This window comes from Hippocampus guttulatus, chromosome 11 (assembly GCF_054856545.1).
Source record: "Hippocampus guttulatus isolate MCC_2025c chromosome 11, RoL_Hgut_1.0, whole genome shotgun sequence".
Taxonomy (NCBI): domain Eukaryota; kingdom Metazoa; phylum Chordata; class Actinopteri; order Syngnathiformes; family Syngnathidae; genus Hippocampus; species Hippocampus guttulatus.
In genome coordinates, this window is record NC_141271.1 from 8545957 (window position 1) to 8686483 (window position 140527).

At 41.4% G+C, this 140527-nt stretch overlaps 6 protein-coding genes and 3 long non-coding RNA genes across 10 annotated transcripts in view; 4 read left to right on the forward strand and 5 right to left on the reverse strand.

The window, feature by feature from the left end:
• LOC147197963 (uncharacterized) overlaps window positions 1–2722 on the reverse strand; it is a 3481-nt gene extending 759 nt beyond the window's left edge. The window contains exons 1-3 of the long non-coding RNA XR_015102330.1: window positions 2551–2722; window positions 1929–2092; window positions 1–176 (exon numbers count right to left, since the gene is read on the reverse strand). The exon at window positions 1–176 is cut by the window's left edge and continues 759 nt beyond it. This is a non-coding gene — a long non-coding RNA (uncharacterized LOC147197963). The remainder of the gene's footprint in view (window positions 177–1928; window positions 2093–2550) is intronic.
• A 4671-nt stretch (window positions 2723–7393) lies between these two features.
• Window positions 7394–13685, reverse strand: zic2a (zic family member 2 (odd-paired homolog, Drosophila), a). The gene is made up of 3 exons (XM_086124357.1): window positions 10725–13685; window positions 9300–9463; window positions 7394–8475 (listed from the first exon to the last, which is right to left on the reverse strand). The coding sequence occupies exons 1-3, from the start codon at window positions 11710–11712 to the stop codon at window positions 8281–8283; spliced, it is 1347 nt and encodes a 448-aa protein (XP_085980483.1). The 5' UTR covers window positions 11713–13685; the 3' UTR covers window positions 7394–8280.
• A 567-nt stretch (window positions 13686–14252) lies between these two features.
• On the reverse strand, window positions 14253–21596 carry LOC147197965 (uncharacterized). The gene is made up of 2 exons (XR_015102355.1): window positions 20379–21596; window positions 14253–14541 (listed from the first exon to the last, which is right to left on the reverse strand). It is a non-coding gene; the product is annotated as an uncharacterized LOC147197965 (long non-coding RNA).
• On the forward strand, window positions 16820–20269 carry zic5 (Zic family zinc finger 5). Its single transcript, XM_086124425.1, has 2 exons — window positions 16820–17978; window positions 18741–20269. The coding sequence occupies exons 1-2, from the start codon at window positions 16901–16903 to the stop codon at window positions 19199–19201; spliced, it is 1539 nt and encodes a 512-aa protein (XP_085980551.1). The 5' UTR covers window positions 16820–16900; the 3' UTR covers window positions 19202–20269.
• A 9812-nt stretch (window positions 21597–31408) lies between the features above and the next one.
• On the reverse strand, window positions 31409–95574 carry clybl (citrate lyase beta like). The gene is made up of 8 exons (XM_086124433.1): window positions 95501–95574; window positions 63554–63752; window positions 51665–51853; window positions 46936–47037; window positions 45462–45555; window positions 43584–43751; window positions 37369–37493; window positions 31409–36377 (listed from the first exon to the last, which is right to left on the reverse strand). The coding sequence occupies exons 1-8, from the start codon at window positions 95542–95544 to the stop codon at window positions 36282–36284; spliced, it is 1017 nt and encodes a 338-aa protein (XP_085980559.1). The 5' UTR covers window positions 95545–95574; the 3' UTR covers window positions 31409–36281.
• Window positions 95575–95864: 290 nt separating this feature from the next.
• LOC147197968 (uncharacterized) lies at window positions 95865–120213 on the reverse strand. 2 transcript variants are annotated; one of them, XR_015102338.1, is made up of 7 exons: window positions 120149–120213; window positions 119169–119942; window positions 118791–119088; window positions 117149–117306; window positions 101541–101864; window positions 98781–101466; window positions 95865–98561 (listed from the first exon to the last, which is right to left on the reverse strand). It is a non-coding gene; the product is annotated as an uncharacterized LOC147197968 (long non-coding RNA). The 2 variants fall into 2 exon arrangements; XR_015102337.1 differs by having other exon boundaries at window positions 95865–101466.
• LOC147197969 (G protein-coupled receptor 183) lies at window positions 117167–120186 on the forward strand. Its single transcript, XM_086124366.1, has 3 exons — window positions 117167–117491; window positions 118775–119280; window positions 119782–120186. The coding sequence occupies exons 1-3, from the start codon at window positions 117167–117169 to the stop codon at window positions 119944–119946; spliced, it is 996 nt and encodes a 331-aa protein (XP_085980492.1). The 3' UTR covers window positions 119947–120186.
• Window positions 120214–128677: 8464 nt separating the features above from the next.
• gpr183a (G protein-coupled receptor 183a) lies at window positions 128678–133196 on the forward strand. Its single transcript, XM_086124582.1, has 2 exons — window positions 128678–128770; window positions 131142–133196. Exons 1-2 carry the CDS (start codon window positions 128726–128728, stop codon window positions 132282–132284), a joined length of 1188 nt encoding a protein of 395 aa, XP_085980708.1. The 5' UTR covers window positions 128678–128725; the 3' UTR covers window positions 132285–133196.
• A 3561-nt stretch (window positions 133197–136757) lies between these two features.
• Window positions 136758–139518, forward strand: gpr18 (G protein-coupled receptor 18). Its single transcript, XM_086123795.1, has 2 exons — window positions 136758–136813; window positions 138219–139518. Exon 2 carries the CDS (start codon window positions 138402–138404, stop codon window positions 139218–139220), a length of 819 nt encoding a protein of 272 aa, XP_085979921.1. The 5' UTR covers window positions 136758–136813; window positions 138219–138401; the 3' UTR covers window positions 139221–139518.
• The last annotated feature ends 1009 nt before the right edge of the window (window positions 139519–140527 follow it).

A 140527-nucleotide genomic window follows, 5' to 3' on the forward strand; every position in this document is an offset into this window, starting at 1 on the left:
GCTAGTCTGCTTTCATGGAGGACGACAGAAATCTGAGAATATTTGCCATAGAGATGCTGAAATTCTGATGTCTTCAACGGTTTGAAAGGCGTCTTCACAATTAATCGGTTGTCCAAAATAATTTGATTCAGTTGATCAATGATCATTTGTTGATGAATCCATTCATCTTTGAATCTCTACGAAATAAAATGGAACAGAGATATTAGGCAGTGATCGAGCAAGGGTTTTATCTAATTTGTTGAAAAAATAAAAATATATATAAAAGATGTATGGGATGACAGGCAAGAAATACCTCTCCCCATTTTGGAAGATGCTTTCTTACGAGCAACTCATCATAGAATAACAAAATGTAAGTGGAGATTGGGTGGCACTCAAGCAAGGTTTAACTAGTCATAGACAGCGAATGAGACTGATGTCTATAGGATTGCTGGCAAACACCAGGGCTCAATCAATGACACATAAAGACAAACCAACATGACAAGAGTGAACAGCACATTGACGTGTTGAGTGCCAACCGGCTGGCCGTCAATACGTTTACTGACCAGAAAGGTCCCGTCACTGTCAATGAAAGTCAATCAAATTAGTCCTGTCCGGGCCACTACCTCAAGAAGACCCGAGCCCAGACAGCGTCCGCAGGGGTGGACGCGGAGAGGACTGATTATCCTGTAAATAACCGGCGTCGCTCGTCCACGACACCAAATAAAAATATATATTCCAAAAGACGACAAAACAGGCAAATGGTTGAGGGAGAGAAAATGAAAGTTTGGCATCGCTCATTTGCATGTGACAAAGCCCACACTTGCATTGTATTTGTTTGTCCCCTGAGGTGAGGAGAAGCCTCTGGAGAGCAGCAGCCAGCCAAAATGTTGTTTAGATCACAGTGATAATGACTCGGCCAACAAGAGTCCGTCGTCGCGGGGACCGCCGCTGTTCCTCTTTCATTTGGCTCTCATTAGGTAAACCTGTGACGGCCTTCTACCACTGGTGTCTCTTAACGATGTTAAACATTTGATGCAGACGTGTCGCAACACGTCTCAAATGAAATCAACAGCAAAGTGTTTGGAAATTTAGCTCAGTTTTAACAGTTTGCACCGTTTGGCTTTTTTATATTAGGCACGTGCCAAAGGCTGCCGAGAAGATTTCATTCATCGCGGTTTTAGCTAACCTGCGTGTTCAAATATTCTCCATGTTTGCCTTTGTGGGGACCTATTCATTCATTTAATATTCATGCAAGTTAAAATAGTTGAGCACTTTATTTTATTAGATGGTAGTAACATTTTGATTGTTCTCCATGTTGAAAGAAACTTCAATATCGCTAAGGCGACAGACACAACAAATCGCCGGGAAATAGAGTAATACTAACTGGGAGTTTTGTTCTTGACATATTACAAAAGGTCAAATACATTTTTAAACCTATAACTTTTGAGTTTGTCGCCATCTTCGGAAGAAACAAACCAAATGTCCGAAAATGATCTTGTAGGGTGAATCCACACACACACCAAAAAAATGTCATATACAGGTAACTAGATGTGATATGGTATCAGAAACTGGTCTAACTGTCCCTGACAACCTTAAAGAGGTCGTAACATAAATCAAATAAAAATGTTAGTTTGCTGCAAATTTCAAAATAAATTATTTCTCACAATAAAAAGTCTGACAAATATTTTTACACATATTTCTGATTTGCGGTCCGTGACTGAAAAGTTGAGAATTACTGACAAGTTAGACTATATTCTGCATCTGTCTGCCCTTTTATGGTCCAAAGTTGAACAAGCTTTTGAATTTAGCTCTGTTCTGCTCGTTTCCTCCGAGGTGGCCTTTCACAACAAGACGTTCCCAGCAAACCCCCCTCTCCCCCGCCCCCACTTCTCTACTCCCCTCCCTGAAAAAGATGTGATGCAAAATAGCCACAAGGTTTGTTCCATTACCTGCCAGCCTTCTCTATAAAAAAGTCCACACCACCCAGTCACCGTCCTTCATGGGGTCCCTCAGGGCGCGTCTCTGGTGTGTTTGAAGATGAAAGGCGGCGAGGTAAAGGCAGCCTGTTTACAGGTGTCGGGGAAATTGAAAATTTCCTCAGCGGAGTGTGGCGCTGAATAGAGGAGGAAGTTTTGTGAGAGTCTGGCATCTCACAAACACTAAAATCCAATCTCACACTCACATCCAACCCCAAACACAAGCCACAAAGCCCAACACAATCCGTTTGTCCACCTTCTGATCAAAAATAAACAAATACATAAATAAATAATGCATGTAAATTACAATGCTACTGAGTCAAACTGTCCCCGTCATTCAACCTTTTTTAACTGCACAAGCCATGTCTTAAGGACACTTAACATTATTTACCATCACACAAGTGTAAAAAGAAGTGAAATATTGTACAGCAACGTCAAGGCCTTTTGATATCGGATTCAATACATTTTTTTCCCTTTATTTACGCTGCCATGAAGCATATCTCAGTGGTGCCACTTTGAGCGAGTACAACCTTAATTGTGTTACTTAAACCATGCATCCATCCTTCATAGAACTACAATGAAACTAATTACTCACCCTTGGATGGCGTTGTTTCCCGTTCCACGGTTCCTTCTGAGGTGATGTCACACGAAGAAAACCTCGAGCTAAAACAAATAGGACTGGAGTTGATGCTGCAGGCCAGAATATGCTCACTAAACTGAAATCTCACAAGATGTCAAATCTCGAGTGAGAAGACATTGCTCCTTTTTTTCCGGCTAAATTTTAGACTCTGGAAAGAAATTAAAGGTTGCACAAATGAAAAAAAGAAAAGTGGTTCCACCGTGAACTCAATGTCCATCATGAAATATTTTGTGAGGACTTGGCTGGATTCAAACACATTTGGAGAGTGGATTGCACGAGAATAAGACACCTCAGTCAAACTGCGAGTCTCATTTACTCAGCACCTTTGCGCTTTTTCAATGAAAGCTTGGAGGCGAACGTTGATGTTCTACAAGTGGGAAGCACTTCTTTATAGGTCAAATTCCCCAAAATTTTTAGTCTGTTAAAATTCATAATCTCATTGGTACTGTGGTACTGTTCGATACAAAATGAAGGTTTTACTTACTCGTTCTGAGTGTTTCCGAACCTACTGGAACCTTGAGGCATCTTGGGTTTAGTTACTCGAGCCATGGCTATGGTTACCTGGAGTGACGTCTTTGGAGCCAACCAGCATGCCATACCATTGAGACACTGTCTATTTTCCATGCGCAACATACACAACACAATACATTCTATGGCAAGCGGTGTTTTGGAATTCAAAGAAGAGGATTTTTACATACAGGAGTCGACGGAAGCGGGCGTTGTCAAACCTTACACGAATGAGCCAATCGGGACATCGGAGCCGGTCAGTGGAAGAGAAAGTGATGATGGTGACAATGCCACTGATGAGCCTGGGTGACAGTCGACACAATACTGCGCAGAGTGGATGGGAAATAGACTGGATTGTTTTTGCTCCCTTGTATCTGGACATATTTGTTCCTGCAAACTCCAGTCAGTAGCACAACAGTTTTAAAGACATGAACAGTCGGCCGTGACGTGCTCGCTGAAGGAAAAACCGTTGGCATGGGAGCTGATTTCAGCCTTGGTCAAACCACGCTTGTGTTCCCAATGCTTGGCGACAACAGTTGACCACACTTTCCTCCCTGCCGATTGACTTTCCGATCCACCGGTCATGTATTTCTCTCTTCTTTGGAAAGGTGAAGAAACTTTTGCCACTCCCTTCATCTTTAGTGCAACCAACTGCCAGATAATGAATGAACCATTGTTGAAGTGCTAAAGCACGTGGAAAGCAACTGAACACAAAGAGCACAAAACCACATGCCACAGGAGCCACTAAATTGTTTGTCTTCTGTGACATCACATCTTTGGAAATACCTGATGACGAGAGGTGGCGAGGTTCAAACCGCAGACGACACATTTTGAGTTGTATTGGAGATTAAACTGCTGTCCACCAACGATCGCATCGCATCGCTTTTTAAAAAAAAAATATGTCAGTTATGCACTTGAAAGGAATTCTGGAGGTCTCAGGAGAAACAATCTTTGGTTTCTGACCTTTAAAGGAGTAAGGCAGGCGAGGTGGTGGGGGTAGAGTTGGGGGGTGTCATGGTGGGTGGGTTTGTTTGTTTCTACACTGTGCCAGGAGAAGTGACAGCCATTCCGGCTCTGTCGCAGCACCGCATTCATGTGTGTGAGAAAGGAGGCTGCAGATCTCAGGATGAAAGGCGGCGAAAGGGGGACGGCGGCTTTTGCACAGGAAGGCTGTGAAGTTGGACGTGGGCCTCGATGCAAAACATGAAAATACAATCAAAGTACGATATGTCCTACAAACAAAAGAGAGGATAGAGTAGAAGAAAGAGGTAGAAAATTTCAAATCACACTCATATATTGTATCGCAATGATGTTGACATGCTGTACAGTGCAGATAATATTGAAAAAAAAGGCAATGTAAGCGTCAATTTACGCCCCCCCCCCCCCCTTCGGTGTATTTATTATTTATTTATAGTTAACTTGCATGATGCAGATTACGGGGTAATCCCAAATAGCAGAGGGACTTTATCAACGCAGCCCAAACAAGAGCTTGGCTCCCAGGAGATTACGGTACTTGTATAAATGCATCTTAACTATATTTAAATGTATTAGCTACATTTTTACACCATATCTATCAGGGGTTCAAATCATTTGAGATCTGGGTTAAAACCATGTACAAAGATACGAGACAGGATTTGAAAGCATTAAATGACCAGTAATTTATTTGAAATATCAAGCCGGATGAAGGGAATTCAGATGCATTGTGACTGCAAGACTGCATAGTACTGTAAAAATAAATAAATTAATTATTTATCTACGCAGGTGTTGCTTGAGTTATGATTCATGCTTGTGTGATTATTATTGGCTGGTTATGAGCTGCTTCTTTCACAGTAAAGCTGCTCCACATGCACACTTGTGGTGGTTGGGGGGTGGGGGGCTCTAAATGTATAATATTCTATTAAATGTATGAGTTGAATTATTATTAACCGAACCTGCTAAAGGCAAAGTGGTTATGGGTATTAGAAATAGCTTCATTCCTGTTCAAGTTTGGGGGTTTGGGCCAAGACGTTGCCTTGACAACCAATTATTCTTACTTCAAGTCTTTAACGCAACGACTGGGGACATATTCGTTATTTTATTGAAATGTAATTAAATTTCACTGATCTAACAGTTTTATTTTACAGTCTAATTTGGCCTCATTTTTAGGCATAAGCCTTCATGTGGATAAACAGGTGAGAATGGGTACACACACACACACGCGCGCGCGCGCGCATACAAGCAAAATTAGTCTCAAACTATTTTTTATATATATTTTTTCTTTATATTTGTGTATTTTTTCTGTGTCAGATGCTTTCTTTTAACGGCGCATTTGAATGTGTTATAGCGCAGCAGCCAACGATGCTTTGCCTCGCCACGTTCAAGTGCACAAGCAAGCTTCGCACCGGCCACTGCTGCAGATGAATATATTCACGGAAAGAAAGGAAAGAAAGAACGAAAGGAAGAAAGACGATAGGGAGGTCCCCGTTCTGAAAGAAAAAAAAGAAAGAAAGAAAGACCAACTACTGCGTGGAACATTCCAGCCGGCCCGGTACACACGCACGCGCACACGCACACCGCGTTGTCGCAGCATTGATTCAAGAGTGACTGACAAAAACAAAAACTTAAAAGTCACCTTTTACGGCTTTAAAAGTTACAAATGAAAGAAAAGGTCGAAATAGTGCGACGTCATTAAAGACGGACAGGAGGTAGCGCTGATTTTAAACTTGCGCACGCGGAGTTGTCATTTCGAAGGAGATTGAATTTATGAAAATAAATTCGACATGACCATAAAGTGACTTCTACACACGAAATGATGCCAGTTTAATCGAGTGTAATTGTAAGAAAGTCGTTTTAATGGAGGGAAGGAAGGAGAAGCAGCAGCAGCAGCAGCAGCTCTTCCCTTCAAGTCTGGATCGATATGAGCCCAGCAGGGGCCGAACAGGAACCGAGCGGCATGCGGACCCACTGAGCATAAATGACCTTTCCCTACAGCTCGTGGCTCCTTCCTCCTCGGAGGTCACTGGGCCACTTGCTTATTATATAGAAACCCAATGCGATGCTGCATGCGACCGCGTCAACATCCGTTCTTCGCATATGCTCTCCTTTTTTCCACCGACAGTCCCGCCAGTACGATCCAAATTTAAAGTAGCATTGGGGGCAGGGGGGGAGATGGTAGTTTACACGTGTTGCATGTGACTATCAAGTGAACATTGCTCACTTCAAGCAAGTTCGAACCCAAAAGTCAAACATTTGTTCGTGGAAGAGCCAGGAGCACAGACAACACAGTACATCTTGGAACTCCAGGAATGAGACCCAGAGACTAACCGTGTCATATCATCACAAATCATGTAAAGCCCCAGGCTCTCTCTCTCTCTATAGATAAGATAACCTTTCGAAAAAAATAAAAAATAATAAAAGCGTTTCATTTTTATATATATACTGTGTATATATATATATATATATATATATATATATGAGTTCATGTTGTCAATTTCAGGGCTATATTGGGTGAGTTCTCAATATTTTTCAGGGCCATTTTTGAAAAAAGGTAATGTCAGAATATTTGTTTGGCGAATGAGATGCCCAAATGTTGGGTAGCCAGTCCACCGTTTAGTTTGTCACAATTTTAAAGCCTTAAGCAACATTTGTTCCATGTATTGGTAGCCAAGCAAGTTGCACAAACGGGTTGTCAACTAGCATGCGGAGAACAAACACCAAGTTCAAGTCCAAAGTCGAAACCGTCCCCTTGTGGACCAGCCAGGACCACAGACGCTGAACACAAACCGGTATGTGCATGCAACCAGCCCTAATGCAATTCCTATTCGAACCTTGCAAGTCAAGTTCAAGGCCAGCAATGAAAATATCTCATGTTGTTTATCATTACTGAAGGACACATTTTTCGACAGATCGAAAGACCGAGCGCTGACTCGAAGGCACACATCGGCCGCCTCACTGTTGCCTCAAATTGGACCTTATGATTCAACTTCAAGGCAGAAGTTGTATATTTGAACATTTGTTTGAAAAATATCTGAAAGGATATATTATATACTATACATATAGATTGGTAATCAAGCACTGACGAGCATGTATACGTACAACGTGGTCCCTATTGAGAAACTATGGTGGGTAGCGGGGGTGGGGAGGTCAGGTTATTAACGAACATATACAAGTACGTGAGAAGTGTGTTTTGCTTACTAAGATGTGAGGAAACCTTGTCGAGTTTTTAAAGTTTTGTACCACTCTAAATATTAACGTGTTGATTGAGAGGTTTGCATTAGCATGACGCTAACGACACATAAAAGAAAGGAGTAAATTAGCACTTCCAACATTTTTTTTATTATATTTATATGGAGTCAATGTTTTATCACAGTCAGGATGAAAACACTTCTTTAAAACTTTTTTTTCCAAAACAAAAAAGCACGACGAAAAACAACTGCCTCTGGAGTTTTTAAGATCTTAAATTTGTACATATTTATAGTCCAAAACAAAAGGAAACATTCTTTTTATAAATACTGTTTCATCTGTAGCAAGTAAATACCATAATTTAATTACAAATGGATAAATATGGCAGTTGGTTATTTACATGCACGCACACACACAAACACACACGCTCACACAATACAGGAAGGACTTACAGGAAAAACAACACAAAGTTTAAATTTTCCTCAACAGTCCTTCCACATATAGCATGTTTGCTAGTCACAATTTGCAAAGCACAACAACAACAAAAAAATCGGCACAGGTTAAGCCCGGCAAACTTTTTCTTCTCTTCAAAAAAGGATCCCAAGAAAAATGTACATTCACAAGCATGATAAACGGGGTGTGTCCGTGTGTTCAACTTTGGCACGCTTTTCAGTTCATAGGGCCTTTCAAAGTTTCTAGTATGGTACAATCAATTTGCCTGTTTATGATCACAATATGGAGGAAAATCGTTCTTGGATTATGTGCACTAAGAGTCCAGTTCAAGCGATAGCTACCATCGAAGAAACATCGAGACACCAAAAAAGACAAATCTAGCACAATGAACGTGAGCCACTATTTACAATAGGAATCTATTATACACATCTCCCTCTGTTGCGGAGGAGATGAAAATTACCATAAAATACACAATATGTGTCCCAATCTCCTTTCTTTGGGGGTTGGGGGGGGGGGGGCAGTGCTGTGAAATGAGTATGTGTGCCTTCATTATAGGTAGGGGGCCTACACATACCATTCACTGAAATTGGACGAGAGGCCGCTGTGGCTGGTGCTGCTGTGCACGACCGAGGCCGGGGACAGTGTGGTGTTGCTTTGGGTGTCGGTGGTGGGTGACACCAAGCCCGGTGGGGTGGAGGACTCGTAGCCCGAGCTGGCTGCCGGCGAGGAGTCGGACGCAGATGGGGGCGACTCGTGCACCTGCAGGGTGGTGGTGAGGTGGGTGGGTTCATTTTGGTACATGTTAGTACGGGCACCAAGTGGCTGTTAAGCATTTATTAAATGTCTGTTACGTTTCTTAGATCTCCATTTGATTCAAGGCCGTGCAGTGAGGAACATCGTTCACGGTGATTTCATTGCGATTTATTTATTTATTTTATAAACTGGGATTTCCTAATGAAATTTGGCATCTTTTATAGATTTTTATACAGTGAAAAGAGGACAAGGACAGCTTAAACATTTCATTTTTAAGTCAGTTAAAAGTGCCAATCATGTAATTTCTCATTTATTGCACAGTTTTCAGTTGTTTGTCACACACCTCAAACAAGTTTATTTTATGTATAACACATTTCACTAGCTTCTGGACAGAAAGCAACATTGTCCACAGTGCATTCTAATTATTATTTCCATGGGGGGTGGGGGTGGGGTCCCATATATTTTTTGTATTGAAAATACGACATATACAGTTTGTTATACACTGAACAGGGGAGAGATGATGCATTTATTTATTTGTACCTGCAGTGTAATTTCTCGTTCCTTGCACTTTTGTTACATACTTATTACACATCTATTACATGTATGACGTTTTACTAGACTCTGAATCGCAAAGACCATTGTCCACGATGTTTTTATGAAGATTTATTTAGTAAATGGAAAATCCTCTTTGCATTCAGAATTTGGCAGATTTTATAAGTGGTTTTCTGCAAGAAAAGGAGATAATCGAAGTCTACTCTGGATGCTGCACAAAATTATGCCAACCGTATTACTCATGCTTATTCTGCTGTTACTGCATGAATTGTTCTTACCTTCATGTGTTTTCGTAGGGAGCTCGGGTGCGTGTAGGATTTGTCGCACATCTTGCACAGGTAGGGCTTGTCCGAGGTGTGGACATGCATGTGCTTCTTTCGGTCACTGCTGTTGGCAAACCTCCTGTCGCAGCCTTCAAACTCGCACTGGAAGGGTTTCTCCCCTGTTCAAAATTTTAAAAAAAATACATACAAATAATATGTTTATAAATAAATAAATGCGATGAGGAACACGCCCAAAATGCCTCAGGCTGAAATGCATGTGGAGGGAAGAAACAGTTTTAAAAAAAAAAAGGAACCCAGCAACAACCAAAAATAACAGCGCTCTTCCTGCATATACAGAGCTGAATGGGGGTTAGCTTGCTTTGCCTAAATAATGCGCATATTGATTGGGGAGGGGAGTTGCTGGGGGGTGGGGGGCACAGGGCCATCGTCAGAAGGCCCACAGAAGGTGCACCATTTGCTTGAGAGACAATAAAAATCTAATTAGCACCTGGCCTTTTTCACGGCACCTTTCATGCAACTCCCAAGGAGATATGTGGGCATATGAAAAGGCTGCGAACGGCCTGTCTGGCACATTACGACACACGTACACGCACACACACACGCACGCACGCACGCACAGTTCAAAATATTACAACCCAAATCCCTGCGAACGTGTTACAAACTAGAAGTACACTGGCGCAAAGCTAGCTTGGTATTATGTTGATATTTTATATGCTCTGCAAAACTAAACGCAAGACAAGAGTAAATGGGGAGACAAAATACGCAAAATAAACAAAGTGTTTAAGTATCATTTGGCCTCTTGCAATATGCTGAAATCGGCAATTCAATTTCTTTTAGGTGGGGACGATGAGGAAAAAAAATACCTAAAAAGAATTACTCTCTCTGTTTTGTAATCAGTTAAAAAATGATACGAATGGAAAGTTTACCCATTGTTTGAAAAGTCCTGTAAAATTCGTTCGGGGGTGGAAGGGCGGGAGTTTAACTGCAAGTCATTTTGGGAGGAAAACACGTGTTTTTTTATGCAGTTCAAACTATCACCATAAAACTTGCTTTAGTGGGCAATAACAAACGGAAGAAATGGATGGTGTGCCCAATCTCTAATAAAAGGCTGGAGGAATGTGACTAATTCATCTTTTCTCTTATTGTTACCCCCAACTACAGCATATGTACATATTATTTTACTCAAGGGGGGTAATTCAACATTTGAATATACTGTATATTTATGAATTAAAAAAAAAAGTCGATCCAAAGTGAAGACAACGCTGCACGTAAAGACTGTAAAATCTACAAGGCTGGGTGAGATTATTATACGAATGGCTTTATACTATTGCACGCCTATTTGCGTCAAGCATGCGCACACAACAGCGTTCGGGAATAAAAATCGAGCGAGTACAGGGCGGCGGGGGTGCTCCACGTTACCTGTGTGCGTGCGCTTGTGGATCTTGAGATTCTCGGAGCGCGCGAAGACTTTGCCGCAGCCTGGGAAGGGGCACGGGAAGGGCTTCTCGCCCGTGTGCACCCTGATGTGGTTGACCAGCTTGTACTTGGCCTTGAAGGGCTTGCTCTCTCGCGGGCACTCCTCCCAGAAGCAGATGTGGTTGGTCTGCTCGGGCCCGCCGACGTGCTCCACGGAGACGTGCGTGACCAACTCGTGCATGGTGCTGAACGTCTTGTTGCAGCACTTCTTGGGGTTGCTCAGCTGCTCGGGTTCGATCCACTTGCAGATGAGCTCCTGCTTGATGCACTGCTGTCGCATGTAGCGGAAGAAGGCGCCCGGGTGGTGGTGGTGATGGTGGTGGTGGTGCGCGGCCATGTTCACGTTCATGGAGCCGTACTGGTTGTGCAGCTGCGCCGCAGAGTACGCGTCGGCCCGGGGGCTGGACACCTGGTGGTACTGCTCGGATCGACCGAACACCTCCCCCGCCAAGCCGAGCCGCATCTGCCCGTTGAGCACGTTGCCGGACGCGTGGGAGCCGTGCTGCTCGTGGATGCCCGGGAACAAGATGTGGCCCTGCGGCGTGTCCGCGGGGTGGTGCGTGGGGTGCAGGGAGCCCGCCGCGGGGCCGAAGAGCGCGTGCTGGCCCCCGGCCGGGGAGCTGTCGCCGAAGCCGCGACTGCGAAACAGAAAGTCCCGGGTGGAGTTGAACGGGGAGCCCGCGTACGACGTGACGTGGGCGGCGTGCGCACCCAGTGCCGCCGCCGGGTAGCCGGGCGCCTGGCTGCTGAAGGCGGAGCTCTGGCCCGGCGGGGAGAGCTCGTGGTTGAGCTTGAAGGCGCCCATGTGGGCAGAGTCCACGAACGTGTTCTGGGCCAGGCTCAGGTCTCGCTCCTGCATGTCTCCGGCCGCCGGGTGGTGGCGGGCGAACGAGCCCAGACCCGGGAACTGGTGGCCTGCGTCCAGCAGCATGGCGCCTTGCCCTGCGAACTAAACTCACTCTCGCCAAATTACGCACGGAATTGTTCGGAAGAAAGCGACGGGCAAGAGAGGTGATATTGTCACGCGGTCGGCGTGGGAAACCACATTGCTGACTGGAGCGCTCCGCGCAATAACAATCAACAAACAAAAGAAACACTCACTTCTGATCAAGTTTAATAAATTTGCAAAACGACCACCAAAAAAAAAAAAAAATCCAAATGTAACGGCCTCCTCTTGTGCGTCCGAATTCTTCCTTCTCATCAAAGTAGTTTGAACGTGAACAAAATAATTCTCTCGCTCTCTCTTTCTCGCTCGCACGCTCGGCTCGCTTGTCGTGCGCTGTGTCTCGTTCGCTCTCGGGGTCTCTTCTCGCGCAGAGGTTCCCAAAAGCTACTCCGCGGACTGGCCCTTCCTCCTCTAACGCCCCCTTTAACTGGGGCCACTTGACGGTCTCCTCGCAGCCTCATTGGCCGCCGCTTCTCATCAATCCCAGGTGGCCCTCCAATGGCAGGTAACGCGGCGTTGTTCCGCTAGAATTACCGCCTACTTTTTTAAGAGACTTTTGCCAAAGGCAGTCGGGTACAAGAGAGAGGGAGACGTGCGTGTTTTTATGTTTGCATCGGCATGTTGTTGTTTTTACTGCATCTTTGATGAAAATCGAATCACCCGTTTTGCTGTTTCTTACTATAAATACGTTACGGAATGTGGGATGAGTCCGTATTTTTGCACATGCGTCATAGAGTAAGGGTTGCAAGTCTTTTGAACGTTAAATAATTGCAGTTACAAAGAGAAGCCGAAGCAAAAAAGTGCTACTTCATGTCACTTATCTCACCACACTGTAACGCAATTGTTAATCATAATGCAGATTCATCAATAAAACAGTATAATAAGATACTTTCTGACTACGCTATATTGAAAATTATAACGACAAATTGCTATTTCTAAAAGTTTTCACGACATATATGGTGCACTAAAAAGGTAATGTGTAGCAAGTGATTGTTACAGTTTTTACAAATCTATTACATGTTTATTATTATTACACTGTGTGCATCTCATTGGCCGTATCCCGTGCACAATGAATACAATGGTGTATAATAGCCAAATGCCGACTATGTGTCACGTTACGAATGTTCTCAAAAAGTCTTATTTATAACACTGTTATTACATGCAATTTCTTTAGTTTTTGCAGAAAGTTGGGGTGTGCAGGACTTGTTGCACAAATGCATGTACAGTACACTAAGAAATGGAACGTTTTGAATGCATAAAATAAACCAAGGCAAAATAAAATATCTATCCGTCTTAGGGAATAAATATGCAGTTTGACTGTTATGTCAAACTGTAAATATGCTATAAACACAACTACTGTATGTATTGCATCTAGCGTAAAAAATATGATAGAGTGTATGTATTAATTTTTGGGGGAGTCTGACTGTATTTATTCCATAATGATTTGGGATTAAAGACTAATGGTGACATAAAGGCCAGGTTATTAAAATCTTAACAACTAGGGGTTGCAAGTTCTGTCCATCCCTTAACAATGAGTTCCGAGGCATGCCATAAGACCTTAACTAGGGATTGCATATTGATCCATTTATCCATCTATCAATCAACACAAATTGAGGAATAAAGATGCACTGCAACGAGAAGACATACTGTCAAAAAAAGGAACATTTAAAAAAAATGAATAAGAGACCTCCTCCTGATTCAACGCTAAACTTTTTTTTCAAATAGAGCATGAACTACCCCTCTTTCTAACATATGTTCAACTAGTGCTTAATTAGCCATGTTGGTTTTCTATCCACGTTGATAATTTATGCAAAATCCAGCTTTCTGAAAAAGAAAAAAAAAAAGACCACATAAAAATACAGTGGAAGGACTCCAGTGGTCGCCCAGCCACCGAAACCACTAAACCACACAACACGGCCTGTGACTGCTTGTTTGTTTGCTCTTTTGGTCTGCCCCCACATGTTCCACTATTTCTCACATTGACCCCCCCCCCCCCCACATACACACACACACTCACACACACACACACGTTCACACATAATGAGGGAGACATGTTGAGGTGGATGCTTTGATCACCCCTTAAAAACAAAACCACCAGAGAGGCCAAGCACCATATTTGGGGAACAGAATACTCACAGAAGGGTGGGCAAAGTATGGCCCATGTTTCTTTTTTTTTTTTTTTTATTTTTACTAGCTATGTGAGCATTACATTCGGCCTGCCCTTCAATTGTAAAAGCAAACGCCATCTGAACATTTAACCCCAAAATTGTCAGAGTAGCAACTGCTTTTGCACAATTATGGACCTCAAAGTATTTTATACAGCAGAAATGGCATGGAAACAAATAAAAGCGATTCAAGCAAGTGAGCATATGTACCGGTAAGTTTCCAGGAAAATCCACACAGCGAAAGGCAGGTTCAAATATTAAAAAGGAGGACTGGCAACATTTGGCAACATTCCACCTCTAGTATATAAATAGGCCTTTTTCTTGTCACTTCAAAAGTTCAGGAAGGAAGTTGACTTACGTTTTGTGTGTGTGTGTGTGTGTGTGTGTGTGTGTGTGTGTGTGTGTGTGTGAGAGTGTGTCACCGGCCATTTTGCTCAATCGTCGAAAATAAACTTTAGGAATTTGTTGTGCCATTTCTCCCACCGCCCGACCTCCAGTGTGCAGCCTCAGCATTTGGGACATTCTCCTCCTTCTCCTCTTTCTTGAGTCCAGTTCAGGCGGCACGGCAGGAAACGGAGGAGCTGATCCAAGTTCAAAGTCAGGTCCGCCGACCCCTTACAGAAGAACTTCTTTCTTTCACTTGCCTGGCCTGCATGCTCCCATGTAAAGCGAGAAGAAAAAAAAAGAAGGAAAATTCATACTAAAAGAATTGGGTGGGAGACAATTGCAAGTATTAGTTTGGAGTGTCGCATTCTGACAGGTTTGAAAATGATAAATCACACATTATGAAGGAGACCCCCCACATTTTAGGCCCCTAGGGTCCTCTAATGCTATGTGACAATATCAATATGTTGTCACGCCGGGAAGGTGACTGGTGGGCTCGGCGTGACCTTGTGGATTCAGAGATGTTTGAACTGTGACCCCCTTAAGACCACATACGCTGCCCTCTGGACTCTTCGCTATAAAAGAGCCCGTTTGTCACAAAGACACATTTTTGGGAGGGGGGGGGCAACGAAAAGGAGGAATGGTGCAATATGTATTTCGACTACACCCCTACATTATGCCCCTTAAAAGCCATCAGGTTGTTCAGATAATATGACAATATAAATTAGTCTTCTGCACAAATGAGGAATCACGAATTTGAAGACGGACAATTAAAGCTGAATTGCATGATGAATATTTCATGGGGCACGAGGTGGTCCAATAATGCTAGGCACCAAAGGTTTATGTTGCACCTATTATTTTCAGCCCCAAAATATCTTATACACCAAATCTGTGCCCAAAAATAAAGAGATAGATACCATGTTCAAGCCAAAACCCCCCCCCCAAAAAACAAACAAACAAAAACATTTGATGCAAATACAAAACACATTAGTGCCAAGGCTTATACTATGATGCATACATTACAAATATGATGAAAATATTTGACACATACAAGTTTTATAGGTGTGTGTTCTATAGATCAGTTTATGAATTAATTATATTCCGTACACATGAAAAGAATTAGAAATAAAGTTAAGGGTTGTATTTTTGAGATGTGAAATGCATGTTTTTGTGTGCGTGGGTGAGTGTGTCTGCTTAAAGGAGTAGACTTCACACAAAGTATTTGTAGATTTTTGTTTTTTTTTCTGCCAAGTGAATTGTGTACTCTTTCTCGACAGGCACACATTTTCTTAAGACAGATGTCGTCGTGGCCACTTTGGACAACAGTTCCTGTTAACCTCGCCGCAACAAACGACAACGATGCCAATGAAGCCATTTGAGTGACTGATCCTCGTCCAACTGTCAAACGGGGACATGTCAAAGTGTGTGTGATCAGTCTGTGAAAGTCAGCTCGGTTGCACTACCGCGCAAGCAGACTAATGTAGATGCGTGCGCGTGCGCGAGCGTGCGTGTAACCCTCCATCTAAAAGCTGATGGCAAATAATAGTTGACAGGGGGAAACATACACACGCACACACGCAACTGAAGTTGAAATAATATTGCTTCTTAAGTGCCTTGATTGAATAGTGGAATGTTTGAGAGAAAAGAGGTCATCATTGCCAAACAGTATGCAATGCTCCAAAAACAAATCTCAATCACTCCAGACGGAAGAAGGAAATATTGAGCCATGGAATAAATGGGAGGAAATTTGAAATGTGTAAAAAAAACAGATGAATAATTTTGGGCTTTACGTAAACGATACGTGAGCGATGACGATGCCTTTCGGGCAGACGGAGCGGGTTCGATTTCCGTACGGTCCCCAAAACCCCTCACAACCGCTACATGTCAGGATTAAAAAAAAAACGAGTGGGTTGTGTCAGGGAGGACATCCGGCGTAAAAAAAAAAAAATCTTGCGAGTGACTCGCTGTGGCGACCCCTGATGTGACAAGCCAAAAGTCGCATACATAAAAGGAAGAACAGGTTCCACATTTGATTAGGCATTTAATTAGCGCAAAGTTCAGATAAATTATGTCTTGAATGTGTAAGAAAGCGGTGATAAATAGGGACTACGATAGATAGACAGATAAAAAAAAAACAAATAAATAAACGACACATTATTACACTATGCATCCACCAGCTGTTTATCCGTCAAGCGACCTCGTCGCCCAGCAGAAGCGTTCTCGATGCTCTCGGTAGTGATCAGAACCAGACCGAAGTGCAACCTGCAACTTTGCGGGTCCCAACTTTTTGTAGTGCGGCGTAGACGGCGTGGTGAGGAGGGGGAGTGGGATGGGGTGGGGGGGGCGGACCCCCGCTGGGCCCCTCGGCTGAACGGCAGCCAATCGCCTCGTCCGCCGGGCTGCCACTCACCCAAATCCGTCCAATACCCGCAGTGGCATTTCTAAAGCGGGTCCCCCCACTGCGTGCTCCAACTGTTGTGTGTTCTGCCCATCGCTCGAGGACGCAGTGAAGTGGGGGGGCGAGGGGGGGAAAGCAGAGTTCGACGCCGGACAAAAGAACTTCTAGAGCCCCTTATATCCATATTTCCATGCGTGGTGCATGAGGGCGCGCGCATGGAGTAGTCATGGAAGCCCCTTTGAGCAAGAGGAACCCCACGTTAAGATTAGCGGATTTGGCAGCCACTCAAATCCTTCCTCACCAGAACATGACAGGCTTCCCGGGGCTAGGGGGGCATCACCCTCTCTCCCACCATGCCCACCTCCACCCTGGGGAGCTGGCCAACGACCCCGGCGTGGCACTCACTCCATTCGGACCGGAGCACATGGCACAAACCAGTGCTCTCAAACTCAGCCCCTCGCAGCACATCCAGAGTCACCACGAAGCCCAGACCGCGGCTGCGGCGGCGGCGGCGGCTGCGGCGGCGACCGCAGCCTCCTTCGCTCCGGCTCAGAGCACCGTGGGCTTCCCCGTGGCCCACCATCCCCACCCGGGTTACTCGAGCAGCAGGGACTTGATCCTCAGGAGAGAACTCTCAGCCTCCGCCATGCACGCTCTCGGCGACCAGTCCGCCGCCTCCCCCCATCACCACCACCACCACCACCACGGCGTGTTCATCTCCCCAACAGGTGCGTACGGCCACGCGGACAGCGGAAGCCACTCTCTCTTCTCGGGGCTGCACGAGCAAGCGTCCCCGGGCTCGCACCCGCATCACCACGCACTCAACGGGCAGATGCGCCTGGGTCTTCCCGGGGACCTCTACGGTAGGTCGGATCACTTTGGGGCCCGGCCGGATCACTACGGAGCCTCGACGCTGCACGGCTACAACAACGTCAACGCCGCTCACGGCCCCGCGGGGGCCTTCCTGCGCTACATGCGGCAGCCCATCAAGCAGGAGCTCATCTGCAAGTGGGTCGAGCCGGAGCTGCAGAGTCCCAAGAAGCCCTGCTCCAAGACCTACAGCACCATGCACGAGCTGGTCAACCACGTCACGGTGGAGCACGTCGGCGGGCCCGAGCAGAGCTCCCACGTCTGCTTCTGGGAGGAATGCCCGCGGGAGGGGAAGGCGTTCAAAGCCAAGTACAAACTTATCAACCACATCCGAGTGCACACCGGAGAGAAGCCCTTCCCGTGTCCCTTCCCGGGCTGCGGGAAAGTGTTCGCCCGCTCGGAAAACTTGAAGATCCACAAGAGGACACACACAGGTCAGTAGATCCACTCTTACGTCAGGAAAACACCATCCGAAGGTAAAACTAACGGCGTGGCCGTGCGTAATTACGTGGACCAGAACGGAAAAGTACACGCTCTGTTCGAATCGGAATCAGATCATTGACTCAGACTTTCAACAAACGTGGCGAGATATGAATCCTTAGCTGTAAGCATTTAACAAAAAAATTGCGCATCATTAGTATAAATGCGATTTTACGCACGGCTCGTCGTCTTTAAGCGTGTGATAGTTTTGTCACTGGGGGTGACTTTGGTGTTCGGGTGAAGGTCTGTAAAACGAACCTGAAAGGTATGCTTTTAAAACGTCTCACTTGGTTTGAAAATAAATTTTAAAAAAGTAAAATAAAAGAAAAAAAGACGTGTCCAACTGCGAACAGGGAATGCCATTCTTTAAATCTGCCTAACACTCCGATAAATGTTTTTTTTTGGTAAATCTAATTTCTAATCCAAAGACAAACCATTTTACTTTTTCAAAAAGTGGTAATGCGCATGTGCAAGATGTCGTATATGTAATGCATGTGTTTCCAAGTATGCGTGCAGGGACTCTCCAAAACAACTCGCCTCCTCCGCCTTCCTCCTCACACATGTAACCAAGTGGCCTGAAGGCATGTTACACGTGTTCACACTGTAAAACATTCATTGCACATGTGAGGAGGGGGCTCAGGGGTGGGTGCGTTCATGCGTTCAAGATGTTTCAAAAATGAAACAAGTCCTCTGATTGCATCTCTGTTGTCATTAAGGTGAGAAGCCCTTCAAGTGCGAGTTTGAAGGCTGCGACCGGAAGTTCGCCAACAGCAGCGACCGGAAGAAGCACTCGCACGTGCACACGTCCGACAAGCCCTACTATTGCAAAGTGCGCGGGTGCGACAAGTCCTACACGCACCCGAGCTCCCTGCGCAAACACATGAAGGTGCACTGCAAGAGCCCCCCGCCGCCCCCCAACAACACGACCACGTACATCGCCTCCTCCGCCTCCAGCAACCCGCTCGGAGAGCCCCTCTCCCCGCAGCGGAACCGCTCCGCCAGCCTCTCCCCGCAGGTGACCAACCTGAACGAGTGGTACGTATGTCAAGGCAGCGGAGGGGGGGCGCACCACCAACACCAGCAGCACGATCTACACTCCCCCTCCAGTGACGTGCCCACCTCGGAGTCAGAAGATGAGGACTCGTTTAGAAACGCCGACCCCAGGACGATGCTATGATGGACAACCTTCACTTCCAAAAATGAAAGCACTCAATCAAAGTGGATGCAGTTCAACAACCAGCTCCGTTCAAAGTAACATTTTTTTTTGTAGGGTGATGCAAATTACAGCAATATTCAGATTCCACCAACAAGTGTCCCGCCGTGTAGTGCAGGGCTGGGCCAACAATTTACTATCAGTGCCCTTTTTTCAATGAAGTCCCCAAGGGCCATACAAAATTCATGGAATAGGATCAAACAAATGTTCATTATTATCTTGACGAAAACAGCCCATTGGGCGCAGGTTTCTCACACGTGGTTTAGCGTGGAAAACGGACTACTTTGTCAATGTTAAGAGCTATCATCTGCTTTAAAAAAAAGTTAAGAAAAAAAAGTACATGTTTTTATGTCAAAAATACGTCTCAAGGGTTCTCTTTGTGTTTTGGATGCGTGTGTGTTTTTTGTGTAATATTTAAGAGTTATTTAAGTCTATATTTTATGCAATGACAACAAAAGTCCCGAGAGACCCTAAAATACACTGACAGGCTTGGTTGGATTTGTACATATGTGAGTGTACTCATATTTGTGAATGTTGTAGTTTTTATTGAGACTAGAAAAACATTTTTTTTGTACATTGTAATTTATTTGCTGGTTTCAATGTTGTACTGAAATTACGGAAGCACCAAAGAAATAATGGTAATAATAATTATACCAATTTTTGTGGTAGTAACCTGCTGATATTTTTGTAATTTTCGTTATATATTTTTTTTTCAAATTTAATTTGCAGATTTTTTTAAATACATTTTTTTTGTCCTGTAAAAAGACTCAGTCTGTGTAATGTGAAACGTTCCTTTTTTCTTTTTTTTAAGGAATTCTCTCGCATGCCTTTTTGATTTTTTAAAATATTTGTGATGTGTCTCTTTTGTTGAGGTGCATGGTGCCATTTGGACATTATGGATATTTTAAAAAAATAATATGAACAATGGGGATAAATGACTTCGCGCACCCTTGTTGTTTCAAATGGCATTTATAACAATGACGAGAAAATAAGAATAGAAAAAACATGAATAAATACCAATCCGGAAGTCAATACTTGCTATGTTCTACATTACTATTGCACATAATCCTAACAATTGGATTTTGTGTGTGTATGTTATTTTCCAAGTGGCACATTCATTTATATCGAAAGTGATTCTCACCTGTAATTCCCATCCAAGGATGGATGAAGCGGTTGCGTGATTGTGCTGCAAAACCTGGTGGACAAAAATCCAACAATCAAAGCTCTTCTTCGATATTCCCCCCGCATTGAAAATTGAAAAGGCCCAACGTGGCCCTCTATGCAGCGGCCTGTGCACGTGTGAGGCCCACGCATAGCTTCAAAGCCCGTCACAGGAGGGATACGTTGTCGCTTGAAAGAAAAGGAGGGGGAGGGGGGTTAAAAAAAGTGCACAGATGCCTGAATGTTATATGCATGCACTGTTACGTCAAATTGAATGCAGTTAGAGCAAAACAGAAGCAGCATCCTCAGCTGCAGGCTATTAAACTCCCGAATAACAATTACCGGTCGATTTACAAATATTCAGCTAAGATCAAATGATGAATGGTGATTGCGACTGCCTATGGTTTTCCCTCAGTGTCAACACAACATCAGCTATAGATTACATAAATCAACAAAAAAAAAATACGCCAAGCTTCACACAAGTAGGCCTACATAAAAAGGATGAAAAAATAAGTACATACATATCAATATAAAAAAATCATAAGCAGCCAATATAGGGAGTATTTGCACTTTCATTATGTATATTTGACGCATGTCCTCTGCTGCATTTCTAAAGTAAGATAGTTCTAACTATCACTACAGTAGAATAAGACACACTGTCAAAAAAAAAAAGCTGCATTGCTGTGCGCGCGCGCGTGGGTGTATGTGTGCGTGTTTCCTGCATGGGTGACTTCAGCTGCATTTTTTGTACATAATCATGCGTCATTTTAATTAAAACTAAATGTAAAAAAAATCTAAATACGATCAGAGTCGTGTGCATCATACGGTTTTCATGTAGTGTGTTTCCGATGAATGGATCATCATCCTTTGTCAAAATAGAAATATAATCAGTCGTGCATATTTAATAGTTCCAATCAATTTGCGTAACCAAACTATAACCAGTATCCGCCATTAATGCAGCTGTAAAGTAGACATGTGATGGGGGGTGGGGGGGGGGTGAAATGCATGTGGTTTTCATACACTCGCATGTTTCAATATCATTATTGTTTTATGCATGCGGTCAAAATTGCCATCGACGGAAAAAAAAACATTTCATGGCAAAACAATTTAAAATACAGGTGTATCAACCAAATTACACGTAAAAGACATTTCACAGATTTGATACACTTGCTCTTACATAGTGTTTCCTGTTGAAGTTGACGCCCACCCCAAAAGGCTAATCACTTTTTAAATTTTTTTTTTAACAAGGGTGGCTTTTCCAATCAAGAAAATAAACAAATAGTTGCTCTTACATGGCGTGGAGAGGAGAGGAGTTCATAAATAACACGGAGGGGGGGGGGGGGGGGGGAAGGAGAAGAAGAAGCAAACGAGGCGGCGGTCACCCTCGAGTGGCAAAAGCTTTGAAGTGGAACTTATTATCCCGGGAATACTTTTGGGGTTGTCCTAACGACGCGGCTGAATGGGAGAAGGCGCTCCTTTGTCAGCGATTTGTTCTCCTTTAGTGGGACGCCCGTGGAAATGTACTTACATGGGCCATCTTAACACGCCGCGTGCAAATCAGTAACCGGCCGAGTCAGACTTGCAGACGCCACTATTAGGACGAAAGGACAAAGCAAAAAAAAAAAAAAAAAAAAAAAAAAAAAAAAAAAACCCAAAACGATGGCCTTTTTTTAATGGAAAGGGTGTTCCTCGCTAATATCATACATTTGAGCGCAAACAAAACACATTTAATTGTCGGGAAATTTTTCTTTGAAAGTGTCATTTCGATCCCACCTTAAAAAGTGTGTATGCTTTGTGCGCGCGCGCGTTGTTGGGGAACGGGGGGACGGGGGGCGGCAAGCACCTGCGCACTCTGCAGGGACACCTTGCAATGCAGCCTCCTCTTTATGGAGGGCTGAGGTGGATATGCATAACAAACCCACTTTTACTACTTTTGTTTCATCATCATTTCTCTTACCACCCCCCCCCCCGAAAGAAAAAGGCACACCCCATTTTTCAAGGGCCATTTAGGTGCGCATCTTTCAATAGGTAATCTCCTTTTCAAGAATAATTTCAGGGGGTATTGGCGAAACGAGCATCAACCAATAAATATTTTGCCACTTTTAAGCCGCATGACAAAACACCTTCAAAAATCTGATTCAGACAAATTATTTTCATGTGCATGCAGGTGTACTTTTAGTGGGGGAAGGTAAACATATGGAAATCAAACCCTTGCCTCCTTTTTATTTATTTTTTCTCTAAGACAGCAACATCACTTTTCAAAATATATTTTTAAAGGAGTTAATTTCTCCATTTGAGTGTGGCAGTCACATCGCATCGAGTTTTTTTTTAAAGCAGTCAATTGGGGCACCGGTCAATTTGGGGGCTGGGGACCTTGCATTGGATGGCCTCCAACAAGGAGGAGAGGAAAACGCAGCTGAAAAAAAATATCAGCTTTTCTTTAAAAGCATGATTTACAGCATTTGGAAAACAACAACAACTGTACTTCTTAATGTGCATGCAAGAACATCTTGCCATCGATGGCATTCTGTCTTTTTCTTTTGGTGCGTGCTTTTTTTTTCAGGAAGAGAGGGCATGCTGAAACAATTTTCATTTTAGCAGTGGTAATTTTGGTGTAGGAAATTGTGTTCATGTTTTTACAAAGTATTTGAAGGAATAGGTCATATTTTTCATGTGCATTATTGTCCAATTGGGAGGGCTGGCCACCTTCTTTGTCGGGATGAGGCAAAAAGGGCAGGATGCCGAACCAAACACCTGAGTGTCATGCAGTCAGAGCTCCTTTAAAAAGAGGCCACTTTCTTGGGCGCATGCTGGGGCATCTTGTAAGGGGTGACCTCCAATTTTTGAGGGTGCTCTGAAAAAGGGGGCATGCAGACTGAAATTCCTCCAAAACCAGTTTATGTAAGTCACAATATGTTACCCTCAAAATATTTTATTTTACAAAAAAAATAAATGTGTGTTTACAGGGGCATATTTCTTTTTTGAGATGGAGATGAAAGGGTAAGAAGAAAATATTTTTTTCACTAGTATTAATAAGCGTGTCGCATTAGCTTCAAAAACTCTTTTTTTTTTGAGGGGGGCATTTCTTCGGTGCATTGTTGGCACCTGCCTGGAAAGGGGTGGCCATCTTTTTTTCTGGGTGGGATAGAAGAGGGCATTAACAATTCATCACATCACTTTCATAAATATGTGAAGAAAAAAAGTTACATTGCATACGTGCATTATTGGCACCTGGGAATAGGTGGAATCTTCTTGGAGTGGGCAGGAAAAAAGGGGCAAGCACCTCTTTGAATACTGCATTGCTTCCGGGAACTTTCTTCTTCGGTTGAATGAGTTATTTATTTACTTCTTTTTGGGGTCCAAGTGGGTCCATTGAAGGTGCACACGGTGGTCTCATCGTCCACGTCTGGTCCGGCTCAAAGCAGCTCTGCGTTCACCTCAGAGGCTAAGACGAGCGAGGGAGTTGAAACATGTGACAATGTGCACTCCCAGGGGGGTCACTGGACTGACCTGGACCCTTCTAGGCTTTTCATTGCAACTTCATTAAATCAATTACTCAGTGAACACATCAGCATTTTTTTTGTGGTGGGTGGGAAGTTTTCATATTGAGGAAGAAAGAAAAGAAACATGTTTTGACTTCAGACATTTTTATCATTCTCATTTCCATTAAACACATAATTGGTTTACTTGAAGTTTTATATGAAACATGAATCATTTCCAAAATTTGTTTTCTTTCCACCTCTACATTGCAAAACCCGATTGGGAAAAGAAAATCAAAAACATCTTTTGGTGGGAGGAAGTAAAAATAAACAGAGAGAATGTGGTCGCATAAAGGTTCACATGCATTCTCCTCAAACTGGCGATGTGGCTGTGTTCACAATCAAATGAAGTTCAGCTGTTAATCGACTTTTTATTTATTTTTTTGCCATTTTCTTACCTGAGGGTTTTGTGCCGAGACTGGATTTTGGAACTGTTCATAATTTACTCTGCCATGACTAAGGGCCTTATTTCTTCTGAAGTAACACAGCCCCAATTCACAATGCTACCACCACAAGTTCACTGTTAGTGTAGTGAGATGTTCCTCTAATGATGAGCAGTTTTGTTTTGGTGCCAAACTTATCTGCTGGAAACACGACCACAAAGTTTGATCTTGGTCTCATCGGAGTGTGACACATTTCCTAGACATATTGGGGGAGATATCAAGTGTAATTCTGTGAGCCTACCTCAAAGCTCAGACAAAAAAAGTTGGAAGATTGTTGTCACATGTCCTCCATAGCCAGTCCTTTACAGAAATTCCTGCAGCTCTTTGAATGTTGCTGTTGGCCTCTGGAAGGCTCACTGACCAGTTTTTAGCTTCTCGTCTTTTCAGCCCTTTTGGAAGGACATTAGCTTGTTGGTCGTAAACCCCTTGTGCTATATTTTCTCCACTTGATGATGACAACTGTCTGCACCGTGGTCTAGGGTAGACACATTTAATTAATTGGAAATTCTTTTGAACCCTTCTCCCGACCGATACCTGTGAACAACAAGATCCCTCTAATGTTATGGAAGTTACGAGTGGATCATGACTTGGGCTCTTCGATGTGACTACAAAAATGTTAGAAAATCCTACCTAATCGCTCAACTTTATTTGGGGTGAATCAGATGCATGATCAGGATCGTTATCAAACTTTACGGAACATGCTGATGAGCTGATCATTTGAATCTGGTATGTTGGAGGCGGGAGACATCTAAAACAGGCTAGATAGGGGCTCTTGAGGAACGCACTTAGGCGCCCCTGATCTAAACCATTTCCTTTTATGGTAATCTGTCTACTACACTTATCAATCTATCAACAAACCATCACAGAACACCTAAAAAATCTAGCCACACATCTTTTCCAGAGGGGATTAAGCTGCCCGTGACAGTAAGAGGATGTTTTCATTGTCATGATAAATATTTTAAATCTGGATTTGCTGTTTGTTGGCAACTGGCAGGACAGCGAATCGATCCATGGCTCTTCAACACAAACTGTACAATAAAAACATTTTATTGTAATATTTTTTTCCAAAGCCTGTTTTGGCAGCCGGACAGACACTATTATCTGTACCAAGACAATATATCATATCTAGTGGCTGGCAAACATAACATCTGCGGGGGTAGAGGACTTGGTGCCGGTCCAACAGGCCCCATCCCAAGGACTGGGAGCTACTCCAAGCCAGTAGGTGAGCAGAGAGCAAGGTCGTCCACGGACGAGCCACTTCCTGCTAGCCGCTCCTTCTGCAGTCCGCCGCCGCCGGCCACAAAGTCGATAGGAAAGGGCAGATAGGCGTGAGCAAGCTCAGCCCAGTGGCTTCTCGGTAAATGACCAGCTTTCTCTAAAAGCCTCTAAATGCAGGATGTAGGCTTCAGCATACTCGGAAAGAAACAGAACATGGCCAGGTGGAGAGAGATGGAGGGGGGGCGGGAGGACAGAAGGATAGATAACCAGATGGACCTCTTACGGGACGGACACTCTAGATTTGTGCCCAGGGATGAGAGTGGACAGTACAAGGAGCAGCTTAATCGCTGGAGTGTGAACAATATCCTGTGGTGGCCCTTTCAAAATAAGCCTCTTCCCTTGAAGCGTAATGCAGTGCACCTCACGATGCTGGATGCAGGGCTTGAAATTTGTAAAACAGAAAGAGTCATGAACTACACATTAAAAAACAGATGGACATTGAGAGAGACTGAGAAAGCCAGGTTGGAATTTGAGGTGAGTCGTCTGTCAAGAAGTTAAACAGCATCTTTTTATCATTTCATATCAAGAGTAGCAAACCGGGAGGAGGCAGAAATATTTTGGGGAACTGAGGCGATGCTCCTTGATCTCATTTGGTGACGACGTCTACTCAAGATGACATCACGTCATTGCCACACAAAATAGATGTACTCTCTGCATGAATGAATTACTGCTATCACCACACATGTCAACTTGACGCTTCAGGCAAAGGCAACATTATTTGTCTCGTGTTCGGCAGGACAACAAGCATTTGAAAATGTGATGTGCCGGTTCTTCTCTTCTCTTTTAGTTTTCGTAGCAACCCCGTGACATTTTTTAGGTCTTTTGGGTCACTTTATGCGGACGTTAAAGTGGGAAGGGTGGGCGTGAAAGTGGACGCTAAAAAGCACCCCCCCCCAGGTGTATATATAGTATATATAGCATTGTGCAAAACAACATCCCGAAAATGGCACCTACGAAGAGACGTGCTTACAAAGCACAGTTTAAACTGCAAGCTATCAGTTACGTGGAGGACCATGGGACTCGAGAAGCTGCAAGAGAATTCAAGATCAACTTATCCATGGTGCGTCGTGCTTTCATTTTATTAAACAGCACCACCTAACTATCCGGGCAAGGAAGACCGTGGGGCAGCACCATCCGGAGGATTACAAGGAAAATCTGGCCATCTCACACTCCTACTGCAGTAATAAGTACAGTATAATGTTCGTTTGATTATGATTATGAAAAAAAAGGGGTGCAATCGTCTCAAATTGACCTGAAGCATTACAATCGCTCATCTCACAAATATGTTTGGCAAGGTACAGCATGACAAAGTGTGATATTTTGAGCTATCAAAATGTTTTATTGGAATTAAAATGTGGTTAGAGGGTTATGGGTACTCTTTTCATAGCATTCACTGACAAAAAAGTACAATGAGGGAGCATCTGTTTTTTGTTTGGGTTTTTTTTGTCCATAACCCTACGAAATTTCCCTCAGAACAGGCTCTAGCGCCCCACTACATTTCCATGCAACCATCACTCCATTCCATTATATTGCAGGCACAGATTGCTATCACAGAAGCGGCACTATCATCAGAAGGAGGCGTTGAACGCATCTCATTTGCCTGCATGAGAAGGTCAGCATTTGGACATGATAGGCGGAATGGAGGAAGCTGATGTCCATGATCATAGAGAAGGTCAGAAAAAAAATGCTCTGCCTATTATGATCTCATTGGAAGTCAACCACGGACCAACTTCAGCCTCACTGTTGGAGCTCTAATCCATCGTGATAAACCAATGCACCAGCACAAATAAATAAATAAATAAATCCTTCCTTGCGTTTAAAAGCATCGCATGACCCCCGAACCATGCCGAGGCAGAGACCTCCCTCGGACTTTGGTGAATCCAGAAACATCACAGGCGGAGCACACTCAAATGGCTTGGCTTTGGCAATGACTGATATGGGCCTGGTTGGTCAGAAGAAAATGCGCTGTCTTGATGTCTGCAGTCTGCCTGGGATAAGCCAGAAAGGAAGCGTAAATGGCTGGATAGGCAATGAGATTGAGATACGGGGGTCTCCATTTGACCCATGGCTTCAAAGAGACTGAATGAGGCCCCAGAAAAGGCTTAGGACAGAAATGATTGAATGCCAAGATGACCTATGGTGTCTGCAAAATAGCATCTATACTCCACGTGCTTGTTTTGATTGGTCTTCTTTGATAAAAAGCCCCCAAAACAAACCTTCAAGTTTACAGCGAGCTCTTCTATGACATCTCTAATATATCCCACAGGACACTTTGCTCCGCATTGTCCCACTCACAAGACTAATTACGCCATTAGGATGGCTCGAGCAGGGGATGGCCACCTTTTGGCCTTCTGCAGACATATTCGGTAGCGAATGACAGCATCCCTCGCAGAAGACATCATGTCAGATCCATCTTAGTGACAAACAGAATGGCACTCAAGGCCCTACTATTCCCCAATTTGGAACAGCATCAAAATCTACACACAGTCTCATGCCTCTTTCACGCAGAGATCCTGAAAAATTGCCACATCACAGCTGCCGATTGCTGCTCTGACCGCGACGATTGCTTTTGTGACAACAGGGTGGGAGAAGTGCATGTCGGGTGTTAAACTTCACACACCTGTCCCAGCACAACATAAGTCCCTGAATGACAGGCAGCGGCCAACGTCTTACTACCTCTGAAGCCGGAGACTTTGCTTTGTCAACTTCATCACCCCATTCTGTTGAAAGCAAGCCCGGAAAAAGCTGTGTGACACAGGAATTGGTTATGACTCATTTCTCCGAACTACATGAGAAGGTGGAAAATTGATAGGTTTACTTTGCCCAGCCCACCCTCCTCCACACAAACAATTCAGCGTTAGTACTGTATACAAAGAACACAGGAAAAAAGGGAGTGAGCAAGTACTGGGGTTTTAAAGCTGTTTGAAAGGGGCCACTTATGGATGTGATACTACCTAAAAAGTCAGGAAAAAATACCAGGTTGGCTATGACTTCCCCCCAAAATGCTGTGTCTGTGCTGTTAATGGGAGGGGGGGGGCAGGGGTTGGGGGGGATACCAGGCGATCCTGAAAAAGCATTGTCAACTTTGACTTCCAACATTCTGTAATGGCGGCGTTTCAAAGAACAGCAACACAGAGGAAAAGCAGTGAAAATTCTTACTTTTGAGCTGAGTAAAAATGGCTTCTGATTTAGATCTCATCGGCCCAGTTGTAAACTTGTTCAAATCCTACCTACATAACAGGCACACACTACTTCATACCGTATCAAGTGGCAATTTGGCACCCAACCCCAAGGGTCGATTCTTGGCCCACTGCAATTCAATCTCAATATACCTCCTTTTTCTAAAATTATACAACAAACATTGGATAAACTACCATAGCTACATCAATTGTTCACAACTTTGCATTTCACGCCATCCTGATGATTTATCTCCCACACATTCCGATGCAACGTAAAAATGACATTGATCAATGGATGTCAGAAAACATTTCAGAGATTAACAAGTACAAAACTGAAATACTCAACTTAGGCGCCCACACTCACAGAATTAAAATCACAGCACATCTTAACTCCCCATCCCTGGATAGTAAGACTGAGGCACAAAATCTGGGCGTAATGACTGACAGCAAACTTAATTTCACAAGTCATATCAACTGCATCACATCATTCTACCATCTGACAATCCTTTAGCACCAGACCATGTCATTTTCATCCAATAAGAATGGCAACACTCGTAAAAGGCGGCGAAAGGGGAGCTTCCACCGGCTGTGTACGAGCGGCTTCCGTTACGGTTGTTACAATAGCTCTGAAGATGAAACAATCCGATTGATGAATACCATGGATTGGATCTCATTAGGTTGTTCATATATTATAACCCAAACTCACACTTCATCATCATGTGCCCGCTGAGAAACAATTCAAAACAAATAGAAAGTGAAACTTGCCTTGCTGCACAGTGTGAACGCGACCCCAAAGGGCAAGTGGCACTTCATTAACCCCAACCCCTTCCTCCATTTACCGGAGATGTCCTTAACCCCCGACTTTCTCATATAGAGAGGATTAATGTCTATTACTTGTCACTTTACAAAACCTACAATACAAGCTCTTATCTCTGGCTGGATGCGCTTGGGACTATTGTTCAAATGCATACAGAGGAACACAATACATTTGCTGGTCTTCTAACGAGTAATTTCAATACAATTTACCCATAGAAACCACTGCAAAGAGAATGGATGTGTTCGTAGAACAAACTGTCTTCAGATGCAAAAAAATCGTGATTACATGTAAAGGCCATGTTTGAAGTAACATTTACAACTGCTGTAAACATATAAAGAGGAGTTCAAAGCTTTGTAATAAAGATAAAATACAGGAAAAGTACTTGAAGATTAGCAGTTAATTTGGTTTATATTCTACTTGGTAACTTGGTTTGCGTGTTTCTCGCTCACATTGTACTGACCACGTCACAGTACCAAATGGCTGATCCTAAATTATTTTATCTGCTTTATTTGCTTTTGAGCTGCTGGAAAAAGAAGGTACTCTGAAAAAAAAGAAAAAAATCCGATGGCATAAATTGAATAGATTTTTGTAACCTCTTGGATTAAAGCTGAAGGTCTACACTCGTATACTTAAATCACATATTGACGAAACAAAACAAAAACTGCAACTGTCCCAATATTTTTTGTTCAAAACTGCATGACTTGTCCGACAAATCAACAATGTTTGAGCCACTTAAGAGGACACTGAACACAAAGTGACTATTTCGTGCTCCTCATTCAAACAAACTAATAACTGTCACCACCCTTGAATAAACCTTCCCCCTCCTCCTATTTCGTTGAAGAGCCAAATTAACATGCTGCCTTGGACTGTGATGAGCACCCCTGAAAAAAAAAAGAAAAGAAAAAAAAAGAGGAGAGGGTGTCGGGGGCATGGTCATACAAAGCTCGAGGACCAATAAGGGCTTTTCTTTCACTGGTGGTTCGTGGCTGGGATTAAGAGAGGGAGCTCTTGACTCCTTCCTTTCACGCCAGAGCACAAGAGTGCTTGTCAGCGACTCGGGCGAAGAGAGAGGAGAACAATACCCAAGTGCAGGGTTATCGTCTTTTTAATTGGATTAACTGAGTGTCGTGTTCGAGTCCTGAGCGTGACCAACACGTCGCCATCCACTCTGTCCACCTCTGATACACTACATAAAACACTACAAAGCAAAACCAAACACAAAGACATGCAAGACATGAAGGCCAGGCAAGGTAAGGCTCGTGGGCCATCTGTCATAAATTAGAGCACTTGATCTGGGCTGCCAAGCAAATCTGAAAACAAAGTAAACATCAAGATGCTAAGAATGGCCCTTGGAAGACTTTACAAAAACTCAAATGGTCCCTTTCAGGAAAAGATAGTCAAATTGTAATTTAAAGGATTACAAATGCAATTATTTGTTATCTTAAATATAACGTCCAAGTATGAAGGTGACGTATAGGATAACCAACTGTTGATTTGACATGATGTTGACATAGTTGCCTTAGAGAGTGGGTACAAGTTTTAACAAGGGGCCCTGTAATTGTATTTTTCCTGTACTGTATTGGCCTCTAACAAAAACTTTTGACTTCTCTGGGTTGGCAAAAAAACAACAACAAAACAAACAAACAACCCCCCCCCCCCCCCGAAAAAAACCCCTCACTCACTGGACGCAAAGTCAGACACATCGAGTGAATGTCCACCTTGAGGCAACGTAAAGAATAATCGTAGTGCATGCATAGCATCATACGAGGTGTTTTTATTGTTCACAACATGTAATTCACTGCAGCTCCACACAAACAGCTCAAGATCAACAAGTGATGCTACCCTATATTAATTCTATAATGAGTGTGTTTATAAAAGCAGAACTGTTGCATTGGCTATCACTAGAGTGTGGAACCATTCCTAATAACACGACAAGAGACAAGAATGGAGAACTTTGAACTTTTCCACAATCAGGGACCATTTCAGATTCTAACAAGTCAATCTTAAACGTATGTACTGTATTAAAAAACAACAATCATAATCATATGTATTGCTATATCATGAGCACTCATGTCTTTTTTTCCAACTTTCCTATGAGATTTTAAAGTGTGTAAACTGCAGATATGAATGTAATAAGACATTTGATGCACCAAAAACTGTTTGAATGCTCAACAAAATATTGGGAAAAATAAAATTGGACGAAAAATGTCACATGACAGGTGGACATTTAAGTTTAAAAAACAAAACAAACAAAAAAACCCCCCCAACAACAACAAAGGTTCAAGTTACCCATTGCATGTCCCACTCACTCAACACTCCCCCTTCCAGATTCTAGTGTGCTCCGCTAGTGCCTGTTTATACTTTGATATGGCCCCAGAAGTAGAAGGTGTCTACACAGAAAGGGGTGGATTTTGGATGACATGGGGGTCCAGCTGACTTGAGACCTGTATAAAACGTGATGCTAAAATGAATTATTCTTATTTAGAATTTCATGCTACAACTTAAATTTGTATTTCTGGACAGGCAACCCCATGATCTCTTTCGGGGGCCTTCTAAAGAGCCCCATTCAGCCTCATCAGCAGGAGGGCTGTTTGTACATCTGCCTTGAAAGGGAAGCTTATTTTCATTTTGCACCACTCAGAATTTGACTGTAAAAAATAAAGTGCTTGGTGCCCACCAGAATCTGACATAATTTATTGAACGAAGTCAGTCATGGCTTGAATTCGCATATTATGCTAGCAGAAATAAAGCACATAACCATGTAAAAAAAAAAAAAAGATCTGTTGTAAAACATGATAGACTATTTAAATTTTCTAAAATATACAACTCTTTTTCCTTCAACTGAATTTTGTGTTCCATTTTCCATTATTGATTTGGATTAAATGAATTAGATTATCATGTGTCACGTAGAGCAGGAAACAACGGCATTTTACCTCTATTCTATTTTGAAAACTGACATTCTACTTTCCCTGGGTGATTAATGAGGACTGAATCGCTTTTATTTTTCCAACAGAGATTTCTCCACAACAACATTTAGTACAAGTGCATGTTTGATTTTAAATCAAATTTGTCCTCTAAAGGATCCACTCAGATCTTCTTTTTGGGCTAAAAGCATTTGTGCAAGGTCAGGCTCAGAAACATCAACATCATCCTATTGAGAATTTAGTCGAAATCATAGAACAAGTTAAGCACTATTACACTTGAAATGGATACCCCCACCCTTTTTTTGAAGAATTATACAGTAAATGTCATCCATCCACCAAATTACCTTATTGAGACATTATGCAAAACATTGAAACGTTAATCCTGATTGATCAGGTCACACAAATTTTTGACCCTCATGTAGAACGACGTTCAGCTGCAGTTAGCTGCTCATATATTGTCATTAGAAGTCTATTAAAACATCAAGCAATTATTTGGGAGAATCCCCGGGCGGGGAGGGGGGATTAGAATAAAAGCACAGACATTTGCCTGCCACACGGTCCCCATTAAGATTAATGGGGAAATATGTAAAACGCGACGTTTTAATTCTCCTCCGACGACGTTTTGCATAAATGCACGCACTTGCTCAGGTCGCCCCCTCGGCTCGTCATTTGTGAAAGCGATCTCAGGCAACACTTCACCAAACCCTGCTCGCAGCCTAATTGATTCCCGCCGCAAATTGGGCGAGCTTCTAATCGTGTTAATTGTAATTTACTCTCTCGGGGAAACGCCGACGACACGAGTTTAAATAAAGCAGCCGAGCGGGATGGGAGATCATATCAGTTCCACGCATAATAGACACGTCACGTAGCATTACACAGTGCGGAGACACGCGCAGGGATCCGTCTAATCTACAGAGATGTCATCGGAGTCTCGTTTTTGTGGAGCGAAAATCCGAATAAAAAGATAAAAAGGGTGTGACATGAACACGAGCGGGTTTTTTTCGGGGGGGGGGGGAGACTGAGGGGGAAGGGGAGAAATACTGAAGTCATTATTTCCACCATTCCCGTTTATAGCTCCTTCCTTCCTCTCGGCATGGGACACCTGTTGACAACTGGCATGTTTGGGCAAAAGTTCAGTCATCATAAAAAAACCCCAGATTATACTCAGGGTGGACACATTTACAACCACGAGCATCACTCCAACTGCGAAGCGGGTTACAAAATAAACAAATGAATAATGACATGTTGCTCTCCAATATTTTTTTTTCCATTAAAAAAAGGGTTGTGCAGATTGCTGCTTTTGAGCTGGGTTTATAAAGTGGAATTTACAATTGAGGACACCCTGCAAAATGTCAGTATTCTTCTAAAATTGAGATGAGACACACCTTTTTTTTTTTTTAGGAAATCACAAAAAAAAAATAATGAAACCAACTACTATTTTCTTGTGCCTTTGTCCACACGGTCATTTCCAAACAGCTCAACTCCACAGTCATGAACTCAGTAGGAGGGAGAGGGGTAGAGGAAAAACATTTCACGAATATGACAACTAAAGTGAAAGCTTGCTTTTCCTGGCGTGTAAATTGACATTCCAACAAGCAATAGATTTTAGTGTGACATTCCACTAAAAATAGGCCTTGTATTATTTTCCGGTCAAGGTCCCACAAACATGAGTATCTCTGAACCACCACTCAACACTGATTCCAGGATAAAAAAGGTGCAAAATATTTAAATGTAATGAAATCAGCGCATTTTGCCACAAAGAAGAAAAAATGCAAAGAGGGAAAATATTTGCTAAGGTGAATTTAGTAGGAAATCATGCAGAATGTTGAATCTAAATTCTGATGGACAATTTCCCAAGTGACAAATATATTCTATAAACATGAATGGCATGCAGTTTCGAGGCAGATATATACAGCTCTGGAAAAAAAAAAAAATGAGACTGCACACTTGTTCTTGTTCATGTTAAAGTCTGGTGCCACTAAAAGTGCACCAAGTCCTGACGCACAACAAAACACGGAGCCGTTTTTGGCAGTACAATGTCATAGCTATTGATCTAAGAACTTGTAAAGTGATTTTGATGATTATCAAGAATACCTTTGGAAAATGTCTCAATCACCTCTTAAATGCAACTCTTAAGCTGTCTTTGTTGTCATTGATATATCGGTCCGAACAAATGTACCGTTAGTGATACAAGGCATTTAAAATGAACAGGAAACTGCAGCGTGCGCTTAAATATATACATTTTTCCATGGCTGCATATATATTTATCAAATTAGAAATGTTTTAACAACTATTTTTTTGTCAAGGATCCTATAAAAGGATTGTTATGTTCATCTCTAAAATTATCTACAAAATGATGATTGAATAATTTATCCGGAACTCATACAACCTTAAAACTATGTTTTTTTTTCTAGAAACATTGCTGAAATGTTACGCTTCATACCTGGAATTTTGAAACATAAAGGCAACACATTTGGCAAACAAATCACATTTTAACAATGGCTTCAACTCTTTAGTGCTAGTGTCTTGTAAAATGATAACAAACTACTAAAATCACCCACAATTTGTGTCTCCATATTTTCCTCACACCAACTGTTGGGACATGTGTGCGGATTCACTTAATGAAAGCCACAAATAGGAGCAGCAGTTTTGTCCGCCGACCTCTGCATCAGTCGTGAAAACAAACAAACACAAACGCTGGTGAATAGACGACAGCAAAAAGTGAAGCGGGAGCGGGGAGGAATAATGTGGCCGAATGCCAGACAGACAGCTTACTGTTGGGGCCTTTGGCTTGGGCGCTGTCCGGTCTTTTTTTTTTTTTGTTTTTTTTTTGTCCGGTCCCGTCCTGGCGCAGACGCGGGCCTGTCTGCAGACACAATACATCATACAGTGGCAAGAAAGCGAGGGGAAGATGAGTGGATGAGGTGGGGTGTAAAGCGAGCTTTTCATTGCCATGGTCACCAATGGCACCATAAAGCACTCGCGACACCCCCCCTCAATTATCCTCCGGAGAAGACAAAAGCTAGGATGGGCTGTGCTGGGGCAACAGCGCTCCTCGAGCACCGTGGTTTGCCTGCGTGCAATTCCACGCAGACATATTGTAGCATGATAGCAGGACATGCAACACCACCGGGGCCCCGAATACTGCAAGAGGCACCCGCTTGGAATAAAGTGGCTTCACCTTAAATGAGAGATCAGGCAGCTTTTATTATATTTGGCCACAGTTAGACCCGCAGGCTGCCCGAGCAAGGAGCCGCATGACTTTTGCTCAAGGGACCCACACAAAGACGCTAAATGGCGAATTCACGTTGTTCCGCGTTCATGAGCCGGCCCCTGAATAAGGCGGGAGGGGGGAGGGGGGTACGGTGAATGGATCTCCCGCATATCAAAATAGTGTTTGTTTACCCTTTTCGCCCAGCAGCTCCAACCATCAAGGTGCTTTCATGATGACCTTGAGCAGAGTGAAGGAGTAGGCACGTGACGACGGAAAGATGGCGTCCCTCCACCAGAAGCCCCTGGGAGACCAGGTTGTCCTAAAGTACGATGGGTCATACCTTTTTTCGCCCCTCATCCCCCAAAAAATAAAACTGAATTGAAACAAAACTGTTTCAAAAAAATCAATCTGAATTGAAACAAAACTGTTTCAATTCAGGCCCCCAGCACCCCACCAACAGCTCTTTGTATTTGGTCCCTGGCGGCCACATTATTTCTGTGGCACGGCCGCAGAGAGCGTGACGATGTTCTGCGCTTGCTTCAGCGACGGCATGTCAATCATGCTACCGTGGAACGTGAACGCACCCTGGGAAGGTGAAAGAAAGATAGACAAAAAATGCACGATAAACTTTCATGGATTGAGTGTGGGATAATTGCAGTAAAGTAAGACGTTTTTTTTGTGAATTATTTAATATATTTATTTATAGTACGGCGAGGCCGTGGCAATTTTGTTGGATGCCATACGAAATGTCATACACTTTAATTTGTAGGAAAGTGATATTTTGGAAAAAAAATCTAAAAAGTACACATCATGAGAGCGGGGGTGGCGGTGGCGTGATTTGGTAAACAAACAAATTAGAGAAAAAAAAATCAATCTAAAGCTGGAAGCACCTGTCATGCTGTAATAAAAACAACCAAGTTCTCTCAACCTCTTGCAGGTACACACGCTGACATAGACGCACGTTAAAAAAAGGATGGGCAAGCCTATATGAATCCCCGGGGCCATTCAGGCTAAGAGCTGTGCTGGTGGGCTGCGAGAGAGAGCGAGAGAGAGAGTTGTAGGCAGATTGTCCATTACCTCAGCAGATAGCCTACCGAGCTGGATACATAGGATCCAACCATGCACTAAATTAGGAACAATAATATTGTACACTTAATTGGCCTGTGGACTTCCCCCCCATACCTCCGCCTCTTCCTATGCTGTCTCTGAGAGTCACCCATGGGTGTACACTTTGCATTATGGCGAGCTACGGAAGTGTGCGAGAGGGAACATACAAGAGTACACTTGTGTCACACTTTTGTATGTCCCTTTATTTATGAATGCTTACTTTGCTTATCGCTTTGGAAAGAGCATTTAAATTGCTGCGTTTAGGAGTTCAACTGAGCTTCAAATGAGGTTGCAGCTTCAGTGACTTAATGGACGTGTCGGCCCAAAGGGGGGGGGGGGGGTGGAAGAGAGGCACAGTGGCTTCTTTTTGGCTAAGCCATTGTAAAAGTAGACACATATGCTCCAGTTATGTTGATGAAGAATAAACAAACCTGGCAAAAAAAAATTTGATTAAAAAATAAAAAGTTACCTTTCCTTCTTTCTGGTGTAGCTCGAATGCAGCAATGAGCTCTTGAGCCCACTGGACCCTCTGCTGGCTGGGAGAGAATTCTTCCTGCACGGCCTGGACCTGCCCGGGGTGGATGACCTGCTTACCTAAATGCACAGAAACAAGAGCAGTGTTTTACATTTTCAAAAACTTCCATACACTTGTAGATATGATCACATACACTTGTACAATTTAAAAGAAAAATAAGCTTAATTTGGGTTACGCATAACATATTTTTGGATTAAAAAAAATAGCATGGTAATAATTCTGAAAAAGAAATCAAAAAGAGGGAATAAAGACATTGAAGCTGTATTTGTGTTATAGTGTGTAAAGGTCAAAACAAAACCAAATGACCTTTTATCTTGAAAGCAAAGAAATCTGACAAAATAAAGTACAATTCCAGGTGAGGGGTGGGGGTTGGGGGGAGACGAGGCAACTTAGGCGCAAAAAAATAATGGCGACAACACACGGAGAGAATCATTTGGCCGGCAGAGGAAAAGTTAATTGTGTGTGTTTATAGTCAAGGCGTCTGAGGAGGGCCAGCACCAGACCCCGGAGGACTGTGCGCATCATTAACGAGAGCACCCCACCGCCCCACACTTACAGCCAAACACTTTACAGAAGCACAACGCGTGCATTTAAAACAACCGAGGCAGCAGAAAATTTGACATCGGGAGCTTGAGTCTGTTTTTTTTTTGTGCCCCACTCTTCAATAACCTTGATTATAATATATTTGAGCGTGTTTCTGCAGAAAGGCTGTGTGCAACGAGGTGTCACATTAATTCACGCATCATTTCCCTCTCATGAAACTGCAACATGAAGATAAATATTACACTTAGAGCACTTATCGCTTTCAGATACCCATTAATTTACTGTCATTTGAAATCATTTGTTTTTCAATAAATCCCAAAAAGAGGCAGAACAGAGAAAATAATGGTGTGTTACAGCAACGAGGGAGGGGAAATTTGAAACCCATGAATTTTTAAAGCTTGCACGCTTCTCAGAGTTAGATGATAGTGATGACATGCAAATTATACTCACACCCGCACAATACAATAATGGACAAAAGAACGCTATCAATAATTTACAAGGTGGAATTCCTTATTCTTGAGCATAATTCCAACTCGCATTCCTCTACTATTCCACAATCCAAAACAGACAAGATTTTGTTTTTCCCCTCGCAGGACTATCAATTTGACAAATACAACTATCCCTCATCGCCCTCCATCATGGAGCTCATGTTCCCCACAATTCGTGAAATCTGTGTTCTGGAAATAGCCTTTTTAAATTATGATTTTGAAACATTTATGCACTTTAATTTTTTTTTTATATGGTCTTGAAACATACTAAAATCAGTTACACACACAATATAAATTGAGAGAGAACAAGAACAATGGAAAAGAAAATATTGCAGAAATAGTATAAAAACAATTAGGGTGTCAGTGGAATCTTTTCCTTTCTCATAATAGAATGACTTTGGTCCTTGAAAATAATAATAATAATAATACATTTTATTTACAAGCGCCTTTCAAGACACCCAAGGACACTTTACAATAACAAAAAACACAAAACAATACTAAAATAAAAATGTGTTATTTCTTGTAAAAATACAAATATATATTTTTCCATCTCCCAAAAATAGCACCAATGAGACAATTGAGAATTTTGGTGACAACACCAGCATTCTGCTCGTAGAATGTTTTCATAAAAAATAACATTTGAAAACAAAAAGGAACATTTTAGCCCGCTCCCATAATACTACAACTTGATTCTTTTGAAAGTATGAGTTCACTTTCTTTGTCATAAAATCCTCCCCCTCAGCCCCTATCATCACACGACGATATTCTTTTCAAGAAACTACAATATTATTCTCAGAAAAATAGAATACTAAAAGCATAACTTTATTTCCCTTGCACAATGACGACTGCTCACAACTTCTTATGATACTCCAACTAACATGGTAAACCTACAACTTCATTTGTAAACACTCTTTTAGACTTTGAACTACATTCGTTTATGACAACTCCAATAATTAACAACCCCCGTTTGTCAGATTGATTCACCTGAAAGTCACAGCCACATTGAAATCTTTCACTAGAGAACAAATGACAAGTCTGTCTGAAACATCAAGACAATCCTCTCTCAATATTTGCTATACCCACATCCACCCCCCAAATCACCTCCCGGTTAAATACGGCAAACGCCACAGACTTAATCCTGTGTACATTCGCAGATCAGACTTGTCTTGATAAGTTAACACCGGTTATGAAATGTCTGGTGGCGGACGACAAATCCCGTCCCCCTAAAAAAAAAAAAAAGGTGGGCCAAGCTGAAGGAAGCAAACCAAACAGGAGTGAGTGGCGCAAAGGTGGGAGGAGAGGGGCCCACTCCCACCATTCAAGCTGCCCTCACCCCGGTTAACCCCCACTAATACACACGTGTACTGTATCCACGCTCTCACACTCACACACACATACTGCAGTTACAGGCTGTTGAACGTCTCCTGACATCGTTAATTAGGCTGCAACCCGTCAACGCCTTTGTGCGCGACTAGACATTTATTTTAAAAACACTCATTTCGCGTTTGCATGGATGTGAAGACAAGTGCGTGAAAGCCGCTCTGTGCATGTGTGTATGCGCACGCGTGCTCCGCTGAGGGGCTAACCACATTCACACACTTGTTGGCTAGCTGAGGAGTCATTTACGAAGGAGTATCAGGGCCCTGCTTAAAAAAATGAAAACCAAGAATGAGTGTTGACAAATAAGTCATTATGTAAAGATTTTTTTTTTTGGTTTTAAAAAGTAGTTGTAAAATGATCTTAGATCATCTTTTTTTCCCCTTGAGATACGACTATCCGTGGGAAATTGTAACTTGCTCTAGTCAAGCCTTTTTTTTTTAACCGTACTGAATTTGTTTTCGTAAAATGGCAACTTTACTCTCAACTCCTTATGAATATTTTTTATCTTACCCTTTTATTTTCTCATAGAGTGGCGTCCTGGGATTCCAAATGATCTCAACATGACATTTACGATTGGCGAGTGGCGCGACAATTCGTCATCACGCAGCACGTGACATGCTTAGTTATCATCATACTAAGTGTTTTTCAGTTCATTATTTTATATTTATGGCCAAGATGTATTTGATGAAAATATGTAGTGTAATTACGACTACCAGTGCTTCATACAAATTCGGATTCCGGCGCCGCCATTGGAATGGAACAGTCATAAACTGAGGAGCCCATTTATGGACATTATATTGGCAAAAGAGCTTTTTTGATATTAGGACCATTGTTGTAAAATACAGCTTTCTGGCAACACAACAACTTGATCCTTACAAAATTCCAACTAAACCTAGAAATTTATTCTCGCAGATTGACAACTTTTTTCTTCAAGCAATAAGTATTCTCACAAAACGACACCGCATTTTGTCATTACACTACAACTTTTTGTCTTTCAAATGAACTTTTCTGATGGTAATGCTTTACGCTACAACAACTGTACACTCAGGAAATGATGATTTTTTTGGTATATTATAACAAATACTACTAATTCTTGTAAAATGTACATTGAATTCATAAACATCCAATGTTATTCTTGCAAATTTTTTATTATTCATACATCCATCCATTATCTGAACTGCTTATCCTCACAAGGGTTACGGGCATGCCCGAGCCTATCCAAGCTAACCTCTGGCAGTTGGTGAGGTAGAAATTATGACTACTAAATTTCAATTTGCAAATTCCATTGCAAGATGACATTTTGAAGAATTAGAGGTCCTTTGCCATATAACATTTGTAAAAAAAAAGTTATTTTGAGTTACTTTAATTGAAGCATTCCTATTTAATTTCTTCAATTTGTGTAGCCCTAAAACAACTTTGGAGGTCAGGAGGAAGCTAGGCATATCTGTGAGAATCTTGTGTCACGCTTGCCTGGGTGTGCATACACAATAAATCAAAGAAATCTGTTTTTGCTAGTCAGTGCAAGTGTAACATTTTCAATGCAAGTGTGCGGCAACGAGTGTGAATTACTGAATTAAGGTGTGTGTTTTAAGAATGTGGCGATCTTTGGTTGGCAGTGTTACATGAGAGAGTGTAGACGTGTGTATGGAAGTGACAGCATAGGCGGTGGGACTCAGGTACCCTCAGTTTCAAACAGATTGCGAGCAACCCCAAAGTCGGTGCTCAACGCCCACACACGCCTCCTCCCAAAATGAATCATGCATGCCCAGCGGCCAATCACGGGCTGCCATGTGGTGCAGTCACTTCATTGGATGATGGCTATTTGGCAAAACGCTGTCAGGCGAGTGATGGGCAGAGAATTTTGTCAACTCAACCAGGCAAAAAAATGTCTTGAATAGAGATCAGAGAGATGTGAAACGTGGTACTTCACAGTACATACACTGTAACATGAAGGCAGCTGTATCAATCCAATTCCTCACCAATTACAGGATTTTGGGTGGGAGCATTTTCTGTGCTCTGCGTTCATGGTGGCGTGGATTGCGCAAAGATCAATTAGGTACTGTTTGTGCAAGCTTTTGGCTGCAATGCTCTGCTGCTTAAGGACTAGAAATAGTTTTCAAACCAAATGTCTGGCTACAGTTTTGTAAATTGGGAGCTTTCATTCACATGCATGAATCAGGCATCTGAGACTGGTATTTCATCAAGTATAATTACATCATGTAATCAGGGGGAAAATGTTGAAAAATAATTCATAGAGAAGTAGGAATGTTAAAACTTTAAAACTTAAATATCAATGATGAAAAACATGTAATCAAATAAAATCCTGTATGCGCACCAAATTGGACTTTTGCAATTCCAACGAGAGCTGAGAAAACAGCAAATCATCTGCTCTCAAAAACAGAATACTCTTCCGTTTTAATTAACACAGCCAGAGAGTTATTAATCTAACAGCGTGTTCATTATCATGGTTGGCAGTTTATTTTGTAACCATATTGGGAGCGCTTTATATTTTTATGATGGTGCTAATAAATAATTGCAGGCACAGCTCTCAGTGTGATCTACAGTAATACAGTTTAATGATGTCTCTGTGTCAAAACTAAGCATGAATAAGATCTTTGTGAAGACAGAGTGTTTGGATAAGATTTTAATAGATTGTGCATGCCTAATGAAGTGGCTCTTGAGTGTATATTGCTTCAAGAGTCCCTTAGGAGAGAAAACACCAGAATAAATATGTACCGCAGGACGGGTGGGGAGAATGAATGGAATATGCCTGGATGTGGACTGTCCTGCCGGCGTGTGTTGCGCACACGCGCTCAAGGTGGTTGCTTGGCTACAGACACGCAGAGCGCCCAGTTAACGTCGTCTTCACTCTCGGCTGATAGCTCACTTTAATCACACCTGCGTTTTTCACCAACATGTACATCAAAATTCAGAGCAGAGAACAACCTTGCAGCTTGATTGTTCATGATTAAAAAAAAGAAAAACAGAGGCTATTTTGTCCCATTTGCAGTACCGGTTTAGTGGACACTGTATGTCCATGGAAATGTTTTGAACTGTCCAAAATATTCATCACCCCTCTATGAGTGTATTGGAAATAATAATACATTTACATATTAATTGTAGACTTAATAATAATTAATCTGAGACTTAATTTTTTTTTTTTTTTTAAGGTTTAGTGCCGAGCCTCAGATTACCTACATTAAAGTTTAATCCACCCCTTATGGTCAAGCACAATGTTGCAATGGAAAAAAAATATATAAAAAGATAATTCTAAAAAATGCAACACAAAATTTGTCTGTAATACAATAGACTGCTGGAAAGTGAGTGGACTGATGTTTCCAAGATTGGAAAAATGAGCATGTCTTTATCTGCATTCCCATCACTGTGCTTTTTTTCCCCTCTTTTGTCAATGTGTGTGTGTGTGTGTGAACCAAATATGCAGCATTAATGTTATCATGGGGTAAAACTGGGGAGCTCTGAGCAGTAGACTGTAATAGACAGGTCAATGTGGCTTGATATATATATATATATATATATATATATATATATATATATATATATATATATATATATATACATATCTAATATATAAATATATATATTTTTTTAAATAATAAAAATTGTTGCCATTACATTATTCTGGGGGGGGGGGTATCTTCTGGAATCTAGTGTTCTCATTCCCCCCAAAAATAAATTAACGGTAATTAAAAATAAAGTGCACAACAGCATGAGCTTTACCTGTGAAGCCCATGAGAGCTCCTTCCCGGGCCTGCTGCCTCAGCCCCTCCACGTCTTTGTAGTCAATGTACACCAGGTCGATCGCCTGCAGCCCGAAAGCCTTGGCGGTGGTGACCACTTTCTGCCTGGCGTACAGCAGCTCCTTGGCATCCTTGGTCCGTGTGGCCCCTTTGGGTAAACACACACAGCACGCGGGTCACGTGTCAAGGTGTGAAAGGGAGCCGAGCTAATGCGAAAGGAAGCCAAGGGGTGCACAGGAAGTGAGGATAGCGAGGGGCGATGAGTGAGGAAGTCTGGAACATATACAGTATCACCGGAAACAAATGCTGCTCTCACGCAGGGGTGCATGACAGGAAAGTAAACAAACCCATTTTGCTTTTAGAGAATCCAGACATTAATATAGTTTATCTTACACTCCACTACCAATAATATTAGACATGTTTCTTAAGTTTGATGCAGTGCAGTTGTACACCACTATAAACTATTACCACAGTGACAAATTAATGTTTGAATTGGAATACAGGTACCTGTAAAGGCAGAATTTTATATGAGCATCTTGTATTGGATTGTATTTACTACATCGCAGGCAGCATCACAAAGAGACACATACAGCATGACGAGATAAACAAAGTCAGCTTCCAGTTGCAGCTGGGACTGAGCCAAAAAGGAGCAGGCTTTGAGAAAAGGGAGCGAGGAAGGTGGCATATCTGGTGAGTATATTGACTTGTTGACAGCTGTTGAACTGTCAACCAAGCTAGATAGCATTTAGCAGCCAAAGAATGAACACATCCACAGGTCACCAGATTTATAAGCGATGTTCAAACTTGGTGATTACACCGGAGTTGCTTCGAGCAGACAGGAGGTGGGGCTCGGTCTGAACCTAGCTTTAGAACCTGGTATCGACCATCTTGTTAACTTTAACACAGACACAGTGATTCACGTACTGTATGCAGAGCTGTTTCTCGCCATGCATACTTGAGGGACCAGGCAGAAATGTTAAGAGGGTATCTATCATATGACAGCATCTTTTTATTTTGTTTTACTATTTGCAATCATTGTTTCTTATGGCGCCACTGAACAACATGCAAAACACTACGAACACACTCGGGTATAGCAGGTAATGGCTATTATTGACAGGGTGCATATACAGTGCTCTGCAAAAGTATAAGCCCCCTTTTAACCTAGTTGACCTTTAGCCACATTTCAGGTTTCAAACAAAGATATACACTAAAATGTGATTTTATTTGGGGGGTGGGGGGTGAAGAATCAACACGAAGTGTGACACAATCATGAAGTGAATGAAATTTATGACATTTTAAACTTTTTTGTTCTTTTCTTTTTAAATAAAAAACTGATGGAATTTACACAAGTGCACGTTGGAGGGTTTTACGCAGGACGTGTGGGCACATTCATCGTCACAACGTGTCTATATTATCTACCTACCAACCTACCTCTAGTATCTATAGTATCAATCCATCCGCCACCCGTCCATCACTCCATCCGGGAAATAAACCCAGCTGTCAGTCACAACACACTGCACTTTTGCTTGTTGCTCTTATTTTAAAGTTCGAAATTGCACAAATGACATTGACAGACTGAAACTAAAATGACACCATAGACAACAGTTGTTAAATGTTCAATAAAAAATGTCTGATTGGTAAAAGGTTTTACATAATGTCAACAGTTTTGTGGCTTGATTCTGGTTCCAATCATTCCTGTGGAAATTGGTTTGAAATGCAAACAGTTTACAGAAAAAAAAAAAGGGGTATCTATTTACGTGTGTCACATTCCATCAGTGTTGCACCTCACCTGTAATGACTGCAATTAATGCACAAAAATGGAACCACGATGAACACAGGAAAGTGGCGTGATAGGTACCTATACTGGCGCAAAAGTCATCGGAACCGAACACCACACCGTCATGATGGAGGCCCGCCTCAGATGCGAGTCGACGGATTTCCTCGCATACCGCCTGGAGAGAAGCAAGGCAGGTGCGTTACAGGCCGCCAGTTAGTGGGCGAAACGGCAGAGTAAATCTTGAATCTAATTATACCCCAGTGTTTCAACTTCAAACAGTCTGGCTTTGTGATTTGCCTTCAAAAAGAACACCAAAAAACCCCCCCACGCATTACAAAAGTACATTCAGTCTTATTAAATATGATAATGAACGCAAAGCTTTTCCCTCGCCTTGACTCTCTATCAAGGGTGAAAATTAGAATACTAGACAACTCAGTAAGCCGCTGGTGGGTACAAACATGAAGGGACAGTGCCAGGACGTCTCCCTTTTTAAGTTTTGAAAAATCTCATGATGGTGAGAAATGCTTCGAGACAAGCCTTCATATCAGGTTTTATTTTTTTTAATTCATCTGCTCTTTTTAATCATGTGTAACAGCAGAACGAGGAGTGGACACTAATGCCCTTTCACTAAGGGGAAAATGAACAATTCTGAAGTAAAAAAAAAAAAAAGAGATATTTATTGGGATGGGACAATGTCTGAACTCTCTGAACTTCTGTTTCCATGTCAGTGACGTATTGAGCTCAAAAAATGTGCCGTCAGCAGAGGTCAACGTGGATAGAGACTGTAGTTTAAACTACTTGAGAGTAGAACAACCGCACCTCTGCTGATTACAGTGATGTAGTGCGCTCCATTTTGCACAGCATTCAATTCCAAACAAGCAACAGAATTTTTAGTGATTCATCACATAGCAGTTATGCTGCTGAAGGGAAGCATACTCAAAAAAGCCCCAAAATGAGTCTGGGAAGATGGAAAAATTAAATGTAACATTTGATACCAAGTGAGTTCAAAGAACTACGATCAAACATGAAAGAACTATTTCCTCCTAGATTCCAAAAATATGCATGGTGGGTTAATTGAACACTTTAAACTGTCCCTCGGTGTGACTGTGAGTGTGAATGGTTGTTTGTCTATGTGTGCCCTGCGATTGGCTGGCAACCAGTTCAGGGTGTACCCTGCTTGCTGCCCAAAGACAGCTGGGACAGGCTCTGGCACACCCGTGCCCCTTGTGAGGAGAAGCGGTTCGGACAATGAGTGGTTGGTATAAAAATGCATTCCGTTGTGGTCCGATTGCGACCATTTGTACCTGTATCTCCAAAATTGTTTGATGTTTACCTTGAAAAGCTTTATGATCTTAAAAAACACCCACAGAATATGATAGATATAAAAATAATACAAAAGTCAAACCATATACCTGTATGTTTAAAATATATAATTGTCATGATTTAATTCTAATTGTAGAGAGACAAGTCATCTAACACACTTAAAAATGTGTCATACAGAAATTTCGGCGGGGGGAGGGGATTGGAGGATGGGCTCCAGTCATTTTTAATTTACCTTAAAGTTGAGCAGGCCCACAGCCGTTTCCACAAAGGTCACCAGGCGAATAGGTCCCGTCAGCGGCCGTCCTTTCAAGCTGCGCTGAAACCTGTCAACGAACTGAAGAACACAGGCAGTGCGACTCATTAGCTCGTTGTTTGCGCGAACAGGAAAACAACACGGCACCGCGCAGTTCCGCTGAATTAATTTTGTTTGTACGGCAGACATACATCAGACATTTTGTATCCTCTGCAGATTTTAGCGGGAATGATAACATCAACCCCTTCCCGCCTTTTGATGATTCCCAAATTCATTTGTCATAGATGCTTAAATGAATAAATTAAAAGACGCGCCATGCTCCGAGGGACTGTAAAGTTGCTGCTCCTCACCGTGCAGCTGCCACCCTAAGTGCACTTACCACTGCATTATTAGCCCACTCCAAAGAGCTCACACTGCGCTATTGTGGGAGAATTAATTCAACGGGTAAAAAAAAAAAAAAAAAAAAAAAAAAGGAAAAAGGCAAAAGGAAAATGGAATTGAAATGTTCGGTAAGCGATATGACAGCTTTCAACATCTGTCATGGAGTAAAAAAGAAGAGAAGGCAAGCCCACCATTTTGATATGCATCTGCATCCAGCACGACCTGCGCCGCTCGCTTAGTAGCCATTACACGAAAAAACACGGCTAAAGGTTCAAACGCCAAAGAAGCAGACAGAATGACATATTTTACATGATCACCGGGGAATATTTCTTCGTTTTTGTGTGAAGTCTTCAAAAACGCTGCACGGCGACAGAGACTTGGCATGCACATGTAAATACACACAGTGTTTGCATACACATCAAGGTGAGAAGAAACAAGATTTGAAAAATCTTTGAAACGCGCGCACAAACACACACACAGGCACACACATCTATCGATGAAAGTACCGGTAGGGCCACTGGAGCAACAATGCGACACTTCTGCCGGGGTCTTTTTTTTTCCCCCCCTCGCTAATATGCGAGCTCACCTAGGCAGATCTTAAAACCGGAGTTAATTCTTTTAAAGACCAAAGCGTTCCAATTTTTTTCCAGCAGACCAGTTCACAGCGAGCCTTGGGACTGCCGGTGGGATAGCCCAAATTCCAAAATCTATCATCTGGAAACACACAAATGCCTCCTCCCTCCATCAGATATTTCTTTTCAAAGCCAGAACCCCCCCTTCCTCTGCAAACCGGAGGAGAAAACTTTGCGCCCCCTCGCCTTTTTCCATGATAATCTCAGGTAGGCAACCCAAAACGTACCCCCTTACTCGCTTGTCTGAAAGAACGAGGCCTGCATTGAAGGATTTCCAAAATAGGGCCAATTTTAATCATCTCTCCATTCAATCACAGCCAGGATAAATCATATCTGAAGAGATTTGCATAAATACAAACCCATCAAAGACTTTTCATCTTCAAAAGGCTCTTTTTTTTCCTTTCCAAGACCCCAGCAGGCTTTGTACTGTAATCATCTGAGGTCACAACCCGGTGGGAGCCTGGCTGCCATAGCAACGTGAACGCTGGGGGCTTAGTCGGGCATGGGACGGGCGGAGGGGAAGTGGGGGGGGGGTGCGTCTGAGAGTGTGAAAAGAGGGTGTAAGATAAATCTATTTTTGTGACAGAAGAAACAAGACAGATAGATGGCGGCCATTGTGGGGCAATGGCGCTGATATCACACACAACAACGGACATTGTTGGAGGGAAAAAAAAAAGCCCACTTCATTTAAGGGCCTCCAAGTGTCTCTGATTACATGTTTCCGTCCCCATATTCTCGTCTTCAGCTATTATGCACTTGGAGAGGCTGATTTACACGCCACAAAAGGTGCTTTCATTGTGCTTCTCTTGTGTACACCGGCCATTAGATGTCAATGGCTTTCACAACTAAGGGCCTTTAATTGAGACTCAATTGGGCTAGGTTTAATAAAAAAATAATATATATATATATATGTATATATATATATATATATATATATTTTTTTTAAAGGTGGGAAAAAAAAACGCCTCTTCTAAGCAGGCCTTCGGACAATTCAGCCAAAAGCAAGAGAAAGGAAGCGATAGCGGGACAAGTTTCAATTAATTTTGCTTCAAAAGGAGGCCAGATTAAATGTTTCCTGCTTGCTGAAGTGTTCATTTCACAGAGGGGAAGCGGAGAAAGGGATAAGGGGAGGTTACGGGAGGAGGAGGAGCAGGACGGGGGCGCCATTCTTTTGGCTTCACCAAATAGTGTGGCGGGGCAAAGAATGCTGCACGGCTCCGAATCTGTGTGAGAATTGTCCTGCAGACAAAAAAAAGAGGGTTGTTTTGTGGGGAGGGGTGGGGGTGGGGGGGGGGGGGGGGTTACGCCTGTTACAGCCCAATAAGGCCCGTCAGTCACAAAAGGGGTTGTGGGGTGCGGCTGAGAGGAGGTAGGGCCCTGCTAAAGATTTTCCACACAAAAGGAAACAAGCGAGTCCATCTTTTAGCGACAAATCAGTCTGGAGGCTCCTGGGCTAATATCAATTAAAAAAAAAAAAAAAAAGGAGGGGAAAAAAAGGAAAAAAATAAACAAGTGAGGGAGAGGGGGCATGGGGAGGGAGGAGATTTACTGCGCCTGCCTTACAAGAGTGGAAAGAATCAGACACATGCTTGCAACATAAGACGCCTCAATGCGCATGGAGAAACAGCAGAAAAGGCCAAGAAAACCACAATGGAAGAAAGAAGAGTTTAGGTGATAAAATAGGATGCATCCCCAATGACGCGTGTATGCACCTGCTGATGTTTGAACACACAAGTGAAAACACAAGTCATGTCAATAAACAGGTCACTTTTCTTCTCCTCTCATTGCACGGACCAAACAATCGCTTGCTGTTCTCTTCAAAGATTTTTGGCAAAACACAGCACAAATAAATCTTTGTTTAGGATCGAAAGAAACCAAGTACAAACAAGATTGAAACGAGACATTTGGCTTTGGAAATATATAAATAAAAATCTATATAGAATAACATGGGAGAAAAAAAACGAAATGGCAGTTATGACCCAATTACAGTGCTGGTCAATAAATTTTTATGAATATTTTTAATCAGAGATGCAAGTAAACTTTTCTTGATTCTTATTTTTTTCTTGATTGGAGTCTGCACCCATTTTCTATTATTACTTTTAGTATTATAATTACATGAATATGAATAACGTGATATATGTATTACTGTTTATGAATTAAGGGTTAATAGGTGGAACTTTTTTACTGAAAAGTCACAGCTCCGAATTACAAGGCATGTAGAATTCATATAGCTCAAGCTTTTATGGGACAAACTTAAAACATGAAAACTGATGTGGTTGAACCCCCCACCCCCCTTCCAAATAATTTTTTTTGAATCAGGGTCAAATATACGTTTGGGGATACATTTAGCCAGCTTTGTTTAAAATTTGCTGTTGAAAATATCGGGGCTACAGAGTGTTCTTTATTGGTCCAATTTTCCTCTAAATTTTTCGACTGATTTTTTTTCATCTACTCGCGCATGAGCGACGAGTAAATATGATGATATTTAATATTTTTGGCTGCTGGCAAATGTCTGCGAGACACTTCAGTAGTCCAAACAAAAAAAGGAGATGAACACTAAAGAAGGTAGACCAATGTGTGTGTGTGTGTGTGTGCGTGTGAGGAGAGGAGGGGGGTAATTAGCCACTGTGATTGGCTCATGTGTGAAATAAAGCAGAACTTTGGGTTATTACATGGATGTACAGGTTTCACTTATCTTAAAATAATAACTTAAATAATCATCAATGGCGAATCTAATATTTTTTCCAACCCAAATATTAGGTCATATAAATGCGATTGGGATACAGTACCTCCAATGAACGGGACATTGGGTTGTGTTGTGCGCATGCTTCATCTGCAAGGAATCTTCAGGTTTGATTAAATACATTTTTAGCCACATGTTCCGGCGACAAAATAGTCTTGAGTGAGCGGAGGCAAAGGTGCAGTTATGAGCTCCATTACGCTTATGAAGCAAATCCACACAAATGTCTGCCTCTTGAGCAGCAGCCAAGAAAAACACTGTGGTCCATCCACGATCTTGCCACAGGGATCAATTCCCACTTTTACTGTGAAATGGAAAAGCAGGTTATGATTGCTTTGAAGATTCTCGTGGTTTCCTCTTACTTCTTGAGTTTGTGTAAGGATAATGCTACGTTTCATAGACCCAGGGGACATGGGAAGAAATATCGCAGGGTTTTAAAAGTTATGTTCTTTGTTTTGGTGAAATAGGTCACATGTTGGATCACATTGAAAACCCATTTCATAATTTGACCGCATTTTAATGATGGATGATCGATAGATGACCACAGAATTTTGTGCTATTGTTATTTTGTGGGGGTGGGATGATCACTCTTTGCAAGCGCTGAACTCGTGTTTCCACATTGGAAAAAAAAATGCCTGTGGGTTGTGCCATAACAGTCGCATGTGTGGATGTATTGCGGACTTCTTTTGACAGGAAACTAGTTTTGCTCTCATGGTTGGAGATGTGCAGCCCTGAGACAGAAATTAAGAAATTAAGTATAATGTGGAAGAAACAAGAATACCTTTACGGATAAGAATGCACATTTAAAAACTCACCAATGCAGAATCATACCATTAGGATGGATGGAAAGTATAAAGCAACTCTGAAATATGTTACATTTAAAAAAAAATGTTAAAGTCTGAAAAACATTTACATTTGGGAAGATCCTCTAAGGCACAAATATTTAAGAACCTACCCACTGAATTTCTTGAGTGTCCTCCACTTTGGGCAGCATTAGGGCAGGGGGGAGAACCTCAGCCTGAAGGACAACTTGTAGGTCAGCCTCAGCTAAACCACTGGACACCGAGTTGACCCTCACACACTTCTCCGTCCGGCCCAGGTTCAATTCAGCCAACATCCTGGGAATGTTTTCCCTGGCCTCTGTCTGGAATAGTGGAAAAAAGTTAAACCAAGTCAAGGAGCAACAACTGCACATTGATGCACAAAACAATAAAACGCATTGTTCTTTGTTCTTTTAAAGAAAACATTCATGCAAAAACAGAGCAGGAAGGGAGGCGAGGACGTTAAATGGAGGGAAAAGAAAATCAAAGTAAGGACTTGCAGTTCCAAATTCTACCAGTACCAAAACATATGCCACTATATTTAAAACAGATGCCCGGGAATGGAAAAAAAGGGGTGTTGGAATGATGGGAATGACGTCCTGTTACTGAGAAGAGCGAGCTTTCTCTTTGTGGGAGAAATGTGGTCTGAGTTAAACAACACAAGGAAACGGAAGCTTCTAAGTTGTCAGGTTTGATCAGAGACTGGGGCTGTTGATGGACCATTTTGGGTTTGCGAAAATGCTTTTCATTGTATGAGAGGGAAATTACTCTAAAATGAGGGCGAATGGCTGGGAGCTTTTGAAAGCCAAAATCAAATCGTCAGGATGGGCAAAAAATATATTTTTTGGTTTTTTTGTGATCATGGAAATAGCTTATCACTCATACCATATCACAACAAAACAATGACAGAAATAGTCGACGGACGTGAAGGGTGCAAGGCTCACCGACTGGCAAAGATAGTCTGTCAATAAGTTTACAATGTGTCGACTACAAAACTTTGGGAGGATGCACAAGCAGAATCATTTGGCTAAAGCCACCTTTGTTAAAGGTGGCTTGTGCATTTGCATGAAGTTTCTGCAATTTGGTTACGCTTGCTTCCTTTCAAGAAGGCATTGGCGTATCACTATTAAATTGTTAAAACTAAAACATTTCAATAATCAGCCAATTGAATGTTGTTATTAAGCCTATCCTGCTGGTAAAAAAATAAATATCCTTTAAAAATACACAGGTATGTATCAAAGAGAAACTGTGGACAAATCTAACATCAGAGCCGTACGTCAAAATGTCTGTAAAATTAGGTTGATTTGCATTAGATTAAGTCATGTGAGCATTTATGGGGAACCCCCTCCATCGACATGGGGCCGCTACTGAGAAAAAAAAAGTCCCAATTACGACCTACTCCAATGCAGAACTCCACTTGATATTATGAACACCCTTCTAAAGCTATCAAAGTTGTTTTCAAAGAATGCGGTATTTAAAAAAAACAAACAACCCCCCCCCCCCCCCCACCCCAACATGTTGTACTTTAAAGGAGTCAATATTGGTCATCCATGGCTGGTCTCAACAAATGACCAACGTGGTGATCTTGGAACCTCTGATTGCACAATTATGTTGTCATGCTCATGAGCCAGTGATTGCGGGCTTCATCTTTGTAATTTAAAACGGAAAGGGTTTTTTACAAGGCCATCATTCACGTTTCATAAAACTGCCAGGACATCTGCTGCTCGTGGCAACCGTGGAAAACTGATTCAAGCGAATTACTGTCTGACATTGATCACCGGACCAAATCAACTGCCACCTACAAATCAAATGGCCTTAAATATTGTTGGATCAAACAGGCTGAGGAGAGTTGAATGGTTTTACTGTAACGAGAAACTGAATCAAAATCATTGCTGCCCTTCTCTTATGATGATATTCCAGAATCTATTATGCTGTTGCTGAGATGATGATGGCAAGAAATGTTTGGGAAGATAGTCAGCTCACTGTGCCCTATTTTTTTTTAATCATCTATAAAGTACGGAATGTTAATCTACAAGACACCTTGACCCCTACTGGATGTGCTACTCAAGACTTGAATAAAACCCTTTGAAAAGAAAGATTTTTACATTAATGGACAGCCGTCCAACAAGTTGCTTCAAAGCTCCCTCTCCGTATCACCTGGTGCCCCACGGAGCGCTCTCCCCGACATCAGCTCCATCTCCTCTTTGATTCCCTCCATCATCTTCATCATTAGAAGCTGACATGCGGGGAAGGCAGGTGAGCAACTCGTCAGCGAGTGAAGACAGGGTCTCTGAACGTGAGAGAACAAGCAGCTCCTTAACGTGTATCCTGAAACTCGGGATCCCGCCGAGTCCAGTGTGCAATAGACTCAGCATGGCTACCGCCTTGTTGACATCACATCCGACTAGAAAATGAACATGGAGTTAAAGTTCAATAAGGTGGAACTTCTCCCCTTCTCGAAATACTACGGGGAATTCCTGCCGTTAGCAAACTCTGGAAGACTGTAGCGTTTCCGTCTTCCCACAGTCTCCATTCCGACCGGACTAAATCTGACAAGAAATGGCCAATGCCAATTTCAAGCTTTTCCAAAACAGAGGCTCTGAAACAATCAGGTTCAACGCCTTGTAGGTCTTTCTAACTCCAAACAATACTACTATCCCCAAATTATTGTAGTCAGTTTTGCTACTTTTAATTATTGCAGTACAGTGAACCCTTGCTATATCGCACTTCATTTATCGCGGCTTCACTACATCGTATTTTTTTCCCTCCAAAGTACTGTATTCAGAAAGAAATGTTGAATGACTCAGAGGTTTTGTACATGACTGAACGCATGTTTGGTTCCCGGCACGATGTCGACCAATGACAGCACGAGTGGATTGATCCTGTGAGCTGATGGGCTGCGCATCTTCGCAGCCACACCCAGCACCTTCCCTTGTGTCTCGTCACGCTGTTGACTCTCTGATCAGTGTCTTGTCATGCTGTTGACGCTCTGACTGTTGGCCTGCCTCTCTCTGGCATACTATTTTCTGTTGTGTTTGCTACATGTGTGGCGGGGAAAGCGAGAGAGAGAGAGAGAGAGAGAGAGAGAAATTGTCCCTGGGTGTGAGCGTGGATGGTTGTTCGTCTGTGTGTGCCCTGGGATTGGCTGGCTGGCCACCAGTTCAGGGTGTGCCTTGCTTACTGCCCGAAGACAGCTGGGTTAGACTCAAGTACGCTCGCAACCCTTGTGAGGATAAGCGGATTAGAAGATGGATGGATGGATTTTGCATGATCGCTTTCGTGTCAGTGCAGTCGTTAGTTCTTCAGTCTCGAATCATTTCTAAACCCTACATTTGTCTCGATTAGTTTGTCTGTGTTTCTCTATGTCAATAATGTCTTCACGCTTCATGACCTGAGCACCTTCACACTGCACCTGCGAGTTCAGTCATGCAAGCTGTTTTCCATGTTAGGCAGGTGCGCTCATTTCCAAACAAGCAATTATCTGATCATCAAGATCACAGGTTCATTATAGTTCATTTGTTCACTTGGTCTGGTTTTGAATGGTTATCGAGTTTTGAAAACACATTTATTCTTGGCATCTTGGCACACTCATTTGTGGTTGTGAAGAGGAATATGCTCAATGCCATTTGCTCTGCTATAGTAAGGGTGATCTTATGTTATGATGGCATCTTTTAAAATTAACGTTCTATAGCCATAGCCTCTGACGAGTTATCAGCACACGTCATCAGTACACAACCACATTAATGTTCTTGGGAGCTGTTTTTAACTTATTTACTTTCAAACTGCAGTTTATCTTATCTGAAATTATATTATATTATAGATTATAACTCTGCACAGAGGCTGTTTAGACTCCATTTTGGTAATTTTACAGATGAGAGCAGGCAGGCTGATCTGTGAGAGGGAGGGCTGCACCGCCATTGGAATGATAATAACAGCTGAATTCAGTCATGGCCAATTGCAGCGGCCACTTTCATTCCCTTTAATTGTAGTGCGCGAGTCGTGCATTGGAGCAGGGGTGTCAATTTCATTTTTGTCAGGGGGCACACTGTTATGGTTTCCTTTGGAGAGGTGTTATAAGGAACAACCAAAAACTGTATACACAACCATTGATGAATACCTTTGTTGTTTTGAAATCAGAGGCCAGTCAGAACTGTTTGTTCAACTATGATTACTTTTGTATTTTAAAGAGGGGATCGTAACAAAAACAGTACTTGAAAAATCTCAACATTTTTTTAAAGTGAAGGCAATTTGCAATTTTGCTATTTTAGCATGAAATGAAGTGGATGCACATAATTTGCTTTCGTGGGCCACATAAAATTATGTGGCAGACCAGTTCTGGCCCTCGGGCCTTAGGTTTCATACCCGTGTACTAGAATATCAACATGGTGGAAGCACAACTGTGCCAAGATGTGGGCATTTGGAGACTGCACCCTTCAAATCGTTTGGTCATATCACCCCCATAGTTATGACACCCTGTTCGTTGATTTAAAATATATATTACAAATGATTCGGAGGGTTTGATGCATGCTGTTCAGGGATTTATCAATGAAATGTGTCGCATTAGACCAGATATCTAACCTACACTGGCATTAGATGTGGTCTAAAGGTTGAGATTGACTTCCTGCCACCACATTTTCTCTCTACCTGGCGCATCTACGAGACACTTCCTTTGCTGTGCTTGGCACACGCACAGTGATATGCTTGGGCTGATACGAAAATCAGGATTAGACTGCATTTGGGCCATGGCTCAGATGCACTGTTTACAAAAAAAGAGCCCTTAAAGTTAAAGCTGCACTGTCACAGTAATCGATTAACAAGGACCCTAAATGATGGCAGATATACAAAAACTACCAACCAAATTGACTGAAAGGTGCTTATGATCAAGCCAGGGATGGATCTATTACACGATGGGAGGCTCACTGCCTAGTTGTGAGTCTTGGCAGCCTATTTGAGATTTTTCTTCAAGTATCTTGTGCATTTTTGGTGTCAAGCAGATGTTTAAACCTGTGGAGGGAAAGACACCCACTTACTTAAAACGCTAAATATGAAATATTCAGTATTCATGGGCCAACAGACTAAATCAATATTTCCCAGGAGCTTGTCAAAGGTTTAGTCATTCGAGACCACTTCAAGGCAGAGTGGATCTTTCAGTGTCCACAGGAATAACACACACTCAACCGAGGTCATGTGGCAGTTGACAGGTGGCTGCATAATTTATGTAAAATTGAAAATCTCTGGTGTCGGACACCGGTTCATGCATAGGCCATAGCTCATATCGTGACTGCACCGCCAACAGCGAAAAGGTAATAGCGCGTAATAATGTCATGCATTGAACATCTAATCTCCGCTCAGCTGCATGCACTACGACACAGGTCTTTCTCTGCTTCAATGGCTTATAGGAAGAACAGCGCTAGGAAAACCATCAGTTTGATGATTCATATGCATCAGGGGCAATGTTAAACTCTGTGACCACCAGGCACTACAGTTTGATACACATTCTTTTAAGTTTACATTGCCAAAGAGCAGCATATTCAAATTGTGGTTAGTTCTTTTGGAATCGTGGTTAGTTTGATTACGTCACAATTGGGATCTGGCTTTGAATGTCCATTGGAGCATGCGCAGCGTTTGTTCTCCCTCTGCTCATTCTGAATTGACAGTAGGTGTGAACATTTTTTGTGCGCTGTGACTAACTGGCAACAAGCCCAGGGTGTACCTCGCTTTTTGGCCAAAGTCAGCTGAGCCCCACTTGCGGTCAGACTGAATAAGAGTTGGAACTGTTCCCGCAATGCGATTATATATATACAAAATATAAAAATTATAAATGTGTGTGTGTGCGTGCGTTGGGGGGGGGGGGGCAAACTATGGCCCTTCTAATCTGCACTGCCGAGGCTTGTTAGAAACTTGTCCAAATCATTGACAAAATTAGGACTGCAAAACTGCATGATCTTTGTCATCTAATGTCCGATGTCCCACAAGGTGGCACATGTTGGGCCATTCTGCGCTACTTTGCTCTAACCATCCATGGCGTTAGAGTTGGCCCAAAAAAAGTTGAAAATTAGTGTTGAGGAAGAAATTGATTTGTGACTGATGGGGGACAAAATTAATTACATGTTTCTCACCAATTACACAGTACTTAAGTAGCTTTTTCACTAAATGCTTATTTACTCTTCATCAACTAATTGCGTGGAAGACTCCTTTTTACTTTTACTTGAGTCCTATTACTCTAAAGTAACAGTACTCTTACTTGAGTAAGATTTTTGGCTACTCTCCCCACCTCTGCTGATATATCTGAGGGAACACCTATAAAGAGCTAATGGTATTTCTATGACGATTTCACAGGAAGGTAGTGGTATTGAAATTTGCTTTCATTTATTTCATTTCAGACCATCTAAAGCAGGGGTGTCAAACTCATTTCACATGGTGGGCCACATACGGCCTCGGTAGATGTCAAGTGGGCCGGACCATTAAAATGAAACCATACTTTGCTATAAATAACCAAAACAATATGTCTTTCCTTTGTTTTGGTACAAAGAAGCACAAGAACATTAGGAAAATGTTGAAATGAACATATCTTTTACAAAACATTTCACGAAGCACCTTACATTTCCTTCGACAAATGTGCAATTTACTTTTATCATTCACATATATGCATTGCAACTGATCCCACTGATTGTACAAACTTTAACAAGTAATTGGTATTGAAAAATACAGTAATGCACTTTAAGATTAAACGAGATTTATGAAGAAAAGGATTTTTAAGCCATTTACACATGCATAAAAAATCTAAATGTAATCCCTGCCTACACCTTTCAAACTAAGGAGAGTGCTATTAAATGTGTAAATGTGAGAGTGCTATTGATAGCGTCTGCTGTCATGGGTCTGTTTCAGTGACGGACTGAGGCTGCTGTTGTCTTCTTCTCTGATCAAAACAGTATCTCTTAGCGGATACTCAATGACTTGGACCTTATTAAAAATATTAATTCTGTGTCTTTTATGCATTTTTTTCACTTTTAAATTATCCTGCGGGCCTGATTGAACCTCCTTGCGGGCCGGTTCCGGCCCGCGGGCCGTATGTTTGACACCACTGATCTAAAGGGTAACGGTCAATCTGTTTCTTCTGTAACCATGCTGGTGGTGGGCTTCCTAAGCCTTCAGTGCCGTGAAGAATCCACACAATGTTGGAAAAGAACGATACAGAAAAAGTATCCTTGCATACAAGTAGTTCAGGTCGAACAGTGTTTGTGTCCGTATTGGCTAAATGTGTCTATATTCATATTCATGTGTGTGTGTCTGCCTCCGCAGGCTCACGAGAGTGAGTGAGGTGCCTAGCCCTCCCTCCCACCGTGTCTGCCGAGCCACCGTGCCATCTGGAGAGGAAATCGAGTGTGAAGTACAGTATAGTTTGGGAGCAAGCTCCGTAGCAGTGGCTCAGCAGTTAGTTCATTAGTTCCAAATTTCCAAGGATTAGGACAGAATCTCTAAGGCAGGGAAGGCTGAGGGGAGCAGGGGGTGGAGGATGGAGGGACTCATGTGGGGAAAGGAGACAGAGAGACACACGCCAGGGAGGGGAAAAGTGGACCATAGGGCAACCAAGAGACCAGGAGGGAACCATCTTAACCCCGAGGAACTTGCAGCGGCAGGATGAGTACAAGAGGGGGCCAGAAAAGATGGTGAGAAAAAGATGACGAAAGAGGACAGGTGTAGCCGTCAGTTCCGCTCCAGGGTTTCAACTCCCCCTCTTCCTCCACCCCACTGATCATACGGATATGATGATATGTGTAAGAGTATTAGAGCAGTCAGCCTTATCTTCCCTCCCACCTTTCCCCTCCGGGTCCATGCTGACAGTTAGCAAGCACTTTGCGGCTTTGACCTCTTTGGTCCATTTCTCATCCCCGCTTCCGAAGCACCCGGCGCTACTGCCAAGATGGAGGGTGGACATTTTGGGAGTCAAAGTGGCAAGCAATTATAGTGGTCGCTCAGCAGGTTTGAAAGGTGAAGGTGGCAGAATACATTAAAAAGCTACATTTATGAGAAAAGTTATAAACAAAAACTTGCATCCAGAAAAATAATCGGGAAAAATCATCAAAACTGTTTTGAGATGCATGCCAGGCCAGTAGTTTGCAATGTCATTTGGAAAAGAAAGAAAACTTGCACTCACATTTGTACCAACTGCTTCATTTTATCATCCAAAACAGTCTTTTGAAAGCCTTGTGTAGATTTATACAGTCAAACCTCGGTTTTCGAACGTCTCTGTTCTCGACCAAATCGGTTTTCGACCAAAAATTTCGAGTTTTTATATGCCTCGGATTACGACCGAAAATCAGTTCTCGACCAAACTGAGCCCACTTGAATGCACCACTCGACTCCTCTCGGTTCCCGACACGAGGAAGTGACGCTTCCTCGGGTCAATGAGGAAGTGACACTTCCTCATGTAGCGTTCCATTGTAAGCAGACGTGTTTAATAAAGATTTTTTAAAAAAAAGAGCGTCCAATGTGAGCAGACGTCTTCAATAAAGATGTTTTTAAAAAGCATCGTGTTTGTTGACATCTACGCAAATCGGACCGTTATTTCTGCATTGTGTATCAGCCCCTAATCATGGCATCAAAGAAAGCAAGTGGAAGTAGTAAAGCTGGTGAAAAAAAGAGGAAAATTGTGTGCAAAACTATTGAATTTAAGAAAGATTTGATAGCGAAATGTGAATCAGGTGTACGTTTGTCTGTGTTGGCTAAGGAGTTCGGCATGCCAAAATCGACGATCGAAAGACCATCTTGAAGTCACTGATATGGCTGATATGGAAGGATCTCGTGTGTTTTGCAAACAAAGGCCACAAATATTCGAGGAAGTAGAGAAACTTTTGCTTATTTTCATAAATGAGAAAGAGCTAGCAAGGGACAGTCTTAGCCAAGATACGATTTGTGGCAAAGCAAGACAATTGTATGGACATTTGATAAAAAAAGGATCCTAGCATGGCTCCTGAAGAGTTTGATTGTAAAGCAAGCAGAGGATGGTTCGAAAAGTTGAGAAAAAGAAGTGGGATACACCCCGTGATTCTTCATGGGGAGGCAGCTAGTTCAGACATGTAAGCTGCTGAAAAGTTTAAAGTTGAGTTTGAAAATGTCATCAAGGCCGAGGAATATCTTCCCCAGCAAACTATTAATATGGAGGAGACTGGACTTGAGTGGATAAAGCGGTTCAGAAAATGGATGGAGGGATGTTACCTCGTACCGTAGCGAAGGTTTGCAGAGAGAGTCCAAAGTTACAGCCATTACTTTAGGGTTTATTAGTTCAAGGTGTAAAATAATGTAATCTACAATTGTCACGATGAGAGAGAGAGAGAGAGAGAGAGAGCTGTTACTTGAATTTTTATGTTACAATGTTAATGTTTGTTAAAATTGGTAAATATAAAACATACAAAATGTTTGTAAAGTTTGTACAGTATTTTACACATTACCTGCTCTCTTATTACATGTGTTTACAGTTATGGTGTAAGATAGTAAAAAAAAAAGATTTAAAAAAGTTTTTCTAGACTTGGAATGGATTAAATTGATTATAATGGGAAACGTGGTTTCGGTTTTCGAACAGCCTTCTGGAACGGATTATGGTCGAAAACCAAAGTGTGACTGTATTCACACACACACACACACACGCACGCACACGTACACACACGCACACACACACACGCACACGCACACGCACACCCAGTGGCTTGAGATGAAAAAAATAGGTTTCCTCGTGATGATATACAAAAAAAAACCAGACAGCCATTATTCTACTCAAGATGAAATGTTTTTTATCTACTGTAGATGGAGCATTACTTGTCATTGCCCAGGTGAAGCTAATATTCTGGTTTCTTTTATATGAAAGCAGTTGGTTCAAAGGATACTCTTTTGGATGGATTTACCTACAGAGTGAGAACCAGGGAATTCCTCCTTGAGCCTGAATTGCTGCATTCCTTTGGACCAAAGCTGTGACATCATCACGGGGTCATGGCACTGAGCTGTCAGTCACGCAGACCGTCATCTTATTGTCTTTGTCTAAGTACAGGAACGGCCTGCAGCCATATCATTCATCTTTATTATCATGACTTAAAGACCTTTGTTAGCTCACTTTTTTGTATTTTTTGTACCCCCACTCTTTATCCAATCACAATTTTATGGACAGTTCAAGAGGGCCAATGGGGAAGTGGCGTGGGCGGGGGGAGAACGCCTTTCACCTGCTGCATCTGCTGCTTTCCTGCTGCTTGCACAGTGGGACGTGGTCACCTTGTTTTAAAGGAGGCCTTGGAGGGGGACACTGCTGCCTTTATACCACCATAATAGGGAGAAATGTGCTTGTTTTAACCATGTTACTTGGGTAGTATGCCTTTATAGGATTAAGTGTGAGAGCACCTGTCGGCAGAAGAATTCGAATTCAGGTCAAAAGCAAAACCATTACGGAGACGTAATGTGTGCATAAGACTGATATTTTTTATTATTTTATTTATGATCAATGCATGTAGATAATGTGAGCAAAAGTAAAACTTAAAAGAAAGCTAAATTCATTAAAACAATAAGATTCCTAAATGTACAGTTTTATTTAGATCTGTATCAACACTTAAAAATTATTACTTCTTTTCCTTGTCTGATGCCCCACCCTTTCACACATAATACATTTTCTAACATCTATTTTTATAATAACATGGACAGTATGTTTTCATTTGGAGCAATGTTTATACGTCACCCCCGAGAAAAAACCCAAAACAAACCTAAACAAACTTTTTGATGTTAAAAAGGTAACATTTGAAGTTCTGTGTCTTCACTGGACAGTGATGACATGTAAATTTGTTGTTATTAAACATCTGCTCATTGATAGGCTCTAATACATCTCCTTCTCGATCAAGAAACACATTTGTCAAGTTGTTGTTCCAATCCAACTATTAATAGAAATTGCACACACATGAATTCTGGTGTCGCAATTTATGTATTATTGAGTTTGCCCAATGTTAAATGGAGCCAAAAAGATATCAGTGGTCATTAGGACAGCAATCTGGTTGAAAAAAACAAAACACAAAAAAACCCGATTGATTTTAAAATAGATTCACGTAAATATGAGGTGTGTCAGAAATGTCACCCTAGATACCCGTTTTAAAAACAAGGATGACATCATGATGGCAGTGCGAACGAAGATGAGGAGGAGGTGCTTGAATAGGAGGTTACTTAGAACTAACAGGTAGGCCTCTCCTGCTGGTTGATCTATTGCTGTAAGCATTCCGAAATCACTCAGCCAGCCCATCTGCTATTGGGTGCACCTTCTGACCTCACCACAACTGCGCTCTCAAATGAAGCATTTTTTCAATTTGAGAGCATGTCACACCTACCTTGACACAACACAGCGTTCCATGGTCACCCGCTCGTAGCACATACACAATGAATGGAGTCATCGATGGCACATTGTACGTTCATAATTACAGTGCGAACAGGTCTTAATGCTATCATTTACAAAAATGTTCATTTTAAGTCTGCTTCCTTTTGTGTTTTTGAAACACACTGAAAATTTTCTCTTTTAAACACAAACAAGATCTAAAATGTTATCACCATCTGAGTCCAAGTAGTCCATTTACAGTGACTATAAAAGTCAGCCTGTTCCCACCTTCTCTCTCTTAAAAAATGGACCACCTTCAGTGGTAGTATCAGAACCGTAACAGAGGTGCGACGATGATTTTGTGCTGTGTTGAGCCTGGCAAATAACATTTATTAAATAACATTTATTATATAATAATATTATTATTAAATAATAATAATTAAAGTTTTTTTATGCAGCATACCAGATGCTGGTGCTGATGATGTCATACGGGATAGACTGATTTTTGTGTAAAACACAGGCAGCTCTCCTGTTAGACCTTTGATGCAACAAATGTGTGGGACCTTTGACTAAAACAGGCTCGAGTAACAGTTTGCCTTCACTGTGGAAATCAGCTAAATGTTTCTTTTCTTTTTCGTGTAATTCAACTAACTATGAAACAAGGGGAATTTGGAATCAATACCTTTTTGTTGAGGGCAACGCCATCCTCGCAGTCCAGGACGGCACAGTCAACGTCCAGCGTGGCCAGTTTCCTCAGCTTTCGCTCATCATTGCCGGGGCAGTAGAGCACGGCTCTGCGGGGTACATAGGGCAGCGAAGCACCTGCGGGGTTATGGTGGTGACGCCATCCCGTGGTACACAACCTGAGCCAGACACCCTCCCTGTTAAACCAATAGATATGCAGAACATAAACACACAAATACACATTAATTCACATAGTTGTGACATAAATTAGAAGACCTTATACAGTATGAATGCAGGGTTGAGGACATTGAATAATTTAAGGTTGTTGTTGTATTCATCTTCATAATATATACAGCTTTAAAGGTCCACACGGTGACTACAGTGAAAGTCGGCAAATGTTAGTTTTTGTTTGGGTCCTGTTTGCCCTTCAGCTGTTCATTTAAGTGGAGGGGATACATGCGATGACCTGGGATTTACTTTTCTTTTGTTGAAGACAAACTCAACCAAACAATCAGCCACTCATATGCTAATGTAGCCACACTGCTCAATGTCTTGGAAAGCTGGCAGGGTGGTTGTTGCGGTTGCACAGTGGGATGGAATCGAGCGCAGATCTCCGGCTAGGCTAGGTTTGATAAGAGCAGCAGAAATGTACAGTATTTATTTTTAACTGCACAATGATCAAAATAACGGTAAATAACTGGAACAGATGAACATTTCCATTCATTTCAATGGGAAACAACATCGGTTTGCAAAAGTTTCCGTTTGAGAATGTGGTCAGGGAACGGATTAAATTCGTCATTTGAGGCCATACTGTACAGTTTTTAAATGACAGGACAAACTTAATCTTTCACTGCTAAATCTCACAAAAACAGATCATATTGTTGTATCAGTGTCATTTTGTGAGATAGCTACAAAAGGAGGATGAGGGCTTTACAAAATGATCCGAATTATTCTGTTTGTCACTTGTCTATTGCTTTTTGAAAAGGAGATGGAATCACTTCAGCAGCCACTTAATCCTGTCAACAACACTTCCACATGCCCTCCAGTCAGTATTGGCTCTAATCTTCTTGTGACTTGGAGATCTCCACTAAATTAGGCTGATTCTTGCATACATGACCTAAGCACTTAAGGCTGTGAATAGTATTCAATCAAGCAAAACAGAAAATGTGACAAAAGGGAGGATGGGTTTATAGTAAGAGGTGAAAAACTATATCGAGAGGAAACTCTGATGTTGACTGCCACGAGAGGTTCATTGGGTTTCAGCATCCAAATTCCATCATGCATGGCACTCTGACTTTATGTGATGATATGGCAAATAAGAATAACATGTTTTCCATATTATCTGGTCTGAAATCATCACAATTTTTACACTGTTTTAACATTTTTTGAAATGCCAATTTTAAAAGTATCTGTACTGAAAATGAAAGAAAACGGAGGAGTAGGTCAACATTTTATTAACATGAAGTAACAGAGATTAATGGATAAAAATAGTACAGCAATACTAACCCAACAGTACAACAGCTGTAGCCATGAATGACTGTTTTATTGGTATGCATAATGCTGTTTTTTGAGGAGATCAACCACCAACATGACTTCATTTCGGAAACCATCGCCACAAAACCAACGATGATTAACTTCTCTTCGCAAGAATAGGCTCGTCTGCAGAGAACTCCAGGTCATCATCGATGACATGTATTTCACTGCCCTCAGCTAAAGGTATATCTTTCGTTTGGTCAGGTAAAGGTCTGCCCTGACTGTTGTGCACATTTCTGCAATGTTTGATCAAGTGAAGCTCGCCACAGTTGATCATGATAATTGACCAGAAATTTCTCGTGATCACTAATCACGTAATGTAATCACTCTTGCATGCCTCTTGACATTCTATACTGATTTTGGTACAGTATACAGTTTTTTTTTCCCCATCGAGCCGCCCTTCTCTATGGCAGGAATCACGCTAACGTCACGTCCAGAGCGACCAGCATCAATACAACAACAACAAGGTGAGTTTGGATAAACTTTTCCAATTTAGATAAGCTTTTTAAAAACAATATATTCATTTATTATAATTCCATACTGGAATGGGTGTTATGCTGTGGGAAAAAAACAAAACCATAACTGTGTACTGTTTTGGATGTTTTTAGGCCACAAACAAAAAGTGTACATTTATTTAATAGACAATTAGCTTAAATGAACGACTGTTAATTTGAGGTTACACTGTACCCCAAAGGTTTCGCGAAATACAGTAAAAAGTGGGCTTTTACTCAAAACAGGAAGAAGACTTCAGGGTTACCTACATATTGTTATTTATTATTTATTGGTAATCGTAAAAAAAAAAAATAAATAAATATATATATATATACTGTATATATTTAAAAAAAAGAAAGACCTGCTCAGCAATGATACTCACTTTCACATTATGACTTGGGAAGTTAAGTCAGTTTTCTTTTAGGTTTCAACAACTGTGGTTAACATACTTTTACACTTGTAAGAAAGGGATATTAGGAACTTTAAATGTAAATTTATAGATTGACTGTACCGGTAAATAAAAGTATAACTTGTATTCAGGCGTTCAGCTGTATATAGACTTTGGACACAGTCCTGTGTCTGTTTTTTTTTTTTCTAGCAACCTACAATACATAAACAGTGTCTTCAAAATATTCCAAAATATACTTTTAGTTCCAATAGCCTACATCTGGCTGACAACCTCTTCTGTCTTGTATATGAAAAACAGTCGCCAACACGCTATATGGGATTACATTAACAATGCATTTCCCTTCTTGTCATTTTTCCGGGTTTTACATGAAAGGTTATGATAGCACAGGGCTTTTTGGGTATGTAAGCATCTGTAAAGTGGTGGGACATGGCCACAGCAACTGCGTTTACTGGTCTGCGATCAGAAGTGAGTGTGTGTTTGGGGGTTTATATGGTGCTGGTTCTCATTAGCAAGAATGGCGGTGGTGGCCATGGCAGCAGACACAGGCCAAATGGCACTGAAAACAAGGCGAGGACCGGAAATCTGGACCCGTTTTTTTTGGGGGGGGGGGGGGGTTGTTACAAGGGTGAAATTAGTGTATATCTTTTGGAAACATTGTGTTCATCCATCTTGTTAAGTGGCTAAGGGGAACAAATCAAAACAGCAGCAACACGTAGACAGAACCAGAATTGCGACATTAAAGAGAGAATTAATATTCCATGGCATGATGAAAACGCCACAACAACTTACGATTTTATGTTGCTTTTCCTTTTAATGTGTCACACTTGTGTTGAATTAATTAGCCTGCGGCAGTTGTTTCATTACCACAATGTAATGATAAGCATTTCCTGTAACTCTACAGGCCTCCAACTGGTAGCATAATGGCCTAATTCAGGTGGTAATATTCTTTGTACCACATGAATGATGGCAGATAACAAGAGACCGCACTCCAAAACAGAGAATGACAACAGCCATGCACTCAATATGTAGATTCACACAATTACCTCCAACATGGAGGTGCAGGTAGATGCTGTGTGGTAAATGTACTAAATTAAAGATTTGGGTTTCTTCCCCTCCAGTTATCATTGCGTGATGCATATGCAAACTACATGCTAATGTTGCTGGTTCTAAGGACTGTAGACTCAATTTCGGGGAGAGGAAATCATGTATCCAAGGAGTAATCACGACATTCAGATGATGAAAATTGTCCATGGGTGGTTGGGGAAAAACAAAATGAAACAAAACAAACAAAAAACGTCTGAAATAAGCCAGCAATATTTCTCCAGTTTCATGTCAACCTGTCTGGCACTTTGGACTGTGTAAAATAAATAAAAGGAGAGAAGAATACTCAACAGGACACCATCTCCACACTGCCTCAGGTCTTGAGCACAAACCATACAGGAATGTAACCAAAAACTATACACTGAAAAGTTATAAATACCAAAAAAAAAAACTACTTGTAAACAGCTTTCACTTGTCTTAGACATCAAATTTTTTTAAATCAAGAAGATGCATGTGCAAACTGCAGAGTAAAATTAGAAAGAGAAGGCACAGTGCTGAAGAAAACTACAATAAATACTTCTAAGGTGATGTTTTCACTTCATCTTTATCCAAAATTATTTTCTTTGCTTCACTAGTAAGTGTAATTTTAAAATATTATTTCAATCTGAAAAATCAAAATAAGGTACGCACCTGAAAATGATAAAATGGGCTTTTGAGTCTGTGTGTGTTCTAACTTTGTGCAGAAACCCCATTGCAAGAGCCTCCAATAATCTCTGTAATGCAATTATTGTGACAATTGGGTTGAATGTGTAAATTGTTGATCATATCATCTTGAGGCAAGTGCGGCAAAATTAAGTGTACTACTGAACAGCAACGAGCAGAGATACCATTGATGCTCTTCCTCAACTTGTTTGCAGGCGAAAAAAGTACAAAATGATGTCAGCTATGTGGAAATAGGAGCTCCGAACATTTATTTTAATGTTCTCTAATTAAAAATATTTTGAAAAGAATGGGTTCATTGACTGTTAATGTTGCCCACAGTTAATAAAGAGAAGGTAGTCAAATGCAAGGTTGTTGTGACATGGCTTTTTCTAACTACACAACATTTTTTGTTCACGACGATCGTGCTGTCAGACTACCAGATAAATATCGATCTGTGTCTTGAAATAGGTGAGATGTCACACAACAAGTCCATCAGCGACCGACCAGATCTAATCATAGCATGCTTCCTTCACGATTCAGTTTATTGGTGCAGGTCTGTCGGGAGCAGCTGTAGTCATGTCAACGGAGGACATAGCTGCATGTGCGTTGCTTATTCTTTCAGAAAAGGCAAAAAAATAAAAAAATAAAATTAAAAAATGATCAGTTACAAGTTTTGCAGTTTGCAAATATAGCACAAGTTGAAATGCTTCATATACTTTCCACTATCTCCCCTTTTGTTCAAGTCACTTTTTCAAGAATCTATACCACACTGTGATTGTGCGCACCACATTCAGTCTCTCATCATGAGTAGGAAGGGTACTGTCTTCCTATTGGTCAATGCAAAAGAACCGATCGGGGACGATGAAGGACATGTCGCACTTTGCGGCAATATGAGATTCCAGACTTTCATAAGATATCCTTTATTTGTACCACACTGGGGAAATTTACAAGTGGTTATGGTTTTGATCGTGAAGCGTCTCAGACACTTCATGACCAATCATTGAGTACCGGTAGGTCACGCTCCATGAGCTGTGACGCATCAAGACAACAAAATCGGCTATGAGATATTACATTTGTATGCAACAAATCTGTCGGCTCAAACATCGGGCTACATTTGTATTGTCTGACGTTGGCTCTAAGGTACCCTTAGGACACACAGTCCCAATGGTATGTATTGAGTCATCCATTGCAGCAATAACGTTGATCTGAAAATACTGATAGTCCCGCATCATGAACAATGCCCCCCCTCCCAACTCCCCGACCCACCGTGTCCTCCTCCCCTTTCGGGACTCATTAGTTTGGGTTTTATGGCTTAATCTACACAATGAGGATGAAGTCATGGCAGTTATCTTGGGCAGCCAATGCCTGTTCTACCTGTAATCCTTCTCAAAGACCCCCAGCTTTCTTCAAAGCCCGCAAATCTGCGCACAATGCTTTTTATGCGAGGTCTCCACTGCAATGCCAGGGGACCGACTGTGGACTTTTGTCATCCCTCCCGTATAAAACGACATTAATCCCGTTCTTCCTTTGACGGATGGAGACATCTTTATCGGGGTCTCCAGAAAGGCAAACATTTGAATGAAAAGGACGTGAGCACTATAGCAAACAAGAGTAGCAATCTGGCCGACGGCAAGCTGTCACTATTTCGTGAAAAGCCATTCTTAAATTTGTGGTTGCTAACCAACAAAGAGTATGTCCAGCAAAATCTTGAGGATTATATCTATTTATCTGATTTGACGCAAAATAAACATCACCAAATTTGGAGAAAGGAAAGGAAACCCTCCAAAATGCAATAAATACATTTTGTCAGATTGATAATGAAAAAAGCATAAATGATTCATCACCATGGACATTTTGGAAAACAGTCATGTTATCGTTTTTGCGGCAACTGTATGAGAAGCGCTTTCTAATGGGTAACAAATCTTAGGGGTAATTCACATTGTTTTCATCTACTTTAAAGAACATTTGTCACCATCTTATAAAGACATACAAGAAGTACATCCCCCCATTTTGGGGGGGCATGACAATTACCAATTTATATTTTCTGCATTAAAACGCCTCAAATTTGTTCACACATGCTTTTTATTGGATAGCAAATAAAACACGTTTATTGGCAAAGTGCAGAGTAAAACACTTTGGTTGACAGTTTCAATGAATTTATCATTAAAAGTCAATTGAGAGGGAGGCTTAAAAGAGGTCAAATAAGTCGTTCCATTTGAGGAGGACATAAGAGGGTTAGCTTTTAACTTAGCATTTTTATTGACTCTGGCAAAACAAAATGAGCGGCCTCTGTAGGATTGTGCCCTCTGCATTGGCCATTCAGGTCTTCTGAGGTCCATTGTACTACTTTGAAGGCATTGAAAGGAAACCCCACTGGTGGAAATGCAGTGGAACAGCCCCACAACAGGCCACAACTGTTCCCTTATGCATGAAAGGCAACCAAATAAAAGGCAAGATGGACTTCTGAGGTAGCAGCAAAAACAAAGGCAACAAAAGTGCTGATCATGAGGGGATGACACGACTTGTCTCAGCAGAAGGAGTCCAAAGAAAGGGCGGCGGGACAATAGCACTCCTGGCTGATGACACGTTGAAGAATTGAAAAATCCACAGAAGAAGTGTCTTTTCAATTCACTAAACCCACAAGCGCCGGCGGAGTAGCGGCTGGACCCAGGTTGGACTGAAAGGGGGGTAGGCTGGAACAACCGCAACTTTTTCTCCCTTTAGCTTCTTTTCCAAAATATTCCCCGGTTCTGTCAAATGACTTGGCGATGGCAGAGGCACACCAGGGGGATGGCTTTAGTAAGGATACACCAAAACTCAATCAGAATGTGGTGACTTCCGCTCCCGCAGCTTCCCCTTCTTTTTTAATCTGTTGGCCGTCAGATCCGTTTCTGTTTGTGCCGCAAAAATAATTATGCTGCTGCCCGAACGCCATGGGAACTGTCAGACAAACAAAAACATGTTTGCTCTCACTGAACATGCCTTCATGTTTTGTGATCGACTCTGTTGGCTTTTTGAAAAAGCACATTTCGACTTTATGTTCCCACGGGCTTGATATCCAAAAAGCTTTTAACGTGGGAATAAAAAAGAAAAAAAAACAACAACAAAAAACTCCACCATTCACTTGTTTTACAATATCAGGACTGAAAACGCTCACTCAAGACCAATTTTTAATTAAAAACATTATGGAAACGATCATGTCTCGGCCTCATACAAGATTCTATAACATTTGTTAAAAAACAAAAAAATGATTGTCTCACGGACTACCGGTGGAAGGGGCATGGAATACAAAAAAAAAAAAAAAACAATTTGTTCATTCGTTTATATGACTTATGTTTTGAAATTAGTCATGTTATCATTTCCAGCCAAAGCTCAGAAATGCTGGCCGGTGAAAATGATTTCCCATCGCAACAAATCTGATGTCCATGCTGTACTCTGATTAAGTAGAGATGTTAAAACCGTAACTCTGTTTTGGAGACTAAAAATGCCATCATCTGAAAACGCGTCTTAACGTGCAAAGTTTTGAAAACAATCGTGTCATTGTTCCTCCTTTCAAAAACTGATTCTAGTCCAAAATATGCTTTTGGTAAATGATAGTATGAACAAGCACTTGGGTGTATATTTTACCTGATAGGCAGAGTACAATATTTTCAATTGTCTTTGTCACCATCTATGAATGGGGAGTATTTTGATACAAAATACTTAAAAAAACAAAACAAAAAAACAATACTATCAATTGTATTAGATTGCTCAGGACTTAACATGCCCCCCGTAACAATTTTCCCCTCATATTTTTACAATTACCATTTCCAGATATTTAGCAACAAATTTAATTTACACACAGTTGTAAATGTTGATTAGTGCAGTCATGCATTTTAGTTAAGGCTAAGCCAATTGCTGAACAGTGCAACCACAGGTGAAGTAACTCCTGCATGATAGCCCAAGGCCGAGCTCACAGTTTTTCAGACCTACCCATGGGGCCTTTCACTGGCTACCCCCCCTGCCTGATTAATGGATCAATGTGGTAATTGATTAGTGAAGAGGAGGTGGGAATAAGTACATAGGTCATACCCCCGCACTCCCCAACCCCCAAACAAAAGGGGGAAGACGTAAAATAAAATGTAGCAGTGATAGCCCGCAGCCAGGCCGCTACCCATCAAAGCCAAGGCAGAACTGACAAAGGCCCCGGCCCATTCTGCAGTGAGCCCTGTCCTCCCTCCTCAACACTCCTTTTCTCTTGGTAATGCTCTCTGTAAAGTGACAGGAACCATTCTCGGAGCTGCTTGTCCACTCACCTTCATAAAACGAGCCGTAAAGCAGCAAATAACAGGCTTATATGGCTTCATTATGCTGCCTTTGCAGGTTCACAGCCCTCTGGCTGGATGGCTGAGGGGGTTCGCTGTGGTTGCGCAAAAGGCGGGGTTGACTGTCAGCAGGAAGGACAGCCTGGTTCTCGTGGAACACTTGTCCCAAAACGCTGTCACCATGTCTGTGTTTGCTCAAGAGGACTACTTGACCCTCTTTTTATCCCTGTACTGCCTTAAATCTCAAGCAGGGTTAATAAACAAGATGGCACAGCTCATTTCAAGAGTGGTAGTGATGCCCTTATTCAGGAGATTTACAAACACTCATTGCTATGAAGTTGGGACAATGAGTGAAACAAAAACCTAAGCGGAACACGATGATTTCCAAATCCTTTTCAACCTATATTCAATTGAATATACCACAAAACTAATATACTTTTCTTACCTATATTTTCAAATGTTGAATTTGATGTCCGCAAAAAATTATGGGACAAGAGCAACAGAAAACTGGCAAAGTTGAGGGAAAATAACCCTGTTTGGTACACTCCATGTGTGAACTGGTTAACAAAGCTTCAACAATTTGTGTCTTCAGTTTCCAGACTTTAATTTAGAAGTGGTAAAAGGAAAGGTGATGTGACACAGTGGTAAATATGCCCCCCCCCCCCAAAAAAAATCAAGTTAATCAATTTGAACAATATATATTTTATCTTTGTACTATATTCAAATACAGTGAACAGTATTTGCAAATCATTGTTTTCCATTTTTATTTACAATTTAAACAACGTCCCAACGTTATTGGAATTGGAAGTTGTACTTATAATGAGGATGAAAAGCCATTTATTTAGAATCATGCAATTGTTTTCAGGCATAATTTGTGACAATAAGGGGAAGGTTGGGTGATGGGGTCAATATTGGTGGTTGAGTCTTCAGGAGTTAAACAGCCTATAAAACAGGCTTTGGGCTTCCTTCTAAACTGTCTGCTGTACAGATCAGACAGTGCACACTGCTGTATTAGCAGGGCTACATCCCGATGATAATGGGACAGCCTAAAGTCAAACAGATAATTCTAGGCGCAGAAACTCTCATCTGCGAATTTTCTTTTTTGGGAAAATATGATGACATTTACAAGATCTTCTTTTAGAACACAAGTTTCATGTTAACCTCAAATAAGGATCTGTGAGATCACTGCTCTAGTCAGCAAGACAGTCCAGAAGTAGTGCTTGGTCGCATCACTGTCCTCACTGCGCTGTTAATCACCCCCATCAACGCGAGGCAATTCAAAACATGCTAAACCAGAAAAAGAGGGAGTGGTGGCAAAGACCGTGTATGCCGCCCACACTGCACGTGAAGCTGACACTGGACTGTGGGTCGGTTTCCAAACGGAGATACTACGTGGTATCAGATCCTGAAGACTCAGGTACTTAGAAAATGAGACAAGAGAAAAGAATGTTGGGTGTTGTCTCGTGTCATATTCATGTTAATTACTCCTTTTAAAATAAACCATTTAGCCTGGTGATTGAATACATTTCAAATCTGTATCTGGACATGAGTGGATGGTAGTCGTAGTACAAATAATAATGTATGAAAAGATGCCAGGGGGCCAAATAAAGGACATATACTGCAATGTTAAAGGGGTTCTTGCTTCCAATAAAAGATTTATAGACAGAACAACTTCAATTTGTTTTTAAAGACGTGTTTTTTTTTCTTGGTCATTCTCATGTAAACACCTTTCATCAACCAAACAGTATATTGAGTTCAACCAGGTGGTATCGAAAGGACCTGGGGAAAACAAGCAAACAGCTACAATAGCACAACACAAAAACACTGAAACGCTGAGATGAAACAGCCACGACTTCCATGTCAATGGTTATTATGCAAGATATTGCAATAATTGCGACTTACTTGTTTTCTGTATTATGGATAAACAAAAAAAAAAGCATAAAAACATATATATAAATATAAAACGGGGGTTGGCAACCCAAAATGTTGAAAGAGCCATATTGGACCAAAATAAACAAAAAAACAAATATGTCTGGAGCCGCAAAAAATAAAAAAGCCTTATAATGAGGGCAACACATGCTGTATGCATCTTATCTATATGAGCTATATTAGCCTGCTGTCAACATGACTAAGTTGGCTGCAAATACACAACGAGCATTCATGATTAATTTTTTTCCCCCCTGCAGTTCATCCTGTCAAGGAGGGGTGGCCAAACTTTTTTGACGGAAGATCTACTTTTCGGACAACCAACCTCCCACGAGCAACCTGTTACCGCGCACGCGCGCATACGCACACACTTACACACGCATGCCGTAATGAGCAACAGCCATAATGTCCGCTAAGATGAACGAGGCACGGGACGCACTTTCGCAGCGTGCTAACTATCGTAGCTCACGTGTACCGTTTAAAAATGCTTCTCTTGGCTGCACAGATTCCCATTCTTAGCAAGTACCCTCAGTGAATTGTATATGAAATGCAGCTGTTTATTTATTTATTTATTTTACAACAGCCCCCTGACTGACATCCCGCCTTGCTAATAGAAACGCGTGTCGCAGGCTATGCCGCGAATATTCGTTGATGAAATGTTTACATTTAATATTTATTCGACACATTTTGACAGCATCGGAAAACTAAAGAGCTAAAGAGCCGCGTGTTGCTGACTCCCGATATGTAACAACAAGAAATATATAAATATTTTACTCTGACATTTTCATCATGGAAAGGTAACCCATTGAAATACATTCTTTACAAAGGTTCCTAAAGCAATATTTGTTGTTTGTTTGTTTGTTTATTGAACATAAAACATATATACAGTAATAATTTGACAGAAAATAAGGTAGATAAAAAAAGAAAGAAATCAATCTTCATACAACACAGTTATTATGTTCAAGGGAGTAGGAAGAAGTAAAAAACGTATCTAGTCCTACCCCGTTATGTGATTGTATCTAATAAATCATTTTTATATCAATCAGAAAAGAAAAAAGTAAGAAGAAAGAAGTCTCCATTAAGGCTCATACTTTACCCTTAACCGTGATATTTTTACAACTTTTGGTTTGTATCGGGATTATATACTTTTACACCCGACACTCTTGTGTCAATTTTCTCTTGTATTCATAATGGATATTTATATACCTTTCTCTATTTATCAACTTAGTTCTGATTTATCATTATATTTAATGTTTTGAATTTATCATTTTAACTCTGATTGATGTAGGTTGTTTGTACTATTTTTTTTAATTTGTTTTTGAACTCAGCAAGCGATTTACTCATTTTCAGGTCCGTTTCGAGATTATTCCACAGATTAACACCTTTGATAGATACACTTCTTTGCTTGATGTTTGTTCTTGTTTTGAGTTTTTTGAATAAGTTGGTACCTCTTAAATCATAGCTGCTTTCTCGAATTTCGAAAAACTTCTGAATGTTTTGGCAGAGCAGGTTATTGTGTGCTTTGTACATTAATTGGGCGATTTTAAAGTCAACCAGGTCATAAAATTTCATCGTATTTAATTTGATAAATAGTGGATTTGTGGGTTCCGTATATTTTGATCTATTAATAATTCGAATTGCTTTTTTTTGTAGGTTGAGAATAGGGAGTGTGTTTGTTTTGCAGGCATTTCCCCATATTTCCACACAGTAGGTCATATATGGTAATAATAATGAAGTGTATAATGTGTACAAAGATCTCTTATTTAGCACTTCCTTGGTTTTGTAGAGGATCCCTACGGTTTTGGCTATTTTTCTTTTTACGTTATCGATATGTGGCTTCCAACATAGTTTTGAGTCTATTACTAATCCGAGAAACTTGGTTTCATACGCTCTTTCTATCTCAATTGAGTTTACCATAATTTTAGCTTGGTGTTTGATTGGTCTTGTGCCAAAAACAATTAACTTCGATTTTTTCAGGTTAAGTGACAATTTATTTCTGTCGAACCAGTTTTTTAATTTGTTTAATTCGTTTTCTACGGTTGTCAGGAGCTGTTTCAGATTTATTCCAGAACAGTAGAAAGTTGTATCATCAGCAAATAGGACACATTTAAATTGTTTTGAGACCTTGCAGATATCATTTATATATAAGATGAATAGTTTTGGACCAAGCACTGACCCCTGAGGAACTCCGTGAGTGATTTTTAGTTGATTCGTTTTTTTATTGTTGAGTTGCACGTATCAATAAGTTTGATCTTTGCATTAAATACTGCACGTCGGATTGAAGGATTAAATGTTATTTTATGGAAAATTAAGGCCTTCATTTTGGAAGTTAAATACTTAAATAGGATCTGCAGACACCCTGCTGCATGAGATCAAATTAACATAAGCCCCCCCCCCCCCAATAAAAAAAAAACAAAACTAAAAATGCAGACCTGATTCTGAATTTGGCTTATTAGCTGTACTAATACTTCACAAAAAAACTGAAAAAGAGAGCAAGAGGCCTGGCTGATTCGACCACAAAGGTTGGTTTACTAGAAGCGAAAATGAAGAACAACATTTGAGATGGTGAAATGAACAATGTCAGAACAGAAGCTTGGCCAGCCTGAACTACAGTGATGAGCCTTGGATGTGGCTGCAGCGGAGACACTAGGTCAGATGGTCGATCAGACCATCAGGATATTTGGCCTACAAACCGACGTGTCCTGCTGATTGCTTTACCTCCTCTCCCAACCAAAAACATGCCCTCATACTCCAGACTCGGGCCCCAGAAAAAAGTCAGGCAGATGGGTGTGAAAAAAAGATCCACTTGGGACACTTCTGAAATTTACACAAGGCGCAGTGCTCTGATGGTCACATTTGGAACTATAACTAGAGAAAAAAGCAGGACAGGGAAAAAAGGGGGACATCTGTGTAATTTTCTTTTTTGTTTTTTCCTCTTATTTCATCTCTTGTGGGCCATGATGTGTCATGACTGAGGTTTTTTGGATCATAAGTCGGTTTAATTAAATGGACCACCACCACACAAATACTGAACATTGACACCCCCCACCAGCTCATCCCACTCTCTCCCTACATTGCCTGTGCCCCCAAGTGGTCACATATGAATATGACACCTGTAATACAAATAAGGAGACTTAAAAAAACCAAAAGAAAAAGAGGTATTTGTATGTTTTTAATTAATTCAACCCCCTAAGATATGGTCAATTTGGGCATGTCACTACTGCCCAGGAAGAATTTTTAAAAGGAATTTAAGTCATAAAGTTGATGCTCCCTATAGTGTTGTAATGACAGACACTTCATTCTTCTGACCAACGGGGATGCCGCTTGCCCTCGACTTCTGCCCAGCCGCGAGCCTTTAATTAAGACTGGCTTAGGTCTGATTGATCCTGACACACCAGGACGTTTCTTGAAAATCTGACTGCCAAAACCATGGAAGTATTATATAGGCCAAGAGCCCCCTCACAGACGCTCCTGGCACCCCACATAAAAAAGATTCTAAGCTGAAAGCCTCGACATTTTTGTGGTATGCTGTGAGAATTAACCCTTAGCTACCTTCTGTCACTTGCCCACATTAATGACTGTAGGACATTTGCTTCAATGCCACATTTCCCACACTGAAGTGTTCATATAATCAGGGGACACAGGCTGAAATCCACCACAATGAATAAATCAAAAACATATTTCCCTCAACAAAAGTAACACAAATCGGAAGCAGGATTTGCCAGGTGTGCCCAAGCTCTGCGTGGCGCTCCTGTTGTGCATGTCTACACGCACCACATGGGGGGGGGGAACCTGTGTACCTGTTTTCAATACAACAAAGCCACCGACTCAAGCAGTGATCGCAAAGTCTGCTACCAAATGATTGAATTCAACTCATTCAAGTGAATATTTGAAAAATAAAACCAGAAAAAAATAAACGAGAATTAAAAACAACAACAACAACATACTCACGTAATAACTACATATATTAAAGTTGATCTTAATAAGGCAAACCTCAATGGCAAAATAGTCTTGAAAATAAAACTCGAATTTCAATTGATCTATTCTGTCCAAAAAGCAAGTTAAAATATTTGTCACCATGGGTTTGAAGTAACTTTTGGAAATAGAGGAGGTTGATAGTTTTTAGCGAAGAAATAATGGAAATGTTTGTTTTTTAGAAAAATATAATTTACTGTATGTGAGAAAATCCACAAACACATATTGTTACACCGTTGCCAAGCCAATGAATTTTAGCCCACAATATCACTGAACTTCAGCTCTTTTTGTTGGGACACTGCAAAAAAATACTCCCAGAACTCCACTTCTGCGCCGAAAATATTTACGCTCCCTGTGGACTTGTAGGAGTAAAACTAAAGTTTCAACTTCACAAAGGAAACAAAACTGTCAAATAGCTGCCATGATGAAACCTTTACTAGGGAACAAGTTTGAAATAATTAACATTCTCAACTGTTTATAAACGTAAATATTTGTGACCAAAAGAATGTTTAACAAGACAAAACGCGCATTGGGGTTTTCTTCACAACACCAAAAATGTGTTCCCGGTGTTAGTATTTTAAACGGTTCGGAACAAATACTCCATTTCTCTATTAAGGGTGTGGATTGGGCAGGAGTGGGCATAAATCAAGTGCCCCCTCTTCCTTCCTTTACTGGGTGGACCATGGAAACACATGATCTCATTTTCAACTAGAAACCAACACAGTTCAAGATCAATCTGAAAATAAACATATCCCAGTAAACTAGGTGACAGCATTTGAAATCTTCAATCGGGGAATTATTGCGGTTCCCTCATGAAGACATTTGATGTCAATGTAACACACAATACAAGAAATTGAACGTGTACATCGGTGCTTAATAACCACTGGCATCACTTCTACAATGATGCCAGATTCACAGAATGTGAAGTATCAATACAGGAGCCAATTTATTCTGGTAGACTATTCTAGCAAAGAGGTCCAAATAAAATCAGTATATTTTTTATTGAAGCAAGATAATTTCAAAGAATAAAGGGGAATGCAAGGATCATGGGGATTAAAGCGTTGACAACTAAACTCAAGAGCCCCTTTCACATTGCACATACAAAAAGGTCATTTTCATGGTGCTATTCTCTATCAATGCATAAAGGTTCATAAAAAAGCCAGTCTGTGATTACCTATTGTTTCGAGAAAGTAGAAGCATTGGCCACACAGTAAAACAAAAATAAATGAATTAAAGTAGAAGTTGGCAATAGCGTTTATTGCTAGCAGTGTTCCCAAAGCAAATCAGGAAGGCACTGCTGACGCAAAAATCCAGAGCTCGAAGGGCGGCGGGGTGTTAGAAGCTAGATACGGTAGGATAAAGCAGGCGTGAGCGTTCAGGAAATCATCAAGAAGATTCCATTTGAAGTCTGTTAATAGATTTCCTGACAGGGGTGTATGATGGGTGTTAGCATAGTCCTGCTGGAAATGTCTGCTGACTGACACGGGCCACATTTGACAAGGACATGCAGCTGACTGTTTGGCTTGGAACACTACAATGTTGTTATTTTAAAAACGACCCAAGGAAAATTGTATTAGGTGCAAAAATATCTGGAAATGTAGCCTGTTTTTAGACTCGGTTTGTTTTTAGGGGGCTGTTTTTAGGTGCAATAGTCTGAGACTGCCGTTGTCCCAAAAGATTGAAGAGTGGCAGGGGCGGTGACAGAGTGAAGCTTTGAACAAGGGAAGAACAAGGGCTGGTCGATAATAGAAAAAAAAAAATCACCCTTATTTTTGATTCATATCAAAATCATGATTAATTGAAACAATTGCTCATTGATTTCAAAATTTCGTATTGATTCAACGACCAAAATGCAACTACTCAAAGCTACCATCATACCCTCATGTCTATTCATCCCTGCAGATTGAACACTTTGTTCTTGAACACTGCTCTTTTTGTCGAGTTACGCATATTATACTATTCTAAATGGGTTTCCATTAAACAATTTAAAGCATGCTCAGACAAGTTAGACTCGCATTATCATCACATGCTTGCTACACTAGCAAAACAGTGCATTCCAGATACTTTCACAATGTCGGGAATTTACAAACAATGCACACTGTTCGCAACATTAATTGTTTTTCTTGGATTTTATGACCAGTTGAAGCCAAAATTAAAAGTACATTTTGATTAATGGGAATCACCCCTGTCTTAAAGACCTTCCCGCTCTACTTCCTTCCTGAGACCAAAATGAATGCCATGTTCTGGTTGCGTCCATTAGGTGGATCAGTGGATTTTCGCTTTTCTTCCACTGAAAGATGACATAAATGACTTCTAATTTTCATGAAATGTATTTTGCAATTCTGATGAATATTTTGTTTGCCAAAACAAAATACTGGATTTAGACTCACAGTAGCCCGTTTTCATGCAACTGGGTCAGAATTGTATAGTTGTGAGAGAACATGAGGGATGGGATGGGCAAAAGTGAGAGGCCAAGATGGCCATGGATGCCAGGTGAGATGGATGGATGGATAGATAGGTAGATGGAGAAAACACTGTGCAGTGGGTAAATAAGATCTGTACCATCTTTTGGTGCAACAGTTTCATGAATAACTTTGTTGACACAAAACAACGTGCGTCATGAAGCAATTTCATTTAGTTCGACATTTTACCATTTTGAAAGGGTAATGTGAAACTTCACCATAAACCCAAATTTGAGCTAGCGCATTCTCTCATACACGAGAAGTAATTATGAAGCATAAGAGTCAACCAAAACTCTTATTTTTCTTTTCACAAATGCAAGGAACTTCAGTGCTTTTTGTACAACAGTACATTTGGACAAACCTGGTGTTTTGACTCTTAAAAAAATAGTTATTTGGCGTAAACCTGACATTGGGTAGTGGTTTACAGATTTGAGAAGTACTGTATAGAGGTGCACAAACTTTCTCTGCTGTCAGCCTGATGAGTATGAGTAGAACTCCTGTGAGAGCTCTCCTGTGTTTACCATTTCATCATATTATGCATTTATTCTTCCTGAGCAATAACATGATTTTTAAGCATTGAATATTTTACATCTGCTTCATTCAAGGCCATTTCTTATGTCCATTGATATGCCCCTAAATGAACTCGGACACTCTTACTTTCTTTGAAATGACCGCTGCATTAATAAACATTGCCTGCCTTTGGGCTCTGGCATTTTAAACCACACGTTTGATTTCTCCGTTCACTTTTCAGGCTGCACAGAGCATCATTTAGCTGTAAATTAATGTTCATGTTTGGATCAACCCCTCTGAGATGTGATGCCAGAAATGCATAAATACAGAAATGCTACATCAGAAAAAAGGTAAGCTTTTAGTCTTATGGGTATTTTCCAGACACTGAAATCCGAGTGAGGCGTCAGTGAAGGACAATAGAATACATCTGTTGGCTTATGAAAGGAGGTACGGGGAGGACTTGTGCAGTTGTGGGCATGTGTGTATCTGGTCTCATCAAGGGATGAGACACGCACCCATAGCCACAGCTCAAACACCAACAGCCCTTAACAAGGTGTGTCTAATGCTCCTATTTAATGTTTGGGGGTTCAGTGGCGCGTGGCCCGAGTTTTTTTTTCTTTTTTGGCAGGGGTGCGAGCCGAGAACCCCGACAGCTGTGGCCCGAACTGCAGACAAAAGCCGAGAGGAAGTACCGCATCATCGAATATTGCAGTAAAAAGCTGTGGCGATTTGTTTGTGGTCAGGTATATATTTTGGTGGATGATTCAGAGCTTAGTCTGCTTTTCTTGATGTAAAATGGAAAGGCGAGCTTTGGCAAACAAATACCAACAGGAAAAAACAATAACGTGTGAAACTCAAAATTTCAAAGCACAAAAGCTGCAAATTGAACACAATAAAGCTCCATATTTTGAATAATTCACCTGTAGCTATTATACAGTACCTGCTAGGCAAAAGGCCCAGAGCTCCAGGCATTTTTTTTGGAATGTATTTTGAAAGCAGGACCATGAACCAGAGAGTAGCCTGATGAATAAGACTAATATCCATGCATTGGCATAGGCTGATTACCAGTTTTTTTTAAAAAAAAAAAGTCACAATTTTAAAACTCCTACATTTTCCATCAACACTATATTTGGGGATTTTTTGGGGGCTACTAAGGATTTTAAAATACATAAATAAGTGAGAACACGGATACCCAAAAACCAATACAACCAATATGATATCACATTTACAAAAGCAGCAGCCACTACTTTGACAAATATATAATGCTGCCTTGAAATTAACGTTTGCAAACTGCTACAAGTGTTAGCACATGTACAACAATTCGTGAAATGAATACTACAGGCTCATCACCTGGGCAGATAACTAGCATGGCTAAAATCTATTTATTTCCGCTCTGGCGTCATTTCAGACAGTGCTCCTCATTTTTGGAGAAATAAATACATTTACAGTTGATCGACATTTTGGTATTTCGAAAAAGTAAATTGTTTATTTTCTTTTTATGTACACTGATATGGAAAAACAGTGAACATTTCAAAACAAATTTTCAAGCTGTGATTGCAAAACCGCAATACTGTAAATGATGGTTATAATACAGTCAAAATCTGATATCGGCCGATGCCAATCCATGCATGGATATTTTTTGACCCAAGTTCACATCAACGATAGAGAAAGAGAAAAAAAAGAACTCTTGGGAAAATGCATTTGCAATCTGTTAAGTGCCATTTTAGTTATTTAGAGGCAAGACAATGGACCAACAATGAACAGTCTCAATGTAAAATGGTTGCTTTATAATAACCCCATGTTTGAATGCTATGACACTGAGCATCTTTCATTGGTTTCCGTTCATCCAACTGCAACCAGCCTAACCTCAGAACTCAAGTCTTAAACCCTCAAACTGACCGAGCAGTCCGATTTCAAGACATCCGCTAGAAGACTGAACTTGGATTTAAAAATATCAACCTGTTCATTCCGAGAGCATCAAACAGACAGCTGCTGATTTGTTATCCTGTCAATGTGTGTGGCGTTTTCTGGTGTGTGCGTGTATATTTGTACAGCTTCGCTTGTGTATTGTTCCATTTTGTCCACAGCTGCAAGTAAGTGGGTAACTCTATTGCTAGTGATACAGCCCTTTGGTACTACTCCTGACTAACTGCCACCTCTAGAGGAAGAACAGATCATTACAACTTGGATCAGGTCTCCCTTGGTCAGGCTAAAATCATAAGGATTTATTTAGACTGAGACTTCAAATAAGATTTTGGTTTCTTTAAGGTTTGGAATTGGCCAAGATCAGTGCGGTTACCAAAATAGGGATAAAAAAATTGCATCAGTTTCATTTGGTTTCCATTGTAGTTTGTAGGGGAAAACTGCAATGATAACAAATCTTAATCTCAATAAAACCATCCGTCCATCCACTGATTATTCATCACATTCCTTCGTTTCTCCGCTTTCAACTCATGTTTTGAGAGCGTTAATGGGTCCATTACAAGACCTTATCTAAAAATTTTGTGTGTGATCAAAACAATGCCATGGTCAAGAACATCACAAACTTGAATTGCGTCCATGAAGATATCAAAAGGAAGGATGAAGGAATGACTTGAACTTCAAGGCCTCTTTATACAACCCCGTATGTAAGGGCGACAACGGTCGTATTGCATCACGTGACTGATGCATTGTGTCACACAGCACCTCTGCGTTCCGTCAGCAACACGTCGCGCACATGACAGAAAGTAGAACGCCGCCGCATCATCCCAAGTGATTGGTCTGTTCAATCACATGCTGTGATGACGTAGTATTCACCTTTCCCTGGCTAGGTTTGTCAATACACAAGGCTTCTCTAAAGCTCCTATCCCACTGAGCAGCGAACAGGTGGGAGTGTTTTCGAAGGCAGCAAATGTTGCGTTCTCACAGGATTCGTCAGGGTTCGTTAAATGTCGCAAATGTTAACCAAACGATTGCCAAACATTCACCTGTACTTTTCTTGTTGCAAGGACATTTTGCACACTATAATGGTTGGTAATCATCTCGTCAAACGGTACGGAGAACTCTGACGTGAATGCACATTTCTTTACATTTGCCAACAGTCGCAGATATTTGCCCTTCAGTGGGTTAAGGGCTTGAGGGTACTTTATATGTCACCTGGGAGGAGGATCTGCACCGTACAACTCATTGCTGTTGTGAAGCAAGCTAACTTGAAAGTGGCAGCATTTGTGCTATGAGCGTGGGTAAAGAAGCCTATTACCTATGCCTCGGACTTCTTGAACAATTTTGCAATACAATACAATACAATACATGCTGATTTATATAGCGCTTTCACAACAGTGGCAGCTGTAACAAAGCGCTTAACAAAACAGTTAACAAAGTAAATTAATAAACACAACACATAACATAAAACACGGACAGTCGTGCAGTCCTAACCACTTTTCCGTCACACGCTTTGTTGTTTGAAGCAGTTTGAGATGAAAGAGAGAATCAAAGTGTCCTTTAACCAGTGGATCAGAGACGTCATGCTCAAAATGTGCACACGTCGGCTACAAGCTAAGTTTCAAAGTCAACAAGAAGCTGTAGCATCCATTGACGAAAAAAGAGATTGGTTCACTTCTCCTGTCCAATGGAAATCCATTTCAATTCCAAGCGGCGACTCTCGGTTCCAAATACGCATCGGCGCTCTGCGCCAACGCTCCTCTCTCCACATCCTCAACTTCAGCAGCCATCCATCCAGCCGCACCAACACCGACTGTCCAACAGCGTCGACATAGCCACTGAACAAAACGGGGTTGTGAAAAATGCTGCCCATTACAGGCGCAAAAAACACAAGCACCCCAGGTCTGTCCAGCACCGATAGTCAATGGCGCCGACATTCCTCCCAATCAAAATCTGTGCCGGTACAGGCGTGCTGCCGAGAAGGCGCAACCACCAAGCACAGATACTTCTCCTTTGACGAATGTCGTGGCCAAAAAGCGCTGAAAACAGTCCATATCAGGTCCACACGATGAAACAACAAACAACATGTGACAAAACAAAAGACAAAAACACCAAAAAAGAACAAAAAAGCAAGACTCTTGAAGAGCACTTGCCGAAGGCTGCCTACTCGGGCGCCATCTTGGAAAAAAATAAAAATAAAAAAATAAATACGATTAAATGACTCATCTAGTCCAGTGTTTTTCAAACTTTTTTGAGCCAAGGCACACTTCTTTCATTGAAAAAAATCTCGCGGCACACCACTAGCTGAAAATGTGAAGCCCCCCCCCCACACTTATTTTAACAATTAACGTTTTATATTGTTACTACTACCATTTTTAACATTGAAGAATGACATTATAACAGCTTGAATTGGAATCAAATGAACACAAAGAAAACAGTATTTTATCATCTATCATTTATTGTTTCACCGTCGTCCTGCATTCATGCGTCACAAATTCGCTTGTCTCACGTCGAAACACAAGGCAATTGGCTAGCTGTTGCTGCTCCCTAGCGGTATGGGAGGGTACAACATGATTACTTTCTGGGCGAAAGACCGCACAGGCATACAAATTGGATATTTTCCCGCGGCACACCTGACAATGTCTCGCGGCACACTGCACACGGGTTGAAAAACACTGATCTCGGTTCCTTTGTTCTAGCAGGCAGTCACCATTGATGTCACTTGGTTCCTTACATCGCAACGTATAAATGGCGACCGGAATTAGCCATAAAATGCAAGGGGGAAACTCCACTCTGTGTTGTCCAAGCCAATACCTGCCGCAGCAACACTCCAACTTGGAGTTGAGTTTCCTCAAACCGACGTAACTCCTAATCAACATTAACCACTTCCTGCCACTCAGTGCAATCCTCAAATATAACAGCAGGGGGCACAATAACCTAAATACATGTGGAGTCTTTAGCAAAAAACATACACTGTCATTTTCACATCATGTAGAAAGGTATGTGATTTTAATTTTACCATGAATGTAGAATCAAGACAGTTATAGTCATCTTTATTTTTTAAAAATATTATCCAACACTGTAATACAGAATGAAACCAAAGACCAAAACCTGTTTTTGTTGCAAATGTAAATTTGGCAAGTTGTACTGAGACGTGCATTGCTCACGGCCTAACCCAAGAACTAGCATGGCCAGTCAATAGACTCATGACAAATGCGACTTCTGAACTATCATGGGTGTAGGTGGAGGGCTGCTGATCAAAAATCTATCGACATTGGTGAATGAATTGACTGCATAATCCAGGCTCTCCACCATAACGTGACGAATGTGGTATGTTGGGTTCGACCGAAGCTGGACACACCGTGATGGTGACAGCAACACAATGAACTACGTGGTAAAACTATGAGGCAAATATTGAGAGAGTCTACAAAAGTGAAGCACTTTGAAACAGAATCATGAGCAAGGCATAATAATGCGACAGCCAGTTGTCAGCGTGGCACAGTCTTTAAAGGCCGGTAACGTGGCATGATAACAGAGGTGCGGCTCGTGAGGGAAAGCCCTCCTGTGCCACCTACTGGAGATAAACAGATCATAGCTGTGAAAGGTGAACCACGTCATAGCGAGGGTTCACGGCATTGAAAAAGAGAATCTCATTTGCCTTATCTACACTAAGGGGTTTGAATAAAAGGGATGGACATTTGACAAACGTTCCTCAATGAACATAGTGTGGATCGAGCACACCATCCCAAATTTCAAATGTTCTTTAGACACCTCTGGTAGTCACAGCCATGTAGTTCAAAGTAATTTATGTTGTCTTCAAATGGCTCCTTGAAGAAAAAAAAAATCATGCACCAAGGATTACAAATACTACCAAGACCGGGGAAACTGATTACTGTAACATAGTCCATTCTGGATGTCTGGAAATGGTAAGTCTGTGTGTGATGAGAAAGTTCAGGCCCTCATTAATGCGAGTGGCTGTGTCCTTAGAGGGCATTAGCCCGGGCATTATCTTGTTGTGCCAGACAGTTCCGTAGTAAACACCCTGGCAGAGCGCCTCGTCCTCGTAGTAAACTGATGTGACTACACAGTCGCGACAGAGTTGTGTAGCCATCCTGGCACGGAGATATGGGTCATGCTAGGCTGCCCTCTCGCTCACCCCGGCAGTAGAGCCCAAACTCTGATGAGATTATCTTGGCCAGCCAGGAGGCTCAGCAGTTGCAAAGCAAAAAACACCACTGATTACGCGAACACTGCCGTCGGATCCCCTCGCACTTCGGCGCAGATTCTCTCGCATTAGCTTGTACCTTTGGCCTGAACAGATCTAAACCACGACCGAGCACATTCAATGAGCATCTTAACTTTGTCATACATTGCGGGGAAAGGACAAATCAAAGGATAATCTCGGTTGCTATTGAGGCTGAAGATTTGGGGGTTTTTTTGCGGGGGTGGTCAGAGAAGTCGACCCCATTGACCAGTCACAGTTAAAATGACTGCTAAAAATGGGATTAGGCAGCTCGGAATGCCAGGGTAATCACTCAGCACTAGCTAGGAGAGAAGCCCTTCTTTAAACTGAAGAAGGGGTGGGTTTTATATAGCTGAGAGCGTTGATTACTGTCCCATCTTAAAAACCGCATCCGATGAGTCAAGACAAGTGCTTGGTCCTCCCCCACGTTTACTGGGTGAGTGTGCCTCCTGGGTTCCTGTAAATAAGTGACGTCACAGTGCTTAATGATGCCCAGACGAGACTCAGCAGGGTCTTGAGAGGGGAGCGAAACTGTCAACAGGACTATTTCTTCACATAATCTCTAAGTACTATGTGATGAACATGAGTGTACTCATTGACAGAGCCCTCTGGTGAAGAAACATTCCCTCATCTGAAGATCGACTGAAATGAAGATCTTCAACATGATCTTCTTTGACGTACACTGCGAGTGTGTGGTACTGACAGTTGTTTTGAGTATAAAAAGGCCCATCATAAAGCCTGGCTAGAGGAAACAGGATAAGCGCTTGAGCCAAGGCAGTAAAAAGCTCTCTGGGAAACTTGAAAGTCACACAAATTAAGTCTGCGTCTGCCATCTGGAAACAATAAACAAACAAAAACTCAGGAGCCAAACAAACATCATGGAAGCGAGAGAGCGATGCAAAGATGAGAGTGCAAATGAGTGACAGGGAAGAGGACGGTGTAAAGCGATGCGCATCATTAGTGGACACTGATGGCGGGGGACAGAGAGAAGGTGTTGTCGAAGACAAAATAAAAGACTGATGCTAAGCAGATGACCCTGAATATGTGTGGTAAGACTTGCAACATGATTGTAATCAAATGTAGCTATCACAGGAGGACGCCTGTCTGCAACTCATGCCAGTGATCTGATGGGAAGGGCAACACAGTACCAAACTGATTCTTTGGAATCATTACCTTGTTTGGATTACCTCAATTGGATATGCGTCACAATAAAATCATACATTGATTGTTTATTTACTGTTTCATATTTTTTAATGAATCGCATATGATGGACAGAGCAAGCTAAAGACAGTGAGTGGGCCACACTAAGAGCGGCATCGGTGTGGCACCAGCACCTTTTCTCTTGCAGTGAGGTGTATACAGTATACTGTAAATTTTAAACAAAACTTAAGGTGGAAGGGCCCAGAAACCCATGTACAAACTCCCTCCCGCTGTGCCTACTCGACAACCAGCCCTCTATAAAAAGTCAAACGAATTACACATTATGGTGTTGCGTCTCAGACAGGAAATGCTGCTAAATTACACCTCATCGTTCTGGAACTGACTGATCATCACCATGGAAATAAGCTAACTTCAGAGGCGTGAGAATTTAATCCACCACCTTCAATGCCCGGCAATTTAGGTGTGTGTGTGTGTGTGGGGGGGGGGGGGCTCGTTGACTACCCAAAAGAAACCAAATTATGGGTCTATTTAACAGTTTAAAACAATGTGTTTTGCTGCAAACCTGGAAGTAATATAATGGCCACACACATGCATATATAAACTGCTAGCAAATTAATACTGTACTACACAGAATATAGAACTATGACAACAACATGCTCGTAAGGAAGCCATTAGGAATGATTACTCATACTTGGCGTGAGCAACTTGGCTATCAGCACCTATTAACAACATTGACCTTCGATGGCAGCACACTATAAATAAATTCATAACTTGCTGAGTACCTTTGATCTTGGATGAGGTGTGTCACATTGGTGCCTGACTGATTCAAATCCAAACTATAAACTACAATTCCCCCCCCTTCAAAGTAATAACACTCGTCTCTTCTCGTACACTGAATGAACCAAACACCAGAGGATTTCATCGTGGATGTGTTGGTTAATCGCTGGATGAACCGCCGCCATGCATGATGTTGCACGATACACTCGCCTCTCATGCCTGACCTCGGCGTACTGCACAAGAGCTTAGTTCAGCAGGCATGGATCAACTGGTCCTTTCCTTTGGCTTTATGCAACAATAATTTCATAAGACGTTCCATCATGCCAAACGAAAGCTAGAGGCATGACATTGGATAAGACGTAGCTATATTGAGTACATTTTATCCACCGCATTCTCTTTCATTTGATGTACAGTAGAACATTTACATTTTCTAAAACATCAGGTCAAAATTCCACATCTGTAAAGAGCAAAACCACACAATCTCTGCTTCTGTTATATTTAAAATCTCATGCTTCTTCATTTAATACTAAATTCCCAAATATCTATGATCTATTAGCCAAGAACAAAATTCTTTTGTTGCATTGTTCACACATTCTTCCCTGATTCTGTTTATACAGATGTGCACTCCGAGGGTCTGAAAAGACTTTTTTTTTTTGTTTCCTGAACCCCTCGGCAGCTGAAGATGTGCTGTTGATCAAAGGCTTCTGTGCTGGAGCTGAGACACTTGCTTTGGTTGTTTTCTTTGCCTCTGGGGGATACAGGCCAACAGATCCATCTGTTGGCCGCATGGATCCACCTTTCGCCGGGACAAGTGTAGTGTGGGGCCTCTTCCCTCTCCCTGACCACCCACCACCCCTCCCCTCCATCCAGCACGTTTACTCAGCTGGCCCCCCCACACCAGCCGCCAGAGTTTGTTTTTGCAAAGCAACATGTGTTAACTTAATGCTCTGTAACACGTTTCAAAGGCAAGCTTAGCTGGGTCAACAACAGGTAATAGAGCCATTTATTGATGCATTGCCTTGAAAATGGCGGCGTGAAAGGAGAGGCTTAGTGGGTGAGCCATTCGCATTAGTTAATAAAGCATGGTAACATATGACGATGAAACAATTACTAAAACTGTGAACCCCTACGTACCGCAGACACACCCGCAAAAGATAAAAACCTGCGATATAAAAAGATCATGTAATTTGTTAACATTTGTAATTCTACTTTTTACAACTCTTCTGAGCTTTGAAGACATTTAAACTTTTTTTTAAGGTACAGCTGAAGGATTAGCGCCCGTTCTCTCTCTGCACAGTTCTCCAAATAAGTACCCAAATGTGTCTGCCTCAAGCTTGTTTATTTGTCCGAGTTGAAGTTTACTGTAAAACTGAAACATACAAAAGATAATTAATCCATGTATATTGCAATATCACAACCAAATACGTTCCCCAAACACAAGTTCGCGAGCTTAATTCTAACATCGAATGCGAAACATTATAGATGTGCTCACAGAAATTAGCATGAATGTTTTAACCTTCAAAAATCAACTATACTGTAAATAGTAAATAGCACAGCCACTTTGCATATGCATACATGCTTATATTTCACTCTGTACTGTGTACAGTCCATTTTTTAAACAGTTTTGAAAATTGTTTTTTTTTTTGTGCATGCAAATACTTGTTTTGGTTTTCTACTTTGTCTTTTTCATAATTGTTTGCTGCTGTAAATTGCGACTTTCTCCACTGTGAGACAAATAAAGGTTTTTCTTCTTCTTCTAGTTCTATTTTAACACACATGGATAACCAACACAACGAGGGCAAATAACAATAATTATCGGCATACATTCTGTCTGCTCAATGGAAGCAATGAATATTATTCAGTTGAGACCTACAGAGCAAGACAACATGGTACTACACTGAAGGAACGCAACCCTAAATTGTGACTTTCGTAAGTATTCAATTTCTTTTTTTTGCCAACACAGATGTGTTTGGATATCCAAAATGGCTGTCAGATGAATGATCATAAGAAGTAAAATACGCAATTAGACGGTACGAACGTTAAATCACGGTATCATGGGGAGACGCTGTTTTGCAAAATGTCTGTGAACGTTTAAAAAATTTGTCATGGGGAAACACTCTTGAGCAAAACCTCTCAAGTCAATCGTAATCAGTTATAATATAAAAATAATGACAATAGAAATAATCCTTGCCTGGGTCAAACTGTCTCCACAATAGAAATATTTATTGAACTGTATTTTAACATATCTAAACAGTTGTATACAGTTAAAATCATATTCTAAATAATCGGTAAAGCCCATAGCCAGGCATACGAGCTTCAGGGAGATCCTCATACATATTTTTACTTCTCATACAACTAACTGTAAAGAGATGACCATTTAAAGGTGAACCTTAACAACAAAAGTTTCAAAAGAACAAGCAAAACAGAGTTCGTGCTTTGATGCCCACTGAAATTAACTCTATGCTGAGATCTGGCACAACATGCTGACATCTCGCGTAAACTCATACGCGACAATTGTCCTTGTGGAATATGTGCCACAGAGCAACAAAGAAGAAAAATCCAATGCTTGTGGAACTAAAGTTAGCATCATGCTTAATTTTTCTGTCACAGTCATGAGCTACCAAGGCCAATCTTTTGAAATAAGCGTTGCAAAGAAACATAACACACCAGAAGCTAAACCGATCTCGATCGGATCGTTTGCTCGACATAAAAATAGTAATGCCTTGTGTGTCGTCACCCAACATGATGGCCTGAATCGTGAAGTTTCATAAGACTTCAAAGCTGTATTTTACCAATAATTGTGGTCAATTTCTAAATGATACGACCCCAGGTTCCATGCCATGTGATGTAAAAAGGGTTTAGCCGATAGACAAAAGAATCCAAAAAGTCAGAAAATGCAATCGGCACAATGTGGGAAAACTCTTGAAAAGTCAATAAAGGTTGAAATAATTCATTCAAATCAAAAGATTTAGTGAAAGATGAAGTGGCAGTAGGAATTGTTTACACATTCCCACTGGTTGTTTTCCCACCTGATTGGATAATGGCCACACACCCACAAACACACTTCGAACTCTCGGCTTCCAGTGCCAATCAATGAGGAAATGAGGTGTCAACATGCGGGTGTTTATTCAAACACTCATTTATTTTTCTACCGGAAGCCAAAGCCAGCTCGAGCACAGACGACACCAGATGAGTGAGGGGATTTTCATTGAGGATTTCCCTCTCTCCTATACAAATAAATCCTGCGCAAATGTATGTGATTCTAGTATGAGGAGTATTCAAGGGGATTCGGTTTTAGTCGGGAAGGACTAGAGCTGGGACAAAATATCAATATTGTGAAACACATTCTTATCCATCATGGTACAGATCACGAATGGCTGCTATGTCAAATCTTAGAAAAGACATTGGAACCTAATGGATACTAATTAATTTATTGGAAAAGCTTGAAATGAAGTGATAATTATGGAAAATGTTTGCGTGGTGCATTTGTTTGTGAAGTTTGACAAAAAGGGTCACTGTGAAAAGATGGTTACTGTTACATTAGATGTGCTGCCAAATGTTTATTATTTGAACCCTAAATTCAACATTGTGAGAAATTGTACACAATAAACGATACAAATGATTAAATAAATAATTGATAATGGGCATTCTGTAATTATTTTCTTTTCAAAAAGTCTGTACAGGAATGACAGTTTTCAAATTGAAAGCAAAGTACCGAAATAGACGTCCACGATATTCTTATTAGTTGAACTGCCTAATACATCATCACTGTCTTATAATAATATTGATGGAAAAATATTGCAATATTTTATCTGGCGTAACTACGTGACACCGACTCATAGGAAGTAGGATCAAAATACTGTACAGCCACTTTCAAAACAATGGTTAAAGTTGGAAAACGTCCCATCCCGATCAATGCCAAACGCCACCATCTAAAGTATTCTAGCAAGCGCAGGCGCTGCTTCGCGTCTCTTAATTGAAAACGTTATAGGGAGGCATTACACTTGAGCTTTTTATATGCATCGCTATAAAGCCCTAGCAGGCCCCCAGAGGGGAAACTGCCCATTAACTTATAAGGTCCAGGCCTTGGCTCTCTTAATTGACAAGCTCCAGTGTACTTTCATCACTTGTGGACTTCATAGCGGCAGCCAACGCTTCCTCCCAGGATGCCGTTGCATCTTTGACTTGAGAGTGTTGGTGACAAAGAGCAGTCTGCCGCCAGTGTTGAGGCGAAGCGAGGGCGGCTCTAGGCTGTTCTTGAAACAAAACAACAACCGTGTGCATTCCGCTTCGCGGTCTCGGCCGTCTGATCATCTAACCTTGTAGACGCCACTTTCCCTTCAAGTCACAACGGATCCAATTAGGAAGACATGACCCTTTGTTGAGGCTGTAAACTGTACCCATTATATTTATTACCTCCGCCAAGTGTTAAATGCAAGTGCGAGAGGCATTTTGCTGGGTCGTTAGTAAACTGGATTATGTAAAAGGACCCGAATAAGAGCTCATAACCCATTCAGGAATACTTCCATTATGATTTTTACAGTTTTGCCATCACCATTATGTGAAGGGATTCAATTGATGCCATGGCATGAATTTCAGGCCATAACACCAAGCCCTCAGTTTCATTTTAAAACATTTAAGTATTTGGATTTGGATAGTATATGTAAAAAAATGACATACAATCTTACATTTATGTCGATAGAACATGTACAATAGTATATAATGCAAAACATTGTGGGTTAAAAAAAGTTTTTTTTTACATACACGATTACACATAACTGCATGTTTATACATAACGGTGTATGCACCAGATCGATTCGGGTGGTCAGATCGGCTCAAGGGCCTGCGCCTGTTGATGGCGTCACGTTATATACAGTAATTGGCTGGAAGACAGCAGCATGATGTGTCGAGGATTGTGGTTGGTCCGTTTTGCAGCAATGGGATTGGAGTTTTTCCAGAGAAAATACAGACGAATTTTGCAAAGAAATCAAATTTTAGGGATTTCCAACGGCCCTGACAAACAGCTTCTAAAAATAATGTGCAGTTTTTTTTAATCAGTTACTAATTGATTTATTAATGGTTTCAACATTTTAAAAGCAAAATGTGAAATGTGCAGCCACAGTAGGTAGAGTTAACTTGTAATGAGTTTTTTTTAAAGTGGGGTGTATGAGAAATGTTTTGATTCTATGGTGGGAGATCACTGCCTTTGATTAACAATCACCTCAATTTCAAGATGTTTTTCAAATCTAAAAATATTGGAATTCATATTTGATCCAATAAATACATAATCTGAGACTATACATCATAAATAGTTTATCTACCGACTCAAATTAACGGTACTTAACAGACATGGGAGAAACACATTTGTATTGCCAATTCCAAATATTAATGGGACAGTGCATTTTTTAAAATATATTCATCCATCCATTTAATTTTGAATCTGCTTATCTTCACAAGGGTTGTAGGCATGCTGGAGCTTCTCCCAGCTGTCTTTCGGCAGTAAAGTAGGATACACCTTGAAGTGGTTGCCAGTGCAATTGCAGTGCACACATAGACAAACGACCATTGGCACTCACAACCACATCTCGGGACAATGTTCCATTAACCCACCATGCATGTTTTTGGAATGTGGGAGGAAACCGGAGTACCCAGAGAAAATCCACACAGGCATGGAGACAAGATGAAAACTCCACACACGAAAGCCGGAGCAGGAATTGAACCCTGCACCGCTGCACTGTGATGTACTTAACAGTCTTCCACCGTGCTGCCCATTTTTTTCTATATTTAAGTACAACTGATCATTTGCCTCACTAATAGTATTCGATAGTGGAGGTAGAATTGATAATTGGTCAAACAAATGACAGAGAGAGAGAGAGAGCGTATATGTAATAACAGCAAACATGTTTTGATTAGATGGTTAGGAAATGTGTGAATATGGTTTTGCCTTGTTGTTGGTACTAATGTTTAACAAACTTAGAATGTAAAAGCAATGTAAAGTAGATTTTTTTCCCCTTTTAAGTCAAGCCTCGTGTTTTCTTATCTATTCTTAGCGTTTTGTAAAGGAATTTCCACTATTGTTCCTACGTACATTACAGACAGTAAGTAAAGACATTTTACTATCCCTGTCAGAGCAAGGCCTCAAAAGTGCTTCACACATTTATGGAACACACGGTCAAACAAACTGCAGAATAACATCTTTTTATAACCAACACAAGCAAAACACACAAATGCAATTAAACCCAATTCATTGCATCAAACGTCAAGTGGCACAACATGCACCCTTTTGATCTTTTAAAAAATATATATACAACAGAGTAAACAAACAAATGAAGGCTACCAAGCAGTGACTTTACTCCTTGGAGCCTTACTACTGTTCGGCTACAAAGCTACGAAAATATACCCCAGAGTTAGCTGAACTTGCTCAACCCGATACCTTTTACGAACATTAATGAAAGCAAAGGCGTCTTAAAAGGCATAAAATCCAACTTACTGTTGCGAAAGTCGTTTGAGAGTTGTTCTGATGGGCGCCGCCATTTTTTTCCAGCTACGTTAGAATAGAGAGCGTCGATTGGCAGATTAAGGAAATTCTTGTCCTGTGTGATTGGTCGAGGCGGCAGATAGGGCGGGTCGTGACAGGGGAACCAGCTCATTGGCCATCACGTCTCTTAACATTTGTGCTCAGGGCACACATTTCCACAATGAACAGACACAAAATAAATAAACAAATTACTAAATCAATAAATAACTTTGAGGGTGTATGTAAAATCATTTATTTAAAAAAAAACAAAATGATTCATTTCAGTTTGAAATTTTGCAGATAATCTTCCATCATATAATTATCCTTGCAATGGTTATTTACTGACTTGATTACTTGCTAATTCCCAAATCTCTAATCAGTTATGCCAGTGATTCTCAAAACATGGTACCACAACTAGTGGTATGTGAGAATCACTGGATTAAATGTTCAAAATGTGAATAATAATATTGGTTTATTGAAAGCAACACATTTGCTATGTATAGGAATGTGGGCGGAAACCCACTCAGACACAGGGAGAACATGCAAGGTGGACGTGCTGACCAGTCTACCACCGTCCGACTTTTATTTATTATTTAGATGAGGTACAGTACTTGCAGTAAAAAGTTTGAGAACCACTGAAATGACCAATTATTTGATGACATAAATGAAAAAAAACAACACTTGGAGAAACCCCCCTGCCCCCGACTACGTTAATCCAATAATTCTAATATGACAGTAAATGATGTAAATGCTTTGTGAGACAGATTAAATGACAAAACGTCCACTACCATCTCACACCTCATGACAGTGACAACTATGGCCCAAGGCCATAGTTTGCCACACCCTGCCCAAGATGACCCATTAAATCAAGGGTGGGCAAACCTTTGTGCTCAAGGGCCACATTTGATCTCTTAAAAGGACACATGGGACACGTCATTTGTAGATGGCCTAAAAGTAAAAATATACACTAAATGTATACAGTATGTACATTTTTTTAAATTTTCCAAATATTTATTGCTGCTTAGAAGTCTACTGCCCCTGGAAAAAAAAAAGCTCATCATCTGTGGCAGACAGGTTTTATGGTTATTGAAACTTTGACTTTTAAAACCGTGGTAAACTCTCAAATTGGTAATCGGCCCATGCCTATCGTCTGCATGTGTTGCTGCACCATTTGTGTTAAACGATTTATTACCGAGAGAGTTAACTTATAACTACCACAACATCAATGCTACTTTTGTAAGCCCATCATTGGTGTTTTGTATCACGTGTTAGCATTAAGCTAGCGGTCTTTCATTCAGTTATGTCGTTTGGTTAAATGCACAATATGACATTCTCGTTGCTTTAAATTTAAACTTCAACTGGGAATGGAAAGCAAGACGCTGTCTTCCTTTTTTTTTTTTTTTTTTACATTTTGCTGTCATTAGTCAAATTTGCTCACAACTCAGAAAAAAAGCAGAGCAACTTACCATCTCCAAGTAAGTTGGGTCTCTTGGAAGTCGAGTTATCACTGTAAAACAGTGCAAATAGTAAATGCACTTTGTAAAGCCAGTTTATTTCCCTACAACCAAACATCAATTTTTCTATCCCAGTTCCCTTCACTAGGGTCACGAAAAGCCATAGAAATCAAGAAATGTCACAGATGGGGGAAACCTCCCACTAGGATGTCCAGGCTGTAATGGCTGCAGTGTGCAAAACATTTAACACATACATGGTGCTGTACAATGTTAACTCTGACATCATGAGAGTCCATTTAATTAAATGAAGCACTGCAGGAAGATGCTTTCAAGGAAGTGGTTCCTCCTTTGCCCCGTTGGATGATGTCAACTTCTCCAAAGCCATGCCCCTGGTGAGGTGGCCAACCACAGATCTTGCCAACCCGGTCGGTCGGTGCAGAATCAGTAAAGCAAAAGCATTGGGATCAGTCACCATCACCTAGCAATGGGGGTGGGTCAGAGATAGGAGAAGTGGCAATAACACAGTTCTAGGTGTGTAGTTTTACAAAAAGCAAGAGTATAAACAAAGTCTTCAGTCGAGATTTAAACATTTCTACTGACATAACAGCTCGAATTTCTGCAGGTATGAGTATTCTAGAGTAGTGGAGCCAAAACAGAGAACACTGTACAATGTGCAGACTTCACCTGCATGTTGCAATTAAGGTTTTGGGATGGAACATACGGTACCACCAAGTCAGCAAGATATGAACCCGCGGATTTGCATATTCAGAGTTTTACATTTCAAGTAGATACACAGTTTTGTCTTTGTTTTCTGTTTTGTATTGTCAAATGGAGCGGGAGACAGTTCAAGTTGTCCTGTATTGGGGTAATCCGATGAAACTTGCCTGTCCTCATCAGTATTTCTGAACATTCTCTTTTATCAAGTGTTTGTACACACGTGTGCTTTTTTAAAAATGTAAAACAGGAAAAAAATGGTGATGTTTGGGCAACTGGAATGGATTAATATTAGTATTTTACTACACATTAAGGGGTGAAACATATTTGATATTCAAGCAAACAGAATTGTGAGCGTGCACGTTATCTTGTAAGTCAAGGTATCAATCTATTGTAATACTGTAAAACAATCTTAAGACATTTTATGAAGGGGTTCCTCCATCTGCAGTTGACCAATTTAACACTACCAGTCACTAAAAGTTCATATGGGGACTAGGGTAAAAATTGCGATACATTATTTCATATATTGATAATATGTGGAAATTAGAAATTGGAAGTCAACCAGCATAACGAAATGGAAATTGGAGGTTCCACTATGTCATATTTATGTGACACATAAACATCCTAATGATCGGCATTATGATGAAGCAGCTGACTTGTTTGTCGCTTTCCTCTGATTCTCTGGTGCATTCAAAACCTCTTTGCGTCACTGCTGTTTGTGTTTACACTGGCTGGCTCAGCGGGACGGGAAGGCACAGAGACAGAAGGAAGCTTGTGACCTCGAGAGAGTGTGGGGAGACGCGTGACCCTCCAGGAGTACCACCTCACAGCGGTGGTGAATTACGAGCCCTGCCATCAGCACCAGTCTGAGCAAGGCACACAAAATGACACGCAATATCTGCCGTGATTAAGTCAGCAGGGAGTTTGCTCCAAATGTCAACATTGGCCAAACAGCCATTGGGTGAATGTGAAAGTGAACGTGCTGCCAGATGTACTGTACTAAGTGCAAGAAATACAGTCACTCACTAATCAAACAATTACCGGTAGGTAAAAAACAGTTCGACAGGTGCTATGAAATCATGTACCGTCTACTTTTCTTAGTCCTCAGTTCAGCTTCTTCCTTGACAATTGTGCCATGATTTTGTGGTTCAATAAAAAAAATGATGCAGTGCAGCATCAGCATACAGTATTGCATATTGAGCCTCAAAACCTGACCCAGTCACCATTTTTTCATTGTCCTGCGTTGGTAGGTGCACACTGTTCAATCCCTTGGCATGAGTGTGAGAGTCGCCAGCTGTAATTTATTCGCCGTAATCCACTTCGGTCATGTGCGGCTATGTTGTACGGTGTGCAGCAGGCCTTGGAAGGAAAGAGAGTACCGTACGAAAACATTGATTTTCATGAACATACAGCTTCACCGCTCAAACATAAAAGGGACCCATGCACATCCGTTCATATGGGACAGAAGCAGCAATGCTTTGAGAAAATTCCATCTTTGTGCTCCATGGAAACAGCTTCTTTATCCCCCTCCACCCCTTACGGTCGTCTTCTTCTTTTTCTTCCGCTGATCGAACACAAATGTTGTGTGCTAATCCAGTGTTGATAGAATTTGGCACACTTTCTTTGGATCACAGCAAGATGCTCAACTTCCATTCTGCTCTCCCCCAAGGAACCTCCCGAGCCCAAGAAAGCATCTGACACTGGGTCGCGCCACGGCTACTTGGAGGGAGGGGGTGAAGAGTTTCTCTTGTGTTGTCCAAAAAAAAGAGAGAAGAAAATCATCGTCTTGCGAGTCAACACTTGGACACACACCCACACACCCACACACCTGCACAAACGTATACACACACGCACACACACACACACACACACACACACACACACACACACACACACACACACACACACACACACACACACACACACACACACACACACAGGAGATTAGTATGGAAGCTCATTGAAAACAGTTGTTTTTAAATGTTGCATTCACCTAATGACCCCCTGTAAAGGACACTATACTATAAAACAATGATGTCAAAGGGAAGCACTTTTTTTGGACAGTGCTCAGAAGTGTGCCTTCATTAAAAGACATGCCGAAGCTGTAGTCGACAATTTAGAAAAAGAAAAAAAAAAGGAACATGAAAGGATAATACATGGATGGCATGTCGCCGCCTCACCCTGGCATTTATAATCATAAACAAAAGCTTTTCGTTTTCCAATTTAAATTCCTCATTATACTGTGACTTTTGTCAAATGCATTTTCATTGAAAAAATAAAAAATATAAGAAGCAGGATAATTGATTCGATTTACATGCTTCTGATATAAATGTGCTTCTTAGCCAGTTAGTTAAAAAAAAGAGTTCCTGAGGCATGTTATTAGCATCATAGAAAGCAAAGCAACATATCAAACGGATTTTTTCCCCCCTCTTCTCCACTGATAAAATAATTGGCTTTCAATTCGCGCCTTTGAAAGAAACTTCTGTGAGGGCAACTGAAAGAAAAACGGTGCAATAGACTTCACAGGCCGAGAGTGTAAGATGGACATCAATGATGACTGTATTAACCCATGGCTAAATCCCATCACACAAATGTCACTGTATCCGTTATGAAACCATGACATTTAGATCCAAGGTCTCCATTGTGGTTCTTTTTAAACAGGTGAGATGGTGTTTGTCCATTTTGCTTTGCATCTGTCACACAAGTTGCACTGGAAGCACCGCAGAGGTTCCAGACCAGAGCGGAATGCATTTTACCATCAAAGACAACACAGATCCACCTACAATGAAATAGCAGTACTCACAATTCTAGACTAGCTTTAGCACTGTAAACAGGCTGGCTAACATCGACATGCTACAGCTGCTGCGTTGGTAGTCTGAGTGATTCGTAACGCCATGTTATACCTCAATGTGTGTGTGCCTACTATGACTGTGTCTGTACAGCAAATGATTGGCACCTTGACATTTACGCCTTATGCCTTAATGCTGATGTCCAAAATGTTACACAGCTTCCCGTGTTTTTTTTTCTCTCAACATTATTTGGAGACTACTCCTTTTTTGGGGAATAATTGTTCCCAAAAATGACAGAAAATGCATCAATTTATTCCTTGAAGTTAGATGGACTAAGAAAAAATAAATACTGGTGCATGATTTGATAGCACCCGTGTAAATGCTCTTGACATAGTTATTTAACTTGTATTATTTAGTCTGTATTGTTTTATTTAATAGTTAACGATTGAAGTCATTCCATCCGAGACTTTGGCAAGTTATTAATTTTTTGCAGTGAGATATGATTCACTTGAAAATACATTTAAACAGAGGGTTAAATATAGACGGGCACTAAATCAGAATGGTTCCCTTCAGCCAAGTGACCAATTCCCATACACTATCCAAACACCACACACACAGCAGCTGTAGTACATCCTTCTTGATCATGGCTATTAGCGCAATGTACCGAAACAAGCTCGATGTGACACGACCCGACGACTCACCAGTGTCGTGTGATGAGGACGTCTACATTTAAGGATGGGACAGTGTGTCACAGCGGCCTCATATAACTAGTGCAACACCTATGAGCCACTTGGCCCAGCGTCACGAAATGTTTAATTATTGCCTCTTTCCATTAGCTTGACTTATCTCGACCGCAGCCTCAGGCGGAAGTTTGTTGCAGGGGCATCGGGAGGCGGTGCATGAGTGTCAGGGACCCAGAATGGCTGGGTGAGGTATTTCAGCGCTCCATCACCAGCTCTCGTTCTCCTTCCCAGACGAGAAACTAGAAATGATATCATGACACGTTTTCACGCTCTTCGGCTGAGTGATGTTTTACCGACTCATTTGCTATGATACCTTGTTACGGCTCCAGCTGTGAATCAGTGACGTGTCATGGGCTAGAAACTCGCCTCCTGCTGGGCCTGGCCAATGACCTGGAAGGCAATAGGGGATGCCAGCGCCTGCAGCATGTGCTGCACTGACAAAGCAGCAGGGCACCGTCAAAAACCCTCCCGTACAAACTTTGGAGATCACTCTGCTTTTATCAGATGAGTAGGCAGCACTCTTGACTTATACTTCCCGATATAAGGTTTACTGATTCCCTTCACGAGTCGGCGATGGTGCTTGATGCCAGGCGAAACCACATGCGCAAGAGGGGGAGTAAGTAGCATGGAGGAAGATCTGGGGTAGAAGGATACAGATGACAAGTGGCAGGGTCACTGCGCAGGTTAAGCAACAATTCAGTTGAGTCTCAAGCAAGAGCAGTGCGCTTGGGAAAGACCAGCGCACCGCCAAGCGAGCATACAATACAGATTAAACTTTGGGTGCTGGTGCTACTTGTCTTCTCGGGGTGTTCAGTCAATTTAAAAGGACTTGTTTTGGCAAAAATTCTTCCACTTAAGGCCAGGGATGGATAAGGGGTGGGCTGGCTTTTCTTGCTATCACACTCCTCACTGCAGTTCCTTGCTTGGTATTTTTGGTTTAAGTTCTGTGCCACAGTCATCTTCAGAGCAAGACTATTTGTCTGCTCTCCATGTCATATAGTGTGATGATTTTCCATCGACTAGTGTGTCCTGTTCAAACCAATACGGTGTCGGAATGGTCCAAAATATGATGATCTCATACAACCCCAATCAAATCAATCCTGGCGCAATTCATTCAGATTGTTTTTTGTATTGTATGTGTTTAAGCGAGGAAAAAAAAAATCAAGGAGTAGAAAGTAGACATTTCCATGGAAATGTGTAGGCGTAAAAAGTAGACTGAAAAATAAACACTCTCGTGAAGCATTGATATCCGAAATTTCTACTTGAGTAGCATTAGGGAGTATTTTTACTTCATTACTTGAAATCTTTGATTCTAGATCGGATTTGCTGGAAAATATACGAATTGTGGTCGATAAGTTCAATAGCTATCTGATTTACATGATTTCACCTGGTCTGATTTCAGTAGGACTAACTGTTTACCGGTATCTATTAACTTTCAGTCAGAGTAAACAAATCCCATAAGTAACAAATAGATAGATAGATAGATAGATAGATAGATAGATAGATGGATCGAATGTAATTGTTATTTTTTTTCAAGAGGTGGAATCTCCCGCTTTTTCATTCGTCTACTGGAATTCGTCAAAGGCTGTCGAGACTTTCCAGCTGAGAGACTTCATACAATCCCAGCCCTTGATGACTTCTACATTACTGGAATGATGCGGCAAGGAATGATGGGGCTGAGAGTGTCAGGAGGCATTAGCCCCCACGGCCCGAAGCTGGTGGACAGAACCAGTCTGCACCCACTGACCCAGCCCACCACAAAACTGCTGACCCAGCAATCATGCCCAAAACAGAAAGAGATGAGAAGGAGAGTGACATATTTAGGTAGAAAAGCAAGACACATGTGAATATTCACTTTGAGGGAAATGTTCAGGGAGAATACTGATGTGTCCCCCCCCCCACCCCCCCTACAATCCCCAAATCACAGGAAACACTTTTAAAGTTAATTTTCCTGTTCAGTTCACCCTCTCACTTCATTTCACTGAATTAATGAGCAGGTCCAACCAGACTCCAAAATATTACCACTTTTGGTTATCCCCCATTTTGTTGATGGATAGCTTTCTTCTTTAAAGTATGAGGATCACTTTTAAAATAAGATATCCTTTATTTGTCCCACACTGGGGAAATTTACAGTCTACAGCAGTAAGATTGTGGCTAGAAAGAAGAAAGAAGAAAAACAAAGTGTTTGCATTCACAAAATAAATGTTAGCAAAATATCAGCATAGAAAGCATTTAATGAGCCCATTTTAGTACCAGAATCAATTAGTACCTATGGGCTGTGGACACAGGGTCACTCCAGGACAAACATGATGCAATGCAACTGTCAGACACTCTGTGAGCCCAGACCACACCTTATTGAAGGTGAAGCCTTCAATGGTCTCGTTAATGCTTCAGGCAACATCATAACGAATGCAGCATCACTGGAATTCAAAATGTGTAGCTTTCAGTAAATAATTAAAGAGTAGTCTGCTGCTGCATAACTTGTTCAATCCAGCTGTTTCACCAAATGACACAATTTTATTCATAATTCATAATAGTTACGAGCCTTTCTCCCTTGAGGTGCGCCACCGACACCATGAACATGATAAAATCCCAGTTTGCTGAACACATTGCTGCCGCTGTGAAAAGTGGTCACAAGTGACTAGTTAGCGGCGGTGTTGCAGCATGCGGGACATGAGCGCTAAATGTCATTCAAGTAATATAAGCAAATGCTATGAATAAGAAAAGTCACAAGGGCGAAGAAAATTACGAGTGAAATAAACGCTCCCTACACTTGATTAGTGTAGTACACTGTACAGATTGCCACAGATACCCAATGAACAAACAGCAGGGCCTATGTATTAGTTATATCTCTTCAAAACAATTATGAAGGTTGAATGGTGCAAAAGGCCCCAGATCTGCAGACAACAAAGCTACAATTAATTTGTTCTACTACTGATTGTCGCAGTTATATACGCCATATTCACCTTGATAGTAGAGTTACATCACTATTATGGGTGGGTATAGTTAAGATTTTATTGTTGCTGGCACGGCCCGGTGGTCCAGTGGTTTGCATGTTCTCCCCGGGCCTGCGTGGGTTTTCTCCGGGTACTCCGGTTTCCTCCCACATTCCAAAATCATACATGGCAAGTTGATTGAACACTCTAAATTTTAGTCCCGAGGTGTGAGTGTGACAATGGGTGACAAAGAGTAGACTACATTTTAGACTTGTAAACAAACAGGTCTAAGTGTTGGCGCAGGTGGTGTGACTTAATTCTGGTGTACAGTATTCAATCGAGGCGCAGGCACAGGATCGGTGCTCCACGGTCGTGTGGTGGATGCCATTTTATTTCATTCATAATTAGGACAACTGCTTGGGATAATCCATCTGAATCATTTTAGAAATCACTGAATTGATCAAAATATGATGATTATTATCTTAAAAATATTTTAATAAAACCCCCCCTAACCGCACGGCACAACTATGGGGAGGATTTGACACCCGGATACATGATTGGGATGCAAAACGATCTCTGCCCACGTCACATGCACGGCTAACTAAATCATCTGCAGGGAGATCTTGCAGTTTACCTGCCAAAACTCACTTTGTAAATGGCAATCTCATGCATGGACCCCAGCAAGTAAATTTCTACTTCTGCAATGTCAAACAGTGAGTGCGCTTCGACCGCCCTGATTTTAAAGGGAATTGGAACAGTCAGGCAGGCTGCTAACCAATCATCCAATGTCCTGAAAGTAAGAGTATCACTTCTTCTGGACAAAACATTTTACTCAAAAGAAAATGTTAACCTAGGCTGCAGCACTCCACAGACAAGGGTGTGCCTCTCCCGCTTAATTCCCCCACAAACAACTTTTGCCCCTCAGAGAGCCAGCCTGTAAGAAATAAATATGTTGGCACTTTTTCTTTATCAATACTCGTCCACCCTGGGCAGACGAAAGCTGTCAACAGAACATTTGTTTCCCATTTTTCACCACCAAAGGCACTTGAAGTTGAAGGGCGACAGGGGTTGTTTGGTCGAGACAAGGTGTTAAAACAACAATTTCAACCTTTGGTGAAGTCTGAAACATTAACAGAAGGGGGGTTGTGCTTGGACATTCGTACCCCGTCCAGTACATACTGTAGCAGCTGCCAACCCTAAAGCCCACTCATTACTTAACATTTGACTGAGTGAAAAACACCAGCGAATGTCAAGTGAACTGTAAGACGAGTGATGTCAGAGGTGCGTGATCTGACCCACGCATGGAAATAAGCTGTTGCCACAAACCCCCCTCCTCTCTACATCCAGCCTACCGTAAATAGATCAAAGCACATCTGTTTGGCTACGCGGCAGCCACACATCTCTAATTGCAAACTGGACCTTAATGGCTCTGAGCGAGCCGTCGGACACTGAGCGGTTTGGACACGGGTGATGCTGAAGCATATGAGCGGCGTGTTAGCGTTGGTAATCGCAGGACAGAGAATTCTCCGAAGCTAAGGTGGCGGGTGTCGTCTCTCCAACGGACTGAAATAGATATCACAACTTCAGCACAAAGGATGGCGTGTCCTGAGGGGTCGGTGCTGACCCCACAGCTGGGATTGTGAGGGAGTGGTTGGGGATCAAAGGAAGACCAAAATTGACATTGTTTGTTTCTAAAGTGGCATTCACTCTAAACACTTGAGGGAATGAGTTTAGCAGCATTTAATCCCGAATGTCCTGTTCAAGTCATTTAAGAGAGAGAGAGAAAAGAAAGAGAACCCAAAGGTGTCAAATTGGGTCCGGCAGAGTCCAAGTTGGTCTCGACTGGATGGATAAGCACCGCGAGTGACAGGAGAAGCCTCAAGTTGGCCGCTTGTCACAGTGTGACACTGATTCAGCCTAATGAGCGTTGCGCTGTCACCGTACATCTGCCTCGCACTCACTTGTAGAATTTGGCAGAGTCCGAAAAAAACCTGCTGCTAGATGTTGGAACTCGAGAGGGCCAACACCTTGCTGAGCCTGGCACAGTTTGCCCGAAAACGTCAGACATGCCAACTTAAACTACACATTCAAAAGATAGATGCACACAAACAAGCGTTAGTCATGCCTTTGCATTTATCCAGAGTGTCAAGAAATGACCGGTTCCCCACAGTTGTTCATTGGTATTTCCCCAAATGTACTTGCATCAAAACATGCAATAGTGCTTCTTTTGCCTTTGCAAAAGAGAAATAGTCCAGTTTTGGAATTTTTGACACCTCAGTATGAACAAGTGGCTTATTACATAATTCATCATCAAACATTACCTCCGCAAAGTCTAAATATGGGGTTATTTTGCGATCATGAACCAATGGGGAAAAAAATGTAAATGACGACTAAGCCACTGTGCTATAGCCATTTACGATAAACATTTTGTCATTGTCCAATGAAAAGTACCTCCACATTATTTAGGATTTCTCTCTGTTTTTATCATGCTGTTTGAAGTGTTGTAGCTATGTTTTCATTTAACAAGCATTACCTTGACCATCAGAAACATCCGCGGCACCTGTGTGTATCACTTACTGTGTGTACACCACACCTCACCACACATTCACTTTGCTTCACACTAAACAAGGAGGAGGTATTTCTTTGCTGTTAGTTTTAATAGACCAAATACCATTGACCTCGGGTATTGAACATAAAATTTTGAGCAGATGATTGGAAGCCTGACTGATGCATACAGAAAATTTTTGCTTCGTCTTTAATTAGTATAGGAAAAAGTAATTTGTCGGAAAATGTATGTTTTCATTAGAATCGCAAATGTTTTGGAAACATGAATTATTACCCATTGTAGTGTCTAATTCATTGTTGTAAGTCGGTTTAAACATGTTAAAAATAACACAGACAACATACAGTGATGGCTGTGATAGAGGTCGATTTACAGCATATCATCAACAATAGCTGTGTGGAGCAACACATACAAGATTCTGATTCTGTCAAAATATTTTGCTTATTTCTCAGACGAATACTTTTCTTGTATCATTTATCTTTCTTTCCAATGTGGCTACGTGTAGCCTCGTCCCAGAACTAACGATTCTAATCGTAACAGGACTTACATTCACGTTAACATTAAAGGGGGTACTATAAAGCTGTGACTGAATGGTGAAATTATTGTCAGCAGTGCTTTAATGAGCACAACTTGCTCAAATGCATGACAGGTACATTAACCATCCTCCAATGAGTTACGATAACAATTGTCACGTTCTTTTGGAGCCCACGGTTTAGTCAAAGAAAGGCTACCGGCGCGATGCTAGTCTCATGCTGATGCAAGGCGACAACAAGAAAATGAGCTAGACTGTACGTCCTACAAGGTGATAACAACGATCCGCTCGTTGTGTCTGTGATGTGACGTGAGCGGCACGGCGTCGGCGGCGGGTCCACCCATCTGTTTTACACCGACTCGAGAAATTCCTCATGGGCATCCTCGTGGAAAACAGCACAAAGGTTTACCAAACATCATTGTGGCGGTGGCACCAATTATTCTTAATCAAATCAAACGGTCTCAGCCCAGTCCTAGAAACACACTGATCACTCCAATGACAGCAACTGTCAGTCTGCCTCCCACCAAAGAGAAGAAGCTGTTGGAATAATTAGTCCATGCCCTGTGAATGCAACAATAATACAACAGCCCAGATGACATCCAAAATATGCACGTCGCCTTTAGATGACCCGAAAAGTTGCCACAGCTAGGCCTGCGTAAGGAGCGGAAAATCTGGAAGTCACAAATCGATATTGGCTTTGAGCAAGATCACGTATTTCAAGTTACCGTATTTTCCGCACTAAAAGGCTCACTCGATTATGAGGTGCACCTTCGATGAATGGGCTATTTTGAATTTTTTTTCATATATTGGACGCACTGGATTATGAGACGCAATCTACAATGCATCCACTAGATGGAGCTACACTCCTTCCGTTTGACTGGGGAGGCGTTCATGACCGCCTCCAAAAAACGTAAATGAACGTTCAAACCCCCCCCCCCCCGGCATTTCATTGACTGTAGCGCCAACAGAATGATCAGATGTCAGTAAAATGTAGGAGACTGGTCTGTCTCAGAAGTATTTGTTATTTATTCCTTTGTGTTGTGTATTCACAAACGAGGAAATCACAAAATAAATTCTGTAGGGGGGCTATAGAATTTATTTTGTGATTTCCTGGCCTTATTTTCTGTTTTGATGCACTATTTTCAATTTTCGTAGTTTCATTAAAGTAATCGTTAATTTAGGTTTTTCTGAGGCGGTCATGAACACCTCTCGAGTCGAACGGAAGAAGAGAAGGCACGGAGACGGTGAAAACCATTTATAAAGTGTGTGTTTTAAAAAAACAACATCACAGCTCTCCTTTTTTCGGAGCTGCAACAAAAACTTTTTTTTTTTAATAAAGCAGCGACACAGTTCACTGAACTAACAGCAAGTTATAACATTGTATTGTATGTCTCCAGCAAGGAGCCATTTTGGGGTCGACATATTACCGTAATGACCATACACAAGGCGCAGCTGAGTTTTAGGCGCGCTGTGAGCTTTTAAGAAAATGGAAGACGTTTTGGTGCGCCTTATAGTGTGGAAAATTCGGTACAAGCAAATTAGGTTGGCCTCTCAAAACATGATTGAATAATAGTACTGTATATAAGAAAATAATGACTACCAATGATGTTGGCTACGTACATGGGATGGGCCTTTGACGAAATTTTAGCCATCCACCATGGGGGAACATTTTTTTTCAATATTACGTGGATAGAAGGATCTATGTAGATGAACTGAATGTTCAGGTCAGGATCATCTCAAGAGGAAGAGAGCAGGTGTCCAATAGCGTGGCTTAATGTTGTTGAAAATGTACCTGTATGTCATTTACAGCATTATTTTAGATTTAGGTCGCCATAACTGAGGGAATCCTGTAAGTTTCACTTAGTAATATGCTTACGGCGAGTGAGGAAAGTACGCTAGTACAAAAGCCATGCAAAAGCAAGAATAAGGTCGCAGCAAATTACTGGAACATCCCAGCTCAGGTCACTTATCTAATATTGAAGGGGCCTAAACTAACACACAGGTGGTTAGTCAAAATGAAATAAAAACAAGCACATTATTCTAGACAACCCGTCAATGGCCTTAACTGAAGTCATCACTGAACAGCAGTCAGAGCCAACCAACTTTGCATTGTGTTTCTCTGGCTTCCACATCACAAAACAGGCCAGGCCTGCAATTTAAAGCAAACAAAAAATATTTAACAACAGTGTAGAACGTGATAGTAAGCTCAAGTGGACACCAATATTACCTGCACCTCACTGAAGGCGGACTATACCCTGAACTGGTCGCCAGTCAGTCACAGGGCACGGTATAATATACAGAAAGTTTAAATATATAAATAAATAATAAAATAATTGCTACTTACTACTTTGTGGATTTTGTCTATTGTGAGGACGGCCTGGAATATTACCTGTACTACCGTGATATCACTAGCTGCTGCTCCAGATAGCCTTTGCTGGTTGCAGAGAAGTCGTTTTAATCATAACTACCATGTGAGTCATGCCCACTCGATAAAACTGTTCGTAATGAAAAGACCAGAGAAAAAAAACAAAAAAAACCCCAAACCCATTTCAAGTTACTTTTTGTAAAGAAAAACATGTTTTTGTTTTTATGAACCAAAACTGAATCCAAAGCGCATTGACACAGTATAAGAACGAACCGTCCACCTTCGGAGGTATCAAAGTCGTAAAACAGGTGGGATGATATCTGTGTCAATGAATTCTGCAATGACAGGACAGGGAACAAAACGTTTAACACATGAGATTCACTTTTCTCATTATACTGCAGTTGAAGACAGTCGTCGCTGTCTGACAGGTATTTTATACATCCAGCATATTAGCATAAAATGTCAGCTAATTATTGCAGGAAGCCACGTTACTGTACGACTGCTATATCATCCTATCCTGCACTGGGTTCTCTGTATAAAGCACTCTTTTGTTATGGCACTGAGGTAACAATGTGGCAAGATCTCTTTGGTAAAATGGTAGAATACCGCCAGATTTTATTGACACCAGCACAATCAACAGAATTATTTTCAGAGTCCAAAAGTGGAGGTTGTACCCCAAAACCTCTTCCTGTTTCAGTAAATTGTTGCTGAAAAGACCTTGACTTAATCCCCTCAAACCTAATAGGTGCTCTGCTGGAGCTGACCCATGAACTGGAACGAGGCAAGTGCAATCACTGGATATAACAAGCACAGATGGGCAGGTTACCCTATTTTGCCGGTCCGTACTCCGTCCTCGATCAGCGAGCGGGGTACCATTCCGTCATTGTCCCTCTGTCCTTATTCATATAATAAGCGTCCTGCGTCCCCGTTCGCCCTCATACTTTTATTTTGCTTCAGGTCACCACATACCTAACTTGGTTAGGGACGATTAAATTAAAGGGATGGACAAAAACCCACTTCTGTCTTTGCTTATTCTGTCCTTTAAAAAAGAAAACATCTCGTCCTCCATGCCAAAAATGGGCGTCCATCTTAGACTGACGGATGGACCGTTGGGCCCATCTCTGAGAACATGATCTTAGTTTCGTGGTGACAAAACACGTTCAATAAATAAATAAATAATTACCGGTAAATATAATATTGGAGGGCTTTTAAAAAAAACAAACAAAAAAATATATTATTCGGTGAAAACTGTATTATGTACACTATACAAAAGCTGTACTGTATGTCCAAACTGTGACACAACTCACTATGAATGGAGAAGTCCACTGACAAAATAATGCAAAGTTGCGTAGAAATGAAGCCGACAAGCAAAGTGTGAACAGGGTGTCTACACGGGAGTGTGGTGGTGGTGGTACAGATGTCGGAGTGGGGGTGTGGAGGGTGTTGGGTATACGGGAGAGGGGGTGCTGGTGTGGTGATGATGAGACGAGACACGAGCCACATGAGGCCCCCGTGACAATGTGCCCTGCAGTATGTCCAGCAGTCTACTTTTGCACTGCGCGCGCGCACACACACACACACACACACACACACACACACACACACACACACACTTATGCAATCACATGCTTTCAAAATAAAAAATAGTAATGCTAAAAATTTGAATGCAGCACTATATCCAATTTTTTTCTTTACACTTTTTTTCTCTTTTATATTTTTGTGAAATTTCCATATAGACTAGAGGAATAAATATAGTCTATCTCGTCTGTGTACCAATGTGCAATTCCTTGGTTTTGCCTACCCTCTAGTGGTATGATGTTTAATTGCACTTTTCTGGTCCTATCATACGGTACCATAAAAGTAAATATTTGTATTAAACATAAAGGTGAATACAAATTTCATTTTGGTTCAGAAATTACAGTGTGTACATTCAGTAGAGTGCAAGCCATCCTGTCATCAATTGTCTCTCGTGTGAGTGAGCTGGAACCTACCAAAGGTGACTCGGGGACGAAAAAACGGGGCACACCCACTACAGTTACTTTAATTGATAAATAGACACACAATCAAATGCAGAGTGCATATAGACAAACACTTAGGGTCATGCTTTTGGACAATTTAGCCTTCAGTGCGAGTATTTATTTATTTTTGAAAGAAATAATGAATACATCTTGTTCAAATGAGTTCATGTGTTGTGGTTCGCCAGTCACGTTACTTTGCCAAGATGGTTGTTTGTTGGAATTAATCAAATGATTGACAGTTTGTGAAGCGTTTCAGAATTAGTTAGGTTATTTCTTGTTATTGTGCATTCTTGTCTGGTCGTGTCAGTAAGCAGGCTACACTTGTTTTTTTTTTTCAAATTAGAAGCTTCAAATTAGCTTATTTTAGTTGGACATGGTTTTAAATAGGCTATTTTGTTGGCTCGAGTTTGTAAGTCGTTGGCTTGTTTGATCAAGATACGTTCGTTAGTTGGTTGGTTTGCTATATTTGGTTCGTTGTCGTTATTTTTCCATCTTGTTTGTTCCGGTTAATAATATGGTCATCTGATAATTCAGTAAGCTATTTAATTCAAATGTTTTGTTTTTTTTTGGAAATAATTTATTTGTAGTTAGTAACTTTCAAGTAAATTTTCCAGTTTGCTTGTTGAACTTAGTACCGGTAAATTGGTTAGATTGTTCGTTCAAATGAGTTACTTCAAGTGAGATGGTTGCCTCTTGTGCTTGTTTGAGTAAGCTGCTTCATTTGTTTGAATTGGCTGTCTTGATTTATTTGCTTAGCCTGTTTATTTAAGTGGACGACATGCCATCTATTGCAGCATTAGCCACCATTTATAGAAATATTATACATGGAAGGATCAATCCTAGAATGCAGATCATTTTACAGCACTCCTTTGTGGAATCCTTAACTTGTGCAAAATTCTTCTCACATAAAAAATAAAATAATAATAATAATTTTATAAACAGAGTGACATTGTTTTAAAATGGCAACAGAGAGGGTTGCATCACATGCGATGTACCGGTACTTTGGAAGTAAAGGAAAAAAAAACACCCAAAACATCCCAAATCTGGCAAGGCAGCGTTTGCGGAACCATGCTGGCGTCGCACACATGTTGCGGTCACCGCAAGTCAATTCCAGTTTGGGTCAGCAGCACAAACTGGCCCACCTCCACCATGAGGGTGTCTTTAAAACGATACTCCCTCCGGGGAGGTGTTCTGTCTGTGGCCACAGTTCCACCATTGACTCTTATTGTAGAATTATCTTCAAATCACCCTCCTGACCTCATCCCATCCCTGGAAGACCACCCCTGCCTTCGCCAACAGAGAAAGGTCACATTTCTGAAAAGTGACGTCCATTCTAGTTCCACGCTGGGTCGTCACTTTCAATTTCCTAAGACCTTTTATGTGACACACTCATCAACCTCAAAAGACAACCGCACAGACCCCCCCACCCCCACACGCCACAAGATGATTCACATAACTTGATTACTCAGTGTATTAACTTTCTGTTAATCGTACCGAATTGCAATAACATTTTACAGAAAGTTTCAGTCTGTTCATAAAATGAAGGAGTGTAAATGGATACGCAAAGTGCAGCAAGTGACATATTGCATGACACCATGCCCTCAATGCGACCTAAGTAAAGTCGGGCGATAACCGCACCTGACTGCTGACAATGCGTGTGACCTTTTGCCGATCCGGAAGCCATCTATTTCGATTACAGCAGCCGCGACAGCGGTGGACGTGATACTACATCACACCTACCTTTCATGGTCTCTTTACTCATTCAATCTTTAGTAGAGTGATCACATTGGCTAGCTCAGGGAGGTCTTGCTTGTTTGTTTGTCAGCAGGGGAATGAAAAAAAGTACAGAAACCAGAGGGGCAAATTTTAATTGACCTCAGCTGGCCTTGGTGGAGGAGTCGTGTTATGGAAACTTAGTGAAGTAAATCTCACCCGATGACTGTTTTTTCGGTCCAAAACCAGGATATTGTTTAAACAGATGGTTTGTTTCATTGGTTAGTTAATTTGTTTGAGTAGAGTTGGCAAAATCATTTGTTCCACTGAGTTACTTGACTGGTTTTTCAAGGTTGTAAGGTAAACAGCCATTTGTTTGGTTTACTTGTTTAGTTAATTTGTTTGAGTTTGGTTTTTGGCTGGTTTGTAGGCTGAAGTTAGTAAATTGCTAGTTAGTTAATTAGTTGCTAAGCTTGTTTATTGATGTTAGTTGGCCTTTGTTTGTTTGAGGTAGTTAGTTGGCTTATTTGTTTGTTTGAGCTACTGTATTTGTTTGCATAGTTGGTGAATTCTTCTGGTTAGTTACTTGGCTAGTTGTTTTTTTTCCCCCAAAGTAAAGTGGTTACTTTGTGTTCGTTAGCTAGAGCCGCTCAATTAGCTAATCAGAGTGTACATAGCTTCATTTTTTTTCTACTTTAAGTGTTCGATAGTGAACCAAAAATGGCATCTTCTTCTGTTCACCATTTTATCGGATGTTGAGAGAGCATTGGAAAAGAGAGTTTCACTCAACAATTCAAATATATGTCACAGCTGGTGAATGTGATTTTTTTGCAACTGAAACTCAGCGCACAGTCAGCACATCAGGTTATATATAGTTGATGAAGCACGTAGCATTAAGCTGGAGCATTAGCGCTTTTCTTCAGTCACCTTTCTTTTCTAGGATTCATCCGTCGTTGACCTAGCGGGGGTCAAATAGCTCAGTATTTTCGTTTCGTTTGTTTATTGAACATAAAACATATACAGTAATAATTTGACAGAAAGTAAGGTAAGTAAAATAGTAAAAAGGAAAGGGAAATCAGTCATCATTCAACACAGTTATTATGTTCAAGGGAGTGGGAAGAAGTAAAGAACTTATCTAGTCCTACCCCGTGTTATGTGTTAATATCTAATAAATCATTTTTATATCAATCAGCAAAGAAAGAAAGTAAGAAGAAAGAAGTCTCCATTAAGGCTTTACCCTTAACCGTGATATTTTTACAACTTTTGGTTTGTATCGGGATTTTATACATACACACCCTGGCACTCTCGTGTCAATTTTCTCTTGTATTCAGAATGGATATTTCCATACCTTTCTCTATTTATCAACTTAGTTCTGATTTATCATTATATTTAATGTTTAGAATTTATCATTTTAACTCTGATTGATGTAGGTTGTTTGTACTATTTTTTTGAATTTGTTTTTGAACTCAGTAAATCACATATGCACTTAATGTGATGGATATTTTGAGCAACACCAAAAAATGTTTATAATCTTCAAATGTATAATTTAAAAAAACCAAAATGAACTTTAAATACAAAGTAATTGAAAATGAACTACTTGCTTACCGGTATTTATTTTATTCATTTATTTTTCCCAAGTTATAGAGGGCCACATCAGACGGATGAAAGAACCACATGGGGCGTAGAGCCGTAGCTTTCAGACTCCTTTTTAGAGACAAAGGAACATTTGACAATCAAGCAATTCTTTTGTCATTGTGCCACAAAAAGGACCTAATGGAAACAAAAGAGTGCACTGAACTGAGGATGTTCAATTCTTTGCTCAAAGGCACCTCAAACAGCATTCAGGCGCAGTGAACTGGTTCCTTTCCAAGCATCGCTAAATTTTGCTGAAATGCAGCTGGGTTCAGCTGTACCAGACTACCACAGAGTGATCTGAACGTGCATCTGTATCTTTTGAATCTTTCTCCGAAGTCTAACGCTGAGTTCTATGTGTACGTGTCGGAAGAAAATCATGGTACGCCACAGGGTAGATGAAAGCTCTGAAAAAGAAAAAAAAACGGGTGTGTTCCATCCATCACCTCTAGATAAATGTGTGAACCCGAAAGTTAACCTCTCACAAGCACCTCTCGCATGTGCCACACTGCGTGCATGCACTGGCACAATTTGAAATACTACAACTCCTGGTCCTATGTTGTATTAATGCTGTGTCAGAGCCACAATGGCGTGTTTGTGTTGGTTAGTTGGTCAGTTTGTTTATTTGTTTTTTTGAGGAATTGATCTTGAGGATGTTTGCGTTTTTTTTTTTAAATGTTCATTTTATGGAGTTATGAGCATGTTGGTAAACTCATTTGTTTTAGTTTGTGTTTAATTGTTACTGTAAGTGGTTTCACAGCGGAATTACTTGTCGATTCCAATTAGCTTGATGGTGGTGATTTTTTTTAATTTTGAAATTTATCTCTCCAGTTTGTAAATGAAGTTATCTTGTTTGATTGCATTTAGTATTCAGCACTTATTATTATATATATTTTTATTATATTTAGTACAGCACTTTTTATGCAGCCATGGCTGTTTGAAAGTGCTCTATAAATACAGTTGAGTTGAGTAGTATTCGTTTGACTCAGTTCATTAGTTTATTGGTTGGACTTGTTTTTGCTTGAAATATTTGTTCTCTTTAGTTTGTTAGCCCCTCCATGAGCCCTCACCGTATTGTGGTGGAGGAGTTTGTGTGTCCAAAATGATCCTATGAGCTAAGTTGTTTGTGGCCGCAACCCACGAACCCGTTGGTGGACATCAAGCTGAAGAAGGGAGTCCTATTGGGCCTTTTTGGCGTTCAGGACTTCAGATAATGGGTACAGGCTGGTCAAGTGTAACGCAGCTTCACCGGTCATCAAGGCAAAAACTCGGGCGTAGGAGGAGGTCCATAAGGCCATGGAGAACGGCTTCTGGACGGACTTGGAGGACATTCTGGTCCATCACCCAGTCTCTCGGGAAACAGTGCACCATCAACACGGCATCATCGTCAGCTGGGGAATGACTTCGGCGAACTCAGAAGCCTCCCAAATAGAAGTCTAGCGCTACTCAGGATAGTCCTGAGGCGCCTCGGGTGACTTAACAACAACAACCATCAACACTGTGTATAGTGGGGCAGTTGAAGTATCTCGGGGTCTTGTTCACGAGTGAGGGAAGAATGGAAGAGCATGATGAAGTGGCTGGGGACAGGGAAGTCTGGGCTTCTCTCCTAAAGCTAGTGATCCCGTGGCCCTACCCCATATAAGCAGAAGTAAATTGATGAATGGATGGATAGTTCTTAGCCTCATTTGAATTAGTTCTGAGTTTGTTAGGCAGCCTTTTGTGTTTGAATTTGTGTTGTTCATCAATTGCTTCGGTTGTTTGATTTAGAGTTATCATTGTGGTCGTGCCACTAGATAGTTGTGACTGATGTTGTGGCCCACAAAATTACAACATTCCATAAAATGTATACGGTTCCTAATTTAGATTAATCTAAAAAAATAAAGCCTCTTACATTGAAAACAAACACACATAAATAATGACGCAACATGCTAAAACTATCTTGCAATGCAAAGCAGTGAATGAGTCTGTATTCGCAATGCACGGCACATCAAAAAGCCTTGTTGGTTGTGCGCGTGATATGAAAAAGCAGAGGTGGGAACTGAGAGCACGGATGTATTTCCAAGTATTACAGCTCTTTATGCCGTGACTGGAAGAGCACACAGCACGACAAGCAGTCAATCATCGCTTCAGTCTCAATCTTAATGCATTGTTAACTTTGTTACCTGATCCTCTATAGTGCCATGGCTGATAACAACAACACCAACCGGAGCAGTTGCGACGTGCTAGTTGATCAGCGAGCCGCCGTGGTCCTCTTCCCCATCTTCTACTCTCTGGTCTTCATTTTCAGCGTGTGCGGCAACGCTTTGGTCCTGGCGGTGATCTGCCAGAGACAGCAGAAGTTTAACTCCACCGCTGTATACCTGCTCAACCTGGCTTTGTCGGACGCCCTATTCACGCTGACACTGCCGGGAAGGATCTTTTACTACATCCGACGCTTTGACTGGCCCTTTGGTGACCTCCTCTGCAGGATGAGCACACTCCTGTTCTTTGCCAACACATACGCAGGTAAACAAGACGGACAAGGCTATTGACTATTGATACACACATTCTAATCAATTGTACTCCTAAGCCACAATGGACACCGATTTTCTCCGAGCAAAACGACTAGAAACTAAATTCCACCCCTTCCGTTGTCTTCCGTCAAGCACTGTTTGTAGCAAGCTGCACAAGTGTATGTGTAGGCACGCTGACTTTCCATTATTTCACCAATAACCCTAAACCACAGTTTAGTGGTGAAATGTGACTATTTTAAACCATGCATCAAGCCATCACAATATAAACATAACAAGAAAAGAACATTTCTCTCTCTGGGGGAATGGAAACAAACTTTTAGGGCATAGATCACATTTGAGATCATTCATTCATTCATTTTCCGATCCGCCTTATCCTCACAAGGGTCGCGGGGGTGCTGGAGCCTATCCCAGCCGTCTTTGGGCAGTAGGCGGGGGACACCCTGAAATGGTTGCCAGCCAATCGCAGGGCACACAGAGACGAACAACCATTCGCGCTCACAATCACACCTCGGGACAATTTTGAGTGTTCAATCAGCGTGCCATGGATGTTTTTGGAATGTGGGAGGAAACCGGAGTACCCGAAGAAAACCCACGCAGCTCGGGGAGAAAATGCAAACTCCACACAGGGAGGCCGGAGCTGGAATTGAACCCGGTACCTCTGCACTGTGAGGTCGATGCGCTAACCACTAGACCACTGGCCCAACCTATCTGATATCATTTGATAATGATTGTTTTGCCCCTCACTTGGGAACATCACAGCCATCATTTTAAATTTGTAGTAAAATGTCCAATTAATTTTAACCATGGGGACAGTGGATCTTCTTAACATAAAGGCTTCTCAATTTGTAATATTTGGATATTGTTCACAATTTTGGGAAGAAAAATTTACAATTCGAAATGTAAGGAAGAGGTGGGATAATCCTTTTAACCTTATGGGGTGGAAAGTCTGACACCGTACAATGTTTGCAAAAATGATGCCTTTAACGACACAAGAAAAAAATTCGGTCCCACAAACAATCTCAAATTGAGCTGAAAAGTTTAGGAAAATTCTGCCCCAAACATCGCACAACCCTCGTGATTTGGAGCAGTCATCCTTCAAAATGTAACCGGTACTTTTAACTTTTTACTAGTGAAAATAAATCTGTATTTTCAGATAATTCGGCTATTTCTTCATAAAATTTTAATTTCCAGGGTCTACGACATCCTCCTTAATTCCTTTTCTCACCCAGTTAGTGTTGGAATTTGTTTTCAACCCAGAATTACTTTTCCCCCCAGGTATTGGCTTCATGACCTGCATCAGTCTGGATCGCTATGTGGCCGTGGTGCACCCTCAGCGGTTGCGCAGTCTGCGGCAGGTCAAGATGGTCCGCCGGGTCTGTTGCTTGGTTTGGGCTCTGGTGTCGGCTCAGGTCGCTCCTCTGCTGTTTCGCAGCATGCTACAGTATCACAAGGGCAGACGGAACTGCATGGAGTACTTCAACCTCGGTAGCTCCCAGTGGATGCCGCACTTCCTGCTCCTGGCCTGCGTCGTCTCTTTCTGCTGCCCGCTCGCTGTCATCCTGGCCTCCTACGCCAGCGTCCACCTGAAGCTGCGGGCGGCAACCAAGCGGAACTCAGTGTCGAGAAGGAACCAACGGGCCAACGGCATTATCCTCCTCATCCTCCTTACCTTCATCTTGTGCTTCAGCCCGTACCACCTCAACGTGATGCAGTTCATGTGCCGAAGAATGCACCGTGAGGTCTCGTGTGAAGAGCTGAGGGGCTTCAAGATGTCCTCACAGGTAGGACATCACTTGAGTGACTGTCTTCTTAATAATATTTAGTTCAATAATATACAGTGAACCTACATTTTGGTCGATGAATTCCAAAACCACCCTCTATAGCACAGGTGTCAAAGTCAAGGATCGGGGGCTTGATCTGGCCTGCCACAACATTTTATGTAGTCCACAGAAGCAAATCAAACATGTCAACTTCCATGATGCGTGCTAAAATCTGTACCAAAATTTCAAATCCTCATTTGTAATAAATAAGAAAGACATTGTAAGCATTGTTTTGTTACCAAACCCCTCGACAAACATTTCTTTTTTTTTTTTTTTTAGAGAATAGCTGAAGTCAGCCGCCACAGAAATGTTGGTGAATTTGTGAATTGAAAATAGGCAGTGAGTCACTGCACATGATAATGTTGTATAAGACAAAGTATCAAGACATTGACTGGATCTGACAGTGCAGTGTCCAATGCAAAATCGCCACTACATATAGTCATATTGATATTCTTGTTCCAGATTACAGTCTGGCTCATGAATTTCAACTGCTGCTTGGACCCGGTCATCTACTTCTTTGCCATTAAGACGTACAAGAAGCAAATGTTGAGCCTCATGGGCCACCTGTGGGCTTCCTCCAACGCCACCTCATCCACGACAGCTGAGAACAGCAGCAGCAACAGCTGAGAAATCAACACAGCGTAATCCATCAAACAAACAACATTTAATTTCTATACTGTAGCTTGGCTGCACCCCAATGTTTGATTAACTCATATTTTTAGTGTCTTCTTTGTTATGTATAGATTGCAGTACTTTGTGGTTCAAGAGATCTTGAGTGCACTTGTGACGAAATTAAATACAATTCAAACAAATCTGTCACCCTCCTTACCTGTTTCAGCTTCATCAGAAGGGCAAAACACTTCTCAGTAAGAGGCGTTCCTGTGAGCGTGGGAGGCTTGTGGTGAATGCCAATGCCACTTCCTCATGCACTGTTCCTGTACACTCTCATGAAAAAGTATGTGTGTGTGTGTGTGTGTGTATTACCGGGTTCGATTCCAGCTCCGGACTTCCTGTGTGGAGTTTGCATGTTCTCTCGTGCCTGCTTGGGTTTTCTCTGGGTACTCCAGTTTCCTCCCATGTTCCAAAAACATGCATGGCAGGGTGATTGAACACTCTAAGTGCCCCTAGGTGTGAGTATGAGCGCAGATGGTTGTTCATCTCTGTGTGCCCTGCGATTGGCTGGCAACCGGTTCAGGGTGTCCCCTGCCTACTGCCCGAAGACGGCTGGGATAGGCTCCAATTGCTATTCATTTTAACCCATAAGATTTTCATATTCACCACTCTACTCAAAGAAAATGTACACTTTAGGATGATCGGTCAACCAAGATGGTTGCTGGCTGGCTTGTATATATCGATTTTTTTGGGGGCACTTTGAGAGCATAAGAACACTACAGCTGGCTTACACAGAGGCAGGAGGTCTGCTGAGTCTGTGGTGAGTTGTTTAATTTAAAGTTTCTTTTATTAACTGTAAGTTGCTTGCAGCTCTCACTAAGCCTGTGAACGTCAAACAAAGCTGCAACACCTCCTCTCAGCCAGAGGATGGCACTGTTTTGCCAAATATTGCTTCCATCTCCAAGAGGAACTTTTGTCTGCACCATTATTGATGTATTTCTCACTTTTTTGTACCACTTGTCTTCATCGAGTCGTGGGTGACAAGGAATCTGTTCCAGATGACTTTGGACTTGTTCACAGCCAAGTGTAGAGCACATACTGGGGTCGGCAACCCACGGCTCTTTCATCTTTATGTTACGGCTCTGCGTAGCTTGGAAAAATGACCGACGAATGTGGATAGTGTTTGTCTCAGAAACGTCAATCACTTCTGTTATGGTCTCTGACTATACACTAGGTGGAAGTGCTGCTGTAAAAATACTGTCAAGATGAAAAAGGAGGGAGAGCAGTTCTATAATGGCGACTATCGTGAATTGTATGAACTAGTCTTGTGCTGTTAAGAGCCTGTTGAGACAATACAGTGTTTGGCTACACTCTGGCCTTGTTATTTTGCCTCCCGACACCACAACCACTTTCTTCAGACCTTGTGCAATTTCGGTGATCAGCATTCAACTTCTTCAGAGAGGCTCGCGAGCACTTGACTTCAGCAGGCAGATTTGACAGGCGGCATTCGCAGAAAGTCCAGCGATACCAGAACTGCACAGTATCTCAACGAAGTATTTTATTTGCATTTGTTTAATTGTTGTTAGCAAACGTTTTGAGGTGCCACATCTGTTTTTATTGCACAGCAAACATGGCGTGATTATCAAGGAGAAAGCAGATTGCCCGGGCTGCTGCAGTTACAGTATGTTATAATGATATTAAGAGAGGAAACTGGTAAGAAATAGAGAGAGCGTGGATATTTGATCGGCAATAGTTAGCAATGATCAATCACCCCATTCATTGACTGCACTTTGGCAACAGAGCCTCTCCACACTTTGCTTTTTAGCCACATACATATGAAACTATGAATAAAGTAGTATTATAAAATAAAATATATCCTATATGCTGTGTAGATACAGCTTGGCGGTGGCGAGTTGGATCTCAATTTGTACTTTGAAATGTTAGTTTTATTGTGAAAGCTCATTTGGCACGACAAGCTATTTTTGATTTGCCGTGACATTGACATTGCAAAGTCATTCATCTGCAATTCCCAACAAAACTAGTTGCCGATGGTTGGCCACATATCAGGTTAGACCCCAGAAAGATTATTCCTATTTCCAATTGACACGAATTCTTTCGAGATCAGAGCAATTCCAGTGTGTTTGATTGACATGTCAAAGAAGGATTGATTTAACAATGTTTCGTATTGTGGCAGATTTCCACTATTTTGCTCACCACGTTTAATAGTGAGATAGAAATACGAGAACTACCATTCAGAATGACACAGTGCGGTAAACCACAGCAAAATGCTGCCGATCAACATATTGCGTTGTCATTAAAAAAGCAAACAAACAAAAAAAAACCCCAACATAAATCAACATTAATTTGCTTTTATAAAGATTTAATTTTTGGAGCAGTTCTTGTTTATGATCTCATTAAATTGTAAAAGAAATGAATCTAGTTTTGATGGCTAATTAACAGTTAGATTTTTGTCTTCAACGTAAGATATTTATTGCTTTGTTTTTCTTTTCCATTTTAATTCATCTGAGGGATTAATACAAATTCCCACCAGTCTGCTGAGAGTTTTGAGGTGTCGTTTTGTTCGAAGCAAGGAGCAAGCCACAGTCGTTTCCTGTGCAAATACTGCAATCTTATCTCAACCGCATGCTGAACAAATCAGCTTGGTGTAACACTTGTTTATCGGTGCACTGCACTCACCAATGTCAGAGTGATGTTGTTAATAGCAATAAGAGATCATGAGGTTCCTTTCAGACGCACATGATCAAGGCTTCTTATTTGCACAATGATGTGTTTACACATTTCCTAGTATTTCTTTCTTTCTCTAATTCCTTTTCATATATCCTGTTTGACCAATGGAGAGCAGCACTGATTGCAAAAGCTACTACTTTATTTTATTTGTTAACGACATGTTTTAAGGTGTAAACACTGTAATGGTAACCAGCCAACTTGACCTTGGTTGACTTGTGCTTCACTTCTGAAACTGAGTGACAAGTGCCTGCTATTTTCTTCCCTGTAGATCAGGGGTGTCAACTTCATTTTTGGTGCGGGCCACATTTTAGTTACCGTTTCATTTGGAGGGCCATTATGACTGAAACCATATAAAGAAGTCAAGAATAACTGTTGATTCAACTATTGTTGAAGTTACTATCATGAGGGATTTGGTAACAAGAAAATGCTTAGAATATATCACTTATTAGATATGAGAATTTAAAATTTTGGTGGACATTTTAGAAAGGATCATGGAAGTTGACATCTTTGAGCTGCTTTTATGGGCCATATAAAATGATGTGGTAGGCCAGATCTGGCCCCAGGACCTTGTGTTTGACACACACTGCAGAAGGACAATATAGTTGCACATTTTGCCAACTTCCTTTCCGCATGATTAAAAACCCTCATGACGAGCATCTGATCATATTTGAGCCTGATATCGGCAAGAAGATTTGAAAAGTCATTTTTAAAAGTCCTAATTGTATGGATTTAGGAGGGCGGTAAAGCATGGGGACAGCACAGCCTACTTTAAAGAAATTCGCTTCAAAGCTAGTGAATTGGTTCAACTCATCCTGCGTATCATCCTCCTATGTATATGGGATTTGGTAGCTCCATTAAAAACTGTGCTGTCAAAACCTACACCTGAGCCTTGGTATAGCGACAGAACTTGCGTAACTAAGCAAAAGCGCCGTAAAGCCGAACCTAAGTGGAAAGAAAGATAAACTGCAGGTCTCATGTCAAATCTGGAACGACTGCTGATGTAACTATCAGATCACAGTTAAAGAGATCAAAAGAGAACATTTATCAAACCTAATTCAGGCTAACCGCCAAAACCCACATGTACTATTTAAAACTATTGATTCTGTACTTACTGTATACCCCTCAGCCTATTTGTTTGCTCAGACTCCTCACCCGAAATGTGCAATACATTCCTTCAATTTTTCTTTTTACAGCTAGGACTCAAATGCCACAATTGTCCATGTTCTGTGTTCAGCTGTGTTAAATTTGAACGAGGTTGTGTTTGCCGTAATGTCTTTGGCGGGTCCAATCAATCATGTAGTGATTGATTAAGTGCCATTGTTTATGCTGTTTATATTGTTTATATCATCTATACTGTTTATACTGTTCAGATTACATATTGTGTCTTTTTCATACAGGGTAGCTGCTATCTTTTCTTAGCTGTGTGTGTTTAAAGCACAGCATGTTCGCATGCATATTTGCACTGAGGATTGAGAGGAAGAAACTTCATCTATGCTGCATGTCATACATAAAGCATAATTGACAATAAAGATGACCTTGACCTTAAATCATGACATTATACCCGATCAGCGATTTTGCACAGATGAGAGCATCTGTGGGAAAAAAGATACATTAAAATGAATAGATTTCGACAGAGGATTTCCTTTGACAAGTGTCTCTCTCACAACTTCCTTTATTGCATACAGGATGGGCACAGTAAAGATGAGCATAAAATGCTCCGAGGAATGTCCTCCCATTCAATTTGTCATCACGAGCATCATAACTTGTTGCGTGTTGAAAAAGCGAAAGGCGGGAGCAGTGTGAGAACATAGTTGGTGACTTTTCCTCTGGCATTGTTTGGTAAAAATAGCGCAGGCGGCACAGCGGGCCATGCGTGGCCTGTCAGCGAAGGGCATGACCGTCGGAGAGGCCCCCAGTGAGTCACAAGCTCACGTCTCGGCCATGAGGAAGTCGAAGCACTTCCTCTGCCTCTCCGCCGGACTTGTTTTGAACAAACGACTGTTGCACTCATTAGCGCAGAGAATAGTCCGGCTACATTTGTAAGGGCTTAACAAAACAGTCCCTCCCATTTCCCAAATTGTACTATGTCAGATTATCTTGATTTTGGCCCGGATGGCATCTGGGGTTATTAAAAAAATAAAACCCTCATACTAACTAATTAGTTTATAGGTACCCCTGCAAAATGTATTAAAAAAAGAAAACAATGCAAGACCTGTAGCAAAAAAGTCAACATTTTAACAACCATTGCTAAATACATAAACACTTCAACTTCAATCATTATAAGTAATGTTGAAAGAGCGTTCGTAACCCTCAGTTGAAATTGATTTAGCGAAAAAGCATGACAATAACTAAGCTTGACTTCTTGTAATAATAAAAATAATAATACATTTTATTTGTAAGCGCCTTTCACAGCACTCAAGGACACTTTACAACCAAGAGCAAATAATAAAACCACAGATAAAATTATAAATAAAAGAAGAGAAAGATTTAAGGTGATAATGCAAGTCTGAATAGGTGGGTTTTGAGCTGGGTTTTGAATGTGGGAAGAGAGTCAATATTACGAATATTGCGTGGAAGTGAGTTCCAAAGTTTGGGGGCAGAGCGGCTGAAGGCTCTGCACCCTATTGTACTGAGACGGGCAGAGGGTAGAGAGAGGTAGAGCAGTGAAAGTGGATACCAAAATTGCGAAAAATATTGCCAAGGGGAGAAGGTAGATGATAAAAAGGAGGGGACCCAGGACAGAACCCTGGGGTACACCAGAAGAGACGGTGAGGGATTGTGAAGTGAAAAAATTGAGTTGGATGAACTGCGAGCGGCCAGTGAGATAAGAGTGAAACCAACGTAGGGGGGTGTGGGTGATGCCTATGGTGGAGAGTCTATTAAGGAGGATGGGGTGAGAGATGGTGTCGAAAGCTGCACTCAGGTCAAGGAGGATGAGGATGGAGATTAAGCCAGAGTCTGCTGCCATGAGAAGATCATTTGTGATTTTTATGAGGGCTGTTTCTGTCCTGTGACGGGGACGGGTAATTGTTCATAGAGACTATTGTCGGTAAGGTGGGAGTGGAGCTGAGAGGCAACAATTTTCTCAAGAATTTTAGAGATGAAAGGAAGGTGAGAGATGGGGCGTAGGTTATTGAAATCATTGGGATCTGAACCAGTTTTTTTCAGGATTGGGGTGACAGCTGCAGTTTTGAAGGGGATAGGAACAATTTCAGTGGACAGAGAGCAAGTTATTACACCGCTGGCCAATAAATAAAGTGCTTCACAGGCGAAAGCCCATTTACCACGACCCCCTGCAAAGGTTTGGACATCATACGGTGTCAAATAACCTCCTTTGTGTGTGTTTTAAAATGAATATTATTTGAAACCGAAGTGACTCATGGATGTGAAAATCACAGCTAGTAATGTTGTTGCACAGTACACCCATACTTCAAAATATTATATAAATGCTCAAAGCACTTGAACATTAGATCAAATTATCGTGTTTTGTTGGGGGAAAACAGTGTCTCAGTGATTGCCAAGGTGTGTTTTGTTTCCAGTTTCACTTTTTTTTTTTTAACATTTATTCACAATGGGGGATGTACAGAGGGAGTTTCCATTTTAAAATAACACACCCATAAAAATTATTTGATCAGAATACTGATCTTATGTGACTGAACTCATTTTTTGAGGTCCATCAGGAAAGGGACGGGCCAGCGGTGCTCATGTTTCCTTGTGTAAAGAACCAGCTACTTCTTTTAACGTATTTGATGGCTGACATATAAGAAAATAAAACACAAATGATTCATCATCGACCAGGGTCGCAATTACATTTTTTTGCACCCGAGTCTAATTCACCTGATTTTGAGGCTATGTCGCTACCAAGTCCCGATCCAATAGTTTAGCAATGTATTAAGGAGGAGAAAAACAACACATCCAAATTCTCTTTGTATATCAATTCATCATTTCCCAATCCGCTTACCCTCACAAGCATCGCTGGCATGCTGGAGTCGATGCCAGCTGTCTTCTAGAAGTAGCCGGGATGCACCCTAAACTGGATGCCACACAATTGCAGGACACACAAGGGCAAACAAGCATTCACACTCACAGTCTCAACTGAATTCAACTCAACTGCATTGATAGAGCACTTAAAAAAACAACCACTGCTGTATACAGTGCTGTGCATGAAGCAAAGATCATTTCTAAAAATAAAATAAAATAAAGTAATAACAAAGACAGTTGAAAGCACAAAAACAGTAAAAGTAAAAAAACATGTCTGATGCTTAGTCAAAAGCCAAAGAATAAAAATGAGTTTTGAGACCAATTTTAAAGAAAGTCACACCAAAGAACAATTTTGAGTGTTCAGTTATCCTACCATGCATGTTTTTTTTTAATGTGGGAGGAAACCGGAGTACCCAGAGAAAACCCACACAGGCATGGCGAAAATATGAAAATTCCACACACAGAAAGGCCGTGGCCGGGAATTGAACCCTGCACTGTGAGGCAGATGTGCGAACCAGTTGAGCACCATGCTGCCAACTTTACAGATATCGATAGATATTTTTTTTATTTATCATTAGAGCAAAACTATCCCGACATGACATCTTTTATATGGCTAGTGGAGCAGTCTTTTAAACCAAGTAAAACATTTAAATCCTGTTTTTGCAGGGCACATCACTTTTTTTTCAGATGGCGTATTAACTTGTTAAGTTGGATTAAACACAGCTCTCTCCTTTCCACAATGAAATAATAATAGCAACCATGAGGAGGCATCTCGAAAAGGCAACTACGACCAAATACCAGAGGAAGGTGAGGAAGATCCTGAACAGCAGCTGAATGGCAAGAAGAAGAAACATGCCATTAACACACATGCCCTGCCATTTATTAAGCCACTATTATAAAGACAAGAAAGCTTATTACAATGCACGGAGGCTTCCATCCAAAGTCTGGGGTCCTGAGGCTGAACACAAAGCGGAAAGAGGGGCGCTGTGGACTTATGAGTTTCATGGGTACAATCCAGGAGAAAACAAGCCTTCAAGAGTGCATCAAGATACTGCCCCCCAGGGACGACCTGCTGGACCCCTGGTGTGCAAAGTATATGGTATATATGGTATACATAGAGTGGCAAAAACCAGGTGACAAAAATAGTATACTGGAACATCCGGACCAAATATGGACTGGAGGTCCCGGTATCAAGATGGAAGACACCTCCAAAGGTGGATGAGAACAACCAGGCCAAGCTCCTGTGGGACTTCCAGATCCAGCCTGACAAACTGATGATCGCCGACTAGCCTGATGTAGTAATGATGGCTGTTAAATATCAGAAGACAGCAGTCATATCTGTGCTGTATGTTACACATACAGTACATTTGACAATAAAGTTTATCCAATCCAATCGTGGTAAATGTAGATATCCTGAATGAACATCCAAAATAAGAACATGAAAAACTGGACAAATACAAGGACTGAAAGAACAACTGGAGAAATGTGGAGCGTAAAGGCAACAATGGTGCCACTAGTGAGTCACTAGGAGCGGGTGTGTTGGAGCCTTATTCTATTGAATCATCAGGGTTTTTTTTTTCATTTGTGATAAATACACACTTAACCTTGCAAGGGCAACTATTTTTGAAGGTGCTAAAAATGTGTGTGTATATATATATATATATATATATTAGTGTTTGCACATCATGAATAAGGAACATGAAACACATTTTTACCGAGAATTTGATTATTGAGTCGTGACTTGAGAAGTGTGGCACCACTTCTTACGCAGCTGTAACCACTTCCTACCCAAAGTACCCCAATGGATCGGTTTTTAACCAACTACTAATTTTTCACTGCCTTTAATGATTAGTAATAATTATGGCGAGTACATGAAGGGTGGAGTGGGAGGGTGGAAGTGAAGTAGTGGTTGGGGTGGTGGTGGGTGGTAATATGTGGGTTTGTGCAACAACAGGATATTTTGTCACCGTGGTCACTGGCAGCAAATCAGCATGTCTTGTTTTGTGCATGTGGCCTACAGGAGGGCCATGCAAAAGGGAAGCCGGCTGGTTGGGTCTAACACTTGATGCCATGTGCGGTGGAGCCAAAGAAGACACCGCATAACTTTGAGGTAAGCTCACCTCTATTGCTTGGATATTCAACCAGGAGGCCTACAATGCCATTTTAAAGATGTCTCTCGTATGTCACAGTCAGTTACGGAAGGTAGATTAATGACCTAAGTACAAATCTCGTTTAAGAATTATTATTTTTTTGTTGATCATTATGAGTTTCGCACCAGTTTGGCCATTGATTTAAATGTTTGAGAAATGTTATTTGTCACAAAATATCAAAGGCATCATTCATAACTAGACAGTTAAAATGTTAATTGCAACTTCTACAATAGATTGCTTTCAGTGTGCCAGGCAACACAAACAAACAACAAGTGGGCAAGGTCGCTTCCTCGTGTGCAAGGAGAGTTTATTATTTTTTCTTTGCTGCACCAGTGCACCAACATTCTGATGCTACGTTGAAGGGCTCTCGATATTGTTCACGGGCTTCCGGTGAGCCAGTTTCACAGCCAACAATGTGGATTACATTTCCAGTGAGCATTAAGTCGACAAAGAATTGGAATAAGTGGCTAAATATAGTGTGTGTGTGTGTGTAAATATACTGTATATGTATAAATAAGCGGCCCGGTAGTCCAGTGGTTAGCACGTCGGCTTCACAGTGCAGAGGTACCGGGTTCGATTCCAGCTCCGGCCTCCCTGTGTGGAGTTTGCATGTTCTCCCCGGGCTTGCGTGGGTTTTCTCCGGGTGCTCCGGTTTCCTCCCACGTTCCAAAAACATGCATGGCAGGCTGATTGGACACTCTAAATTGTCCCTAGGTGTGAATGTGAGCGTGGATGGTTGTTCGTCTCTGTGTGCCCTGCGATTGGCTGGCAACCGATTCAGGGTGTCCCCCGCCTACTGCCCGAAGACGGCTGGGATAGGCTCCAGCACCCCCCGCGACCCTAGTGAGGATCTAGCGGTTCGGAAAATGGATGGATGGATGGATGTATAAATAAATGCATAATTGACACCTTAAAGCAGGTGAGGCTGCCAATAGCTGGCGTATTTCTTTTCAGTTAAACTAAATCATAGTTTAAAAAAGTAACACATTAAATAAATTATCAACCCATAAAAACAAACTTATTTTATTAAATAATTACATAAAATGACTAATCAAAGATAGATAATCTATTTTTTGTTTGTTTTTCTCGTTTGGTAATACAATGAATCCCCGTTAAATATGTACCAGACCATAGGTAAACATCTGCAATCAAGACTATATAATTCTATATATGTTTTTAAGTTTTGCCCTTCCCACAAATAATCTTTTTTTTTTTTTTTTTTACACATTGCAAATATATTTGAAAGGCGGGGCCTGGTAGGGTGACACGTGACATCTGTGGGTCTATATGTGACAGGGAGTGAGCTGTGGCTGACAGCAGCTGTTGCTTGATTGTGCACATTCTTTTTATGTTTTATTGTTCCATCGATGTGCAATAAATAGCTGAAATGACCGTTGCTTACTTTACCACATGGAAAGGCATTACAGGATGAAAGTATAGTGTAAAAAACACTACAAACCACAGATTTCTATAATATAGTGGTGATTTTGACAGTGGATAGCAGTTACAGTACATTCAGCAAAAGAATCTGAAACATAACGGGGCTATGGTCGATGAAACTGCATTCTACCAGGGGAACACGAGCAACTTTTGAAAATATGGAATGAATGTGTGTGTACAAATTAGTTCTGTGCTAAATTAGATTTGTTATTTTCACATTTTACTGGAAAATGACCTCCACCAAATCCCAGAAAAACATGGAACAGTGTATCTGTGTTTCTTTGTCAGTTAGCGCGGTATTTCCTTTTTCATGGAGGATGACAAACACAAGGGCAGAGGCATTCTGATTGAAGAGATTTTATCTACCCAACAGTTTTACTGTTTCTCAGAATGACTGTTGTGAAATAGACACAGAATCTACTGGTAGTCCATGACATTAGTACAGTCATGTATCTGTAATGGCAGCACAGCGATCTAAGTTATCATGTCTGCCTCCAAGTTATGAAGTTCGGGATTTGTATCTAATCCGACTTTCTTGTATGGAGTTGCTGTGCCATGTTTTTGTCAGGTACTCCAGCTTCCTCCCGCATTCCAAAAACAGCACGGTAGATTTACTGAAGATGGCGTGACTGGTCATTTGTCGCCAAACGGCTGGATGTGTTTTCTTTAATTTTGTTGAAATGTTACAGTCCAACAACAATTGTTATGTCACAAAAAAATAAGCATTTAAGGAAGCGAGCCTGAGTCACGCAAAGGAGCAATAATTAGCCAGACTTCCTCCTCCTCTTCAGATCATGTGTGCCCTTGTGGTTTTACAAGACCAAGGGTAAAACAACACAGGAATATTTTGACCTTTAACCAACACCGTTTTATTCTGTTTCATTTTCAAAGAATCTGAACACCAAGATGGGTTCCACCCATTCTCCCGTGATCGGTGACCACCAGTCCGCTGACAACGGCTCCACCTGCGACACCTTGTATGACCACAGGAGCTACGCCCGAGTCTTCATGCCACTCGTCTACTGTGCGGTCTTCCTCGTGGGTCTGCTGGGCAATGCCCTGGCGCTACACGTCATCCGCCCCAACCTGAAAAAGATGAACTCCACCACCTTGTACTCGCTCAACTTGGTGATTTCGGACATCCTCTTCACACTGTCACTTCCTGTGAGGATCACATACTATGCGCTGGGTTTCCACTGGGCCTTGGGGGAGACTCTGTGCAAAATCTCAGGCCTCATCTTCTACATCAACACCTATGCCGGTGTCAACTTCATGACCTGCCTGAGCATCGACCGTTTCATCGCAGTCGTCCTGCCCCTGCGCTTTTCCCGGCTGCGCAATGTTAGCAACGTGCGCTACATCTGTGTCGGCGTGTGGCTGCTGGTCCTGGCGCAGACACTCCCACTCCTTGGCATGGCAATGACCAATGTCGAACCGGACGGCTTCATCACCTGCATGGAATACCCTAATTTCGAGAAAGTGGACCACATCGCAACCATCCTCATCGGCGGAGTCTTCCTCGGTTATGTCATCCCTGTAATCACCATCCTGATGTGCTACTCCATCCTCTGTTCCAAACTCCACTCCACAGCGAAGACCAACCACCTCACGGAAAAGTCTGGACGCAGCCGCAAGGCCATCGGCGTCATCTGCTGCGTGTCGCTGGTCTTCGTGGTCTGCTACAGTCCTTATCACATCAACATCCTGCAGTACATGATCCGCAAGCTCGTGTCCAGCCTGGACTGCACCGACCTGACTGCCTTCCAGGTGTCACTGCACATCACGGTGTGTCTGATGAACCTCAATGCCTGCTTGGACCCCTTTGTCTACTTCTTTGCATGCAAGGGTTACAAGAGGAAGCTCCTGAAGCTGCTCAAGCTGGAGGTCAGCATGTCCATCTCCAGCGTTGCCAAAACTTTGCCCGAAATCTCCTGCAAGGACAATATTGATGGCAACAACATTCAGCTCAGGGGTTCTGCTGTTGGCTCAGGCAACGAGAAGCTGATGGAGAGGAGATCGCAGCTCTATGTGTAAACAAGAAGAATAGTGGAGGGACCGAAACAAAGACTTTTCGGGCGACAGAGGTCCGATATCCACCAGGAGCGTCTGTTTGGCCATGTGGTTTCTAAAAGAACTTTGACCGTTTACCTCTCAAGAACTTCCCAGTGAAACGGTTGGCAATGACACCAACTAGATTGTACGAACATTGACCAACTTCAGGCTATGAACCTAGACTTGAGCCTTCCTGCTTTGCCTGAAGCTACTTCATTTATGTTCTATTTAGCTGTGATTTCCAAAAGTCACTTATAAGAGGCAGAGGCTTCTTTTCGACATGTACAGGGTGTTTTGAAGAATCTTAAATAAATAAATACAACAAATCTGAGGCTATCAAGGGCATGCCAATGATGAAATGGTTTATCCAGTTAAACCATCATCAAATGTAAATCACCCACTGTAATTAGCATATTATTTACCGTTACTGAGAATAGACTTTCAGCTTCTACGGTCCAGAGCACTCCATTGCAGCAAACAAATGGAGGGGAAAAATGCATTTCACTTGGTGGCGAAGAAGACAACATCAGAGGTTTATGTAACAGCTGGTGTACAAAACACGGAGGAAAGCAACCCAGGTGATGGTGATATATTTTCATCGACAAAGAGGACCAGGGTGGAATCGTGTGTATGTTTCACTTTCTATAAAACTGCAGATGTAAGATGAAACCAAGACAATAACCCAGCGTGCATGTTAAGAATTCAGGAAAAAGTTGCAACATGACAGATCTTTTGAGTCATATGCATGATCACTCTTCACCTCAGTCATTTCAAGTAAGTTTTGTGAGGTCAGCTTGCATGCATGAAAATTCACATTGGTTGCTTTGATGTCTTGTCAAAAAGTACATATGGTTACTGATGATACAGTTTTAGCATTAAAAACAAAACATGTAATTCCTCAACGGCATTGAATGATGATAACGCGTGAGATGAAACTTGCACAACAACAATTTTGAACAGTGGAGAATCATACTGCTCACATGGACTGATAAAGATAAATAGGAAGATTTAAATTGCCTTGAGACAAGATTAATCAATTTTCTCAAATCAGCCACATTTTCTGTACATCCCCGATTTTTAAATTTGTTATTTTCAAACAGATTTACAGTTGTTGTTCCTGTCCCAGATGAGGTTTCTCATTCAGAAAGTGGCTGCGGTTAAAAATGATGTAATTTCACTGCAGGTGTTAGCACGGAGCCAGAGCCAAAATATTCTGTTTATGCGTACTTGCTGTGGTGAACTGAAAGTAAGTGGTTTCACAAACTTTCGTGCGAAATCAAAGGATGACTATCCAGTGTCAGTGAAAATGGTTTTGGAGTAATTTCCAAAAATAAATGATGAAGATGTCATTCTCTGGGATTTACAAGGCATCTTCCGATTATTCTTAAAAAAAAAAAAAAAAAAATCGATGAATTTTTAAAATCAAAAGCTTTCTGTTTTCCTTTGGTTAGGTAATGGCCCTCCTGAGTTAACCATATCAGACCTGTATTAGTTTTGGTAGAGACAGCACATAAAATGAAAAAAATTAGAGTACAAATAAGAATTCTGATCTGTAATAACCAAAGAATTACATATTGTCAGCAGCCTGGGCTGTTCTGGTTTTGAAAGTGACCTAAAAATGTCCACATTGTGTGACAAAAAGGCAAGTGAGTCAAATGATGATGTTGCATTGAGCAATGTGTTACATGATTCCAATCGGACTGCATACTGGGCATATTCAGGTCCTCATGTATTACAGAAGATATGGAGCACGCAATTTACAAGTTTCAAAATAAAAATATCTGTCTGTTTCACTCACATGAATGGAATACTGTACTTGTGGTGAGCAATATCACACAAACAAGAGTTGGGAAGCCGCAGCTGGGTCCTCCAGGGGACATTTTCAACGTTGTGGCTCGGTCAAGGTCACGTAAGCCATGAGGAGTGCTGAGGGATGTCCCAGTGTTTTTCCTGTTGGTCTGCACAGGATCTACTTTTTCAGCAACAACTCTGCTTCTTCCCAACCCCTTTTGGGGCCAAGGCTGCCTGGCTCCAATTATTAGTTTCAATAAACAGTGTTTGCATGCACTACAATGACAATCTGACAGCCTTAACCTTGCTAAAAGAGCCAAGTGAAGGTCCAAACGTTTGCATGCACATATTTTGTACCAAGCATTATTGACATACATTTCACTCTATATCAGCCGCAAAAAGGGAGGGAATATGACTCTTCCTGATTACGGTCACTGTTGAGTTTGGGGTTATCCCAGCTAATTTTAAATTGATCAAAATGTCACAATCTTCATATCAAATACAGAGCAGGAAATACTTTCAGTCAATCAATATAACAATTGCAATTGGTAACACATACAATTATTGTGTCACAATGTTTAAATGATGATTATGATGACCAGAATGAGTTTAACAAAGAGCAAATAAAACACCTACATTAATATAATTATAATTATGGTATACCTGTACATATATGTTTACATATTAATTTAATCATACATATTAATATAGAAAATTAATATAGTTAATATACATTGTGTTCAAAGGTTACAATTATATTTTAACACAAATATGAGTATTACATCCTTTTGCCATGCTGTTTGGTTTAAAAAAAAAAAATTACGTTTTGCAATAATTGACAGTTCATCTGATCAATATTAGACACAGAGCATCACAAAATATATTTATCTATATGATACCGTCATACCGATACATACATCTATACAGTTTATATATAATATGTTCGCAGTAACGTGTTTATTATTCAGCATGTTTTTTGCTGGTTGCATTGCAGTAACTACTTTAAGCCTCTAGATGGGAGTATATACCTCCGTTTGGAGAAAATTTCACGGTGGGCGCAAATCATCTTGGCCATTGTATTAGGCAAAATAACATCTTTTGTAAACATAGACATAGTGGAACAGTGAAAAAATGGTACAAAAAAAAAGTGATAAACCTGTACAGAACCTATGCAGAATTTATTTATGAAGTGGAGGACTTACTAAAACAACCGCATGACAAGTATCAAAGGGATTTAAAAAAAACAGCGGTGCAGACAGGCTGTTGTCATAACAACATATTGCAGTGAACACAAAGTACCATCTGCTTGGGACCTTTTTAAGACTCATCGAGGGGACAAGTCGATAGATAATTAGGAATGAAAATGAGGCGCTCCCGTATAAATAACAAGGGTGCTGAAAATATGCAGACATTTAAATGAAGCTGCAGCATCAAAACAAGCTGAGTGCAGAACATCTGTGTGGGCCGCGGACGTCGTACATTTCCAAATTTAACCAACATTTTAGGGGAAAAGCACAAACATTCAGTCCTTAGAGTATCGCTTGAGATTTCAGATGAGTGAGCATTGAAAAGGGGAAGTCAAGTCAAAATTTTCTTGACAATATTATGTTATAGTCTCCCAGACAGGTCTATAAATAGTATTTTGATTAATTTTGCATTTGTGTAATATGAATGCAGCGGTGGGGGTGGGGGAGGGGGGGGGAAACACCTGTTTTAATCCAGCTCAGATGGCGGCCATTTTGCTTTCGACTGAAAATAACATTGCAGTGCCTAACAGCTCAGGTAACGACTGTCACTACTCACCCGTTTTCTGGGTGCCCTTATTGAGCACTAAGGTGATAAATAAACCAATGGCATTTTTCTTCTTATGTTAAATGGACCACATGGTGTAAGAAGGTTTGTAAAAGGGATCATCTGGCCAGGATGGTCTACTGTATTTGTCAAAAACAAGCTCAATTTATGTAGTTCTGTTTTTTTTAGAAATTTTATTCTTTTATCTGGCAAATGATACTACCTAGCATTTTAAATTTTAACCATTTGTTTTTGAGAAATCGGGAAATAAATCATGATTTGCAAAACGCCCACCAAAAATTTGAATCATGGCCACACCCCCTCCCTCCATGTCTTGGTGGGAAATTCATCACTACCCCAGTCTTTAAGTGCTGGGACGAGTTTAGGTTTCGGTACACATTTCTATGAGCAATACACATCAATATGCATTCATTGGGCGGACCTTGACGTTGACATTTCACCCCGGTATGCTTTCTATGCATTAAGTTGCCACTGTGTTTAAAAACAAAACAAAACAGCAACAACATTTTGCAGCACCCGCGTGAAGTGTCTATTACAGCCATCTTATTTCTTGTTTATACGGCGACTGCCTGAACATCCTGTTTTTAATTACTTCTCTGCTGCAGCAGATGCTTCTCGCCAGCAACCTGCTGCGGATGACTCCCTCGAGAGCTAATGTGCTGTGACAGACCCCACTTTTCCAATCAATAACTCGCCCTAAATCTGCCATCGCTCTGCCTGCCAAGCGGAGTGCCCCTGCTTCTAATGGTGCATCATTTTCTTTAAGGGGGCGTAATTGTGAACAGTGACATCAAACACCATAGAGGGAGAAAGTGCATGCACAGGAAGTGATGTTCAAAAAGTCAGACTTCCTTATTTTGCCTCCCGGATGCTCACTGGTGCCACAGAGCATTTTGGTGCTTGTTGTGGTAAGTTGCATCATTTTGTGATAACTTGTGGCAAGTAGAAAGAGTACAGATTGGTGTTTTTTATTTATTTAAGGTTTTAGCTCAATTTTACATTGAGTTGTTTTAAGTCAATTTTACATTGTGTTGTGTAATAATTTAAACTTCTATGGCATTCAATGATTATCTTTTTGGGCTTTGCAGTGGTGTGTGATCTCATAAGAAAAAGTACTGTCAGTGCATTACATCACAGTCGACATTACAGTGTAATATTACTGTACACTGATGCGATCACATGATTTCCTAAGGCCCAACAGGTTACAGAGAAAGGATACAGTAATCGCACTTCCACATTTTGCTCCACGACACCACTTCACATCTGAAGCTATGAGAAGATTATTTAGTGCTTTTTATTTATTCTATTTAACAAATACAGTATGCAGACAAGAAGAGAGTTTTGTGAATTTATGACATGAATATAAAATAGTCCACTGACATTGTCATTCCTTTGTTCCATATTTATGCACTAATGTTGCACTGTTTCCATGTGAGGTGGCAGACAATTTTTTATTGGAATAAACCTTTGGTTTCATGTGGACTTGAGAAGCAGAAAGTCTTCCTGTTTTCAGTGTGGAAAACCCCATTTAATTACATGTGGACTTTTTTTTGGAGAGTGTAGTCGCTGAAAGTGTAGTGGTACACTCGACAGACATGGGATCGGTGCCCACTCAGTGACAGTGTGCATGTGGGTGTGAATGGTCATTTGTCTCTAAATGTGCCCTGCGACTGACTGGAGACCTGTTCAGGGTGTAGTTGCCTTCCGCCCAAATTCAGCTGGGATAGGCACAAGGGAAAGAAAATAATGGTGAAGTTGAAGTGATTGGCCCCATGTCTATTGCTGTATCTAGTCTCGTAAAACATTGTAGCACAACGAACAGACAAAAAGCAATGAAAGCATATCTGAAATATCAGACATGACGTATGAAGGCAATAATAACTAATGCTTCCAACATTTTAGTCCTTGACGTAATATTGCTGAAGGATCATTTGATGGAATGTAGTCATGGTCCCAACTGATTTCTAACAGGCGGAGCTTTACTAAATCTCATCATCAATCTTCTGGGTTACACAAATTAAATAGAGGCCGTTGGCCCAATACACGGATTCACGGCCCTACAATTGCCCACGTGAAATGCGCGTCCGTCTACAAAATCCGCAAGGGGAGATCTTGCAGTAGAAAAGACCAAAAATGTGGAAACACCACCCAAGCTAGACTGCTAGACTTATGCTGCGAACGAAAATAGGGGCCCTTTGACAAAGAAATCACTGTTTTAATTTGTCATTTGCCAATAGAAAATGGGAAGTACTAATCATACCTAAATTATTGTGTGTTGTATTATTATTATTATTTTTTTTTTTACTTTCCCAGTAGAATACAATCTTCAGGATGACACTACTTCCAAACTCTTCCCACACTTGGCTTCCAGCTGAGCATCGTACATTTGACCTGGTCTTCTACAGCTTTGTTTTCATCATCGGAGTCATCGTCAACATGACAGCTTTGTGGGTGTTTGCCCTGACCACCAAGAGGAGGAGCTCCGTCACCATCTAAATGATCAACGTGGCACTAGTGGATCTCACCTTCATCCTGATGCTCCCCTTCCGCATGGTCTACCTCCAAAGGGACTTCTGGCCCTTTGGCGACCTTTTCTGCCGTGTCAGTGCCACTCTCAATGTCTTTTACCCCTGCATTGCCCTGTGGCTCTTTGGTCTGATCAGCGCTGATCGCTACCTAGCCATTGTGCAGCCCAAGCAAAGCAAGGAGCTACGAAATGTCCCCAAGACGGTGGTGGCATGCTTTGGGGCCTGGCTCATGACCCTGGCCGCCACCGCATCCTTGCTCTTCTCAGCGGATGATCCTGATGCCGTCGCCAACTTCACCACCTGCCTCAAAATGGTGGACTTTATCTATCTGCGCCACAACGATCCTGTCAATTTCACACGGATCGCGTTCTTCTTCCTGCTTCCCATCTGCATCATGATTGGCTGCTACGTGGTCATCGTGGACAACCTGATCCGTGGGCGCGCCTCCAAGCTCAAACCCAAAGTGAAACAGAAGTCCATCCGCATCATCATAACGCTCATCGTGCAGGTTCTGGTGTGTTTTGTACCCTTTCACGTATGCTTGCTGCTCCATTTACTAGGTTTGGACAAAAATGAGGCCTTCAGGACGTGGGCCGTGTTCTCTACCTTCCTCATGAACTTGAGTAACGTTTTGGACATCAGTCTCTACTACATTGTCTCCAAAGAGTTCCAGGAGAGAGTTTTTAGTGTCATCCTGTACCGTAACTACCAGCGAAGTGTCCGGAGAAAGAGCAGACATACGAGCAGCATGCGATCCATGAGCAATGTGACAAGCGCCATGATTTGAAACAATGAAATGAAAAGATGACGCAATATATGAGACGTGCGTGCTCCTATTGTGGTGAAAACATCTGTGTGCTGAACTGATGGAGCCACCCAAGAGATTTCAGAACATCTTTACACACAAACAACAGTTTTGTTTTTTGTTTTGTTTCAATTTCACTGTGCACATGAAGGTGAAAATAAGGCTCACAATCATTAAGATATAGCCTCCAGTAACATCTTGGCGAGTGCTATCATTTACATGTAAACATGTAAAATCTCCAGTAAGTTGATTCTATTAAACTTCTTTTTTTGGTCATGTACTTTTGGGTTTTGTTAATGTTATCATTCAGCTGGAAACTTAAGTACTGTATTTCCTCTAATGTTGTCTACCTAAGCCAGGGTGCAGCATCCACTTATGACAAATAAATTCCATCCATACGTGATCTGATCGGGTTAGTTTCATGAGGGTCGCGGGACAAATAAATTCCTCAAATAAAAGACATTGTAGAAATGTTCAAGTCCCCCATTTTATAACAGTTGCCATGTGTCTTTACATCAAAGTGGGATTAAAACCACTTTACACACCCTATTGACTGGCTTACTGAAATCGGCCTATTTTGAGCAGCGGGCCCCCATGCAAGTATGTCCCACTCAATATGCAGCTGGGCCAATCATGGCTCTGTCTCTGCTCGAACGAGCAGGGGCAAAGCACAACTCTTGTGACTTAAGTGACTTCCAACTGCAGGAGAAAGAAGCGAGTGCAGGATGCATTTTCAGGATGAACCGGAACCAGCATTTTGTTTACATGGTAACTGGTCGTGCGAGTCAACTTTCTGTGACAGTTTGTGTCTCAAACAATGTGGGAACGCACACATATTTCAACGGCTCTTCCTACTAATGTATCGAGGTAGGAGGATGACATAAAAAAGTGGATAGCGACTACATACAGTCGCATGCTTAGATGCATTCTGCATGCTGTCAGCATGCATACCATCCCTGCACTGTATGGGTTGTATATTATAAATAAATATTTATAAAGTGATTTAAAGGTGATGATAATAATAATGCTTATTGCAAATATAAATAATCCCGATAAAATAAAATAAACGATCTGCACGTAAAATGAAATGAGTCACACTCACAGCAAGCATTGTGTTGAAAAATATATTGGCCAGGTGATGGCGGCATAGCACAGCTAGTCCTCATCTGCCTGACTACAATAAGACAAAGAAAAACTTTTTATCATATCCTAGTGGAAAAAGTGGAAGGCTTGGTGTGTGTGCGTGCATATATATATATATATATATATATATATATATATATATATTT

Coding starts and splice junctions, on each gene's coding strand:
- zic2a (XM_086124357.1), bottom strand. CDS start 11,712: ATGCTGCTGGACGCAGGCCACCAGTTCCCGGGTCTGGGCTCGTTCGCC. Junction 9,464..10,724: donor CCACAAGCGCACGCACACAG/GTAACGTGGAGC, acceptor AATTTTGAACAG/GGGAGAAACCCTTCCAGTGC. Junction 8,476..9,299: donor CCCTACGAAAACACATGAAG/GTAAGAACAATT, acceptor ACCACCCTGCAG/GTGCACGAGTCGCCCCCATC.
- zic5 (XM_086124425.1), top strand. CDS start 16,901: ATGGAAGCCCCTTTGAGCAAGAGGAACCCCACGTTAAGATTAGCGGAT. Junction 17,979..18,740: donor CCACAAGAGGACACACACAG/GTCAGTAGATCC, acceptor GTTGTCATTAAG/GTGAGAAGCCCTTCAAGTGC.
- clybl (XM_086124433.1), bottom strand. CDS start 95,544: ATGGCGGCGCCCATCAGAACAACTCTCAAACGACTTTCGCAACA. Junction 63,753..95,500: donor CTCAAACGACTTTCGCAACA/GTAAGTTGGATT, acceptor TTGGTTTAACAG/GGAGGGTGTCTGGCTCAGGT. Junction 45,556..46,935: donor TGGGCCTGCTCAACTTTAAG/GTAAATTAAAAA, acceptor GCTTCTCTCCAG/GCGGTATGCGAGGAAATCCG.
- LOC147197969 (XM_086124366.1), top strand. CDS start 117,167: ATGGCTGATAACAACAACACCAACCGGAGCAGTTGCGACGTGCTAGTT. Junction 117,492..118,774: donor CTTTGCCAACACATACGCAG/GTAAACAAGACG, acceptor TTTTCCCCCCAG/GTATTGGCTTCATGACCTGC. Junction 119,281..119,781: donor GCTTCAAGATGTCCTCACAG/GTAGGACATCAC, acceptor TTCTTGTTCCAG/ATTACAGTCTGGCTCATGAA.
- gpr183a (XM_086124582.1), top strand. CDS start 128,726: ATGCCATGTGCGGTGGAGCCAAAGAAGACACCGCATAACTTTGAG. Junction 128,771..131,141: donor AGACACCGCATAACTTTGAG/GTAAGCTCACCT, acceptor TCATTTTCAAAG/AATCTGAACACCAAGATGGG.
- gpr18 (XM_086123795.1), top strand. CDS start 138,402: ATGATCAACGTGGCACTAGTGGATCTCACCTTCATCCTGATGCTCCCC.